The sequence below is a fragment of the Prionailurus bengalensis genome, chromosome C2 (genome assembly GCF_016509475.1).
Source record: "Prionailurus bengalensis isolate Pbe53 chromosome C2, Fcat_Pben_1.1_paternal_pri, whole genome shotgun sequence".
Lineage (NCBI taxonomy): Eukaryota > Metazoa > Chordata > Mammalia > Carnivora > Felidae > Prionailurus > Prionailurus bengalensis.
The window spans coordinates 2449468-2576633 of record NC_057350.1 but is presented as its reverse complement, the minus strand read 5'-3'; the positions used below and the strand labels follow the sequence as shown (position 1 = coordinate 2576633).

Genomic DNA, 127166 nt, shown 5'->3' with positions numbered 1-127166 from the left:
CACATGGCCCAGGGGTCAGGGCAGAACTTTGTCATCTGGAGGTGGCAGTCAGAGGTCACAGACCCCGCCCAGGGGCCCTGGTCAGCCTCCTGGTGCAGGGGCTGCAGGCTCAGGCTCAGGGGAGTGCAGTGTGGGGTCACTAAGAACCCACTACATTCTATGGTGTCCCCACCCACGGTGAGTGCTCTGTCCGTAGCGTCTGTCCTTAGCGTCCGCGGCTGCTGCGACCCACGGCCCGCTGTATCACAGAATTTATGGCACGAGACCACGCATCCAAACACTGGTGTCCCAGGCCCTTCAGGGCAGAGGGCCTTACGGTGGGAGGATGCGCTCAGGAAACTGCCCTCGTGTGAAGGTCTGTGCTCGCGAAGACCCAGGGCTGTCAGTGAGGGCACTGCGGCCCTGCCTCCGGGGGTGCCTGACGGCCCAGAGGGAAGGAAAAGGTGGCGCATGGAATAGGGTGGCCCAAGACAATTACTGAGCAGTGATGGGGGGATTCAGCGGGGACCCCAGAGGGCACAGACCTGTGGACCTGGTTAACCCTCCCCAGAGGACGGGGAGGGCGGGGAGGGTGGAGGGGGGTGCTGGGCCCGAGTGGGGAGTCTGTGGGAGGGGTGGCCTCCGTGAGCTCTGCCTCCCAGTGGTCCCTCTGGGGCCCTGGTCCCGTGAGAACAGACGAGATGGACGAGACCTGACTGTTCGTGAGGTGCGGTCGGGTCGGGTGTGTGGTCTGCACAGCCTTGTTCACTAAGCGGAAAGGAGTCGGGGGCAGGGGTAGCAGAGCGTCGGCGTATGGGGGGGGGCGCCCCCTTTTCTTCTGGGCCTGTGGCTGCCAGCTCTTTGGTCAAACGGCGCCGGCCGTCCCAACAGCGGGCTCTGTGGTCATGCCGTCCGGTGGTAACTTCTCTGTCCCCCGGGTTGTGTTGCCCTTAGGCGGGTGCCGCATCCTCCCTGCGATCTCGTTCAGGTCCCTCACTTGTGGAGCATGGAACCGGCCAGCAGGGCCACCAGCCTGCCCGCCCGCGGCGCACAGTGGGCCCTCCCCGGCCATCTGCCTCGTGCCCCTTCCCAGCCTCACCCCCGGCTTGGCGCTGCCCTGGACAGAGGCCAGAGGAGCGGGTAGCCCTGTTGGAGGGGCTCCCAGGGCTGTGGGTGCACCTGGCCCTCCCCGATGCACTTGGCCCTCAGGATGCCAGGGGCTGTGAGGAGTGGGGATTAAGGAGGGAGCCGGTCCAGGTAAAGGAAGTGCCCTGCCTGCAGGACGCCTTGCCCTTCCCCTGCACCCCCCACCCGCACCTGGTCACCCTCACTAGGCCACAGTGCCCTTGCGTGGCCGGCCCCAGGGCCGGGCTTCCTGGATTCTGGAGGAAGCAGACAGCCTTGCCTCTGTAGAATGTCGTGACCCGATTTCAAAACCTAATGCCCTTGTCGTCGGCCCGGGGTGTGCGGCCTGGGTCGGGACTGGCCTTGGGTGACCCACCCCCTCTGGGTGTTTTTGCGACTCGAGGGGGACTCCCCTGCCCTCAGGGGCTGAACGCATCCTCTCCCTACACCCGAAATGCACGCTTAACCGCATGTTCCTCTGCCTGCTCCCCACAGCGAAGCCCCCCGAACGGTCCTGATCACCCCCACCAGAAGGGGTTCTGCTTACAGAAAGGAAATGCACACTCTGATCTGCCCCTTGGGCCTCCTAAGACTTCTGAGCCTGCTGGACACTGGCTGAGGGGCTCCGGGAGGTCCCCCCCACGATGGGCCACCTTGGAATGTGCTCTGTCCCTGGGCAGGATGGTCCCTCCTAGCCTGTCTTGTCCCCTGGCACAGTGCTGTCCTGGTCCTGTGGTTCCAGGGGTGGCCGGCCCTTCCAGGCAGCACTGCCCCTTTCTTTCTTTAGATGAAGACCCCAGCCTTTGTCCCCGTCACAGCCCTGTCAGTGAGCTGTTGTTCGTGGGTGCTGTGGCAGGTGCCGAGTGGGAAGGCCATCCGCCCCTTTCGGGTCATAAAACACATTTCATGTGAAAAAAGTGAAAACTCAAGGGCACCTGGGGGGCTCAGTCAGTTGAGCGTCTGACTTTGGCTCAGGTCATGATCTCACAGTTCGTGAGTTCGAGCCCCGCATCGGGCTCTGTGCTGACAGCTTGGAGCCTACTTCAGATCCTCGGTTTCCCTCTCTCTCTGCCCCCCCCCCCCCAAATAAACTTAAATCATTCTTGAAAAAAAAAAAAAAACCAACACAGAAGGCCATTTTTACTGTAGCATTTAAACCATTCGGGCAATTTATATCCATTAAAATTGTTTTCTGACTGAATCTCCCCGTGGCTCTGTTCATCTTCTGATGAATGAGGGGCAGCACGGAGGCCAGTGGGGCTGACCAGTCACCAGAAAGTCAGAAAATATAGTAAGACAGACCAATGCCACCAACACCTGGCTCTTTAATGTTTATTATTATTTTTGAGAGAGGCAGGGCACAAGTGGAGAAGGGACAGAGAGAGAGAGAACCTGAAGCAGGCTCCAGGCTCCGAGCTGTCAGCACAGAGCCTGATGTGGGGCTCGAACCCACGAACCATGAGATCGCGACCTGAGCCGAAGCCAGCTGCCTAACCGACTGACTGAGCCACCCAGGTGCCCCAACACCTCACTCTTTAAAAACCAGTCAAGAACAAACATGACGATCCTTCGGCAAGAATGACCAAGGGAAAAAGCCCCCAAGTTCTGAACAAATGATATGAACCAAGAAAGGGATCTACTTAGAGGGCAAACCTCACAGGAGAACTTCACGAATGACTTCATACCCATATATTAAAAAACGTGGGCAAAAGACCCATTCCTAAAAAACCCAAACCAGTGTTTTGCTAGAATTGGTACAAAAGGAAGAACTCTGGAAACACAGAGAACCGTCGAGGAGAGGCCTCCGTGGTTTACGAGCGAGTGAGTGGCATCATGAGAGAGGTAAGCAGACGGGGAGGCAAGGGGGCGCCTGGCCCAGGCTCAGCTGGCTCCACAGGCGGGCCTGTCCCACTTCGGGGCCGGGACAGGTGCACACACGGGGGTGGGGCAGCTCTGAGTGTAACGGGGGCCGAAGTCAGGAGCGGTCACGTGGTGGTGTTGACTGTTGCACAGCAGTGAAAAGACACGAGGCAGATTCACGGGTGTCGGTGTGGATACAGAGGCGGGGCACGCGGGACAGGACTGCATCGCAATTTAAAGCTTATTTTTATTTTTTTTTAAAAAAGTGTATTTACTTTGAGAGAGAACGAAAGCAGGAGAGGGGCAGAGGGAGAGGGAGTCAGAGCATCTCGAGCAGGCTTCACACCAGCGTGTAGCCAGGTACGGGGTGTGACGTGACCTGAGCAGAGACCAAGAGTCCGGCGCTCCACCGACTGAGCCACCCAGGCGCCCCTAAAGCATAGTTTTGAAAAGAAAAGAGCGGGAATGAAATCACCGGATTGGCAGTGTGTCCGAGTTCCAGTCTCCCCTGAACGGCCCTGAGTTGGAAGGAATAGGGATCGCCACACTTTGTACGCAGTGGGCGCTTGGTGTCGGCTCACTGGAAATCTCAAAGGAATTAAATTTGGAACAGTGAGTGGAAGTTTCTGGCAAACACGACCTCGCGGGCACGAGGCCGCGTTGAGCTCCTTCGAGGGGGCCGCGGGCACCGTGTGTCCCATCCTTTCTCCTCCTCCCGAGGGAAGCGGGCAGGGGTGCCCGTCTGGATGGACACTCGGGAGGAAGTGTCATCTACGCAGCCCCCGCCAGCACCCAGTGGGCCTGCTGCGCAAGGAAACCTGCAGGTGAGCTCGTGGGCAACTTTGTAAAGACGTCTGGTTCTTGTCCGATCCAACATGCGGTGGAGCGAACCTTTCTCTCAAATTTGTGGCTGGGGCGCCTGGCTGGCTCCATCGGTTGAGTGGCCACCTCTGGATTTCAGCTCAAGCCAGGAGCTTCCAGTAGGTGAGAGCGAGCCCTGTGTCGGGCTCTGCACTGTCAGTGGGCTTCTCTCTCTCTCTCTCTCTCTCTCTCTCTCCCTCTCTCTCTGCCCCTCCCCTGCTCTCACACTCTTTCTCAAAATAAGTAAGCGTTTAAAAAATAACGACTTTATGGCTGGTTTTAAACATCCAGCACCACCCCCCACCCCCATCCCCAGCTTCAGCTTCGTCCCCAGGCTTGTCCAGGGAGTGGCTTCCCGCAGCTATACCAAGTCCGCACGACGGCTCGGACCGTCCTGGGCCAGCGGTCTGTGTGCACGCTCTGCAGGGTTGGGAAGCTGGTTGACTGATGGAAAAATCTATTAATATGGTGGACGCTTGAAGAAAGTGGTGTTTGTGTAAGAGATTTTCCTGTTGAGAAACTTTTATGAGAGTCCTTGATGTGCAGACGAGAGCGGAAAGTAACCGTTAGTTTCCTGTGGCTCCTGTAATGACCGACCACACATTTGTCCTCACGGTTCTGGACGTCGGGAGTCCTGACTTGAAGGCTTTGACAAAGCAGGTCTCCTGGTGGCTCCACAGGAAGTCACTTCCTCACCCCTTCCCCGTGCCAGCAGGTCACTGGCACACCTCCGTCCCTCTGCCCTCGGCCCCTGCCACCATACCACACGTCCTCCTCCTCCTCCCTCTCGCAAGGACCTTGTGGTCACACCCAGTCCACACAGCCTGCCCAGGACATCTCCCCACCGTCAGCCTAACCCCGTCTCCAGAGTGCCCTTTGCCCTATAAAGTGACAGATTCCCAGGTTCCGGGGAGTACTGTGTGGGGGTCGCTGCTCTATGCTGTGGGAACCACCAAAAGGTGAAGTGACACCCTCGGGCTGAGCTCTTCCAGGGTGAGGTCAATGCCGAGAGACTCCAGCTGATGGGATTCTTTGGATACCAAGATAAAAGGCTCGTTTCTCATAACCTGTTATTCATTAAACCACATTTCTGACTTAGACACGCTTGTTCACCTTATTACATTTTCTCAGCCAAATGAAAAAAACACTTGAAAACGAAAAAGCAATTTGTTCTCAAATCCTGGCCCTCAGTGAAGTGTTCTTGAGTCGCTCCAAATATAGGACAGACCCAGCTCATGGCCCAGAAACTTGTCTTTGTGGGCATGGCAGCTCCCCCGAGTGGGTGTCCACATCAGCCGCCTCGATAGAAAAGCATAGCTACTTGCCACACGAGACACGTGGAAGGACCCCATGAAAATCAGTCATGTGCCTGTTTTCTTCCCAAATGGGAAGAATTTTTTTCCTGAACTGGAAAAAAAAAACACGCAGATTTTATTTTCCCACTACAGAAACGAAGAGTACATGCTAATTCCTCTTGGAAAATATGGGCCACTTAGCATATGATAAGATGTATCCTACTGGAAAGACTCTAAATTGGTTTAATTCTTTCAGAAGAGCATTTTGGCAGCGTGAATTCAGAGCCTTAAAGAAACTCCTGTTCTGGGAAATGATCCTGCGGAAATTTACTCCAGATACGAAGAACGCATCATGCAGAAGTCTGGTCTTCATGGCACTTCTGTGAGAGTAAAAAGCTCACCAGAAAGAGAGAGGGGTTGAGAAAACAATAGTGAATATATTGGATGGAATATCGTGCAGGGAATCAAACTGGTGTTTCCAAAGAATTATGGTAACGGGATGGGGGAATGCGTCTCAGTGTGGGTTCCCGCGAGACCCAACTCAAGGCACGGAGGTGATGGATCCCCTTGGGGTGCGAGATGGGGAGGGAGAGAGGGAGGAGAGTGAGCAGGGAGCCAGGTGGGAACCCAGAGAGGCTGTGAGCAGCCCAGGGAAACTCTTCCACAAAGGAGCCAGGCAGCCGAGCTCTGTGGTTGACGGTCGCTCCTGTGACACGAAGTCCCCAGTGCTTCTGGAAGCTCCATGTGTCACCCACACAGGGTCCACGGCCGGAGCCCCCCTTGGGCCAAGATGCAAGAAACAGGTGTTGGAATCACCTTTGGAGAGGACTGAGGGCACATGGGCCAGGCACCACGTTTGGTACAACACGCTCAAGTCATAACCGTGAAGGTACACAATTTTATACACACCGTCAGCATAGCTCCGTAAAACACAAGAACTATGCATGAAAAAGGGGCCGGAAGAAAGTGCACTGAGGTGTTAGCAATGATGCTCCCTGAGTGGTGGGGGACGCTGTGGAGTTCTTTTTTCTTTTCTGCTTACTATATCTACTTTTCTCCACTTTCCAGCTTTTTGCAATAACGTTTTATTATTTTAGTAATGAATAAGCCACACACGTTAAAAAAAAATGACATGGCGAGGTATGTCGCCGAATAATTGGAGGGGTATACCATATTCAGTGTTTTGGAAGCCTCAGGATTACCAAAAAACTCAACTCTTCCTAAATCAATCTAGTGATTTAAGGAAAAATCCCAGCCATAATCCCAGCAAACTTTTGTTGGAGAGATTGACAAACTGGTTGTAAAATTTGTATGGGAATTCAAAGGACCTAGAATGTCCAAAGCTGCTTGACAAAGAACAGTTGGAATACACATTGGCAGATTTCAAGTATCACTGTACAACTACAGTATAGGGGCGCCTGGGTGGCTCAGTCCGTTGAGCGTCCGACTCCGGCTCAGGTCACGATCTCGCGGTTCGTGAGTTTGAGCCCCGCGTCGGGCTCTGTGCTGACAGCTCAGAGCCTGGAGCCTGCTTCAGATTCTGTGTCCCCCTCTCTCTCTGCCCCTTCCCCACTCATGCTCTGTCTCTCTCTCTCTCAAAAATGAAACGTTAAAAAAAATTTTAAACTACAGTATATACAGTATAATATTGGCAAAGAAAGTCAAATGCATCGATAGTTGGGCAGAATAGAGAGTCCAGAAATAGTCCCCTATTCATGCTATCATTCGCTTCAACAAAGGCACTAAAGCTATCTAATAGGGGAAAGAAAGTCTTTTCAATAAATAGTTTGGAAGCTAGCTATTCACATGGAAAGTAATGAACCTTGATCCCTACCTCACACTATACTCACGAATTAAACTGAGTTGGGTCCCAGACCTGAATGTGAAAGCTGATGCGAGAAACCTTTTAGAAGTATACATAGGGAATGTCTTTCTGACTTGAGGGTTGGCAAAGACGACTTAGCACACAGTATTGTATTTCATCAAAATTAGAAGGCTCTGTTCATCAAAAGACATCATTAAGAAATAGGACAGCCACAGACTGGGAGAAAATATTTGCAAAACACATATCTGTCAAAGGACTCGAGTCTAGTGTATGTAAAGAACTCCTGCAGCTCAACGATAAGACAAACAGCTCATTTAAGAAACAGGCAAATGATTTGGGCAGACACCTCACAAAAGAAGACCTGCACATGGCCGATAAGCACATGAAGAAGTGTTCCCCGTTGTTAGACACCAGAGAACTGAAAGTAGGAACCACGGTGAGCTCCCACTGTGACACTCGTCAGAATGGCTAAGATTAAGGAGATGGTGTGTCGGGCCTGGGTGGCTCAGTCGGTTAAGCGTCTGACTTCGGCTCAGGCCACGATCTCGAGGCTTGTGGGTTCGGGCTCTGTGCTGACAGCTCGGAGCCTGGAGCTGCTCCGGATTCTGTGTCTCCCTCTCTCTCTGCCCCTCCCCAACTTGTGCTCTCTCTCAAAAATAAATAAACAGTAAAACAAAACAAAAAAAAGAAGATGGTGTGTTCAGCACTGACATGAGGCCCCCAGAAGTCCTAGCACTGCTGAGGGGCGTGTGAAATGGCACAACCCTTTGGAGACAGATCTGGTAGTTTTGTTTGTTGTTGTTTTTGATTTTCTAGAGATAACATGCACGAGCAGGGGAGAGGGGCAGAAAGGGGGAGAGAGAGAATCCCAGGCAGGCTCCGTGCTGAGCACGGAGCCCAACGCAGGGCTTGATCCCACGACCCTGGAATCCTGACCTGAGCGGAAGTCTAGAGTCGGATGCTCAGCTGACCGAGCCCCCAGGCTCCCCACCGCAAAGAGACGTTTACAAGAATCTGTGTAGCCACTTGTCTGGGCTCTGGCTGCTGTCGCCAAGCACCGCAGGCCGGCTGGCAGATCAGTACTGCTGTTTATTTCTCTCTGCTCTGCAGTCTGGGAGTCCGAGCTCGGCCGGGGGCCGTGAGGGCTTCTTCCCGGCTGCCAGCTTCTCGCCGCGCACTCACCTCGAGGACAGAGAGCCAGCGAGCTCTCCGGCCTCTTCCGACAAACTCATTTCACGTTAGCGTACGTAACACATTCTCATGGAAGACAAACAACAACAACAAGGACCCCAACAAACTATGTTCCCGAAGACCGAAAATTGAACAAGAAGCAGGTTCTTGGCTTATGATTTTTGCAGATGTCTTTAACTTCTGGCCTAATTGCGGACAGCCGGGTCCTCGGCCTGCCTTTGTGATCCACCTGTTGTCACACGCGGTGGCACAGAATCCGCCTCCCACGGATACGGAGTCGGAAAAACGAGTGTCTCGAAAACTTCTGGCATGCTGGTGGCAGTGGCTAACACTGGCCGTGTCGGGTCTGTGCGTTTCTTCAAGGGGATTCACAGTAATTGTGCGTTAATTACAATAACGCAAGACCCAGGCCCGCCTCAGGTGTCCCCGCTGTGCTCGTGGGTCATGTGGGGGTGTGGGGTCGGGGCCCGCGGCCCCCGTGGAAGACAGTTTGGGGTCGCAGGCTCATGCGGAAGGCCCACGGTTTGGGTTTGGGGGGTTGATTCCTCAGAGGACCCCCTGCCGCCAACCTCGTCTCCAGCGCTGCCTGCAAGTGGAAAGTTCCATGCAAAGCACGGGGGGCCAGACATTAGAAGTCACAGCGTGGCTGACTTCGGACAAACACCTGGCACCTCTTTGTAGGATGTGGTCTGAGCGGGAAACTGCAGCCGCACTGCTGCGCCCGTGACCGTGACGCGCGGTGTGAGATCACGGATCCGTGTGTGTCACCGCGGGGCTGTTGCTGATATCCCGGGTGTCACTCCTGCTTCTCAGGACGAATAACCGCCACCGTGCCCTGTCCGAATCACCCGCGTCATCGGAGGTCCCGAGCTGACCGCTTTCCCACATTTCTTAGCCGTTCCCCATCACCTGGAAAAGCACGAGAGAAAGGATGACTGTTCCTTTAAATGCCAGTCTGCGGGGTGAGGAATCCACATGTCACCTCCCGGTGACAGGTGACGCTTGCCTCCCTCTTTCTCCCCCCCATGCCAGCCCCACGCCCCCTGCCGGCTTCCTCGCTCTCTGGCCTGACCAGGGGCCCCAGGCCCACCTGGTCTCTGCCTGCCCCTGGCCTAGAACTGGCCTCTTCTCCGAGGAGAGGGCGCCCAGCCCCCTCTCTCCCGCCCAGACGCTAGCCCCTCTCTAGCTCAGCGGATCCCCACGTCCCCTTGCGCCGGGCTGGGTGTATGTTGGTGACATTCCCCCGCTGGGGTCCCACACTGTGCTCTGTGCTGCCACTCTGCCACCCTCCTCCCTCTCGCCAGTCCTTCCAGGCACAGAATCCTCTGGGCTCTCAGGGGTCATGTGCTTTTCGTTTTTGAGGTTTTTTTTTTGTTTGTTTGTTTTACAACTGTGTCATAGGACGTGGCTCCCGGGGCGCCTGAAGCTGAGCCAAGGGTTTCCAACGTGGTGTGATCTTTTGGACTTTTGGAACTGCGCTAGATTTTGCCTTCGGTATTTGTGCTGAAACACCAGGTTCCTCTCTTCTCCTCGCCCTCTGCCCCCACTGCCCTCTTCTCCCCTTCTGGGAGGAAGACATTTCCGGAAATGTCCCGTGGAGGCGGGCCACTGTGAGTGCCCCGGGGCAGAGCAGGGCCACAGATAGTCCCTAGTGTCGCTGGGCCCCCTGAGGCCACTCCAGGCCATGCCACCACTCTGGGAGAGCAGGCCTGGAGGGAGCCTCCTTTGGTGTCTCCATGGCGCCCACCTCCCCCAGCCCCCCAACACTGGCCTGGCTGAGTGTCTCCCCTGCTCCAGAACATAGTGTGCCTGCCTCCTCCACACAGACCTCTGCCTCCATGCTGCAGACGAACAAACAGCGGTAACCCCAAAAGCAGCCGCCAAGAGGTCCAGGGACCGATCCACATGTGGGAGGGTCCTTGCTCAGGGAACAACTCTCCTGAGAACCCCTGCACGTGGCAGTGCAGTGATGAGGTGCCTCGCAGGGCCCTCCATGCTCTGGTGGACACCTGGGGGCACACCTACCTCACCAGTGGGAATGCATGAGGGTAACCTCGCCTCCAGGGTCAGCTCTCAGGAAGGTAGGTTGCGTTCTGTAGAAAGATCTCTCCCTGTGCAGGGCCTTCTGTTTACAAATCCGCTGACCTCGTTCAGCAATGTGCCCTTTCCGTGCCGTGTTTCCCCTTCTGTCACCGTGCCGCATGTGACGGCTGTGTCGGGACTTCATTCCTTTCGTGGGGAGCGATGGTCCGCTGTACGATACGCAAGATTTTGTTGATCTGTTCGTCAGCTGGTGGGCATTGTTTGTTTTGGCTATTATGTCTGTTACGAATAATGCTGCTAAGAACATTCATGCACGGTATTTTGTGAATTTGTTTCCGCGTCATTTGGGTATCTACCCACGAGTGGAATTGGGTCACATGGGAACTCTAAGCTTGATCTTCTGTGAAATTGTCAATCTGTTTTCCAAAGTGGTTGTACCGTTTTACATTCCCAGCAGCAATGAAGGAGACTTCCAATTTTTCTCCAAACTCACCAGCACTTGTTAGTATCTGTCTTTTTTATTATAGCCATCCTAGTGGATGTGAAATGATACCTCGTTGTGGTTTTGACTTGCATTTCCCTTTGACTAATGACGTTGAACATATTTTCATGGGATTCTTGGCCATTTGTGTGTCTTCTTTGGAGAAATGTATATTTCTAGTCTTTGCCCATTTTTTATGGGGTTATTTTATTATTGACTTGTGCATTCTGGATACAAGTCCTTTATGAGATCTATGACCTGAAAATACTTTTTCCTCATTCTGTAGGTTTTTGTTTTTTTTTACTTTTTTGGATGGTGTCCTTTGAAGGACAAGTTTTTAATAAAGTCCAATTAATTTTTGTATTTGGTTGCTTGTGCTTTTGATGTCCTATCTAAAAAAAATTACATAATTCAAGTTATAAAGATTTGCACCTATGTTTCCTTCTTATAGTTTAAATTTTTTTAAATGTTTATTTATTTTTGACACAGAGAGAGAGAGAGACAGAGTACAAGCAGGGGAGGGCAGAGAGATCCTTCTTACAGTTTTATACTTTTAGCTCTTACAGTTAGGTCTTTGGTCCCTATTGAGTAAAGTTTTGTATATGGTGTGGGGTAGGGATCTAACTTTATCCTTTTGCGTGTGGATATTAAGTTGTGTCAGCACCATTTATTGAAAAGACTATTCTAATTGGATGGACTTGGGACCCTTTTTGAAAATCAACTGACTGTAAATGTGTTTATTTCTGTACTTTCAATTCTATTCTGTTGGTTTATCTGTCTATCCTTATGCCCAAATATACTATTTTGTTTATTGTAGCCTAGTATAAGTTCTGAAATTGAGAAATATGAGGCCCCCAACTTCCTTTTTCTTTTTCAATATTGTTTGGCTATTCTGGGTCCTTTGTATTTCCATTTAATTTTAGTATCAGCTTGTTAATTTATGCAAAAACAGACAATTGGGATTTTGATAGAGATTGAGTTGAATATGTAATCAATTTGGGGAGTACTGTCATCTTAATGATGCTAAGTTTTTTGGTCCATAAACGTGGATATCTTTCCATTTATTTAAGTCTCCTTTGATTTCTTTCAATTATATTTCATAGTCTTCAGTGCATGTGTCTTGCACATCTTTTGTCAAATTTATTCCTATTTTATTCTTTTCTATCCTATTACAAATGGAATTGTACCCTTAATTTTGGTTTTTGATTCTTCATTGCTAGTGTACAATCGATTTTTGTATATTGATCTTGTATCTTGCAACTCTGCTGAACTTGTTTATTAGCGATAATAGGGTTTTGTTTTGCTTTTTAGCTATAGTAGTTTTTTTTGTGGATTCCTTAGGATTTTCAATATGCAAGATCATGTCATCTGCCAATCAATGCCTTTTATTTCTTTTCTTACCTAACTGCTCTGGTAGAATCTCTGGTGTAGTATTGAATGGAATTGCTGAGCAAGGGCATCCTTGTCCTAATACCTCATCCTAGGGAGAAAGCAGTCAGTCTTTCATCATTACATGTGATTTTGGCTGTGAGTTTTCACAGATGTCCATTGTCATGCTGAGGAGGTTTTATTCCTGGTGTTTTAGAGTTTTTGTCATGAATGAGTGTTGAATTTAGTCAAATATTTTTCCTCCGTTTATTGAGAAGAGCATATTTTCTACTTATACAGTGTCTTATACTGATTGATGTTCATATCTTGAACTGAACATGCATTCCTGGAATAAACTCCACTTGGTCATGGTATATAATTCTTTTTTTTTAAGTTTATTTATTACTATTTATTTTGAGAATGAGAGAGCAAGCGGGGGGTTGGGGAAAGAGAGAGAGAGAGAGAGAGAGAGAGAGAGAGAGAGAGAGAGAGAGAGAGAATGAGAATGAGAATGAATCCCAAGCAGGCTCCACACTGTCAGTGCATAGCCCAACATGGGGCTTTGACCCATGAACTGTGAGACTCATGACCCGAGTCGAAATCAAGAGTTGAATGCTTAATTGACTGAGCCACCCAGGAACCCCTATAAGTTTTTATATACTGCTGGATTTGGTGTGCTAGTATTTTGTTGAGGACTTTTGTATATATATTCATAGGGGATATTAGTCTGTAGTTTGCTTTGATTGTGATGTCTTTGCCTGGCTTGGCATCAGGGTAAAACTGACTTCATAGAATGAGTTGGGAAGTATTTACTTTTATCCCTTGGAAAAGTTTGTAAAGGTTTGATTATTCCTTAAATGTTTTTTTTTTTTTCATCATTTAGAGAACACTTGATTAGTTTCTGTAATCAAACCCATGTAGATAAGACCTTCCTTACACATTTAATATAGCACATTACCCCTGTACAAATAGAAAAACACATTTGTGTTTCATATTTCTAGACCAATATGACTGTTAATTTCTGTACAATGTCATCCCATCATGGTACACACACACACACACACACACACACACACACTCATAAAAGACCAGTAGGAGTATGTTATGCATCAGTAGCAACAACAGCGTTTCCAGGTTCTGTGGTCATCTGCATAAATTGATAGACACATCCAGCGCACTCCATTAATAAAAAAGATTTAAAAAAGATAATAAAAAAAAACAAGCCCCAGAAAACAGCAAAGTTATGTTACTGCTGTGGTACCCAGTACCATTTTTTCATTAGCTTCTCAATCATCATCTGGAAAGAAAACATTCTAGAATAACGTCATTAAAAATAGCTCTGAGAAAGCATAGTCACTACTGGGTATCATAAAGCAGGAACAAGATATTTTACATTCACAGAGGTATGATATGGTACCGTTCCACAACTATAACACTAGAGGATACAACTCAAAGGACTTGATGCTCCGTTTCCAGCAGAGGGCCCGAAGGATGGTGTGACACAGCTCTGGTAAAGAAACGCACCTTCTCAGGTAGGATTTCCTGTCATTAAGGGCCCAGGTCTAGGTATCCACTGCTCTTGAACATCAGCTGAAAACCGCTAAGAAACCAAAACCCAACAAACCTCATTGGATTCATACAAAGATGACGAGTGGAGGCAAGCCAGACTCAACCTAACTAGTATTCTACCCAATCTCGTGTTTGAATGGTAAGAACTCCATGGAAGAAAGGAGGCACCAAGTAGCACTTCAAAGCTTTGGGCCACAGCCAAAACACAGCGTCATTTCAAACAGAAGCAGTTAGCCAAACTCTGCCCACTTGGGGATGTCCAAGGGTGTGGACATCAATATTTCATCATCAGTTACTGTACTTTGTGTTCAACTCAATCACAAGGTTACAAACACAGCAAGCTGCCGTAATAAAAAATAAGGCTCCCTTGTCCAGCAGCGGTTACCTTCCATTCTCGGCCACCAGGCCTGGTGCTGGGTAGAGGAGCCTTATTCTTTACATGTCTGATAGAATGTGCTAGTGTGGGGGCACACGGGGGGCTCAGTCGGTTGAGCGTCCAACTTCGGGTCAGGTCATGATCTCACAGTTGTGAGTTTGAGCCCCGTGCTCAAACTATCTCTGCTATCAGCACAGAGCCCGCTTCAGATCGTCTGCCCCCTCATTCTCTGCCTCTCCCCCACTCACACACACACTCTGTCTCAAAAATAAATAAACATTTATAAAAAACTTAATGTAGTAATCTTGGCCTAGTTTTTTTTTTTTAAAATATATTTATTTATCCTAAGATAGAGAGAGTGTGAACAGGATGGGGAGGGGGGAGTAGAGAGAGAGAATCCCACACAGGCTCTGTGCTGACAGAGTGGGGCCAGAACTCAGGAACTGTGAGATCGTGATGAGCTGAAATCAACAGTTAGATGCTCAACTGACTGAGCCACCAGGTGCCCCTGCCTGTTTTTGGGTATGTGTGTGGGTAGTTTTTAACTTAATTTTTTAAATGTTTATTTATTTTTGAGAGAGAGAGAGAGCATGTGTGAGAGTGGGGATAGGAGCAGAGAGAGAAGGGGACAGAGGATCCAAAGCGGGCTCTGCACTGACAGCAGACAGCCCAATGAGGGGCTCGAACTTACAAACTGTGAGATCATGACCTGAGCTGAAGTCTGATGTTTAACCGACTAAGCCACCCAGGCATCCCTGAGGGCAGTTTTATAAAAAGTTACCAATTTAATATCTTTACTTGTTATAGATCTATTAAGATCTCCTTTCTTCTTCTTCTTCTTCTTCTTCTTCTTCTTCTTCTTCTTCTTTTTTAATTTGTTTTTAATGTTTATTTATTTTTGAGAGAGAAAGAGACATAGAGCACAGGCAAGGAAGAGGCAGAGAGAGAGGGAGGCACAGAATCCGAAGCAGGCTCCAGGCTCCGAGCTGTCAGCACAGAGCCCAACGTGGGGCTCAAACTCGTGAACCGTGAGATCATGACCTGAGCCCAAGTTGGAGGCTTAACCGACTGAGCCACCCAGGCGCCCCAAGATTTTCTTTCTTCTTGAATCAGATTTAGTAGTTTGTCTTTTTAAGAATTTGTTCATTTCATATAGGTTACTTAACTCTTTAGCATGCAATTGTTTATAGTTTCCTTATAATGCTTTCATTTCTAGAAGGCCAGTAGGAGTGTCTCTAATTTCATTTCTAATTCTAGTAATCTGAGTCTTCTGTTTTTTTTTTTTTTCTTGATCAGTCTAACTAAAAGTTTATTTTGTTGATCATTTCAGGGGCTAACTTTTGGTTTCACTAACTTTCTATGTTATTTTACTAATCTGTATTTTACTTATTTATGCTCTAATGTTATCTCCTTCCTTTTGCTTGCTTTGGGTTTAGTTTTGCTCTTTTTTCCCCTTATTTCTTATGGTGGAAGTTTAGATTACTGATTTGAGATCTTTCTTTTTTAACATTAGGTATTTACAGTTACGAATTTCCTTCCAAGCATGGCTTCACTGCATCTTATTCATTTTGGTGTGTTGTATTTTCATTTCCACTTATCTTAAAGTATCTTCTAATTTATCTTGTGATTTCTTCTTTGACTCATTGGTGATTTAGGAGTGAGCTGTTTAATTTGGACATATTTGTGAGTTTCCCAAATTTCTTTCTATGAATGATTTCTAATTTCCAGATTCCCAGGAGAGTGTGAGGGCCTTTCAAGGTCTCCTGTGGACATCTCATCCCTCAGCTTTTCCTTTTAAGTTTTTGTTCAAGTTGTTCACCTCAATTTTGGTAACGCTGCTTTAGGCAGCTGTGATGTTAAACAGTTGCCACTGATTGTTCTTAACAATCATCCTAGGAAAAAAGCTGTTCACCAAGAAGTAAGGTTTGAGTCAGGTCAAATAAAGATAAGCCCTGCTTGTCTTTGCTTCTGGGGTTTCCAGGGAGCTACCAGACAGGCCAAATAATGACAGTTATCAGGAGATGGGGCTTTGGGAAAGTCCCAAAACCATTCTGACCCTTCCAGTGGGTGTTAGGCTGCTGGTGTTTATGGTTACTGGGATTGTGAAGCTGTTAGTTTTCAAGACCACTGCAGAGAGGAGGAGGTGGATGGGAGTGGGGCAGCTGAAAGGCCCTCAAAGCTCGTTGTTCTTTCTGAGATTTAGCTGTTTTTCTTGAATGTCTTGAGTTTCTCAGGTTGTTGCAAGCAATTCTAGAGTTCTGTGAACTTCCAGAGTTCTGAAAAGGTTAATTATAATAAATGTTGCCAATGATTTCATTGCTTTTATGGAGGAACGGAGTTTTGGAAGTCTTGTTCTGAAAGTGGCTATCCCTGAAGCCTTTTCTTTTTAAACATCAAATACAGTGTTAAATTCTGTCTGAGGTATTCTCACTCTCTAATTTTGCTGCATGGCTGGCTCTCCCTGTCAGGAGTCCAGCTCTGATGAACCCTCAGCTCCAGGAAAGAAAATGGTCCATGGATGAATTGTGTGTGTCTAGAGGCCATAGGTTCTTCTGGCACCTCCTGGCCATGTCATCTAGTCAGCTGGTGAAAGGTGGTCATGCAGGAGCCTACAGGAATGTGGTTGGGCCAGGCTCTAATTGTGTGAGTTGGAAAAAAATGTGGGAATGGAGCAAGAAAATTTGGGCTGAGCCGGGCGGGACCCTTCCCGTCCAACTGGGAGAGCCTGGAGCTGGCCGTGGTGCTGAAGCCCTGAGCTCTGGTGGTTAAGGCCGCCAAGGGGAGCAGAGTGTAGGGACACCTGTGGCAGGACTGGGCTGCACTGGGGCCAGACCAGGCCAGGGGACCGAGGAGGCATTTTGGATGTGTTCAGCCCTGAGGAAGCAGTCAATACATGAGACCTCGTCTTCTTACCTCCCCTGACATACTGTTACGTGTTTACTTACATCACAAGCGCTGCCACCAAATCGCACTACAGGAAAACTCACAAGCTGAGAAACAATTAAATCTAACAGCAGCTGTCTGAAGCAGGTACTGTTCACAGCTGCTTCTTTCAGATAAGGACAAAATTTAGACTTTGGATTTAAGTAGCACCTTCCCAGCTTCCCTTCAAGGAGCTCAGAGCATCACATGGAATTAACTAAACCAGTTAAACTTTTCTGAGTTACACAGTAATTTGGGGAACAGCTCAGAAGCACCCCCAGGTTCCTGACACCTGATTTTCCAAGACTTTCTAATAAAAAAGGATACAATAAAGAGGAAGATACAGTTTAAAGCAGCCATGAAATCTATTCTTTCATTCAGAATCATTTCTTCTGTGCCTTGAGCCTCAGGAGGGGGTCTGCAGACCCCTTGCTTGCTCCTATGGGGTCTGCAAGGATTGAGAGCAGTGCCTTTTGGTCAGTCTTGTCCTGGGTCCACTGGGAGGGGGCCAGGCTGGGACTTTGACTCAGGGCCAGGACCACATTTGAGGGAGAGGTGGATGTCACAGTATGTCTGAGGAGCATGGATTTTTAACTCTGCAGCTTTGATCATTAAAATATGCCCCAACTTTTAAAAAGATGTCTTTGTTGGCATATAATTCATGTACCATAACATCATCAGTTTAATGTATGCAATTCAGTGGGTTCTCATATATTTACAAATACGTGTAAACATCCCCACACTCAATTTTTAAAAAAAATTTAAGTTATTGATTTATTTAGAGAGAGATAGAGACAGCGTGAATGGGGGAGGAGCAGAGAGCAAGGGAGAGAGAGAATCCCAGTCTCCATGCTGTCAGGGCAGAGCCCAATGTGGGGCTCAAACTCATGAAACTGTGAGATCGCTACCTGAGCCAAAACCAAGAGTTGGACGCTTAACCAACTGAGCCACCCAGGTGCCCCCCAACACACTCAATTTTAGAATATTTTCATCACCCCCAAAACAAACCTCTTCCATGGATACAACAAAGAGACGTTTTCAGCATCAGACTAATGTTTGAAAAGGCTTAAATGTATAAAGATCCTGTATTTTTTGATATTACTAAAAATACCCTCACATTTGGAGAATGATAAAGGACAAAATTAGCATAGTGAACAAGGGGAAATAAAGGGGGACACTTTTCAAGGGAAGAAAAAGAAAGCTTGCACCCTTTGGCTATCGACCTTCTTATCCCCCCCCAACCCCCACCCCAGGAAACCCCAGATCTATGTTATGTTTCTATGACTGTCCCTGTTCTAGACACTTGACATAAATGAGTCATGCAACGTGTGTGGCCTTTTGTGACTGGCTTCCTTCGGTCCACTGGCCGACAACCTTTAAAATGGGAAAAGAATACTCATGATGGGGACCGACTTAGGGGAGCCTCGTCTTGGGACACGCTTCTTCAGACATTTAACCTGTAGCCCTCAGCCGCTCAGAACCTTCAGTAGCTCCTGGCCCACTCGGGGTAAATGCCAGAAGCTCTTCCTGACCCATGAGGCCCTGCACATCTGCGAGCTTGCCCTGACGAGCCACGCTAGCCTCCTTGCTGCCCCCCAAATTCACCAGGGGCGCTCCCCACCTCCCCGGCTCACGCTCCTTTGGAAAGCTTACCACAGGCTGATGTCCTGTGTGTTTTATTTGCGTATCTATTTGTCAGCTCTCCCTCCCCCGGAAGAGGGTCAGCTCCACCGGCAGGGGCTCAGGCTCTGCGCTCTCTTCATTCCCTGCCAAACCCCGGTGCTGGCTCAGATGCTCAGCCAGCATTTGTTGAGTGGATCGGTTCATGCGAAGGTCTTTAGACAGCCATGTTCGGCCCTGGAAAAGTTCATCCTGACCATGGCTGTCCCCTTCTCCTGACCACATCCCTACCCACACCCTTCTCATTCCTGCAGTCGATAGGGTCCTGTTGGAAAAGCTGGCGTGGAGGGCTCGTGCTGATGTCTTACCCGGGAATGCTGCATTCCTCACGTGGAACCTTCTTCAGTGGGGAGGCCGCTCTACGGTTCCACGTGCACTGCTTCCCTCAGCGGGGAGAGCAGGTGTGGTCACTCTTTGCTGCGTACTTGTGCAAAGAATGTCTGGCTGATGTTGGCTGGGTTAGCAGGTTCGGCTTTCAGCTCTAGTTCATTCTAGACCCCGGCTGAGGAGCCGTGGCTCCCTGGGGCATCTCCTCGCCTTCCGGGTGTGTGTGTGGGGGGCGGGGGGCGGGGGGGACTTGGCTGCCTCAGCTCAGAGCCCACTCCCTCGCTGGCTCTTCCCCCGTTCTGTCCGCAGGCCTCGTGGTGGAGCCCAGGCCCACAGGGAGGCCCTGGCAAGGCTGGGAGGGGAGGGTCTGGGGACAGATGGTACAACCCACCAGCACAGGCTTCAAGGATGAAAAAGGAGGGACCCACCCCTGCCCTGTTCAGAGTGCGCGAGGTCAGCTGGCAACGCTCCGAGTGTCTGGAGTGGAAGAGGGGGCAGGAGGAAGGAGCCTCCAGGTGTTTCGTGCCCTGTTGACCGCCAACACCTGGACCCCAGACTCCTAACTCGTCGGAGTCGGACTGGACCTTGGCACCCCGGGGTCCACACTCCTCCCCACCCTGGGAGAAGTACAGTGACGAGCCAGGGGCCCGGTGTGTCACGGGGAGCAGCTGGGACAGAGACTGGGTGCCGGGGCCTGGCGGTGCCGGGGGCTATGCCTGGGTCTTTAATCACGTGGCCCGTCTGAGAAAGCGCTGTCGGGCCAGAGTGAAGGAGCGACCGTGCCGAGCATCCGTGTGGGCCCCTGGCTGAGCCCTTCCCCCGTGTCAACTTGTTTGCTTCTGACAACAGCCTTCGGAGGCAGGTGCCGTTCTGTCCCATTCTACAGAGGAGGAAACTGAGGCCCAGAGAGGGCGAGCCATGGTGTGGGTGCCCCTGGCCCACCTGCCCCCGGAGCACGGGTCTCTAACCTCCGGGCGGCCCCCGTGGCACGCACGGCTGGGGCCCAGCAGGCTCAGCTCCCACGCCACACGGAGCCACCTCCTGCTCCCTGGGACCCAACGCTTGCTTCCGGCTGGACCCTCTGCCCTCCTACTCCAAAGAGGGACGTAGGAGAGAGTGACGGCGTCTGCCCTGCCCCATGGACTCAGGTGGCAGACAGACGAGATAAACAGGACAGGCCGCCTCAGCTGGCCCGCCGCCCGGCCACTGTGGCTGAGGGCTGGCAGGTGTTGTGGGCTCAGGGCTGGGATGGGGGTGTTGGTGGCAGCTCTGACCTGTCGTCCTTATGGTCTCTGACTGATGGACTAGATTTAGGGTCTACAGCATCAGGAAGCCACCCCAGGTGAAAAAGAAGCAGATAGAGGTTTTGAGCCCCAAACCCTCCGGTTTAGAGCACTCTCACAGCCCCGCACGGCCACAGCACCGGGGCCCGGGGGCTTCTCCCACCCGCCCTGGCTTTGGGGGGTGGCCGGGACAGCAGCTCAAAGGTGCTCCCAACTCTAAGGCCTGCTGCATGGCGGGGCCTGCCTCCCAGTGCTTGCCCGGCCGGAGTACTTTCCAGATGGCACAGCTCAGCACGCCTGCTGGGAATGCCAGCTCAGAGCCTGGAGCCTGCTTCCGATTCTGTGTCTCCCTCTCTCTCTGCCCCTCTCCCACTCACGCTCTGTCTCTCTCTCTCTCTCTCAAAAATAAATAAACATTAAAAGAATTTTTTTTTCATTAAAAAAAAAAAAAGAACAGGGGCACCTGGGTGGCTCAGTTGGCTACCTGTCCGACTTTGGCTCAGGTTCGCGATCTTGTGGTTCGTGAGTTCAAGCCTCACATCGGGCTCTGTGCTGACAGCTCCGAGCTCTCTTTGGATCCTCTGTCCCCCCCTCTCTGCCCCTCCCCTGCTTGTGAGTGAGCTCTCTCTCAAAAATAAACATTTTTTAAAAATTTAATAAGAGAAGAGCAGAACAGACAGCAGGAAGTGAGTTGTTAGGCCTGAAAGAAGGAAGAGAGCCCCTCCGCCACGACCTGCACCCCCCCGGCCCCGTGGGGGCCCCGAGACCTGCCGGCTTCTGGCTGCATCAGGGAGTCCACGTGTGGTCTGCCCACTGCCGGCTTCCACGCAGAGCTTTGAACCACACCCCAAGCCCCCACCCCGGAGTGGAGACCCTCTCCCCACCCCAGCCGCCAATCGCGGAGCCCTCAGCCTCAGCCCCTTCCCACCCTCCAGCTGCACACAGCCCTCCAGGAGCCCTCTGCTCACCCCGGAAAGCCCCACCATGTGAGGAACGACCTTCCCGTCCCCTCTCAGTGCAAGCGTGACCTCACCAGCCTCCGCATCAGAACCGAATTTGGGTGGGGGTCCTTCTGGCCTCTGAGGGGTGCCAGCCGGAGGGCCCGTCGACAGAGGAAGTGAGAAAGGAGGTGTGGTCTGTTTGGACAACGGAGTATCGCAGGAGGGAAGTCTGGCCTTGAGGCCGTGGTGCTCGGCGACGCGAGCCAGTCGCAGAAGGACAAGCCCTGGGTGGCCCACTCACGGGGGTCCCGGGGAGAGGAGCAGGGCCAGCGTTTCGTGGGGACGGGGTCTCAGCGTGGGGAGATGGGACAGTCTGGGGACGTCTGCACAACAGTGTGGACGAGCTAATGCCACCGAGCTGTATGCACTTGGAGGTGGTTGCGACCATTCGTGTTACCTGTGTTTTGCCACAAAAACGGAGGAAAACCAGAAAATGAATCAGCACGTATGTGGGTTTATTCAGCTCTGCCTGCCACATGCAGGGAGGCCTTGGGGCTAGCCCCTGCCCCCTCAGTCCAGCAAAGGTGACCTGGTCAGTCTCTGGGTGCCGGCTGTCCCCGGAGGAGGAGGCCCGAGTCCGAGCTTCCCTGCTCCCAAGGGTCTCAGTGTCCGGCGGATGGAATTTACCTGGAACCTCGCAGAACTGGCTTCTTCAGACTTGGCTCCAGCCTAGAGAGAACGTGCCTTCCTCGAGGTCCCTGCGAGGGCTTCGCTGATTTGAATCCATTTGGATTAACATAGGGGCATGGGGACCGAATCCCGTGCCGCTGGGGCTGGGGCAGCCGAGCCCCTGAAATCCGGGTGTCAGCTGGTGGTGTTCTCATCCCAGGTCGCGACTCCCTCCGGCTGTCCTGGTGGTCGGCACAGTTCAGTTCCCTGCCCCGACTGCAGAACATTCCAGATGGTACAGCTCAGCATGCCCTCCACAGGCCTCCCCCCTTCAAAGCCAGCCACAAAGTTGTCCCCTCCTCTCCAGGTCTCTGCTTTCTCTGCTCTGGCTCCAGACTCACGTGAAAAGGGCGTGGTGCTTGGGCCAGGCCGCTGCGGTCATCTCCCCAGCCAGAGGTCAGTGGTTCGGGGCCTTGATGACACCCGCAGCACCGACACAAAGGGTTTCGGGACCCATGGGGGGAGGGGGTGTGCACCCCAGGGCGGGACTCTTGGGTCCATCTCAGAATTGTGCCTCCCACACCCTGTATACATTGGGCGCTTCATGGATGCTTGCGAGACAGGCGAGAAGGTGGGAGATCGCCACGAGATCGAGGACCGTTGGGTTCTCCTGTCGTGTTTATGTTCCGTGGACACAGACGGAGCACACATACACAGACACGTCAGAGAGACCGGGGAGCTTTCACAAACGTGGGCCCGCGCGGGGACGCTCCGAGAAGGGAGGGCTAGGCTTGTGCGTCTCCAGGACCTGAAGGCCGTCCCCTTGCACGGAGCCCTGGGACGGAGTGGAATCCTGGCTAGTGGACGCTCGCCGCCCTGCCCCCCGCCCCCTCCTTTGGGAGAAACGCTGCCGTGGCCTCTGGGCAAAGCCAGGGGCTCAGCTCTTCCAAAATTGCATCCCTACCGCAGATCAGGGACACAATTCATCTCCCCCAGTGAGAGTGACTAGTGTCGGCTTTGCTCGTCTCTGGCAGGATTTTAGTTTTTTACCATCTGGTGTTATTCTCATCAATAACAAAATATTTCCGTGTTGGAAATTAGTGCTTTATCCTTCATGGGGGCAAAAGGCAGGGCTTGTGTGGAGTCCAGTGGGCAAATGTGAGTAACGCTGCAGGAGTGACCGGGAGCTTCTGTCGCTGGGACCAGCGCGGCCCCCGCAGCGTGCAGCCCCCCGGCCGGGGTGCGTCAGGACCCCAACGCGGGCAGCAGTGGGGAAGGGGACAGGCTGGCCCTGCCGTGAGCCGCATGCTTTGGGATGATTCAAGTGGCAAATGTTGTATGCATTGTGCACAATGAGCACTCTCCCTGGGGTGGACGGTATTCTGGCCCTGGGGTTTATAGAATAGTCTGCCCCCCACCCCCCATGGAGCACAGCATTTATTTGCTGCGTCCCCCACTCTGGGCGGGGAGGCAGGGAGGGGACAGGCCTGCTCTGCTGTCACACCCGGACCGGCGAGGGTGACCGGGCACGGGGTGCCTCCCCATGGGGCAGAAACCGCCCTTGCACCTGCCCCAGCGGCCACACCCTCTCCCTGTTGGTGTGGGTCTGCTCCCTCGGGATTCTTCCTGTGGTTGCAGCTGGGGCCCCCTGGAGCAAGCCCCCCAGTCTTTGTCCTCCCAGTTGGGTGAGAGAGGTTCCCTCCACCCACAGGATGCTGGTGGCCGGTGTGGACCCGAGTCCCTGAGCAGTGCTGGAGAATCGAGGTGGCCCCGGTGTAGACAGCTGCCGTGTGGCCTGGAGCAGCGCCCCAGGCAGGGAGGAGAGACACGGTGTGTGCAGGTGTACTCGTGGGAGACAGGTCGCCGGGGAAACCTCCCGAGTGCTGGCCTCAAGCGATCCCGGTCTGTCCACTCACGCGAGTGAGATTTTAGGCGAGTTACATCAACTCTCCGAGCCGTGGTTTCCTCAAGCATAAAACGAGAGTGTGTTGGTAATGACCTGGGAATATCTGTGAGAGTTTCTGCGGGAGGTGTGCGTCTACACGGACCCATCATGTGACACAGACACGGACGCGTGTCGCTGTTGGCCGTGTCCACGCCTCAGTGGCCCCGTGCCCTGTAGAGCTTCTCCTGAGCCTCCAGCGGTCCTGGCACCCGGCGCCCGAGGGAGCAGCCGGCCAGGGTCACCGCGGGGTGTCCTCGGCTTCCGGGCGGGGCCGAGACCTGCATTGCCTGGCACCTTTTCTTCTTGGTTCTGTGCTTGTTGGTTTATCGTGCTCTGGGAAATGCTGTGGCTTTAAAACAAAACCAAAATATAAAAAATTTTAATTGCCCAAGTGGTACAGAAATGTATTCTAGTAACAGTTGAAAAACAAGGGGCACCTGGGTGGCTCTGTTGCTTGAGCGTCTGACTTCAGCTCAGGATCTCGCGGTTGGAGAGTTCAAGCCCCGCCTTTTCCGCCCCTTCCCAGGCCCGCTCCCTCTGCGCTTGGGGGGGGTGGGCTGCGTCTTTCCAGGTCTCCTCGGATGTGCCCACAGAGCGCGTGCAGAGCTCTGCAGGTTGGGTTCCCGTAAATGGCACCGTATGACAGCATCACGTAGGCGTTTGTCCTCGTATTCAACCCCGTGCCTTGGAGATCTTTCCAGATGTCAAATATCATACTGGAAGTCATGCCAACAGACTTAATCCAGAGTCACTGACCCCTCCTGCCCGCCCCCTGCTGCCCCCTCCTCTGCTAACGCGTGTGCAGGGGTTCCTGGTGGGGGGGTGATGTAATCTAGCCAAGGTTTCTATTTTGCCTGTTGCCCTCTGTGTGTGTGCCCGTGGGATCATGCTCTCTGGGGACCAGGATGCTGGCTAAATCCAGTAGCTTTCCTTGAATCTGGAAGAAGTGTTCGATCATAGCAGGCGCAAGCGGACACTTACTGAGAAATTCGGGGTTGACCTTGAACGGCCTCTCTGACCGCCTGACTCATCCAGTGGCCAGTGTGCCCCTCCCGGGCTCCGAATTGTGGGCCACAGGGCGAGCACCCGCTGGCTGTCTCTGCTCACTAACCTGCGTCTGATGATGATCGGGGTGTCCAGGCTCGGGAGCCGCGAGCAGACTGAGGTTCCCTGAGAGCTGACATTCAGCAAGGCAGAGACCTGGGGCTGAGGAGGGCCTCGAGAGTGGCAGCTGCAGGCCAGGGGGTGGGACCAGGAGGGACAGGGGCACCGCTCAGCCCAGTGGCATGGTGCCAGCACTGCACACTGAGGAAGGATGGGAAGCACAAGAACACAGATCATCCTGAGTCCGAGGGCCTGTGCAGCTTGTCACTGGGCGTGTGTTCAGGGGTGAGGCGTTCGTGCGTCCGTCTGATGGACTGGGTCCCATTCAGCCCCTCCCCCAGGCTGAGAACTGCACCAGCTGCTTGGCCCTGAGACCTAGACAGGCCCCAAACCCCGGGACTTCCTGTTTGTCGCCACCCACAGAGACTGCACCTGGCTCATGACGCCCAGGCCAGGATGAGGCCTGAGTCCTGCCGAGTCTAGATTTGTCGGGTGTTGTGGGTTGGGTGGTGTCCCCCAAAGAGATGCGTCGGAGTCCTGAGCTCTGTACCTGTGACTGTGACCTCAGCTAGAACCTGGGTCACTGCAGGTGTGATTAGTTAAGAAGATTTCACACTGGGGCGGGGTGGGCCCTAATCCAATGGCTCGGGTGGAGGCCGAGTGATGACCCAGAAACAGGGAGAAGCCACTCGATGATGGGGGCAGAGCAGGGTGATGTGACACAAGCCAGGGGGCCCTGGGGCCACCAGAGCTGGACGAGGCAGGATGGATCCTCCCGGAGCCTTCAGAAGGGGCCCTGCCCCCACGATGCCTTGATCCCTGGACTTCCCGACTCCGGAATGTGAGAGAATAAATCCACGTTGTTCTAAACTGCCCCTTTGTGTGCGTGTAGCGACCCCAGGTAATTTGTCTCGAGGAAATGACTTTTCTGGCATATCCTGACCCGTCCCCATCCCCCAAACATTCCTGGGAATGGAGAGGCACCGGATGAGCATATCCGTAAAGCCTCCTCCCCCAAGGCCACTGGGATGTACACAGAGTGCCCTGGAAGCAGCTAAGGAAATAGGAAGCCGGAGGTGTGGACGGCAGTGGTGTAAACACAGTTCCAACAGGCCCTCCTCCTGGCTTTGGCGATGCAGTTCCTGCTCGGTGACCTTCCTGAGCCTCTGATGGGTCGGACCCCACAGACTCCTCTGTGAGCCTCTTCACGAAGCTCCTTGAAGCCTGGTGCCCCCACCTCCCGGCTCTGATGGAAGGGACACATCGGAGTTCCCTGTCTCCACGGCTTCACCTTTGTCCACACCTGTCTCTCCCTCTGGGTTCCCGGGCGCCCCATCCAAGCCGCTGACCTGAGCCCTGGGTCTCCTTGGGCTGGTTGGCCCCGCTGGCACAAAGCCGAGGCCCAGCTGGGTCATGTTTGTCCTGTCAGGGCGATTTCCTTGGCCTTGAGGTGAACGTGGGGCATGCCTGCAGGTGGGCCAGGCCTCTCGGAGCCCCCCAGTGCAGGGCCAGGGCTCCAGTCCCTCGGGGGCCATGGGAGGGAGCCCGGGGCCAAGTGGCCCGCAGGCGTGGGGAAGGGAGGCAGAGTCAACCTGGAGCGGAGATGGGGTGCCTCTGCCCTCGCTAAGGGGTTCCCTCCCCCCGAGGCTCCCAGGAGCCTGCGAACACGGGCCTCTCCCCTTCTGAAACAGACCCTCAGGTGGAGCACGCACCTCAGCGCCCCCACGGGCTTCGGCGGGACCTGAGGGCCGTGACCCTGACCCGGTCCCAGGACAGCCGGGCAGCGCTGATGTCCAGCAGACATCAGGGACCACCAACCGCAAGACAGGAGCACCACTCACCTTCAGAAGCCAGTCCTCCCCGCTTCTCACGTCCACAGACACATGTCGGGGAGAGCAAAGGCCTTTGCACTTTATCGCAACATTTTGTCATCAAACCCGGACGTAGTGCCACCATGAGAAAGGGCACACTAGTTCCTTCTGCACCAGATTCCCTCTCTGGTTGTACAAGTGGTGTTAATCACTTCACGGATAATGACGTTTGGGGCGCCTGGGGGGCTCCGTCGGTCGAGCATCCCACTTCGGCTCAGGTCACGATCTCGCGGTCCGTGGGTTCGAGCCCCGCGTCGGGCTCTGTGCTGACGGCTCGGAGCCTGGAGCCTGCTTCCGATTCTGTGTCTCCCTCTCTCTCTGCCCCTCCCCTGCTCACGCTCTGTCTCTCTGAAAAATAAACATTAAAACAAAAGGTGGTGTTTTCAAGAGCATATGTGATTTTGCTGTAATTTCATTTTTCTAAAGGCAGTTTGCAAATTGTCTGGGTTCTAAGTTCTGAGAAACAAATTCCACTTTCATATCAAATTCCACAATAAAACGAGATGCACGCTCCCACAGGGACAACACCCTCACTGTGGGCTTCGTGAAAGTCTGGAACAGGAGCTGGTGGCAGACGAGCCCCGAGTCCGGAAACAGCCCCGCAAGGCAGGTGGAGCTGGTGCCAGAGCAGGCCGTGGGGCCACTGCTTCAGCCCTCACCTCCCATGGTGGCCGCACCCAGGGTGGGCGCCTAGGGCCGGAGTGCACCTTGCAGGGAGGCCCGGCAGTCGTTATGGAAGCCAGGTTGGAGTGACAGCGTCCAGGTGGGGACACGGGTGGTGATGGCCACCGGGCGGGGACACAGGGGTGGTGATGGCTGCCGGGCGGGGACACAGGGTTGGTGATGGCTGCTGGGCGGGGACACAGGGGTGGTGATGGCCGCCGGACGGAGACACAGGGGTGGTGATGGCCGCCGGGCGGGGACACAGGGTTGGTGATGGCTGCTGGGCGGGGACACAGGGGTGGTGATGGCCGCCGGGTGGGGACACAGGGGTGGTGATGGCTGCCAGGTGGGGACACGGGTGGTGATGGCCGCCGGGTGGGGACACAGGGGTGGTGATGGCTGCTGGGCGGGGACACAGGGGTGGTGATGGCTGCTGGGCGGGGACACAGGGGTGGCGATGGCCGCCAGGCGGGGACACAGGGGTGGTGATGGCTGCCAGGTGGGGACACGGGTGGTGATGGCCGCCGGGCAGGGACACAGGGGTGGTGATGGCTGCTGGGTGGGGACACAGGTGGTGATGGCTGCTGGGCGGGGACACGGGTGGTGATGGCCGCCGGGTGGGGACACAGGGGTAGTGATGGCCACTGGGTGGGGACACGGGTGGTGATGGCCGCTGGGTGGGGACACAGGGGTGGTGATGGCTGCCAGGTGGGGACACGGGTGGTGATGGCCACTGGGTGGGGACACAGAGGTGGTGATGGCTGCTGGGTGGGGACACAGGGGTGGTGATGGCCGCCGGGCGGGGACACGGGTGGTGATGGCCGCCGGGCGGGGACACAGGGGTGGCGATGGCCGCCAGGCAGGGACACAGGGGTGGTGATGGCTGCTGGGTGGGGACACGGGTGGTGATGGCTGCTGGGTGGGGACACAGAGGTGGTGATGGCCGCTGGGTGGGGACACAGGGGTAGTGATGGCCACTGGGTGGGGACACGGGTGGTGATGGCCGCCGGGCGGGGACACAGGGGTGGTGATGGCCACCGGGCAGGGACACGGGTGGTGATGGCCGCTGGGCGGGAACACAGAGGTGGTGATGGCCGCTGGGTGGGGACACAGGGGTGGTGATGGCCGCTGGGTGGGGACACGGGTGGTGATGGTCACCGGGCGGGGACACAAAGGTGGTGATGGCCGCCAAGCAGGGACACAGGGGTGGTGACGGCCGCCGGGCGGGGACATGGGTGGTGACGGCTGCTGGGCGGGGACACAGGGGTGGTGATGGCCGCTGGGCGGGGACGCAGGGGTGGTGATGGCCGCTGGACGGGGACACAGAGGTGGTGACGGCTGCTGGGCGGGGACACAGGGGTAGTGATGGCCGCCGGGTGGGACACAGGGGCAGGTGGGAGGTGCCAGGTGCAGTGCATGGAGGTGCCATGTGACTTGTCATCTGAAGTGGAACAGAGGGCCTGCATTTAACCCTGATGGGTTTGGAGTTGGAGTACTGGACCCTCCTGCCCACTTCCTCTGTGGCCGCCACAGACAGCGTGGCACCTGTGGTGTGTCCAGAGGGCACGATCAGTCAGTGAGAACTTACCTACCTTTTGGTAAATTCCACAGAGATGAAACTACTCGGGATGCCTCCCCAGCGACAGGGGAGATTTTAACCCGAGGTCTGACCACGTGCAGGGGACAGGGCTCTGAGCAGCTGTCGCACTTGACCGAAAAGGTGGAGGGAAGGGGACCTTGGAGCCACGTCAGCCACCGCCACGTCCTCAGGAGATACAGCCTTCCCCATCCCATGCTCCCGAAGTGCTCCCCGTGGTCTAGATGCAGACCCAACATTTCCCAAACCTCGGTCGCCCGGAGAACACTCGCTGTGGCCGCAGGGGCCGTGGGCCCGGTGGGCTCACAAAGCCTGCGATGCTGGGTGGCCACGTGGACAGCAGGGGGCGGGGGCATCGGGAGGGTTCCCTTCCTTCCCACGGCCCCTTGTCCACAGGTGCTTCCCCGGCGGCTGGTGACACGAGAGAGAGGGAGGGAGATGGCTGCCCCACGCAGAGGGTCCGGGGTCTGGGACGCACGTGGCCCCACACGGTGCGGCCACCGCCTATGTGAGTGCTCTGAGTGGCAGAGACACGTCTGTAGAGACGGGAGGTGGATTTGAGGTTGCCTGGGGGCGGTGTCGGGGGCCGGCAGGATTACTGGTGTGCGGGCGAGGGGCATCTGTGGGGGCCACAGAGACGTCCCGCGGCTCGGGGAGTTAGTTACAGACCACGGGGCCGTGTCCTTGAGGGGGGCCAGTGAGCGCTCTGTAACGCACCCCTCGACTGAGGGATAAATACCGATCTTGCACGGAGCCTACGGGCTTCGGTCCCCAACTCTCAGCCCAGATGGCCTGACGCGGAGGGAGAGCATTCCGTGCGTTTTTACGGCCCTTCTACGTCAGATGGCGTCACCTTCAGACGAGGCCCTGGTCCGGTCCTTGGTTGTGAGGACAGGACGTGCTTGTCTACCCTTCTCACCTATGACGTGGGGTGGCCTCTCCACCTCGCGGGCTCGGGGGACAAGGGAGACGGCAGGCAGGGCCTGGCCGGGAACCGGTGTCACCTGCCCCTCTGGAGAGCAGCTACGGCTGCGGTTGGGATTTCGGTGAGGCTGCGGGGCCCCACTTAGGTCAGGGCCGGACGGGGCCGTGGCTTTGGCCCCAGGAGTGTTTCTTGCACCTTCTGCAGGAGCAGTGTGTGTGTGTGTGTGTGTGTGTGTGTGTGTGTGTACACACTGGCCCCGCGTCCGCTGGCCTCTCCTGACACTCTGGCCTCTGCAGCAAGTCGGGGCCTTGCTCCCTGGGTGCGACCCGGCTGTGTGGTGGCACTCCGCCTCCGTCGTGACACTTCTCACACTAGTCGGTGGGGCAGGCGCTCCGGGTGGTGCTAGGCCATCGTGGGGCAGGTGTCACGTTGAGTTGCTCCTGTTTCCCCAGTCCCCACTTGGCACTGTGCCCTGTGCAGACACACAAGACCGCCAGGCGTGAGCTCTGTTCTTACCGCAGCACACACACAGCACACACACACAGTGCACACACACAGTGCACACACAGAGCACACACACACAGCACACACACAGCACACACAAAGCACACAGCACACACAGCACACACACACACACAAAGCACACACACACAGCACACACACACACAGCACACACAGCACAGTGCACACACACACAGCACACACAAAGCACACACACAGCGTACACAGCACGAATGACAAAGCGTGCTTCTTCCTTCCTGGAAACACGTGTTCGTGCGTCTCCCACCCTGAGGTCGGAAGAAGAATGTGTCGAGACGCCTCCCAGTGTGAGCTGGTGGAGAGCGGGTACTCAGTGTGTGACAGACAAAACCGAGTGGCAGAGAATAACCACGTATTTGGCCCATGGTTCTGTGGCTGGCAGTGAGGCCGGGCTCGGCTGGGCAGTTCTCCTCTGGCTCTGGCAGGTCACCAGCCTCTGCACCCAGCTGGCGGTCAGTGGCCTCGCTTTCCTCATGGTGGCTGACAGGGATGATGGGGCTCTATTTTATGTTTTTTTTTTTTTTAATGTTCACTTATTTTGACACAGAGAGAGACAGAGCGTGAGCAGGGGAGGGGCAGAGAGAGAGGGAGACACAGAATCTGAAACAGGCTCCAGGCTCCGAGCTGTCAGCACAGAGTCTGATGTGGGGCTCGAACTCATAAACCACGAGATCATGACCTGAGCTGAGGTCGGACACTCAACCAACTGAGTCATCCAGGCGCCCCAATGGGACTCTATGCCCCTCAGCAGCCACAGACCTGTCGTTCACGTGGTGGACCACAAGCAGGTCCTTTTAAAGCGACTTCTTTTTTAAACAACGGATTGGTTTATTTTTAATCATGGTCAAATACACATAACATAAAATGGATCATTCTAGCCATTTTCAAGTGGCATTTAAGTTAGCATCTCGTCTTGTACCACCTTTGCCGTCGTCCCATTGGCCAAAGCAAATTGCAAGAGCAGCCCAGCCCCTTTGGGTGGAGGAGAGCAACATTCCTGGGGCTCTTTGTGCCACGGGCTGGGCGGGGCCGGGGAGCCAGCTGTCAGGCGCTGGGTGCGCCCAGGGCCTGAAGGCCACCACTGGGGAAATGTGGCCCAGGGTGGCCCTCCCGGTGTTGCTTTGCACAACGAAGATGTCTGATGGGACAGGACAACAGGGGCCCTGGTGCGTCGCAGGCAGAGGGCAGGCACGTGGATGCGGGTGCTTTAGCCAGTGCTGGAGGTGGGGACCCCGCTCCAGTGTCCTGGCGAATGGGCCCAGCAGCAGGGGGCCTGGGACTTGGAGGGGGGAACCTGGGACTGGGAGGGGCGGCCTGTGACTTGGAGGGGGGGCCCAGGGACTGGCGGGGGGACGGGGACTGGGAGGGGGGGCCTGGGACTCGGAGGGGGGAACCTGGGACTGGGAGGGGGGCCTGTGACTTTGAGGGGGGCCCGAGGACTGGCGGGGGGCGGAGACCAGGAGAGGGGGCCTGGGACTGGAAGGCAGGGCCGGGACCGGGAGGCAGGGCCGGGACTGGGAGGGGGGGGCCTGGGACTTTGAGGGGGGCCCGAGGACTGGCGGGGACCGGGAGGGGAGGCCTGGGACCGGGAGGCGGGCCGGGACCGGGAGGGGGAGCCTGGGACAAGGAGGGGAGGCCTGGGACTGGAAGGCGGGGCCAGGACTGGGAGGGGGGGGCCTGTGACTTGGAGGGGGGGGCCCTGAGGACTGGCGGGGGGCGGGGACCAGGAGGGGAGGCCTGGGACCGGGAGGCGGGGCCGGGACTGGGAGGGGGGGCCTGGGACCGGGAGGGGGGAGCCTGGGACTTGGGGGGGCTCCCCAGCCTGTTTGGGAGCAGGCGGTTCACAGGCATCGCAACGCAGCCCCGCTTGTTGTTGTTGTTGCTTAGATTATTGAAGTGTAATCGACAAACAGCGGTCTGCTGGTTTCAGGTGCGCGACACATTGATGGGCAATTCTACACGCGGAGCGTCGCTCCTCTTGATAAGTGTCGTCGCTGCCCCACGTTATCACAGTATTATCGACTCTGTGCCCCACGCTGTGCTTTTCTTCCCCGTGGCTCGTTTATTCTAGAAATGGAAGTCGCTGCCTCTTCCTTCCCGCCACCATTTCACCCGCCCCCCAACCCCCTCCCTTCTGGGAACCACCAGTTTGCGCTCTGGATTCGTGAGTCTGTTAGTTTTTGTCTCTTCTTTTGTTTTTCAGATTCCACGTGTAAATGAAATCATATGGCATTTGTCTTTCTCCGACTTTGCTCAGCGTAGTAAACTCGCACTCCATACACGAGATTTCATTCTTTCTGATGGCTGAGTAGTATCCCATTGTGTGCAAATATCACTCCACGGACATTTCAGCTCTTTCCATAATTTGGCTCTGGTAGAGGATGCTGCTGTAAACACAGGGGTGGACATGTCTTTTCAAATTAGTGTTTTCATTTTGTTTTCCTTTTCTTAGTATTTCTTTACTTTCACGTTAGTTAACACACAATGTAGTCTTCGCTTCAGGAGTAGAGCCCAGTTGCTCGTCCCAACGGTGTTTTCATTTTCTTTGGGTAAAAACCCAGTAGTGGAATTGTTGGATAGTAGGGTAGTTCTATTTTTAAAAAATGTTTATTTATTTTGAGAGAGAGAGAGAGAATGAATGAGCAGGGGAGGGGCATAGAGAGAAGGAGAGAGAAAATCCCAAGCAGGCTGTCACTATCAGCACAGAGCCCAACATGGGGCTTGATCCCACAACCCTGAGACCATGACCTAGGCCGAAATCAAGAGTCGGATGCTTAACCAACTGAAACATGCAGGCTCCCCTATTTTTTTCAGTGTTTATTTATTTTTGAGAGAGAGAGAGAGCTAGCGAGCCGGTAGGGTAGGGACAGAGTGAGGGGACAGAGGGTCCAAAGCGGGCTCTGTGCTGACAGCAAGCCCAGTGTGGGGCCCAAACCCACGAACCGTGAGACCATGACCCGGGCTGAAGTCAGACGCTCAACTGACTGAACCACTCAGGTGCCCCCAGGCGACCCTATTTTTAATTTTTGAGGAACCTCCACACTGTTCTCCAGAGTGGCTGCACCAGTTTGCATTCCCACCAGCAGTGCATGAGGGTTCCCCTTTCTCCGCATCCTCGCCAACACTTGTTACTTCTTGGTTGTTTTTTTTTGTTTGTTTGTTTTTTGTTTTTAATGTTAGCAATTCTGACAGGTGGGAGGTGGTGTCTCATTGTGGTTTCGATTTGCATTTCCCTGATGCTGAGTGATGTGGAGCATCTTTTCATGTGTCGTTTGGCCATCTGGGTGTCTTCTTTGGAAGAGTGTCTATTCAGCCCATGTTTTCTCGAATAATGACAGTCAAAGCCGAGCACAAAAGCACAGGCAGGTGCTGGGTGAATGGGAGGAGACGGGCAGAAGGCAGCCAGTGAGAAGATCCTGCCTGGGAGTCCAGGCAGGGGTCAGAGTGGGGGATGGGGGGGTCTCCGTGGAGGTAAGTGTCCTACCCTGGGTAGGCTCCACGTTCCTGGTCCACAGGCAGGTATTACAGATTCAAACCCAATCTTCATCAGGGCAAAAGTGTCCTTGAGACCACAATGCTGCCATGGCACAGGTCATCGGATCAATTGTGGGTTGGCTATAAGAGGGTCCCCGCTCTCAGCCATCCACCTGCCATCTAACTAGCGGGACTTTGGTTGTAGATTGTCTGGTGTTGGAGTGGTCCTCACCTGCTGGCAGTGGTAGGAGCCTGGGGCTGCTGGGTCCCCAGGAGGGAGCTTCCGTCCCTTGTTGGGAGCCCCGAGGGACTTGCGGGGGGAGGGGCCGGCGGGGGCGGGCACTGTGAGCCCAGGGCTCTTGGCAGCGACAGTGGTGGGTGCTTCCCATTAGCCTCTCATTTCACGTGCAAGACAACTTTGCACCAGGAATTTGGGTCCCCATGTTGCTCCAGAGGTCAAACACGCCGAGTTCATAAGCTGTGAGGTTGGGAGTTGGCAGGGATCTGGCCGCTGTGGGAGGGGCTGCAGAAGGAGCCAGAAGCATGTGTGTCCCCAGGAGAGGGGGTCAGAAACGGGTCCGGACTGTATCCCAAGTAGGGATCCCATTGATGCGCTAGGAATGAGCCTGACCAGCAGCCACCGGGCCTTGAACCTCCCAGGCTGTGTGACCTCAGGCCAACTACTTAGCCTCTCTGTACTTCGGTTTCCTCCCCTAGAGATGGGATGACAGTCCCTGCCTCGTAGTGTTGTTAGAACAGCAGGGCATGTGGAGGCAGGTGCGGGCTGTTGTCACCACCATCATCAACCCTGTGACCCCCGTATCATTATTCTGACCCTGCTGTCACTGTATCATTATTCTTTTTAAAATTTTTTTAACGTTCATTTATTTTTGAGAGAGAGAGAGAGAGAGAGAGAGAGAGAGAGAGAGAGACAGAGCACAAGCAGGGGAGGGGCAGAGAGAGAGGGAGACACAGAATCCAAAACAGGCTCCAGGCTCCGAGCTGTCAGCACAGAGCCCGACGCGGGGCTCGAACTCATGAACCCCGAGATCATGACCTGAGCTGAAGTCGGACGCTTAACCGACTGAGCCACCCAGGCGCCCCCGCCGTATCGTTATTCTGATCCTGCGATCGCCGCATCATTCTTCTGATTCACTGGGTCAGCAGGTGCTGACTCTCTGCTGACAGTGATCCCAGGACAGTGGGAGCAGATAGTTGTTACTTTTGATCTTGTTTCTTTCTCCTGCCAGATTCTAAGCTCCCTTTAGGTCCCGTTCCTCAAAGGTGGCAGCCCCCGCCGAGCCCCAGCGGAGGTGGGTGTCGCAGAGCAGGGCCGCTCACCGACCCGGCCAGCCAGCACCCCGCTTCTCCACGTGAGCCCGCTTCCGCTTTCACGGATGGCGTGCCCCTTACGGCTCCCCTGCCCCGGCATCCTGGGATTCGTGAGGCGCAGGTGAATTTAGAATGCCTTCCAGCATTGATAAGAACCACATGTTTGTGGCACAGAGTAAAAATGAGAGAGACCGTACGCGTGGGCTGTGGGAGGGGCCGACACCCCCAAATGCATACGTCAAGTCTCGTATCCAACGTGTGTTGAATGTGACTGTGTTTGGAGACGGGGTCATCAAAGAGGCCACTCACTGGTGTCCTTACAAGAAGAGATGACAGATACACAGGGGACGACCACGGGAGGACAAGGGGAGAGGCGGCATCTACAGGTCAGGGAAAGAGGCCTCAGAAGGAGCCTGCCGACCCCGTGACCTTGGACGTCCCGCCTCCAGACCGTGAGAGGGTGGACTCTGTCACCTGGGCCGTCCCCGCTGACTAATACGGCAAGTGGGGCTCAGACGGTGTCCATCCCTGCGGGCCCCTCCAGCGGTCTCCGGGGATGTGCCCGGCCTCAGAAGACCTCCACCTGTGAAAGCACATTTGCGGCCTTTTGTGCACACAGGATACAGGGGCTGGGGCGCAGCGGGGCCGGGTGGGGCGCTGTTCTCACGACGCACCCCTGCCCGGCCCGGCGGGGTTCCAGGGCAGAAACGAGCCGGCTAAGTCACACAGTGACAGGAACCAAGAGGACATTGAAGGGTGCTGCCGGAGAGCCTGGGGGGGCAGCGGCCCATAAAGGGGGCGGTGGGGCAGGGAAAGCCTGCCGGGAGGAGGCCTGGCGGAGGAGACACCAGGGGAGGGATTTCAGAGAAACTTCGAGCGCGGCTTTCCCTGTGTGCCTTCACCCGGTCCTCCCAGAGACCTCACGGGGCGGTGGGCAGGGCGGGGCGGGGAGGGGGCACCCGTACTCCCCATGGACCATGCCGGGAACTGAGGCCCCGCTTCAGCAAGATCCGCTCAGCCAGGCGAGAACCCTGTCCCCCCCCATTGAGCCACGCCTGCGACAGTGCATTCACGGGTCCTGTCCGGGACGACCACTCCCGTCCCCACGCCCCCACACCCGTCCCCGGGTCCAGACGCAGAGGGGGCTTGCAAGATAGAAGTCGCTGCATCTAACAGGGTGGAGGGCACCTGAGAACCCGGCCCCCACCCCCACGCCCTAGCTAGCCCTGAGGAAAAGGAGGAACACACACAGATTCATTTTGTGACTACACAGGGCACGTCCACGGCCCGTCCCCGTGCTAAAGGATGCGTTTATTTTATGTGTCATGACGTCTTGGCTAAGCGTTTCCAGGAAGTGACACTGAGCGCGCTTTTAACGCCCTGGAGGGTGTGCAGGCCCGTTCTCTCTCCGTGGCCAGGGGCACTTACCCGTGCCTCCCTTCTTCCAGAAACAACTCTTGTTCCGTTACTCTGGGTACTGGGGTGTTTAGAATATTTTATTCCCCATCAAATCATGTCATGATCTCTGTCTATGCCTGAGGCATGTCATACCCTCCCCCCCTCATACTGACACGCTGGGGTGTTTCTTCTGGAAGGATTTCATTGAGGCCACCCACAACAGTCCTGGGTACGTCCTTCCCCTACCTGTCACGAATTAGACGGCACAGCAGGTCTGTGAGCCGGGTTCGGGCTCGCCTACGTGCGTTAGAAATACCAGAACTGGGGGCGCCTGGGTGGCGCAGTCGGTTAAGCGTCCGACTTCAGCCAGGTCACGATCTCGCGGTCCGGGAGTTCGAGCCCCGCGTCGGGCTCTGGGCTGATGGCTCGGAGCCTGGAGCCTGTTTCCGATTCTGTGTCTCCCTCTCTCTCTGCCCCTCCCCCGTTCATGCTCTGTCTCTCTCTGTCCCAAAAATAAATAAACGTTGAAAAAATTAAAAAAAAAAAAAAAAAAAAAAGAAATACCAGAACTGAACAGGTGAGCTTTAGAAATAGTATTCTCTTGTTTTTATTCATTTATTTTTTTGAACTCTAGAGAGCCATTTGGAAACTGATTTCTCGCCAAGAAAAAAATTAAAGTGTTTGTGTGTCTGGGTGGGGGTGCCGGGGGAGGGAGGGAGAGCTTCCTTTGAGAGGTCACGCTTCCGCGCGTCTCCTGCCCGCCCACCCCGTGCACAGAGCCCCCCACCTTTACGAGGAGCCTGGACCGCTTTACTGACTCGGCGACCCGCGGGCCTCCAGGTCAGGATGTGGACGCGTGCGACGCCCGCCTTTGCCTGCAGAGTTGGGTGCAGCCCCCGGGGAGCGCCCTGGTCAGGCAGCATTTCTAAGGGGCGAGGGCGAGGTCTCTTGCAGGTGCCTGTGTCAGGTGGGGCCCCCAGGCAGAACACAGCGAGTGGGGGTTAGGGCACGAGGGGCTTGAAGGGTGTTGTGATGCCTGCACGAGACGAAGGGGGGCAGGACTGGGCAGGCGGGTCTCAGACCTCGCTGCCGCTGACCGAGGCCTGGAGCACAGATGGCCCGTTAGGGGCGTGGGGCCACGAACGGACGTGCCTCGGACCCGCACCCGCTCCGCGGGCGGGGCTGCGCGGGGAGGGGGCCTCAGGCTGCGCCTCACGGCCTGGTTCTGGTGTCCCCGTCTGTGCGCCCCACTCCACCCTCTGGCCCAGCTGCCCCCCGCCCCGTCTGGCACCCCCTGACTCTACCCAGGCACTCGTGAAAGGATGCTGGCGACAGTGCACGGCTGTCAGCTGGGTGGCTCTTGTCAGAACAGGCCCTGCGCTCAGGTCACAGGTCCTCAGGGCCCACAGCTCGGCCACCGCACCCAGAAGTTACTACCGTCCCCACGTGGCAAACTGAGGCACCCACCCTCAGAGCTGGGGCGAGGCTGGATCCAAACCCAGGGCTTCACCCCTGCACAGAGGGCTTCCCCACGTGCTGGACGTTGGCCCAAGGTTGGTCCTTGGCTAGGCACTGGCTTCACCCGCTCTTGTGACCTTGACTTTGGCCTCCAGGCTGATCAGGCCAGGCTCCTCTCCAGTGCCCCGACTTGTATTCTCTAGTGACACTCGACATCTGGAGGACGGATGTCAACCGTCTTGTCTGACTCAGACAAGGAGTCTTGTCTGACTCAGACTGGACAGTTTCTCAACAACCACCTCGGAACAGGGGCTTAGCGCACCCCAGGACTTCCAGTCTCTCTGCCAGGAAAAATCCCTTGTAGGGTTTTTGCCCTGTAGAAGCCTTTTTTTTTAAAGTTAAGTTTATTTATTTTTGACAGAGAGAGAGGGTGTGTGAGCGGGGGAAGGGCAGAGAGCGAGGGAGAGAGAATCCCAAGCAGGCTCCGAGCTGTCGGCACAGAGCTCGACATGGGGCTTGAGCCCATGAACCGTGAGATCGTGACCTGAGCTGAAATCAAGTGTCAGTCGCTTAACTGACCGAGCCACCCCAGCTGCCCCTGCCTTAGACTTTTGAAAAGTGCCTGAGTTGGCCCCAGCTTGGTCCTCTTGGCACACTCTTGGGAACAGGGAAGTCCGGGGTGGGAACCTCTTCGTTTCACAGGAAGGGAAACTGAGACCCAAGTGTGCTGTGTCCTCGTCCGAGGTCACAGGCTAGCTCTGAGCCTTGGCCCTCGGTTCCCCCGGCAGTGGCAACCACCTGACGCCCGTGCCCAGGAAGCTGGTCCAGGAAGCCTTCCTCGGTCTGGACTCACCTGGATCCACACTGCCATCCAGGCTTGAGTAGGCCTCGGGCAGGGCTTGATGGGGGCAGTTCGCCAACAAGAGAGAATCTCCCAGCTGGAAAGACTGCTTCTAGGCTTGGGGGTAGGCAGCTGTCCGCCATTTGGTCTTAGGATCGCCTCCTGGGCTCTGGTTTACTTACCTGTGAAATGGGATCAAGCAAGCTGGTTCTGAGATTTACAGCAAATAATGTGTGGAGTCCCTCTCCCAGGACGCACCTCACACAGCGTGGGTCCTCACGTTCCACTTCCCTTCTTTTCATTTGCGCACGGAGCCCCTCTCCCTGCACATTTGTGCCAACTCTATTCCTCTAGGTAAGACTTTTCCTTTCCCATGTTAATTTGGGCAGCTGGGGACCCGAGTCTGTCTCCCAACACAGAAGCCATCACTTGTGGGGTCAGGAGGAGCACGGGCCCTGAGGCTGGGTCAGGGTCTGGAGCCAGGCTGCCGCATCCTGGCGGACGAGACGCGGAGTTTTGCTGTGCCGGCTCAGGGCTTTGTTTGGAGAAGCAGGTGAAGTAATGCACACGGATGGGACACTCGTAAATCCTAGTGGTGACCGCATTGCCTGTCAATCTGAGCACGTGCCCTGTGTAGGGCCCAGGAAGCCTTTAGGGCTGGCTGGCTGACTTCCAAGTTCTGTTTAAATGTTTACTCTGCTCGTCTGTTCAGCTGAGCTTTTCCAGATGCAAGTTCCTTCTAGCTAAGGTCTGTATGATCACAGATTCTATCCGAATATAGATTATATTGATGGTGCTTTATTCTGTTGAGACAAATACAGTATCTTTGAGCTGATCTAAAAGTTCAAAGTAACTGTTAAGTGGCCATCAAGTGTCTAAGTGATGAGGTACATATTTTAATTAGTTTTTAAAAAGTACTTATCAAATGTGTGTATATGATTAATTTAAAGATTACCACCCATCAACAATAAAGTTTACTTAATCCCTGCGCAGCAGATAACAGTCCGTATTTACCCTTCCAGGAGTGTTCTGGACGTATATATGCATATATTGCTTTTTAATACAGGAAGTGGATCGTTGTAAACCATTGCCCTGAAACTTCACTCCCATTTAAAAAAAATTTTTTTAAGTTTATTTATTTCAAGAGAGAGAGTGAGCGGAGGAGGGACAGAGAGAGAGAGACAGAATCTCAACCAGGCTCTGGGCTGTCAGCACAGAGCCCCCCACAGGGGGCTCCATCCCATGGTGCTGGGATCATGACCTGAGCCACCATCAGGAGTCAGATGTTTAAGAGACTGAGCCACCCAGGCGCCCGATCTCTCTCTCTCTTAACTTTACAAATCTTGGAAATTGTGTAACATTAGCATATACAGAATTACCATATACATTTTTCAATGTTCTAAGAAGTATTAAATGAGTATGCTGGAGTTTATTTAACCAGGTGTCCGTGAGTTGCTTTCAGATTTCTCTAATTCTGTGCTGTGCGTCAGAACGTGCTTGTGTCCACATCTGGGAGTCCCTGTGGGAAGTCACCTGTAGGACAAGAGGACAACTCCAAGGGGCGGTGTGGGCTCCCGGGTTTCACAAGTATTACATTTCCACCAACACCGCAAACCAGAACTCTTTTTCAAGGCTAAGGGAACTGTGAGTAGAACAGGTGCACGTGTGTTTATTTTATTTTATTTTTAGTCCAAGTGTTTTCTGAAATAATTGGAGGAAGTTTAAAATAAGGCACAGCTGACGGCAATGGCGCCTGATATTTTCGATAGTTTTCCAATGAAACTGGTCCAAGTTAGGGAGGTCCAGCGGGACCTGAGGACCTCCACAGGCGGCAAGTCACGCGAGGTACCACGTAGAGAAAGCAGAGTGGAGATGACCCCCCCCCCCCAACCCAGGCCGTTTCCAGGCTCAGACATCAGCAGGTGCTCCGTGAGGGGCTCGCTCGGGTGCTTTGGAGCCAAGAGGGCAGAGCCATCGGCGACCGGGCCTGGAGGTGTGGCTATCTAGGCAGGTCACAGCCGGGCTCCCCCAACCAGTTCCGGGAAGTTTCCTCCCGGGTCAAATGCGGATACAATGTTGCCAGCCTGGTGCCAACTATAAATAAGTCAAAGGGCGCTGCACGTGGGTCTGAAATGTATCCTCGCGCGGAGCTGGAGCCCCGGCTCCCAGGATGGTCCCCACGTTGACGCGGGCCATCCAACCCCATGGGGCGGCAAACCCCACACGGACCGGACCAGGGGAGGAGCTCCCGCCCGGAAACAACCCCAGTGCCCCGGGGGAGGGGGGAACCCCCAGGGAGCCGGGGAAACGAGGGGGGTGGTCTCCTGACCTGAGGTGCCTTCTCCCTGCCCCCCATCATACTGTGCCGCCCGGTCCCCTCCCTGCGTCAGCCCTGCCCCCCTGCCCCACCTCGCTGGTCCTGCACCCCACGTGCGCCGCCGGCTCCCATCTCTGCCTCGGATTCACGGGCGTCCGTTACCGACCTCTGCCAGAGTCCCCCCAACCCCCCTCCCCGGTGTCCCGTGTCCCCCACGTGTCCCCCGTCCCCCACGTGACCCAGCGTGTACCCCGGGCCACCCCCCGCGCCTTCATCCGAGTCCCCCCCCGCGTGCCCCCCCCGCGTGTCCCCGCGTGTCACCCCCCCGCGTGTCCCCCCTCCCCGCGCGCCGGCGGAACTGTGGGATCGCCGCGCACAGGAAGTGGCGGGGCGGCGCGGCCGAGGGCGGAGGGCGGCGGGCCGGGCGGGGCGGGATGGGGGCCGGGGGCGGCGGGCGCCGCACTAGCTGAGGCCCGACGCAGGGCCGGGCGCGCCCAGGGCCGGAGCGCAGCGGCCGGAGGGGCCGCGGAGGCGACGCCGAGGCCGCGCGCGCGCGCGCGCGCGACGAGCAGGTGGCGGCGGCTGCAGGTGAGCGGCGCGGCCCCTGCCGAGGTCGGGCCCCCCCCCCTCCCGCCGCCCGCGGTCGCCCCCACCCCACTCCCCGCCGCCCGAGGTCGTCGCCCGCCCGAGGTCGCCCCCCCGCACCGCCCCCCCTCCTCCCGAGGTCGGCCCCTGGCCCCGCGCCGGGCGGAGCGCAGCCGGCCCTATGCGGCGTGGGGCCTGCGGGAGGACGGGGTGGCGGGGCGGGGGGTGGTCCGCGGGCCCGGGTCCTCCCCGCACCGCCGGCCTCCCGGCGCCTGGTCCGGCCGAGGCCCAGGACACCTCCCCGTCCGCCCCCCACTCAGGCCGCTGCAGCCCGGGGTGGGGGGGCACGCGGGGCCTGGCGGGGGGGGGGGCGCTGGGGGACGGGGCGCCCCGGGAGGGGACGGGCGGCCCAGGGCTATGGGAGGGCGCGACCCCCTGTCCCTTGTCCCCTGTCTCCCCGCGGACTCTGCTCCCCTCCGCTCCCCCCTCCCTGCCGACGCGAGGCGGCCCCTGCCGGGCTGGTGGGGGGGGGGCACAGGGGACCTGGGACCCCGCGGGGCGCCCGCGACCCCGCCCGCCCGTGGCCACGGCTTAGTTTCACTCTTTGCTCAATCAGAGGGCGGGCTGCAGGTGGGGTGGCGGGTGCCGAGTTTTCCGATTTGACTTTGGCGTTTGGACCAAGGCCGACTGTGAATTTCCACCGTTCAGTGATGGGGTCAGTCAGTAATGCCAGAGCCATTCGGGGCAAGAGCCGCCTCCACCCCCACGGCCACCCGGAGGACCCCGGAACGTTGGACGCCAAGGTTGTCGGGAAAGGAGGCTTATTAGCAGTTGAAGCTACCTTGAAAAATTGTGCAGTTTTTTTTTTTTTTTTTTTTTTTTTTTAACTTTGAGAGAAGTTCAGTTGCGGTGGGGAAGATGCCTTCCTAAATGGCTTCCCTGGCCTTTTTTTTTTTTTTTTTTTTTTTTTAAAGCACAATACCAACAGTCTTGTCTAAGGGGTTCCTTTTTGTAGGAAATACAGTCTCATGAGAAGGAAAAGTGAGGGCTGTTGGCCTTGAGAGAGGCTGGTTTGGGAAGTAGCTGGCCATGTGGGAAGTGACGATTATCCCAGAGAACCCCAGTCCACCACCGGGTGCTGGTGCTGCTGGGGCCCCGGGGTGCTGCTGGGGCTCGGGGTGGCGGGGCTACACCCAGAGAACCCCTCCTTGCTTCCCGTTCCTGCTCCGCAGCCTGACTGTACTCATGTAGGGATTACTCATCAGTGTTTCGTCTGCTTAAAAGTTTCAGGAGGGGTCTTGGGCTGATTCTGAACATTCTTTAATATGCCCCCTTCCTTGCTGTTCCCTCCCCCTGTTCTAGACCATCGTGACCACATCCCCCCCGGCCGCCCTCAAAGTTTCAGAATTAGCCTGTTACGGCCCCTTTCTGAACCACGCTTAGGGGTCTTGATTACGCTGTTTAAAGGAGAGGTTACATGGCATTGACGTGCAGAGCGGAAGGGCCTCTCGGCCCTGGAAGGTGCAGTTGCCTTAATGTTTTGAACCCGGTGTCGTGTGCACGCAGAGTGGCCGTGCTTGGTGGGAGTTCGAAGCTCACCCCACGTGGGTGGGGCCCCACCTGGGGGATCTCTACCTAAGGTCTGTGTCCTGGCAATGGCCTGCAGCACGCGGGAGAGCAGGTGAAAGTCCGTGTCGTAGGATGGACGGTCAGGGAAGGTGCCGGAGGGGTGCTTCAGTGGGCAGAGTGGGGATTCTCGCAGCGCCTCCGGAGAGGGTGCCCTTGCCCCTGGACTGGCCCATGTGGCCGGCTCTGCTCCTGCACGAATGCTTCCGGGCCTGTGTGAAGGTCTGTGGGCCAGCACTGGGGAAACAAAGGAGTCGTTTTGTTGTGAAAGGCAGAAAAAGTGCACCCACCGAAGTGATCTGGTCTGTCCATGTTTGCTCCGGCTTCCCATGTTAATTAGGGTTGCCCCTGATACACGGGGTTAGCCCTGCGGACGTGTGACCTCGGATCACACTTCAACCTTGGAAAAGAGTAGTCTGAGAAAACAGAGTCCTTGCTGCCTGCTGAAGGGTGGGTCACAGATCAGCATGGCCAGATTTAAACGAAGATGCCCTGGCTCCCATCTTCCGAGACCCCACCATCTGCTAAAAGTCCGTATGTGTTTACCTGTGGTCAAATCAGAGGTAGAAAGGAAATACCCGGATCCCTATACACAGGAAAAATGTAGAGTAGACGCTGTGTTTGAGAAGAGCCAAATTTACTGGATTTTTGGAGGGGGAGGGTCTGGTTCCCTTGCCCAATCACGTTTCGCCCCTGAAATGCACACTTGGCTGTCGACTTGCAGACTGACCGAACATGGGAGACACGAGAGGCACACGTGGTGTAGACCAGGTGCCCTCACTGTTAGCAGTGAGCCCCTATCACCGTCAAAACACACTTCTGGCAAAAGCAGTGTTTTCTTACCACCCCCCCCCCACCCCCCGCCTTATCAAAACTCTGCTAGTTTATCGGTACAACTTGCGGCTCATTGATATTTATAGAGCAAAGCGTTGGTCGTGAGCGGCTACATTTGCCCGTTTCCTTTTTCATGATGTGTATAAGGTAAGATCTTTAGTTACTCAGCCTTATTGAGAAATTGACCTACAGTAAGGGTGGACTGAATTTTGTAAAGCAGTTGTTCAGAAACTTCGTGCATTTTACTTTTGGTTAACCAAAGAATGTTTGAGGCTTTAAATGAGTTATCTCAAGCTGTAAAGCGAAACGTCTTTCACTTAATCTGCTCTTTCTAAAACTACCTCGTAATCATCTTAACATTAATCGCGAATTCCCAATCTCAGAATGCCGCATTTTAGGCAAACGCATCAGTGGTTTATCTTCGGACAGACTTCCTTTCAGATATTGGAAGAATTCCCCGTGTTTTGATTATCTTTGTTGAGCAAAGTGTGAGAGCTGGTAATCTTGGGAGGGCATCTGTGTGCTTGGGAGGGGGGCCCAGGCTCTCAGAGACTGGCCCGGAGGCTGTGGTCCGGGGGTGCCCGGAAGGGTCGCAGGTAGGATGCATCTTAGATGTGGTCTGAGCAAATCTGTATGTGACAGGCCAGAGTGCTTTTGCATCACACAGGACTCGGGACTGAGGCCTGGCGCAGGGGTGGGAATAGCAAGCCAGCAGCTGGCCGAGAGGCCTGTCCCCAGGCGACTCGGGAGGCCATGCATTATTAATGTGGATCTTCTCGATTCCTTTCTGAAAGTGGGTGGGGAGTGAAATCGGTAACAAAGAACGCTAGTAACGAATTCTACTTGGAGCGGTAGTAAAAAGCTGTGTGCTGCGACCAAATACCTTTCCCCAGGTTTGTCGCTCAGCGGTGACTTGTATGTCCCGAGAGTTGCAAACCTGGGCGGGGAGCTGAGTCCTAGAGTTCCAGAGACGGCGGCACTTCTCCTGTCATCGGCGACCTGAAGACCGTAGGAGCATACGCTGACTTTAAAAGTGTCCCCTGCCTTGTCACTTGGGCTGTGCATCTTGGTCTGTGACGGCAGCTATAATTACCGTGAGGTGTTTTATGTGCAGATTATATTGTTCGATTCTTGAAACAGCTGTGTAAGGACCGTGGCAGGTCCCTGTTCGCAGATGGAGAAAACTGAGTCGGGGGAGCATGGCTGGGGTTGCTCAGCCAGCAAGTGAGGAATCTAGATTTCAAACAAGGGTCTTACTGCATCCAAGGCGCCTCGATGCTCAGAAAACTCAATGTATGAAAAAAAAATCGACATATTGAAACTAAGCGGTTGGCTTCACGTAAGTAGTCCTTTGACAACTTTTCGCTTACAGAAGGCTGCGCTGGGTGGGCCGGGGAGCAGAGATCCCCATCTAAGGTGATAGAAATGGATACACGCTGGATAGGGTGTTGCACTGGGGAAGAATTCAGTGCATCAAGTTCATGTGTGCTCGGAGGCATGATGCCCGCGGCGGGAGCAGAATGAGGCACTGTCTGAGGACGGACGTATCGAATGGGCGGTGATGGGGTCAGGCTTCTACACACTGACTTCTCCTCTAGACACCGTCCAAGTCTAACCGGAGTGGTTGGATGATCGTGCCATTTATCAGGATACACATATCCCCGTGTTTAGAGAGGAATCAGTCCATTGGTCTACCTTGCAAAATAAGGTTTAGTTGTGGCGAGTTTTGCCCAGATAAGAAGCGTTAAACAAGGGCTGCAACGGTTTGGGTTACGCAGGAAGCAGATGTGAAAACAGCAGTGCAGAGGTGTGCTGGGAGAGATGCCCGTGGGGGCCGAGGGTCGTGGGGTGCATCAGTGCGGGGGCGGGGGGAACCCTGGGGCCACCGTGCTGGTCTGACGCGGTGAGAGGAGACAGGGACGGGCTGGGGAGGAAGGACCTTGGCGCAGCCCTGAGCAAGTCTCGGCCTGGGGTCCCGGGGGAGGGACCCCCGTCCCTCAGGTCCCACTGGCCTGTGGAAGGCACGCTCCTGCTGTGTGGCAGGTTCTCTCTCGGGGGCGTCGAAGCTGCACGACTGCCTCACAGGCGACGTTCAGTGACTTGGTAATCAGCAGAAGTAGAATGGCCTGGTAAAAATAATTGCGCGGCACGGGTAGCGTTGTGGTTTTGTTTCAGGAGGAGCCGTGTGGCCGCGGCAGGGGTCCTGAGGCTGATCCGTAGCTGCTTCCCTGTACCTGCGCGTGAGCGGAGTCTGCATCCGCTAGTGGGGACCACCAGGCGCTTCCGGACGGGCAGTGGTTAGAGCACACACGTCAGCACGCGGTGGTGCGTTCCCTGTCTTGAGGCGGGGTGCGCACCACGGTTACTTGGGTCCCAGAAACTGCTAGAAGATGCGTTACGGCCTGCCGTTCTCTCTTGCTCTGGGCCAGCGTGGCATGTTCCTGGGGTCCCAGCTGCTTTGCAGTGTTTACTTTCCTTTATGTGTTAGGGGTTACTGGGCGTAAGCATTTCTGTTTCCGTAAACGAAACTGTCCATAAACAGTTGCGAACACCGGTTCTGACGGGGGCCAGGCAGGAAGGGGGGCCAGTGGAAACGTAGGCGTGAGGCACCGGGGGTGGCTCTGTGGACAGGAGTGATGGCTGAGTGCCTCTTCCTCCGGCCTGCTCGCCGGACCTCCCCCACCGGCTGCCAGCACTACCCCAGCGGGCATGGCCCCAGCATGGACTCCCAGCACCTCACCTCCAGCACGGAGCACTTAGCTCCAGCACTGAACACTCAGCTCCAGCACTGAGCACTCAGCCCCAGCAGTGAGCCCCTAGCACTGAGCACTGAGCCCCTAGCACTGAGCACTCAGCTCCAGTACTGAGCCCCCAGCACTGAGCACTCAGCCCCAGCACTGAGCCCCTAGCACTGAGCACTGAGCCCCTAGCACTGAGCACTCAGCCCCAGCACTGAACATTCAGCTCCAGCACTGAGCCCCTAGCACTGAGCACTCAGCTCCAGCACTGAGCACTCAGCTCCAGCACTGAGCCCTCACCACTGAGCACTCAGCCCCAGCACTGAGCCCCTAGCACTGAGCACTCAGCTCCAGCACTGAGCACTCAGCCCAAGCACTGAGCACTGAGCCCCTAGCATTGAGCACTCATCTCCAGCACTGAACACGCAGCTCCAGCACTGAGCCCCTAGCACTGAGCACTCAGCTCCAGCACTGAGCACTCAGCTCCAGCACTGAGCCTCAGCAGTTAGCACTCAGCTCCAGCACCGAACCCCCAGCCAGTGTGTCCCCCAGCACGGATCCCTGGCCAACATGGCCAGGTAGGCGCAGGACTAGAGGGACTAGATCTGTGGTCTGCCAGGACAAGCCAGAAATCTGGATTTTTTTTTTAGCAATCTGGATTTTTATATATGATTATTTATTTTTAACACACTGCAGACCAAATAAAAAATGTTGCTGCCTGAATTCAGCCTGTAGAGAAGTTGAGGTGGTAATTTTTACAGCCCCTGGTCGGAAATGTTTGATTTCTGAACTGGAGTAAACTGGGCTAGTGAGGTGACACCACGGGGCAGTTCCTGAATGCACGTGAGAGAGGCAAAAACACAGGTAACAGGTGCCCAAGCCTCCACGTGCAGGTGGAAACCAAAAGGATGGTCCGTCCCTCTCAAGCAGGGCTGCTGGAAGCGGGTGGGGTTGTCCGATGGCAGGGGCAGGACCAGAGAAGATGGCACAAGAGAGCCCGTGGCCTGCGGGAAACGGGAACTCTGTCCGTCCCTGAATGCACCGGGAGGCCCTCCTCGGGTCTACACAGAGATGAGGTCTGTGAGAACTGACCCCGACCCGCGCCAGCCGTGTGCGCTTGCGTCCGCAGGTGGGGGCGCCCGGTGGCGGGGCTCGGGCCCGCGGGCCCGCGCGGTGGTCCTGGGCTGTGGCCCACACCCGCCCCACACCGCACGCCCACCAGCAGCCGGCGGGTGGATCCCATTCGTGCAGAGAATGGACGCAAGCGCCTCTGGCGGGGGCCTCGACGTGCCTCTCCAGTCCTGCCTCGTACCCACGGTCCCGCGTGTTTCCCTGAGTTCCTTCACCCGGTTTCCCGCTCGGCGCCTCACCTGTAGGTCTGTACCGTCCGTGTTCTCCATCTTTCCTTTTATGGGCCATGCCTTCCGCGTGGCGCTAAGGGTCCCCGGGGGCACTCACGCTCTATCCTGTGTTTTCTCGTGGGAGTTCTCAAGTTTGCCCCGCCGAAGTGCCCCTCCCTCCGGAGCGGTCTGTCTGTGGGGAGAAGTAGGAAGCCCGGGGCTCTGGCGTCCCCACGTGGAACCCGGTTGTCCCACGTGCGGGCCCCTCTCCCTGCTGACGTCGTGCCGCCGTGGCCCTGTCTGTCTGGTCCTCTGTCCCCCTGTCCCTCAGCCGCCCGCTCTCTGCACGTCCTTCCTGCTCTTTGCTCCGTGGTGCACGTTAAAGTCGGCTTCTGAGTCTCATGAAAAACTGTTGGGGTTTTGACCGCAGTGGCACTGACTCTCTAGGTCACCTGTTTCACTGACGCCGTCCTCCTGCTGTAGAGCTGGCCTCGCCTCCGTCTGTGGCGACAGTCGTGGCTTTCAGTGAGGCTCCGGCAGGTCCCGCGGCCTGTCTCACTCTCTGCGGTCAAATTTATCCCCAGGCGCCCTTATCGCTTCTATTGCTTTTGTAAGTGGCACGTTTAAACTTTGTTTTGTATTAAAAGTTTTTTCAAGCTCCGTGTTGGCGTTGAGCAGGCACGCATTTGATCTGGGGTGTTGCCTGGACAGCCAGCCGCCTTCGCGGTCTGTTCCGTCATCCGTACGTAAATATTCAGGAGTTTCTGCGTGGACGTCCCTGCCGTCTCGGGGTGGCGAGGGCTTTGTTTCCTCCTCATGCCCTCCTGCCCTGTGGCCGGGCCGGGGCCTTCCGGATGGTGCTGAATGGAAGCCCGACAGGGCGTCCTTGCCTTGTTGCAGATTTGAGGGGAGCCCTGTGACCGCTTCCCCTCCCGGCACCGGCGCGACAGTGACGCGACTCCGAATCCTGGATCCGCATCCTCCCCTGCTCCCCCTGGGATCACAAGTGGCAAGAGAAGCAGACGGAGGTGAGAGACCGCCCCACCGTGGTCATCGGGGGGCGTGGGGATGGAGCCCCGGTCAGGCCCTGGCCCGCACACCAGGGGCCACGGCCAGAAAAGGTGCAGAGACCAAGCGCTGGGGCCGGCGTGAGGCGGACGGAGCCCCACTGTGGGTGCGAAGGGGCGCCCGCGGTGCAGATTGTGTGGCGGGACCTGCCGGGGAGGCGGCCTCACTCCTGGGCACGCACCAGTGGACGCACGGCAGGGCCCGTGTGCTCAGTGTCCCGGCCGCTGTGGTTCTGATGCTCAAACCCCGGGATCGCTCTCCCTGCCCGTCTCCAAAGAGAATGAAGAGGTAGCTTCTGGAATATTCACGCGGTGGGAGAGGAAGGAGGCAGTTACAGGTGCAGGCACGTGTGTGCGTCTTGTGGGTCAGCCGAGCAGAGGGAGGGAGGGAGGCCCGGAGGGCGGCCGAGCCCTGATTCGCTCCACACGGAGCCAGCGAGGCAGCCCGCGCTGGGCGTGGGGAGGGGGCTTCCCGGGAGGGCAGGGGCGTGCAGCCGCTCCGGGGGACATGGCGACATCCCCTCCCTAGAGCCACGTGTGGGTCACACGGGCGTGTGTGGCTTATAGAAGTCTGAGCAGCGCACCTGCAGTGTGAGCCCTTTTCTACACGTCCAGTAGGTTTAAATTAAAAGTTCGGAAAGGGTGGAAGAGAGAGCTGTCGATACAGAAGACGGGCCAGGGAACCCAGCACACGTGTCGTCCGCAGCCCAGAGCCTGGTGAGGAAGCCGGGACGGCTGCCCACGGCCGTGCTCGTGAGCGGGACTCTAGTATGAGAGCCGCCTGGACCCCAACCCGGACCCCGACGGGGCCGCAGAGAGACCCTCCCGGCAGATGTCCCACTTACACGTGCTGCGTGCAGCCGCACGGTCGCCTGGCCGGGAGACCAGAGCGGGCAGCCTGGACTCTCCCACGGGACAACCCACGACGGGCCAGGGGCGCCGCGGGAGAGAGCACAGGGGCCGCAGACTCGCCCGGCCATGCTGGACTTCAGGGCGGTCGGCTCCGCCACGCGCCCACGGTGGCGGCGGGAGGGTGGCCCACGGCTCTGACCGAGAGGCTCGGGGCAGCGACGGGGCTCCTCAGGGTCCTACGCGACCACACTCCCGGGACACGTGCTCCAGGTCAGGTGACTTGGCAGGTGTGAGGTGGCCCGGGCGGGGCCGTGCACCGGCACCCACCGGGGGCCCGAGTCTGGGGGCCGGTTGGCTGAGCCGGGAGAGGCCCCCAGGCCTGCACGCCGCACAACCGAGAAATGGGGACAGCCTTCCTTTCCCCCAGGAGGCTCCCCGGGTTTGGAAGAACGCATGTGGGGTGGGGGAGGGGTGGGAGCCCTCTTCAAGCTTTCTTGTGTCCCAGATGACGTCCCAGGAGGGACTCCAGTGGAACGGGGTTCCTTCCCGCGTGGGGTGGGGCAGCGCGGCGGGGGTGCCGACGTTGACACGCCTCCTCGGACGACGTCAGCCGTTCGACAGTGAAATTACGGGAACAGAGAATGCTTATTTTTCCGCACAGATGCCCCCTTTCGGGGTAGAAGTTGGCGTTTATGCCCAGAAGTGTATTTTGCTGGAACTGTCTTACAAAGAGCCTCTCTGCGAGCGTCGAGCGGATCACATAAGATTTTTCCATCCATCCGTTAATTTGGTGAAGCCATGAGGAGCTTCTTTGCCTTCCTGGACACCCCGTCTGGGCCGCGGGTCGCTGTTTTCTGCTCCGTTGCTGTGTTTGGTCGCGACGTCCATGACGTTTCGTTTGGGGTTGTCTGTGCCCGTCACCAGAATGAGTCTGGCCGGCGATCGTCCCGTATCACACCATCCTCGTCCGGCCCGGCGTCTGGATTGTGCCGGTCTCCTAACCGGAGTCGGGCACCGTTGCCCCTTTCTGTGCTGTGTAAGACACGTCACATAAGCTCGAGACTGTGTGTGTCTTACGTGGATTCTTGGTCTGCGTAGATCCTAGTTCACGCCCTGGTTCGGCTGCAGATCTGTTCGGGTTTCCCGACCCTTGCTCTGGGGAGGAATGTGCGTGTGTAACAGGCAGCCCCAGCGCTTGCTGGCTTTAAACAGCAGCACGTGTCGTCTCCCGGTTTCCGTGGTCCAGGAGCCCAGGCACAGCCTGGCCGGGTCCTCAGGCTCCGCACTCTCACCGGCCGCCGTCGTCCCTGAAGGCTCGGCGGAAGGACCCGTTCCCAACTTCGCTCCCGCGTGGCGGTCAGGATTCAGCTGCTTGCCAGTCATTCTGAGGGCCTCCCAACACGCCGCTTGCCTGGAAGCGAGGGGCAGAACGTGCCGGCGGGACGGAAGCCACGGGCGGTGAAGCCTCATCCCAGACGCGGCCCATCTTTGCTTTTGTTGCACTGTTTTTGTTGGAAGCCCGTGGTGAGGAGCAGCTCGCCCTCGGGGGAGGGGATCACGCGGGGGTGCGAACCGGGGGACCGTCTTCGGGCTGCCCACCACGCCGTCCGCCTCATTAGCCTTCTCGGTTCCTTGGTGCGAAGGTCGGAACATTTTGTTTTTAAGTCCCTGCCGTACCCGACGTGAAGTTCCCTTGTTCCCTGCTACGGTTGCTGCTGCCCCTCTTTATTCTTGACTCATCCTGGCAGAGGCTTCTCTCCGATACCTTAGTGCTCACAGAGAGCCGGCGTTCCGTCCTGTGGCTCACTGGTGCTGTTTCTTTGCTTCTCCGCGTCATCGTTTCTGGCCGTGCTCCCCGGGCTGATTCTGGCGTTCTCTTTCTAGGTTACCGAGTTGACTCATTACCGCTGTCTATTCTTTATTATTTTTCCTAAGCGTTGCTTCTTAACTTTCAGGCTTGATTTCTAGCCTGAGACTGCCGGGCCGTAACTTTCTTCTCGGCTCAGCTCTGCTGTCCTCTGCAGTCGGTTTGCGATGCTCTCACTGTTCAGTGTCAGCACTTTAAATTCCTGTTCTTCCGCAACCCGTGGGTGATGCAGAAGCACTTTTGTTTCCTCAACGCACGGGGGTTTTAGGTTGTGTTTTTATTATTGACTTTGGCTCAGAAGCCCTGCGTTCAGAGGACACGGTCCGTGTGGCCTGACTCTGCCCCGTTTTTGAGATTTGGGTTGCGTCACGGCCCTGTGCTCTGGCCGCCGCGGTGGCCGCCCTGGCGTCGGCTGTGGGGCCAGCTGGCCTTCCTGTGCCCGTCTCCGGTTTTCTCGGGGCCATTCTCCTCTCCCCTCCCTCTGGCGGCCTTCAGCCTCACTGTGGCACGGCTGGGGCGGGGTGGGGGCGGGGGTGGGGAGGCTTGCTTCTCACTTATCCTGCTGTGGATTCCGTGTGCTTCCTGCAGATAAAGTGTTGCGCCTTTTAGTAATTCTGGAGAAATTCTGGCCACGAGTTTGTTGAACTCCGTGTCTCCCTCACGCTTGACTTCGTGGCGCGTCCTGTGGCCTCTTGTTGGAGCTGCTTGCGTTTCGGTCATTTTGTGCTGCCCCGGGGCGGTTCCCCAGGCCTCTGGCCCTGCCACCTGCTCCGTGTCGTCTCGTCTGCCGGTCAAGCAGCCTGTTAAACTTTTCGTCCCACTGATCATAGCTCTTGCTTTTAAAAGTTCTCTTTGGTCCCTTCCCAAGCTGCCCCCTTTCTGACTTGGTATTTTCTTCCTTGCATATTCCGACCTCCACTGCGACGTGCAAACGCTGTATGCAGCAGCTAATAGCAGAATACTAACCATCATGGTGGTCCTAACACCCGACTCGACGCGTCTCGGGGTTCAGTCCCACCGCTGGTGCTGCTGCCTCTTGCCCCCGGTTTCTGGTGTGCTCAGTAACACAGGCTTCTGTCCCCGTGAGCTCCACGGGGAGGCTCTGCTCCTGCCAGGCCCCCCGGAGCGGCACTGACCTGGGACCGGTTTAGGTTAATTTTCTGTACCCACGAAGGGACTTCTAACGACGTCACTGACCAATCGGAAGAAGGGTGATGCCAACACGGGATTCTGACCGCAGGGGAAGGGACAAGACTGGTGTGGACGCAGGTCGCTCGGGGAGAGACCGGTGTGCCGTCGGGGAGTTGGAAGCTGAGAAGATGTCCTCGTCAAGTGCCTCGGCGAGGTTGGGACACCGGGCTTTGTCCTCAGCGGCCCCTGCTTTCCGTCAGCGTCTCTGCGTCCAGGCGAGGTGACTCCTGCCGCTTCAGAGTCACGTTTCGACAGCTGTTATTATTCGAGTGAGGACTGCTGGGTCGCAGGAGAGCCACACAGGGAGCTTGCCAGGCCTGGCCCGAGAGCGGGACCCCTTCCATCTGAGCAGGTGACAGGTCATGGACGTAGGCGTTGGAGCCAGAAAATAAATGGAAAGACCGTTCGGCATCTAGAACGAGGTGATTCTCGGGGCTTGTCTGAGGCTGTCTTCGCGCTGTGCGGTGACCAGCCCCCCCAGGGCGGGTCCCCAGGCCTCCACGTCCTGTGGCACACGGCCATCGCCTCTCAGGGGGGCCTCCCCGTCTCAGTGGTGCCTTTCTGTCCATTCTGCTGCCACCCTTCCCGTGTCTCCCCGGGTCCTGCCCGGGATCCCCTCCCTCCCCGCCCCTTCACACACCTTCCTCAACAGCACTCTTGCCCTCCTTGCCGGTGAATTCTTTTTCTTTTCAAAAAAAATTTTTTTTAATTTTAGAGGGGGCGCACATGGGTGGGACAGGGGCAGAGGAGGGAGACAGAGAACCCCAAGTAGACTCCCCACTCAGCACGGAGCCGGATGCGGGGCCCGATCCCACGACCCCGGGATCGTGACCTGGGCCGAAGTCAAGAGTCGGGCGCTCGACCAACCGAGCCGCCAGGCGCCCGCTTCCTGGTGAGTTCTCACGCACCCTCAACTCGGCTGTCGCTTTGCTGGGGAAGCCGCCCCCGTCGCGAGTCCGAGTGAAGACACGCGCACACGCACGCACACTCTCAGCGCACGGTGCCGCCTTGTTACCGTCTTTGTGGCCCGGCTTCTCCCGCTCACGCTGCGCTTCTGCCCTTGGCGTCGGGGGAAGGCCCTGAAGGCCGGTCTCCGCTGCGCTCTGTGCAGCCGGGCTGCCCCGTGACGGCACTTGGGGCAGGGCGCGCGGGAGGCGACGTCGCACGCGGCCGCACGCGGTGGGTCGAGGCCGGGCCAGAGCGCCCCGAGGAGGGTGCTGCGGACCGGCGGGCACCCCACCCAGGAGGGAGAGCGAGGAGAGAAGCGAGGGCTGAGCTCTGCGCGGGCTCGTCCCCAACGGGCCGCGTGGCAAGGGTCCCCGCGTGTTTGTCCTCTGGCGCTGGCTTCGCCCTGCCTTTCCCCTTGGGCGGAGCCGAAGGACAGGGTGACCGTTGTCCGTGTCTGTTGCCATCTACGCCCGAGGAAGCGTGGTGGCATCATGGCGGAGCGGCTCGCCGTGTCCTGCCGTGTTTCTGGAACGCGGCAGAGGCCGGGGTGCTGACGGTGGCCGGTCCGCCAGCCCGCACCAACTCCGGGTTCTCCTTGTTGCTGAGTCATTTCACGGCTCAGCTCGTCTGATGGGAGCGTCCCCTTCTCCCTAAAGCCACCGGGCACTGCTCGCTGCCGAGTTCCCGTGTGGCGGTCGCCTGGCTGTTTGCAGGGGACGCGGAGGGCCCCGGCCACCTGCTGTTGCGTTGACGGGATGCCGCCAGCCTCCCCGGTGTGTTGGGTGCCGCGTGTGCGAGCTGAGGGCCACACGGACCCGAGCGTCTGGTGCTGTGCGCGGCCTCAGGCTCCCGGGGCGGCCGGTTTGCGGTGTGGACGGCTTCTCTTGGGCTCGGTGGGGATGTTTCCCTTCTTCGGCAATTTTGTGTGCTGCCGTTCGCGGCTGTGGATGGGTCACGTTTGTGCCTGTGGCCTTTTGACAACGAGCCTCCACATTCGCAGACACACGGAGGTAGGCCAGCTTTATTGAACGGTGGCGAGTTTTTCCAATCCCTTTTCTGCCCACTCCCGTGCCTCCACCAGGGCACGGAAGTAGCACGCGGTAGAGAGAGGCGCCCGAGCCCCCCCGTGTGCAGACGGCGGTCACCTGCAGGCTTCAGGGGCACCTTGTCTGACACTGGGACGCCGGTGACAGCAGCCTGCTGCCTGTGCGTAGCTGGGAAGCCGGGTTACAGGGCTGGAAACGACAGGGTTCGCTCTCCTGACATGGCGGGGGGAGGGGGCAGGGAGAGGCACGGGGAGAACATAACTAAGAGAGAGGCTGCTTATAAATAAGATTTTGTTAAGGGTGGGAGCATTCGTTTGTTAAGAGCGGCCATCACAAAGTGCCACGGACCGAGTGGCTTAAGGAACAAATGTTCTGTCATGGTTCTGGGGGCTGGACGTCCCAAGTCAAGACGTCTGTGGGGTTGATTTCCTCTGGGGGCCGGTGGGGGGGACGCGTCCGGGCCGACGACCGCCTTCTCCCTGTCTCCCCACGTGGGGCCCTTCCTTTGTGTGTGTTTCTGTGTCCTTTTTAAATAAGGACGCCCGTCCTTCGAGTAGGGCCACCTGGTGACCTCATCGTCACAGGTTACATCTGCCGGGCCCCGGCTTCCGGAGGTGGCCCCCCGCTGAGGTCCCGGGGGCCAGGACGTCAGTGTGTGAGTTGGGGGGGAACGTGACTCCCCCCCCCCCTGGTAGCAAGGTACCCCTGGGCCGGCACCCTCGCAAGGTCCTGATTATCGGCGGGTTGGGGCGGATTAAGAGGTGACCATTCGGCCTCGTGTTGCCAAGTGCGTTCCAGCTGAGGCGTGTGGTGCCCAGCGCAGACTCGTGGGCGGCCCCGCAGCCTTCCGGCTCGCGTGGGCGCCGATCCGGGCGAGTGTCTGTGTTTCCCTCTCCCCGAGCAGCGGCGTCCGTGTGGGATCCTGCCCCTCTGTTCCCTTCCTGCCGTCCTGCCGCCAAACGAGGTCGCCACGGAGAAGCTTCGTGCCGGACAGCGACCCTGGCGCCGTGGGATTCGGCCCCTGGGCGGCGGAGGGACGGCGGCCCAGCGCGCGCCCTGCACGGCAGGTGTCCAGCGGCCGAGGGCCGGGCCTTAATAAGAACGGTGTTAGGAAAACAGGAAAATTAAAAAGGAAGTGATGATAACTACTCATTATTTATCCTCAGTCATTTATTGTGTATTTATTTCTAGAGAGATTGGTTTCTTCCTCTTCTTCCAAACTTTATAGAAGACAAAGGAAACTGGGAGTACTGGATAATTTTATCATACTTTTTATTGTGTAACTTGTGATTATATTGGATTTCCCAGAATGAGTCAGCTTTTTTTAAGATTAGGAATTACTGTAGTAAATGTATTTTACTGTAGTAAAATATTCAGTCCCCCGTACCTACCATCCGGTAGAGGAATTGATCATTATAGACAACATTTGAAGCGAGAGAATCAGTGAAATTAAAAGCTTCTAAAAACCATGTAAATGGAAAAGGAAAATGGGAAGAAAACAATCCTGAAAGTGTCCTCTCTGAGCTTGTGCTGCGGGATGCAGTGCCTAAGGCCACATGTCACAGGGCCACGGCTCCCGGGGGCCACGGCTCCCGGGGCCACGTCTCACGGGGCCATGGCTTCCAGGGGCTGTGTCTCATGGGGAGCCTCGTCTCACGGGGGCCATGTCTCACGTGGCCACGGCTCCCAGGGCCATGGCTCACGGGGGCCACGCTTGAGGTGTGCCTGTCCTGAATTCAGGTGTGTTCTCACTGTGAAAGGTGCGTCTGTTTAAAGACGTAATATGAGAAAAAGAATGTAAAATGCCTCGTTAATGTTCTTTTGTAACGATTAGGAGTTGAAATGATAATGTTTTGGATTTATTGGGTTAAATAAAATATTGCCACATCATTTTGCCTGGCTTTTGTTGCTTTCTAATGCGGCAGCTAGAAAATGCAAAACTGAAGGTGGGGCTTGTTCTGCGACGTGGAAACGTCACGTTTCCACTGCGCGGTGCTGGTCGTGATCCAAGTAGCTTCGCGGGATGGGGCGGGGGCAGCGTGTGGCCCTGGGCGAGCCCCTCATCTCTGGATCCTGCAGCCCCGAGAGTGAGTCAGGCGGGTCTCACGTTGTAAGTCTCTCCCCGTCGGGCGATGCCGCCTCTGTGGAGTGCGGTTGCCACACGTAAAGTGCTTAGGACAGAGTGTGGCAAACAGCAGCCACCAAGCATGTTTGATATCATCACTCATAAATTATCTTGTGATAGGTCTTTTACAGGGTGGAAATGGATTTCGTCGACTGTCCACACCCAGGGTTTTAAAAGGATTTGTATTCCAATGCGGAAATGCTTGGGCATGTCTACACTGGCAGAGCGGGCCGGCCCACAACTAGTGCCCTTCTTGTCCCGGGTGCGGCCGAGAGAGGCAGGGGGGTAGGAGGCCCATCCCTCCCAGGTGTTGTGTTGGGCTCCCGAGGCGGAGTACGTCTTCCCGGGCGTATCTCGTGGGTGGCTGCATTCCCGGAACATTCTGTGTGTGTGGAAACCAGACTTCGCGGTGTTTGCGTCCAAGTGGAGTCAGGCTCAGAACTCTGGAGCGGACGTCTGGGTGGAAGGAACCCTGCAGGGCCGGCCCCCTAAACACCTGCTGTGCTTCCCGCCGCTGTGACCACGGGTACCCCTATTTCTGCAGGGGTCCCCGGGGAGCCCGCGGTAACGTCCCGAGGTCCCCTGGCCGGAGGGCCACAGGTCTGCCGTGGTGCAGGCCGCCTCTGTGGCGTGCCCTGGCTGGGACAGCCCATCCTGTCCCCTCTGTCCTTGGGGCCCGGGCCCGGCAGGCTGGCACGCAGGCTCTCCGTTGTGCGCGTGTGCCACAGGAGCAAACACCCAGTCGCGAGGGACCTCGCCCCCACGGAGGCCCTGGAGGCGCGAGGAGCGAGCCTGCCTGCCTTTATTGTGACGTTTTCGCACGTGGGCCTCTCAGGGGGAAGCGCCGAGTCGCTCTTTTCTGGGAAGCGGTGACTTACAGGAGGTTGTATCTTGTTCCGTCCCGGCTGGTGACTCTGGGTGGCACTCAGGGCAGCACTGTTTGTGCTCACGGGCGCCTGGGCCTCTGAAGGACGAGGCCCAGAACAGGTGGCTCTGGGTTCCCACCTCCCCACTCCTGCCAGTGCTGGGACCCTGCAGTCAGGGGTGTCCCCGGGCCAGGGACCACGAGCTCGTGGCCTGAGGGCGCAGGCGGTCAGTTGGTGCCCGTCACTCCCCTGGCCTCGTTCTTGAGTCCGCCTACCGTGTCCTCTGCTAAGCAGCCTCCCACAGGGACAGTGAGTCCTCGGGACTTTCTCCCCATCACCCCTTAGATCTGTCCACCGTGGATGCAGGTATGTGTCTCCTGAAAGGGGCCCCTCTGACCGCTTGGTCACCACCGTCACCAGGCCTCTGTCGCCCTGTGTCACCCTGTGTCACCCTGTGTCAGAACCTCCTTGAGCGTGTCAGAATAGTCTCCAGGGCTGGGGGCCGGGTCCCGGTGCAGCCGGGGGGCTCCTCCCTCCCTCCCTCCCTCCCTCCCTCCTCCGCCCCCACTCTCTCCTTCCCCCTCTCCTGTGTCACGGAGACATCTGAGCTCAGGTGCTATAGGTAACACCTTTCTCGATGAATGCGCTTTTCATGGCCACCTCGCTGGTTCCAGGCGGAGAACGTGCAGTAACAAGTGACCGTGGCCCCTCCGTGGCCCCTGTTCATTCTCGCTGCCCCTTCTGCGGTTCCTGCAGAGCACACGCGCTTCCCCGTGGCAGCAAGCGTGGCCACCGCCTGCTCCTGTGTCACTGCGTGGCCGGTGTGGTCACTGCGGCTGCTGGCTGGGGACGGTGAGCCGGGCACTGCGGGCCCAAGGACCTGGCCACGAGTGCGGGCCCCAGGCGGTGTGGACGGTGCGTGTTCTGCCTCCCCTGTGACCCTCAACACGCAGGTCACAGCCCCGCTCTGTCCTTACGCCGTGTGGCAGGGGCCCCACCACAGGTTTGGTGCCACGGCAGCATGGGCCCCTGAAGCGAGGGGCGCGCTCGGGCCCAGTGACCCGGGCGGCGGTGACGCCCCTGGAGCAGAGGCCCCGAGCACCGGCTGCCGGCAGAGCCCCTCTGGCTCCCGGGCTCCTGGCTGCTTCCCGAGTAACCGACTCCCAGGTCTGAGATCCTCTCCACTTGCACTTGTCGCCCAGGTCCCGATTCCGAGGCCACAGCATCATCCTGTCGGGTGGCCTGGCCGCGTGCAGAGCGCGTGCCCCCAGGGTGCGGGGTCTCAGGTGCACAGGGACTCCTGGTTCAGTTATTTGGGTTTTCTGCGTCTTCTGAAGCGTATTTTTGCCCTTTTAGCTGCCTTTGCAGTTTACTGCTGGAAAACCGTTCAGAAGCTGCTCTTGGCTTTAGAACTGCAGCATCGGGTTGTTTTCCTAGCGTTGTTCAGGCCGCCTCTCCCTTCACCTTGACTCTCTTGTCCGAGCCGTCGGTTCGTCCCGTCCTTTCAAAGAACCAACTTTCTGGCTTTCTGTACGGGTTTTACTTCGTTAACTTCTGCTTTTTAAATTATTTCCTTCCTCCCTTCCTTTTTGATTTGCTTTTTGTTTTTCTAACTTCTTGAGTTGTGTTTAATGTCATTTGTTTTCAGCCCTTTAAAATTTTCCACTGCGCCCTGAGGGGTGACCTTCAATCCCTGGACTGTTCTGGCCACAGCCTTTGTGGGCTGTGATAGGAGATACTTTTCTTACTATTCCATTCAGTGGGTTTTTAAACGTGTAATTGTCTTTTGTTATTGTTGATAACTCCTTTGGATTTGTAAACGTGAGGTGATTTTGCCAAGTATCTTTTTTGTTGCCTTTTTAAGTTATTGTTATTTGTTAGTTTATTTGTGGTCGGAGCCTGTGCTCTGACTGGTGCCTGTTTTTGGAAACTTGTTCCTGCTTGCTTTGTGGCCCAGCATATGGTCACATTCAGAAGGGGTGTGCGTGTCTCTGGAAAGATTGTGTTCTGCAGTTGGTGGGGACAGTGTTCTGTGTGGGTTCATGAACTTTATGAATCCTATTGTCCAACCCTTCCCCATCAGGCCGGCAAACCACAGCCTGTGGGGCAATTCTGGCTTGCCACCTGTTTCTGTAAATACAATGCTGTGGGATCCCAGCCATACCCCTTCGTGTCTCTGTCGCCTGTGGCTGGTTTGTACCAGGACAGGGTTGAGTAGTTGCAGAGACCGTTTGGCCTAAAAGACTCCACTATTGACTCTCCGGCCCTTTCCAGAAAGGTGTGCCAACTCCCACATCCATGTTGATTTCTTAGATCTGTGGTTCTGTCAGTTACCGGAGGGTCTGTTAGAATCTCCAGTCACTGTTGCCGATCTGTCTAATCTTGCACAAACATCCACTTGTGCTTTATGTATTTGCGGGATATGTTACTGGTGATGCGGTTTCTGTCCTTGTGGATGGAGTGTCTGCCCCTGTGATGTGACCTCGCCTCCTACAGTGCTCCTCACCTCTGCTCTGAGGCTTGCACGCGGAAGCGGCTACGTGGGTTGCCCTGCTCTTAACCTTTCTGCCCCTCTGTGTCTTAGAGGTGCCTCAGAGGTAGCGTCTGATTAAAGTTTATTTTTTTTTAATTGAAACTTGACAGTCCTTTTTTTTAAAGTCTGACAATCAAAACATTTTAAAAATTTTTTAATGTTTATTTTTGAGAGACAGAGACAGAGTGTGAGTGGGGGAGAGGCAGAGAGAGAGAGAGAGGGAGACACAGAATCCGAAGCAGGCTTCAGGCTCCGAGCTGTCAGCACAGAGCCCGACGCGGGGCTCGAACCCACGAACCGTGAGATCATGACCTGAGCGGAAGTCAGACGCTTAACCGACTGAGCCCCCCAGGCGCCCTGACAATTAAAATGTTTTTAACTGGAGCCTTTATCTGATTTCCTTAAAGGTAATAATTATCAATGGATTGGAGTTTAAATCTGCCATCGTGTACTCTGTCTCCTCTTCCTCATCCTTCCTTGCTTATGTTTTAGATGATTATTGATCCTGTCTTTTTTTTCTCTCCCTGCCCCCCCCCCCCCCCCCACTGGCTTGGAAGTTATAGACTCCTCTTTTGATGATTTTCCCAGAAATTGCAACATTCTTACTTGCCAGTTAGCTAAAGTTAACAAGTGCTTTACTCTTGGGGAGGTCCCCCCTCCCCCCCCCCCCCCCCCCCCCCCCCCCCCCCCCCCCCCCCCCCCCCCCCCCCCCCCCCCGGGCACCCCAGAGTCCCTTCCCCGCGCAGGTGTTGCGGTGTGTTTAAACTTTGCAAACCTCACCAGACATTGTTGCCGTATTGTTAGCATTACTCTTTTGTTTCAAATTTGTAGACACATTTGCCACTGTCTTTGGTTTTTATTCTGTTTGGCATCTGGGATTTTCCAGGTGAGAACACTTCCTGCTTGAAGGGTGGTTGGAGGTTGCTTTGTTACATTCTGCGGGCGGGCGGCAAGCCCTTCCCGTGTCTGTCTCACTGTCTGTATGTCTGTCTGGGAGAGTGGTGACTTTCCCTGCCCCTCAGGGATGCACTGCCGGTGGTGGGAGGTGGTGGGATTGTCGGCCGGCGGGCGGGCCCTTCCAGCACGTAGGTGATAAATGCACGGGCCTTCGACGCCCTCCGCACGCTGAGAAACCATGGCCCGGCTGTCTCTTCTGCGAAGGTAACCTGGCCTTTCTGTGGCTGCTTTTAGATCAAAATTAAAAAAACCTTTGTGCTTCAAAGGACACCATCAAGGAAGCAAAAAAGACAACCCACAGAATGGAAGAGAATATTTTCAAATCGCGTACTTGACCGGGGTCTTGCGGCCAGAATAGAAGGAGGGCTGTCATGAGGGTGGGCTGGGCTCTTGGCCTTACTGGGGGCCGCGAGGGACGAGGAGGGGGTGGGAGGCCCTGCTGTCTGCAGTGTGGGCTCCGGCCACGGGGGCGAAACCCGGTGGCACCCCGAGCCCTGAGATACACCTTCCTGTGGCTCTGCCCCCCCCCCCCCCGCCCCCCACGGTGTGGAGCAGAGCCCCATCCACTCTGTGTGCCGGAGAATCAGCCGCTGTTCTGGAGCCTTCTCAAGGGCCGCCTCGTCTCTAGCTTCTCCTGCCTCAGCTCCGGCTCGGGTTCGGAGAAAAGGGTGGCTTCAGGCGGCAAGCTGCTCGTGACACATGTCAGTGATGCCGTTGACCTCGCTGAATAAATTGGGAAGTGGTCATTGACGGAGAAGAAGGGCCGTGAGTGTCTCAACGTGCTCTGGGCACGTGGTTACCCTTGGGCACCGGCTTGTCTGTTTGCTAATTAGCCTCGGGCTTGCTGTTCTAGAACACGGGCGGCCAAGCACTCCCAGCGCTCCTTTCTAAGAGAGCGAACGTGCTTTTGATGAGATGCTTCCATTGAGAGTGAGGGATCCGAGAACAGAAAAAGGTAAACGCCTTTGTTCTTTTCAAGAGACGGGTTTACGCGAGCTGCGTGGCAGTGAGGCCCTTCCTGGGGACAGAGCCTCTGCCTTCGATTACAGCCCGGTGCTTCTCACGTGAGCTGTGTCGTCCAAACCCGTTAGACACGTGCACTTCGGGTTAGAGGACAATTGAATTAAAGATACGAGGGTGGGGGGCTTCTGGGGGGCTCAGTGGGTTAAGTGTCCGACTCCTGATTTCTGCTCAGGTCGTGATCTCACGGTTCCTGAGATCGAGCCCCGCGTCGGGCTCTGTGCTGACAACGTGGAGCCTGCTTGGGAGGCTCTCTCTCTCCCTCTCGCTCCCTGCCCCTCCCCTGCTCATGCGCACACGTGCCCACGCGCACTCTCCCTCTTTCAAAAGAAACTTAAAAGAAATACGAGGATCTAACCCACACTTGTAGCCACGCGAGGGGTGACAGGAACTACATTTCGCATCCCGCCGGAAGCAGCTGGGAAGCGCACAAAGTGTGCGGCTGCAGGTTGCGATGCTGCACGGCAGGGCACGGGACAGTCGTCCCTGTGAAGGGAGCCCCTGGCCTCCCAGCCTGCTGCCCACGGTGTCCCGCTGAGCCCGGGGGGAGGGAGCCCAGGGCCAGGTGGAGACAGTGTGGAATTAGGGGATGGCATGGAATGGCAGCACGGCTGGAACTCGTGGGGGAGAACACTGGGGGTGAGGGCACTGTGTAAGAGAGGGCTCTAGAGAGCTCAGGAGGGGTCCTCGTGGTCGTCGGTTGAGCACTGGTCTGGGCACAGACCATCAAGGCGAGGAGAGGGGGTGCTGGAGAGGAGTAGGCAGGACCACTCCTGCGGTCCACACAGGGCGGGGAAGGAAGTTTGTGTTCTCACCAGGTAGGCGGGAAGACCTCACAGTTCAAAGGGCCTGGGGTAGAGTCCGCGGAAGGTCACTGCCTCAGCCCTGCACACAGCCGGCTCAGGACTTCCCCAGCAGGGCTCGCGGCAAGCCTTGAGGGCATCAGGCTGGTTCTAAGTCAGTTAGCCGCGTCCCCGCGTAGAGCTCACTGTCCTGAAGGGACTGTGGCAAGCGCAGCCTCAACGGCATCGAGCCCAGAGTCCGGCACCAGTCTGCAGGTAGGGGGAGGTTGAGACCCGGGAGAGGAGGGAAATCAGCAGCTGGAAACAGACCCGGGAGGAACCGCATCGGTCCCGACGTAGGCCTAGCGGACAAGGGGGTCACGGTGTCCGTTACAAACGCGCTCCGTGTGTTCAATGACGATGACTGTGAGCAAGGAGAAGGTGGAAGATGTTGGAAAGGACCAAACGAGTCTTCTGGAAAACACGGGGGCTGGCGCTCCGAGCAGGTCAGACTCTTCGGAGACCAGCTTAGTGCACGAGAGGACGAGCCTGAGAAGCACCGAGAACAGCTGGCGGGGGAGAGCGACGGAACATCGGTGGGACCGTGTCCGGTGGCGTGACGAATGGAATCGAATTCCGAGAGGAGGGGTGCGCGGTGGGAGACGCTCGGAGAAAACAATGGCTAGAATTTTTCCAAGTCTGATGAAAACTCACTTCCGGCTCCACACACCCCGAGCAGAGGAAACGCAAAGAAAACCACCCCAGGGCACATCGTAACCAAATTTCTGGAAATTTTAAAAGCAGAAAACCTTAAAAGCAGCCAGAGGCAAAAACCCACCAAGCACAGAGGAGCAAAGATGAAATGAGGGCTCACGTCTCCGGAGAGGCTGTGCGTGCCCGGGGGTGGGGGAACATCTTCCGAACTGAAGAAGATCTTTGACTGCAGTTGTGTGGACGGCAGATCGTCTGTCCAAAGTGAAGGCCGAATAAACTTTGCGGAATTCAAGAGCTGAGAGAACTGAGCCCTGCCCACCTTCCCCCAGGAGCCTTGGAGGAGCCCCTTCAGGGAGGGGGAAGATGCCACGAGGGAGGGATGTGGGTCTGAAGGAGTGAGAAGCAGCTGAAATGCAGGTAAATGTAAAAAAAAAAAAAAAAAAAGACTGTGTCCCCTTGTGTTAAAAAAGCCCTTTGATCAGGGGTGGCTGGGTGACTCAGTTCAGCGTCTGACTTCGGCTCAGGTCATGGTTTGTGAGTTCGAGCCCCACACCGGGCTCTGTGCTGGTGGCTCGGAGCCTGGAGCCTGCTTCGGATTCTGTGTGCGTGTGTGTGTGTGTGTCTCTCTCTGATCTGTCCCCTGCTCACGCTCTGTATGTGTCTCTCTCAAAAATAAATACACATTAAAAAAAAAAAAGCCCTTTGACCAAGGATTTACTGTTTATTTTTATTTATTTATTTAAAAAAATTTTTTTTTCAACGTTTATTTATTTTTGGGACAGAGAGAGACAGAGCATGAACAGGGGAGGGGCAGAGAGAGAGGGAGACACAGAATCGGAAACAGGCTCCAGGCTCTGAGCCATCCGCCCAGAGCCCGACGCGGGGCTCGAACTCACGGACCGCGAGATCATGACCTGGCTGAAGTCGGACACTTAACCGACTGCGCCACCCAGGCGCCCCATAGGATTTACTGTTTAAAGTGAAAATGGTAACGATGTCTTGTAAAGTTGGCGATGTAATTAGATGTGAAAGGTCTGCAACAATGTAGCATAAAGTGTGGGAGAAGCCACTGGAAACTCTTGTAAAGTTGTTAAAATACACACCAAGTGTTAAAATGTTGGAAGGTGGGCAGCGGTGTAGTAAAGATGTGTTGTAAACCCTACCGCGCAGCCACTAAAAACAGCAACGAGGTGCAGCTGACAAGCCGGAGGAAGAAGAAAATGGAATCATCTGAAAACTCCTGAGTCCGGATGAAGACAGAAAAAAAGGAGAAAATGAAGCCAAGAAACTCAGGACAATAGAGGATGGAGGTAAACCCAACCCTATGGACAAGCCCGTCGAGTGTGGACGGCTTGAAGACTAGATACGAGACGTTTTGTCGGAGGTTGCCAGACCAGATGAAGCAGAGTAAAGTGCCATTCGCAGCAAATATGAAGCGTAGACAGGTTCGAGGAAAAGGTTGGAAAAAGAGGTACTGTGCAGATGTGAACCTGAAATGTCTGAGTCGGGTAAGTCCGATTTCAGGACCAGAAGTGTTTCCCAGAATAAGAACGATGTGTCGCAGCGGTAAAAGGGGTCAGCTCGTTCAAGAACACATAACGTACTGAATGTGTGTGCCCTTGATAACAGCCTCCAGATTCAAGTAGCGAACTGTGATGTCTTTGAAGGGACACACAGATCCGCAGTTACGGTTGGAGACACAGTACTCCCGTGCCAGCAACCGGTGGACGAGTAGACGTGAAATCAGTGCAGACGCAGAAGGCGTGGACAGTGCCGTCAGGCAGCGTGACTCACCTGGTGCTCATGGACGAGTGCCCCGCCCAGCAGCAGGACAGGTGCCCTTCTCAGGTGCGCGTGGGACACTCACCAAGCCCACATTCTGGATGATAAAACCAGTCTCCGTAAATGGAGACGGAGTCAGCCATACAAAGCATTTTCTCTGACCAGAGACCTAACTAGGAATCAGTCATTGAAAGCTATCTGGAAAATCCCCAAATATTTGGAAACAAAATAACCCTTCTCAGTAGCCCCTGGTTCCAAGAGGGAGGTAGACGACATTTTGAAATTAGTGAAAGCTGACGTGTAACGTGTCACAGTTTGTGGAATGCAGGGACAACGGTGCTTACTTAGGGAAAGATTTGTAAGCATTAAATGAGAGCATAAAAACTGTTCTCAAATCAGTGACTTAAGCTTCAGCCTTAAAAAGCGAACAAAGGAAATAAATAACAGAGCAGAAATCAATGAAATAGAAAACAGTAGAAAAAAACTCCCCAAAAGTTGGTTCTTTGAAAGGATCGTTATAATTGATAAACCCCTCGTGAGGCTGATCAGAAAAGAGAAAGAGAGAAGAACAATTAAAATCAGAAATGAGAGACGAGAAATCACTACATGTCCTAGAGGTGTTAGAATGACGAAAGGGAATATTATGAAAAACTTTATGCTGGAAAGTTTAGAACACGGATGAAATGAACAAGTTCCTGGAAAGATGCAAATCACTAAAACTTACGGAAGTCAAAATAGCCCAAATAATCCTGTATCTATTGGAAAACTGAATTTATTTATTTACTTATTATTTTTAGAGAGAGTGTGAGCCAGGGAGGGGCAGAGGGAGAGAGAGAATCCCAAGCCGTCTCCATGCTCAGTGTGGAGCCCCTCACAGGACTCGATCCCACGACCCTGGGATCATGACCCGAGCCAACATCAAGAGTCGGACACTCAACCGACTGAGCCACCGGGTGCTGCTGAAAAATGAACTTCCACGTAAACACTTTTCAACGGAGAAAACCCTTGGTCCAGGGGACTACGTTGATGAACTCTGTCGGACATCTAAGGAAGAAATAATCCGAATTCTATGCAAGGTCCTCTTGTCATTGGAAGAGGAGTAAACATTTCTCATTCCGTTTCATGACGCCAGCGTTACCCTCATACCAAAACAGACAAGGACTGCGGACCAGTGTCCCTCATGAGCAAAATCCTTCACGAATTCGGAAATTTTAGCAAATCAAATCCAACAGTTTGTGAGTAGGACGCTGTATCACAACCAAGGGGATTTACCCCAGGAATGCAAGGTTGGTGTAACATTTGAAATCAATCACTGTCATTCACTGTATTAACAGACAAAAAGGAAAACCATGTAACTATCCTAATAGTGCAAAAAAAGAGCATTTGACAAACTTTAAGACTCGTTTATGCTAAAAAACCCACCAAGTCTCAGCAGTCTAGAAGTGCGTGTCCTCAGAGCATCTATGAAAACCTATAGCCAGCACCATACTTAACGGTGGAAGGCGGAGGGCTTTCCTCCTGAGATTGGGAACAAGGTCTCTCTGACCACTTCTGCTCAACATTATACTAGAAAAGGCAAGAAATAAAGGACGTACAGAATGGAAAAGAAGTAAAGTTGTCTTTATTCACAGGTGGCATAATGGTTTCTGTGGAAAATCCTAAGAGAGCTACAAAACAGCCACTAGAATAAATCGGTGGGTTTCGTGAATTTATGGGAGGTGAGGGTCACTCTAACAAAATTAATTTTATTTCTCTATACCAGCACTGAACAGTTAAAAGCTCTGATAAAACAACATTTACAAGAGCTTCAAAAATATGAAATTCTTAGAGATAAATACAAGCAAAAAATGTGCTGAGAAATTTAAAAACTAAAATGGGCTAGAAGACCCAATGTTATTGAAATGTTAATTCTACCAAAATTGATCTACAGATTCAGTGCAGTTACAATCAAAATCCTGGGAGGGGTTTTTTTTAGAAACTTATAAGTTTATTCTAAAATTTACTTGGAATTCCAATGCCCTAGAACAGCCACAATAATTAAAAAAAAAAAAACCTTTTAATGTTTATTTCTTTTGGAGAGATAGAGAAATGGAGCACGAGCGGGGGAGGGGCAGAGGTGGGGGGGGGGGGGGGTTGGACACAGAATCCGAAGCAGGCTCCAGGCTCCGAGCTGTCAGCGCAGAGCCCATCGCGGGGCTGGAACTCACAGACTGTGAGATCATGACCTGAGCCGAAGTCGGACGCTCAATCGACTGAGCCACCCAGGCGCCCCAAGCCACAATAATTTTGAAGAGACAAACAAAAGCCTACCTGGTTTTAAGACTTTCTCCATCGCTGTAGCAACAGAGACATTGTGGAACTGGGAAAAAAGGTATACGTGAAGATCTGTGGGAAAGAATAGATTCCAGAAATAAACCCCCACACTTATAGCCCGTTGATTTTCCGCAGAAGTGCTGATGTAATTCAATGGGGACATAATAGTATTTTCAACAAACGGTGTCAGGACTTTGGACCCCCGCATGCAAAAACAATGAACCTTGGCCCTCCTTCATCAGCTATTGAAAAATTAACTCAAAATGGATCACAGACCTAAGTGTGAAAGCTAAAATTGTTAAGATTTACAGAAGAAAAAGTGTGGGACATTCATGCGATGGAATGCTATTCAGCCTCAAAAACGAAGTTCTGACCCACGCCACAGCGTGGATGTACCTTGAGGACATCATGCTCAGTGGACTAACCCAGAGACGGAAGGACAGATCCCGTAACGCGTCCGCTTACGTGGGGTCCCGGGGGGCAGTCAGGCGCATAGAGAAGGCAGGACGGCGGGTGCCAGGGCTGGGGCGGGGCTGGGGAGTCGGTGTTTCGTGGGGACAGAGTTCCTGTTCCGGAAGATGAAGGGTCCTGGGGACGGAGGGCAGGGACGGCTGCACAACTTAGCACCACGGAGGTCAGTGGTGCCCACTTAAAATGGTTAAGGTGGTAACTTTTTGTTTGTGTGACCAACCATTTAAAACAAGCAAAAACAAGGGCCACACTTAGCCAGTGAGCCTGGGCTTTCGCTTTGTGGATGCCGGGCTGAGGGGGTGCGGGTGAGGGGACTGCCCTGGAGAGGAGCCCAGCGCCCGCCGGGTCGGCGGGGGGCCGTGAGCGGGCTCCGAGCATACCGGCCGATGCGAAACCTGTGCATCCAGAGGGGCCAGAGGCTGGCGGCCGTTCTCCACCTCCCGGGGTCAGCACCCCTCTCCCGTCAGCTGTCCCTGAGTCTGTAGGGGACAGGGACGTTGCTTTGGTCTTTCCTAGGTGTGACCTCTGGGTCCCTCCGGGTCTGTTCATTAATGAGCCATCTGTTGGGCCTCCTTGCCCGGCAGCAGGGAGGGAGGACGGCACATGGAAGGGCCCCGGGGTAGGCTGTGTCCACGGTAGGCTGCCTCCCTGGGTAGGCTGTGTCCCCAGCCCTCGGCTTCTCTGGGATGGGCTCCTTTTGATTGGGAGCTCGGCTCGCGCTCTGGCCAGTGCGTGGGTTTCCAGTCCTGCAGAAGAACAGCGCACCTGTGTCTCTTACGTTTAGACCCTCAACTTGGAGACCCTGGGGACAGCTGCCCCGCTGGCTCTGCCGACCTCGTCCCTTTGGGTGACTCAGGAAATGGAGGCCCGGTGTGCGCGTGCGTGCATGGGTGTGCATGCGTGTGCACGTGTGTGTGTGTGTGTGTGTGTGTGTGTGTGTGTGTGGTTATTTCTGTTCCCCCAAACAGCCCTGGAGCCGGCCCGCCCCAGTCGTCTGGACATGCCGCTTGCTGGCTGCTGTGGGGGCCCAGCCACGAGTGCCACACTTGGTGGTCCAGCCTCGACGACACCGAAGGAACCACGTAGGGCACGGTCAGGCCTCACTGCGTGGTCGATTAATTTTCTTAAGGAGGCATGTACTTTACGGTTTTCCAAAAGGGCGTTTATTGTACTCAGTCCCTGTTTGTCCAAAATCCAAACGATCAAGTTCTGGTAACGTGCCTTCCCTTCTGCTCTTTCCTGGGAGGGATGAGCTGAGCTGAGGAGCGGCCGAACTGAAGACGCCGTGCGGTCCAGGAGCTTCCGTGGGTGCAGCTGTGGGCGTCACCCAGGGGAGCTGGATCTGGGTTTCGCTAGCAGACCTGGAGTCCAGGAGTCCTTGTCAGGACACAGACCGGAGGCCCCCCGGCTTAGACGCCCAGGGGTGGACATGTGACCTGGAGGTCAGCGTGCACGTTTGCCGTGAAGAGAGCCCGTGTTTGCGTCGGGTGGTCTCCTCCTGTGCCCCCCCCCCCCCCGCCGCGCCCCCAGGAATCCCAGGGATAACCGGCAGCTTTGGTGGAGGGCACTCGTCCATCCGGGCCTGAGGACAGAGCTGGTGCCACAGAGTGGCCTCCGGTGACCCTGGCCTCTCTCCCGTCCCCCTGTGTCCAACTCCCATGGTCGGGGACCTTCCTTTCGGGTTCCCTTCTGCGTCCGCACGCACTCTTGGGGTGATTGAGTGACAGGTTCCTTTTACATCAGTGGGGCCATGACCAGACGGCCCCCCCCCCCCCGCCCCCGCCTTCTCTGCGCCTGGGAGACGGCTGTCCTGGCGGGTGCTTTCTGCACAGATGAGTCCAGCCGCCGCGGGAAGGCAGCTTAACCTCCCAAGTGGTGATTTCAAGTGTGCCGACAGCTACCACGGGGTGAAAGCAAACCACTTTTAGGGTATGAGCGGGGTTGATGGAGACCCACGCCAGCCCCAGACCTTCTGCGCTGGGCGTCACGGCTTGCGTAAAATAACGTTGTCGCTGAAATGCGCCGGCCCGGCCGCACCTCTTCAGTTTTCAGACTTGAGCCACTTTGGGGACCGTCGTCTTAGAGTGGAGTCTTTCATTATGAGGGCCGATTTGCTAAGTGGTGATAGAAATGTGATGTGCACGCTGACCGCTGCTCCGAGCGGCTCAGCTCCAACATTCTGAATCCCCAAAAGGTCGTTTGCTTTTCTTCGCTCTTTATGGATTTCTTGCTGCACTCGTGGTCTCCACTGTGAAACGTTGCAGGCTGCCGTCTGCGGAAGAAAATCAGACCGGGCTGAGGCCCAACGGGGGGCGCGGCGTGTTCCTTTGCTTTGATTATCGTCTGGCGGTGGCTGTACTTCTCTCAGGCCTGGGACCCCCTCTCCCTCATGGGCGCTCCGGCCGGCAGGGCTGGACCCAGCGTGCGGCCCGTGCGTGGCAGCGGGAGCCCTTGGATCTGTGAAGCATATTGCACTGTGCACACGGCAGGCCTGTGTCCCCGATGACGGTCTGTTTCCGGGGGAGAGGGGCCAGGGGTCACTAGCCCTTAGCAAGACCTCTCCCGGAAAGATGGAATTTGGGGAGGTCGCAGATGGAAGTCACCTTGATATCCCTCATTTCTGGGGACGGGGGCCACGAGAAACAATGAAGGTTGGCAGAAAGAAAGGGGGGGAGGGCGGCAAATCGGAAGCACTGTGTTTTTAGGACTGTGATGGTGGAGACAGTCCCCGGGTCGGGTTTGTAACCAGGTGTCAGCCAGACTGAGATTAACTCAGCATTCACAAACAAAACAACCGTCAGGGGCGCAGTGCACATATGCGTATCTGTGCATATACGCGTGTGTGTATGTGTGTGTGTGTATATATGCACACGTATGTGTATATGTTTGCGTACACACACGCACACACAGCGTACCCCTTTGAAGGGGTGGGAAAGGTACAGCGAAACCAAACACAGTACAGGCGATGTGCTCCAGCGACGGCCACCCACAAAGCTAATCAGCATCCACATCGAAATAAAGCAGACTTGACTTCACCCTCTCAAAAGACGTCCAAATACCTGATAGACGCACGCAAGTGGGTATGCAACTTAGTCATCAGAGGAAGGAAGATGAAACCCCGCCGGTGTGGTGTCCGTGCAGTGCCGGGCTTGACAAGGGGGTGCAGCCGTGCGGTGCTCGCCCATCGCGGTATGTGAGGCGCGCCCCAGAGAGAGCGGAGGGTGCCTCAGCCCTGCCGTGGCCCATCCAAGGCCCTAACGTGGGGAGGTGATTCCTAGGGCAAGGGAGGTGGAAGACCAGGGTGCCTGCGGCTCTAGGTGAGTGGGCTCCAGGTACGTGGCCTCCAGGTGTGCGAGGCTCCGGGTGCCGGGGCTCCAGCTGCGGTTCCCTCTGCTGGGTGAGGAGGAATTGTCTCTACCCTGAAGGTGATATGAGGGGACCAAGCAAAGGGCTCAGACTTTGGCCACGTTGTGTCTAGAGGAGGCAGATAGCAGGCAAGCTCTGCTCTTTTCCTGAAAAAACCAGATCTTATCGGCGTCCAGGGTAATGAGTTAGACTGTTGTTACCACCATAGAGGCAAAAGGTTGGAGCCTAATAAGCAAGCAACGTAGCTCTTCCTTTAGCCTCTAAATTCTAATTTTGAAAGTAGTACGTGCTTGGAAAAGGCGAACACAGAACCAAATCTAACACAGAACGAAATTCTTTACTCCACCCCAGGTCCCCCTCTTTTCCCTGGCTTGTGGTTGACCCTTCCGGAACTTGTAACCATCCTTGCAAAAACACGCATACGCAGTTTCCGCAGACAGGTTTACGCATCGTGATGTAAACCAATGGAAGTCTTACTCTACACAGCTGCACTTTGTTTAGAAAACTTCCTTGTTATGTGTGTTCTGGGCGTGTGTGCATATACATATGTGCGCACGCGCCCACGCGTTGTAGAAAACATCTGCGTGATGGTTTCAGAGCACAGTGACCCCGTTATCAGCTTATTAGGACCAGAGGGTGCTTTTGAGCCTTGAAGTGTGTGTGTGTGTGTGTGTGTGTGTGTGTGTGTGTGTGTCTCAGAAGGCGTGGCACACCTGGTGTACCGAGGGGCTGGGTGGGGGTCAGGTGACCGCAGCGGAGACAGCATCTGTGAAGGGTGACGACGGGCCTCAGTGCTCCGCAGTGTCTGAGCCCCGCGTGGCCCCTTGCCTGGCGCCCTGGAGAGTGGACTTTGTCCCCTGCTGCCGTGAGCGGGCTTTCCATTCCTGTCTGTGGCTGGTGCCGTTTGTGAGTCGGCAGAGATGGGCAGGCAGGCTGTAGATGGACAGAGACTCTGCTGAGCAGTGCCTGTTTTCTGGAACATTCCACACCTTGTTCCTCCTGTTGAAATGCGCAGAAGGGAAGGTGTGCAGGTTCACGTGCATTTGTTGACTGGGTCACAGCGTTTGTTCGCTGAGCTGCCTCCCTTCCAGTGCAGCAGAGGTGGAAACGGGGCTGTCGGCCACGAGGCCACCGTGTCGGGACACCTGGCCTGCTGGGCCACCCCTGTCCCTTAGTGAATAGAACTAAACACTGAGAGCACCTCGTGAGCTGCTGTGGGAGGGAGCAGCAGCTGTTTGGCTTACCCCAAGGGCTTCTGGTTGAGACAGAAGGAATGAGGCCCGGGCTGCTGGGAGGAGCGGAGGCTGTGGCCTCGAAACGGCCTGGCTCCCAGCATCACCTGAGGGTGTCTCCCACTCACCTCCACATGAATCCTCGGACGCGGCAGGATGGAGGCGGGTGGCCGGGCTCACCTCTCCAGCCCCAGATGCTGAAGCGCGTCCCAGCGAGCAGATGGCATGGACGTGAGGCCGCCCCTCGTCTTGAGCGTGCTTTGCTGTCCTCCTGGGCCCTCGGGAAGGAAGGTGGACAGCCCTCAGGGAGGCGCGTGGGCCGTGGAGCAGAGCCGGGGAGGAGGGGAGACACTGCACCTCCGGCAGTGGCCCCGGGGCCTTGTCGGCTCGTCCAGTCGAGGCTCCTGTCATCTTGGACAACGGAAGCCGCTTCCCTCTTTCTGGGTACGGCCCTTGTTGTTTACTGGTGTGAACAGGCAGCTGAGGTGAGTCCTCTGGGGGTCGGGGCCTCGATGGCGGGTGTCCTTAAGCAACGGCGAGCGGTGCTGACCTTCATCACCTGCTTCTCCTGAACCTCATGCAATTATCACGTGGTTTTCTTCCTTGACCTCTATTGTCAACTGTTAGATCAACTGATTTTCCATAGTAAACCGTTCCTGAGTCCTGGTATTCACAAATCTGGTCAAGATGTTTTTTTGTGTGCTTTTGTGACGCCACGGCAGGAACTGCTTTGCTGACGTGTATCTAGGGAGCACTCTACCTGTGTTCATGTGCTCAGCCTGTTGGGTGAGAGCATTTTGCCTCGTTCCTGGTTTGCTGGAACGTCTCTAAGCGTTTCTCCATGGACCACAGTGCTGGGTTGGGGGCTGAGACATGATCACCTTGCAGGGAAGCATATAATAGGTATGTAGGATTTTTTAAAAACTTATTTTGAGAGAGAGAGAGAGACAAAGCGTGAGTGGGGGAGGGGCAGAGAGAGAGAGGGAGACACAGACTCCGAAGCAGGCTCCAGGCCCTGAGCTGTCAGCACAGAGCCTGACGCGGGGCTCGAACCCACGAACCGTGAGTTCATGACCTGAGCTGAAGTTGGACTCTCAACTGGCTGAGCCACCCAGGCACCCCTGTATGTAGGATATTTTAAATTGGCTCTTACTTTATTGGGTATTTTTGTCAGCAGTGAGGTTGAATTTTCTTAAATTACTCCCCCCCCCCCCCCGGCATTCTTGTTAAGGAGCTATAAAGAGTTTTATGAATAGATTTCATAAGATCAAACCACCCTTGCATTCATGGAACCAATGGTCATGACATATTTTTAACGTGCTAGAGTTGGTTTGCTGGTAGTTTTTCCCAAATTTTGTATTCACAGTCAGGCTTGCCGTGGTTTGAGAGGGTGCACGTGCGCATGTGTGACCGCGTGTGTCGTGCGTGTGGGAGGTGTGCGTGCCGCACGGTGCACGCGTGCGTGTGCAGACGGAACCGGGGCGGGCCTCTCTGGGCTCCGCAGGGAAGTCAGAGGGGCGGGTCTGCGGGCGCAGGGGCCTTCAGGCCGCAGCGGGCGTGCCGCCCCCAGGCCGCCCGGCACGGCACCCTAGAGAGGTTCTAGAGAGCCGGCCAGGGGCACGTCTGGTGGCGGGAGGATGGGTTGCAGAGGGAATGGGGGGAGGAGCAGATGCGGGAGGCCGAGGGTGAAGGGCCCAGCGGGCGGCTGGGCAGCGTGGGAGCCTGGCGGAGACTCGGCCACAATCCCCGGGGGCGGCGGCGGTGGGCGGCCCCGCTGGTGTGCTCGGATTCACTTGTCCCCGTGGCGCTGTCGGGGTGAAGGGGCGTTCAGGCTCAACCCTTCCCGTGGCGCAGCGAGGACAGCCTCACGCCGGGGCTGGGCCCGCGGTGGGAGGCGCAGACAAAGGCACGTGCACCCTCGAGCTGGGGCCAGTCAGGGGCCGGGTGACGTGTGGCCGAAGGCAGGAGGCTGGGCCGGAGCCCCCGTTTCTGTGCACAGACGGACACGTGCGGTGGCCCCCGCTGCGAGCTGTCGGCAGGGCCGTGCAAGGGTCCTGAGCTCCAGGGAGGCGTCCGGGAGGAGCCAGACGGGCTGTGACGCCGACGTCTTGTGCGTCCTAGATGTGACGTGTACATGCCGCACGCATGCCCGCAGACACAAGCACACACGGCCGTATACGCTCACAGAGCGCACTATACACAACACGCACGCGCACACGACACTACACCCGGAGCTTGAACAGAGATCTGAAACCATTCGGCAAACGTTTCCTCTCAGTGGCGGCTGCATGGGCGTGTGAGACGTTGCATTTCCGCGTCTGACTCTCTGGAATGGAAAACATGAGCGCATGCCGCTAGAGGGGAGCTTCACTGAGGACTCCGGTCCTGGGGGCGGAGCCCTCTGCGTGGTCGAGGGGCTGCTGGGGGTTCTGGCCCAAAGCCAGCCCGGCGCCCGGTGCCAGCGGACCTTGGGTGCGGTGGCTTCTCGCACGACCAGCAGGGGGGTGCTGGGGGGCCGTGTGTGGAGGAGCCTGTCCCTTGTCGGCGTGACCCGGGCCCCAGGGCACCCTGAGGGTGGGGGGAGCCTCTGCCTGTGTGCCTGTGCGTTCCCGAGGGAGCCACCTCCTGGCGGTGTTACCTGGTGCGAGAGCAGGGGGCAGGGAGCAGGGGTGCATTGGAGGAGGGAAGGGGTCCACTGTCCCTGGGGGCCGTGCTGGGCACGGCCTCCTTGGCTGTCTGTGGACAGGAGCTCAGACCCAGGATCTGTTCCAGTGTGGACCTCGTCCTTCTGGAAAGGACCTGGGGTTCTGAGCGTCTCCATGTTCGTGAAAGGGGGGGATTCCCACACAGCTCAGGGTCGTCCTCACCGATGATGCTGCACGCGTGCGCTGTCTGTTAGGCACACGTTCAGTCCGCGTGCAAGTGTGGTAACAGATCCACGCAGGTCAGCTTTTCTCCCATTAACAGCGAGCCCGGGGCCAGGCAGGCTCCCTCTGACCTCGCTCGCAGCCTGCGGCCTCTGTGCTGCTGGTCATGGCTTGCTGGTCTCCCGGGGGCTGCTGCCTCCTGGCCATTTCATCTGCATTCCAGCAGGAGGGAGCAGAAGGGCACACCTGGGCCCTTACTGCCTTTTGAAAGCTCTCCCCAGGCTCCACCTAGTGGCCTCCCTGTCCCCTGTCCCAGGGGACTGGGACCTTCCCTCCTTGGCCGCTGGTGACCTGCCTCGGCCGTCCTGTTGGTACAGAGGCGAGGGACAGTGGATGGGGGAGGGGCAGCCCACTCCTTCCCACCTCTTGCCTCGTGGTCAGTATTCCAGGACCTTTGACCCGGCTTGGTAGGAAGGGGCATCCCGGCCCTTCCCTCCTCGCCGTGCTCCGCACCCGGTTCCGGTTTTCAGTGTGGGGGGTGCTTCTCGGGTCCCGGCTTTCAGCGTCTCTGAAAATAAGAAAAAGAAGAAGGGCACAGCCACCGTCTGGAGCAGGACTGTCCCCCGATTGGTGCAGGTCCGGCTGGACGTGGGCAGCGGCAGCCCCGGGCCACCCTGCTGGCTGAGTCTGCCTTCCTGGTTACAGAGTGTAGGTCATGGGTGAAAAGGACATCCCTGGAGACCCCGCCTCCCGGAGGCTCCTGATGGGGAGGGGCTGCAGGCAGGATAAAAGCCGTTGGCTCCGTGCACACCCGCCGCTTTCCAGGGACTGCCCTGCACGTCCGCCAGCCCGCAGGTCACAGGTAAGGGCGCGGCGCCTGCTCTCTGGTTAGAAGGAGGTGCCGCGGCTGCCGGGGACCAGCCGGTGTTTGGGCTGAGCCTCAGACCCCTCCATCTCCGCGTCTGCACCCCACGGGCTCCCCGAAGAGCGGGGCGGGGCGTGGTTATTTCCCCGGGGAGCCCCCGCCTTGGCCCTTCCTGCAGGAGAGCTGGCGGCCAAGTTCTGACCCTGAGCTGCAGGGGAGGGCAGACAGATGTTCTGATGCGACCTGTCGTCCGGCCCCCGCCGGTGCCTGAGACTCGACGCTGGGATCGGTCAGGCCGCGAGGCGGGGGGAATCTCTGAGCCGGTGCTGTCTCCCCGGTGAGGGTGGCCAGAGGCTCTTATCTGCCACAGACGTCGCTGGAGTAACAAACAGCAGAGCGCGACGGTCCAATGTCCGATGCCACGGCTCGCACGTGGCCGCTGAGCCCTCAGAGCAAGGGGCTGAACTGAGAGGCGCTGAGAGCCGGCACACGGACTCCGGAGGCCGGCAGGGCAGGGGCGATACCGCGGGTGGAGAGGGGGGTGTTTTGGCCGCATTGGGTTAAGTCACACCATTACGTTAACTGCACCTTCTCCTGTCACGTTTTTCAACGTTTGTTTATTTTTGAGAGAGAGAGAAGGAGGCCGGCAGGGCAGGGGCAGAGAGAAAGGGGGACCCAGCACCCTAAGGGCTCGGAGCTGTCAGCACAGAGCCCGACGCGGGGCCCAAACTCCTGAACCACGAGATCACGACCTGAGCTGAAGTCGGACGTGTAACCGACTGAGCCACCCAGGCGCCCCTGTCCTGTCACTTTCTAACGCAGCTACGAGAGCGTTTAAACAACCTGCACAGCCCACTGTTGCCCCCGGGGCGCTGAGGAGGGTGACCTGTAAACTTGGCCCGAATTGCACTGCCTCTTTGCTCTGATCGCCAGCGGTTGTGAAATCTGGAGAATTCTTAAGTAACATGCTCACCGAGAGACGAGGGGGTAATTAACTGTCACTTCTGCTTTCGTCAGCCGAGCAGGCTGCTGCCTTAACCGACAGGCTTGCGCACACACGGCCGGAGCCGGGGGGGGGGGGGCGGGCGCTGGAGCTCGGGGCAGGACCCCAGGTACCATCTTGTTTGGGATGCCTGCGGGTGGGCTCAGTCTGGCCGAGAGCAGACACCCACACAGGGAGTGTGTGTGCGCGGGGACCCACGTGGGCCGGAAGTTCTCATTTGTGGAGAAGAGCGGTCGTGGTCCTCCTGGGGTCAGTTTCTGGGAGCCGAAGTCCGTCGGAAGCAGGGGCGGGTGGTGCAGAGGCAGAGCCGGTACCTGGCCAGGGGCCCCGGGGGGGCGCGGGGTGGGGGCTGGATGGCCCGGCCAGGGGTCCGGGGCTTTGACGCCGGCCTCACTGTCACCAGGCCTCGCCCCAGGCGTAGGAGGCAGGAAGTGAAAACATTTGCTCACGAATTAAGTTGCCTGCCCCCTTATATTGATCTTTTATCTTGCCACCAGACCTCGATTACTATTGCTGCCGCCTGGGGTGGGAAGGGGGTGCGGGAACTGTAGGATGCGGGCCGCCGCGCTGGTCCAGAGGCGGCTGTGGCCAGTGGGCCGCACGAGCTCCCACGACAGCACGTGGGAGACCAGGTGTGGGCCCAGTAGAGCAGGGGCCTGGGGGTGCTGGGGTCGGCCCTCGCGGTCAGCGCGCGCCTGCCTTGGGGCCCCCTCGCTGGAGGGGTCGCCGGCCCCGGGCTGTCGTCTGCGTCACCCACGGCACGCACAGCCGGGGGCACGGCATCGGTGACCCCAGCTCTGGCTTCTTCACGGAGAGTGAGCGTTCACGCTCCCTGGGACTCGGGGTGCTTGTTCTCTCCCTTCTCACGTGTTCCTTCCCTCGTGTGATGTGACCGCCGGCCCCTCGTCTTTACAACGTTGGCGGAGGACTCAGCCCGACGCTAACAGGAATGACGGCCTCTCCTTCCCTGTTTTGCACAGATATCTGCGTAGCTCTGCACGGTTTAGTGAGTCTGTGCAGCTACAGGGGCAGCTCCCCGGAGTGAGTCTGGGCCCAAAGAGCCAGCTGTCCCTGAACTTGTCACTGCAGGCGGGGAGACGGCGGGGGTGTGCCTGGGCCGGGCTCTCCTGGGGCAGGGGGCCACGGGAAGGGTTTCTGCTGCCTGCCAGAAGCACGTGGGGCCCGTCGGTGAAGACACGGGCCACCCAGAGGCTCTGCTGCGGCAGGTAATGTGAGAGCACATGCCCCCCCCCACTCCCCCCCACCAGCAACAGATGAGCTCAGACCAAGGTGGCTGCCCCACCCAGGAATGGCACTGAAGGACACACCCCAGGGAGGGAAGTGCCCCGCGGTAGACGGAGACGCGTGCGGCCGGCTTGTGCTGGGAACCCGGGGCTGGCGCGGGGTGTCCTGCTGAGGAGAGGAACCGAGCGGGCAGGAAGGACACAGCCCCTCGACCTTGTGGGACGAGCCTGGCCGTCGCTGGCCCTCTGTCTGAGCTGCGCGTTCCCGACATCACAACACAGCGAGGGCCTCAAGTCTTTTGTCCCTGGTCTAGAGCGAGGGCCTCGGACGGCCAGACGGGTGCAGCTGCACGCAGGCAGAGAAGGCTCCCGGTCAGGGTGACGAGAGAAGGCGGGGCGGCCTGCAGCTGGAGCTGGGCTTCCCTCCAGATGAAGCTCCTTTGGGGAAGCACTTTGGAGGGACCCTGTGAGGGCGTGGCTGCTTCGGATGCTCACCTGCTAAGACAAGACGGGACCTGGACGCAGCCCGGGCTGTGAGCTGGCGACGCTGTCTGGGGGGAGGGGGTGGGGGTGGGGAGCTGAATTCAATGCCAGGAGATGAGGTGAAAAGCCAGTTTGTCACCAACATTCTGCAGAATGTCCCAATGCTTCAGTGTCCCAATGCTTCTTGATCCCAACCCCCAGAGTCAGACCGGGCGGGCGTTCCTGCCGGCGGGGGCAGCCGCGGCCCCCAGCACACGCTGGGGGAGGCTCAGAGGGTGGTGGTGAACGGCAGCCCTGGGAGGTGACAGGAGGGCCAGATGCCAGCCCCCGGGTGTCCGAGGATGCGCGTCCACCCACACGGGTGCCATGGCCGGTCCCTCAGACCAGCAGGCAGCAGGGCGGGCCGGGGACACCCACAATCAGAAGTCTGCAGAGGGGGCTGGAGGCTTTGCATTTTGGCCCCAGAGATAGGGGTGAGTCAGCTGCCTGTGGGGCGTTTACAGTGGGTGCAAAGACATCTTTTGAGCGAAGGCAGGCAGGAATGTGCTTGAGAGAAGGTCCCTGGTCACCTGGCGTCCTGGGAAGGTGGCAGAGGTGAGCCGCCTCCAGCGGCTGCTCCCGACAAAGAGCCCAAGGGTGGCACAGGAGGGGTGGCCGCGGTCGAGCGTGGCGTCGGGCGAGACTGCCAGTCTCCGTGCTCACAGCTGGTCTGTTCGGGTCCAGCGGGATTTGTGGGCATGGTTTGTGTCGGTCCAGACGCGTGGCACACGGACAAGGTGCTGGGTGCTGCCGGGCTCAGCAGACCAGGCAGGGCCGTGAGAATAATCTCTTTTGAAGATACCGTCTCTCCTAAGACTTACAAAAATCAACTCATCTTCCAGAATAAATTTGACTTCTTTCCCCGGTTCCCTGCTGCAACCCGACATCCGAGGCCCGGGCAGCTGGAACAGGGAAGGGCCACAGGGGCACTTGCGGGGGCTGCGGGAGGTGGGGTGCCCAGCGGGGTCTCTGAGAACCCCTGCAGCTGGGGACCTGGGCAGCCGTGAGTCCCTGCCTCGTGCCGGCTGTCACACCATCGTCCCTGCCGTCACCTGCCACTCAGCCGGCGGTACCTTCCGCTGGAGGCCGCTTGAATAGAATCCGGCAGCCCAGGTGGCTTGTGAGCCACAGACATTAGTTTCTCACGCTTCCGAAAGCGAGGAGTCCAAGATCAAGGTGCCGGCAGGTTCCGTGTCTGGGGAGGCCCCTTCCTGCTTCACAGCCGGCAGCTTCTCTGATCTTCGTGTGGGGGAGGGGCAGGGGAGCTCTTGGGGTCTCTTTGAGAAGGGCACTGACCCCACCACGGGGGCTCCCCTCTCGTGACCTGATCACGAGGCCCGAAGGCCCCACCTCCCTGTGCCGTCACCTCGGTGGTCAGGTTCCAGCCCGTGCGCTTGCCGGGGCGCAAACCCTCAGTCCCTAGCAGGTGGCGCCGGGCGGGAAAACCGGGGTGGGGCCACTGTGTCAAGTGTCGAGCCAGAGTTGGGAAAGTACAGACATCAGGAGACCAGCCGTCGGCCCCGGGCCTGGCGTGGGACGAAGGCTGACCTCCCTTTCACGCCCTGCCTCTGCCTGGTTTCACATTTTATAGCAAGAATATCCTACCCCCCGCCAACTTACAGAATCTCGTTAGGGCTCCAGAGCGGGGGTGTTGTGACTTCACACGTCTTATTTGCAGGCCTGGCTGTAGAATCCCTCCAGGGAGCGCCCCTCCCGCCGCCGGTCTCCCTGCGGGGCCCTCCGCTGCCCTCGTCGTGAGCCGTGGCGGGCGCCGCTCCTGCCTCGAGCCCGTGTTCTCAGCCATGGGGGAGACCGGCCTTTCGGTGGGTGCGATGGGAGAATGGGCGTTTCCGGTTGGCTTGGCGTCTCGGTTGTTGACGACACAGTTCCTGCTCGTGGAAGCGGTGCTTTGACGGGTACTGGGCCTGCGTTAGAATCCTGATGCTGCTACGTGCTCGCCGCGTGACTCTGGGCAGGTGGCTTAGCGTTTCTGTACCTCAGTTTCCTCATCTGTGAAATGACTCTCATGAGAGCTCACCTCCTGAGGGTGCCACGAAGACTGAACGAGCAGACGGACACGGGGACATCGGGATGCCCCGTGACAGTGACAGTTATAGACAGCTGTCACCCTGCACGGGACTGTGAGCTCCAGCTGGCGTTAGAGCATCTCGACTGCAGTTCCGGAACTCGGGCTCCTGCTCTGGGCAGCTGGGCGTGGCAGTTTCCCTGAGGAGAGAGTCAAGCCCTCTGCAGGGAGGGGCAGGGAGGGTCGGGGGCTCAGACCCGGGTGCTCGCGGGTGCTCCGGCCACCTCCCCCCCCCTCCCCCGACTCCGTGCTCCTGAGAGGGACATGGGACAGCAGGAAAGCACACCTCTCTGGAATACGCGTGGGGAAACAGGAAGGACACCCAGGAGCCAGCTCAGGAGACCAGCCTTCCTGCCACCCAGCAGAGCAGCCTGGGGCCCTTCCCCCTGGGCCCTCGGCCTGGCCTACAGAGGTAGGAGGCCGGGGTCCAGCCCAGCTTCTCTCGTCCCCTTTGAGCCTCCCCCCACCCCACGCCCCCAACGGCTATTCTACCCCTGGGAACAATAGGTGCCTTCGATGCAACCCTGTCCTTACCGCCACCATCGCCTGGAACAGCGGGGCTCTGCAAACCGGCTCCCGTGCTCGCCGCGCGTCAGAGAGACCAAGCTGGCACGTCGGGCACACAGACGGAGCCCCTGGGCACTCGCCGCGCGGGCGCTTCCCAGTTCTGTGCGCTGACGCCCGTGTCCGCGGTGTGCGGAGGGGACGCCGGGCCAGCCGCTCCCTTGTGCCAGCCGGGGTGTTGTTGCCTGTTGACCAGACCCCTTGTCCCGGCAGGCGCCTCAGTGCCGTGTGCACATCTCTCCTCCCGTCACCCGCCCCTGGCCTGTAGCCGCATCTCAGAGGCTGCAGTTATGAGCACAGCCTGGCAGCCAGTCCCAAGTGGGCCCGAGGTGGCCCAGGGCCAGCGAGCCGGGTCACGGGTCCCCGGGAGGCTGAGCAGGGCGACCCCCGTGTCTCAGACCTGCTGGTCCCCTCCAGGCCCGCCCTTCACAAGCGAGGCGCTCCCCAAGAGTGAGGCGCTGCCCCAGGACACCTGCTGCCGGACGCCCCCGTGCGTGGTCACCCCGACCCGCCTGTGTCCACACCGCGCGGTGACCACAAGCGGCGCAGCGTCTGGCACAAGAGTTTCCGAATGTGCTTCAAAGCACTTGAGATTTGGCCGCTGGCTTCCCTGTGTGCACACCTCGGGCTGTTTACCTGTGTTTGGTTTGCATGGTAACCCGTGCTCCCCACGCGTCCCGGTGTGGATTGGAAGGACACTGTCAGCCTCCCGGGGAGCACCAGCCTCACTCCTGGAAGCGCCCCTGCCGGCTCCTTGACCCCAGGGTGAGTCGAAGCAAAGAGGCTTGTCACGAGTGGGCCTTGATGTTTGCTCCCCCCCCACACACACCGACTTGTTCGTGTATTTAAAGCTGCGGGAGGCAGACCAGGTTGAACACGGCACCGCCGGCCTCCCCCAGGCGCCCGCGGCCAGGTCCCTGTGGAGCAGCTGGCATCCGTCGGTCGTGTCCTGCGAGGGACTGGAGGGCACTTGGCTGGCTGGTGCTGGGGCCACAGCGCGGCCTCCTCCTGCGTCGTGCCGGGACCAACAGAGAAAGCTCAAGGAACTCGGAGCCTTTCCGAAGAAGGGCTGCGGAAAGCGGCGGGAGCCCGTGCCCAAGCGGTCAGCGGGAAGGACGACGCCCCGGGCATGAGAACGAGGTCGGGGTCGCGACTCTGCCAGCAGGAGGGGGCCCGGTGAGGCCTTGTGGGGAGTCTTAAGTGAGGGCCTCCGGCAGCTTCTCTCCCTGTTGCTCTAGAGTGCTGTGTAACCGGCATCCAGAGGCTTCTTCCCGGGTCTGAGGCCGGGCGAGATCTGGAAGACAGGCCGGTGAGGTGGTGCATTCCCCGAGCACCTCGTTAACCTAACACGCGGACGACGGTGTATGGGGGGGGGGGGTGGTCTCACTGCCGGGGCCAGCGTGTCTGTGAGGCAGGGCCCGCAGCACAGTGCTTGGTCCCCAGCATCTTTCCTTCCGGAAGCTGCACGTTGTGGCTGCTCTACTGGGTGTGGAGGCAGCACGGCCTGAGGATCACCAGTGTCTTTGGTGACGCGTGGGAAATAGTGATCAGCCGTGATTTAGCTCGCGTCGAGGCGTGGACACATCAGGACAAGCGCCAGGATGTGCCGTCCCGCCCCTGGGAGTGGCCGGATTCACTCCTGGGGGCCTGGGGTGGAACTGGCCACGCTGGGGGCAGCGGGGCGCTCAGAGGGCCGTGTTTCGGACCCCAGGCTGCCAGCTCTTTGGTGATTTGGGGCAGAGGGACTCAGAGCTGCAGTCGTGCCGAGGGCAGAGCCGCCGGGATCGCCGCATGGTTGGTCTGCGGTAGCATCTGTCGCTTGGTGTGGCCTCGGCGTGTATGTGGGTGTGGCTTCATGCACGTGGGCAGGACCCCCCGTGGCCCCTCAGCAGCGTGTCTGGGCGTGCCCTGTGTGGCCTCTCTCGCACGACACTGTTAGCAAGCACCCGATTCCGGCAGGTTCCACGTGGGGTCCCCCCTGAGGGCCAGGACTGCAGGAGCTGGTGGCAGGGGCTCCCGGTTTCTGTGTGGGGTCAGGGTGGGCCGGGGACGGCCAGAGCTCTGCTGGCGGTGAGCACAGAGAACAGGACGGGGAGGCTGACGGGGAGCGGGGAGCCCAGGGCTGGCTGTGCCGCAACCCCCCCCCCGCCCCTCCCCTGCAGGGATGGGGGGATCGTGGGTCCGTCCCGGAGGATGGAGAGAGGCACTGCCCTCGGTGCGCCCCGGCTTGCCCGCCACTTGCCCGCCCTGTGGCTGCGCTTGGCAAACTTTCCGGCGGTCGGCTCTCTGGTCTCCTTTCTGTCTGGGCTGCAGTCGGCGGGCTGCTCGTTTGCCGGAGCCCAGCAGGTACCCGACGGAGGAGCGTCTGGCTGTCGCCGGGGGCTCCATGGGGCCCCTCCGGCTGTCCGGCCCCCTCCTCACTGGGCCCCTGATGGCCCCAGGGTCAGCGGGGGTAGCAGAGAACCTGCTCTGGGACCACACGATAACAATCACAATGTGCTTGCTGTTGCGTGTGGCCCCGTCCCAAGGGTGTGGTCACCACCAGTCAAGCAGGGAGACTGGAGTGTGCCGACTGACTGCACGGGGGGAAACTGTTTCCTCTGAGGAAGTGTTACAGAGTTTTAAAGGATACTTTTCCCGTGGCTGCTCTCAGCGCCAAGAACTCCTGCCAACACACGCTCTTTCACCCTTTTGGCGGAAATCACTAATGTTCAGGCGCAGGGAAATAATCCGGAGACTACGTCCCCGTGACGCTCTCTTGTGCAATACGTTCAAATTAGCTTTGTTCTCCTCAACCTAACGAGGAGGTGTGGAGAACGAGAGCCTCGAGGGAGGGCGGTGGCGGGGGTGAGGGTGGGGAGAGGGTGCGGGGAGGGGGGCTGGGGGGCAGCTGCCGGGCCTGGACGGCGCGGCCCCGGTCTCAGGGGCTGGAGTTTGGGAGGTGTGTCTGGGGGGCTGCGGGGGCAGCCGGGAGGGGTCTGTGACCCACTTTCCACTCAAGACGAGTCATCGCGGCCACGCCCCGGAGGTCAGGCCGGAGCGCCCAACGGAAGCCTTTCCCAAGGAGGGCAGGGCCCGTCCGGCCTCACAAGGTCCTCACGGGACGAGTCAGGGCCACCTGCCGCCCTGCACGGAGACCTTGGCTGGGGGGTGAGCCTCACGGCCCCCCAGGCCCGTGTCCTCACGCGTCACACACCGAGGTCCCCCACGGGCTGGTTCTGCGGACTCACGTCCTGAACGGCACTCTGGGAGAGGAGGGCTTTCTTTTCGTGACCCATTGGAGAGGCGGCGGTCCGGGCGCCTGGCAGGGAGCGGCACCTCCAGGGCCCCGCCGTCCCGGGAGGACGGGCACGGCTACGTTAGAGCCAGTCCGCCAAGGCCGCCAGCACCCGGGATTAAGGACTTGGAAAAGCCTTAGCCAGCAAGACGGTGCTCAGGACAATCCTCTGAAGCCCCTTCCAGTGGACAGAGTGCAGGGTAGTGACCCGCCTTCTCTCCTGAGACGTGTCAGGCCAGAAGCTAGATGACAGATGCTTCTAGAAGGAGCCTTGCAGTGACCCGTCCAGAAGCCCCAGAACCTGCCGCCTCAGGGTCCCACAGGAGTTCCTGTGCTGCAGACTCACTGTGGTGCCCGGGGTGGGGGTGGGGGGGCGGGGGAGGTGCAGGGTGGGAGCGCTGGCCCAGTCTCCCGTGTCGGAGAGTGACAGTGGTGACTTCACTTCCCCCTGGGACCGCGCCCTAGCCCCGAGGAAGGTTCCCCGGCCAGAAGAATCCTCAAGACGCCCTCATGATCAAATACCCCCCACCCCACCCCCACCCCGCTTCCTCAGGTGTCTGCTGAGGCCTTCTTCACCGGGAGCGGGTTTTGTGGGGTGATGCTTCTGTCCTTGGGCCACCTGAGCTCGCCTCAGCCCCGTCACAGATCCCAAGTCTCAGGGAGACGGGGGAGAGGCGCACACACGCCCCCACCTTCCCTCAGTTCCTCCAGCACAGACTCCCCAAGAGAAAGACGTGTGGCTTTCCCCCCAGGAACCCTCGTCTGTCGGTAGCTGTGGGCTGGGACCCGGCCCCGAGTACAGGACGTCTGTCCATCACCTGGTGGCCCAAGCACGGGCTCCCCGTCACTAGCTGACCCCACGGCCCCGCCCCAGGCCGCGCTGTGTTGGGGTCGTGCCATTGTGGCTTCGGAGAGGTGGGGGAGAGATGGTGTGTGCTTGTGGGCCGCTGACCTGCGTCCCGGCCCAGCCCCATGACACCAGCAGCTCCTGGTGGCTCCCGGCAAAGCTGCTTATTGGATTAGTGGCCCCGTGGGCCCCTGCAGCAGGTGGGGGGAGGCTGGCATTTAGGGAGTCCTGTTTTCGTCTGGGCTGCTCTGTGAGGCCTGCAGGGGCCTGGGGCGGGGGGGAAGGCGGCGCCTGGAAGTGTGTGTTCCCCTTGGGGCTGAGCAGATGGTCCTGGTGGCCCCGGCCCGTCGGACACGGGCGCCATAGTCTGGACGTAATCCCTCTTCCTTATCCGCCGGCCAGGGGCTGACGCTGCTCAGGCCGCTGGTCTCCTGCTGTCGGACTTTCACGGGCACAGGCTTCCAGGGGTCCGAAGATGCTGTCCAGCTACTCAGCCTGCCTTTTCTCGGGCGTGTGCACGGCCCTGGTCGCCGTGGCCCTGGCCTATTACTTCTACTGGTGAGTACGGCCTGGCGGGCTCTGGGCCGTCCCTGCGCAGGGGCCCCGGGCCTCGCTTTTCTTCCGCTTCCCCTCCTGTTCTCCGTGTGCCACAAACTTCCCGCTTGGGAAGGGGCCCTCGTGGTCGGCAGGGAAGTCAGTGTCAGTCCTGCCGGTTGTGTCGGGGCTCGGCCCAGGGAGATCCCACCTCGCCCCACTGCGAACGTGTCTCTGGGACGTTCTGGGACGTTCCTGGAGGAGGTTCCGGGGCCGGGCGCCTGGCGCCAGGAGCAGCTCCGTCAGCTTCCTGGTGCTCCCCGACCTCTTACCCCGCGGTGGGCGTGGGGGGCTCGCGGGGTGGTCCGTCGATGAAGTAGAAAGTGGTAGTTTCCATCACGGAGAGGCCACCCCGCTGTACCCAGGCAGGCTGAGCTGCTTTGCGGTGAGTCACTCGCAGCCGTTTCTCGCTGTCGTGACCCGCGCGCGTACTGGTTCTTGCTGGGAGGTGGGGAGTCCGAGAGGTGGTGCTGACCCCCCGGCCTGGGGTTCCCGAGACTCGGGTCCAGCCCGACCCCACCCCAGGCCGCGATGGTGAATGGGGCGCGTGTGCTCCAGGCCACCTGTTTCCATCTGTAGAATGGGAAACCGTGTGCCCTGTCTGCACGTGACCGTCTGTAGCCGGGGCACAGGGATGGGAGCCATCGGGTGGAGCCGGCCCCCGCCCGGTGCTGGATGTGGTCAAGGTGGCCGTGGGGAGACCCGAAACTCCAGGTCTGTGGCTGACTTCATTTTTTAGGGCCAGAAAATGGGGTAATTTCCGGTGAAGAGACATTGAGACGTTGGCTCTTGTGAAGGTTCTGACCCAGATTAGTTTTGTTTTCTTCAGCACACGGTCTGGCTGGGAATTCTGTTTGCCCGAGGCTTTCGCTTCTGTTGATCCGATTATCACTTCTGTTCTGACGATGCGGAGGGCGCTGCACACGGTGTGTTCGGGGGCTCTGTGCCTGCGCGGCCCCTGCCCTGCCGTCCAGGACGCGAAGGCCCTTTCTTGCCCGCTGGGAGCTGGGAGCTGGGAGCCCCTTCCTCTGCAACTCTGTATCACTTACTGTGCAGAATGAATTTTTGCCCGGGAGTTATTTGCATTTACGTGAAAACGATTGATAGAATTTACAAAGAGTTACACGGGACCACAGAAAGGTAACAGGCGTGAGTCGGGGGAAGAATTGGCCCAGGTGAGGGAAGGAGGGACTTTTGTCCCCTATTGAAGGAGTTCCGGGTCTTGGCCAGGTGGTTCCCCAGACCTCGCTGGGGCCCCCAGGGGACGAGAGATCAGTTACTTTCATGATAAACTTCCAGATGCTCTTGGCCAGGGGAGGGGTCCACCAGCCCAGGGGCGTGTCGCAGCAAAGGTGCCCCCCTCCCCCCCACCCCTGTCCTGGTAATCGATGGCGTGCGGAGGCCAGGAGAGGAGAGGCAGCTCGTGTGGCTCTGAAGGCTGGCCAGCTGCGGTGTGCTGGCGAGGGCACGGGCTCCCCGGGTCCCCTCGGTCCTGACACTTGCCCCAGCCGCCCAGTCGTCGCTCCATCCACACGTGGACAGAAACCCAGACGGAAGAATGTTTTTGCAGCTTCTTGTGATCTGGCTGGCAGAGCCGAGCAGCCCCAGCTGTGCCCCCGTCCCCCCGCCCCCGTCCCCGTCCTTGTCCCCCACGCTCAGAACTGGGAGAAAACATGGAGGTTGTCTTGCCCTGGGTCTACAGAACGGTCTCCTCCCCAGTTTGTGCTGGGCTTAGGTGCTGCCTTTTCGGCCGCCTGTCTCCCCGGGCCCGGAGTCCCGCCCAGACTGGCGTGCGCTCAGCCAGCCTGGGCTTCTGGGGCGCTGTGACCGGCACCGAGGGGGAGCCCCTCCCCGGAAGGTGCTGGAGAGGAGTGCTCTGTTCTGGTCAAGATGCCTCCGGCCGTGCGAATTTGCGAGCACTTCCAGGAGAAGCTCACGGTCAGGGAACAGAACTCTGGGCTCCAAGATGCCATCAGAGACCCACTTCCTTCCGAGGCTCTGCCGTGTGGCCCGGCTGTCCTCTGCAGACGTCACGGCATCCAGGAGAGACACCTTCTCGTCCGCTGCCCTCTTGCCGGCGACAGCTGTCTCCATGGTGGGCTTCTCCATGTGCCCGGAGGTGAGCCCATCGCTAGCAAGAGGGCCGGACGCGGCCAGAGCGTGGCCCCGGCCCCGTGCCGGAGCGCCGCTTTCGGAAGCGTCCCCCGTCCTCCCCCCTGCAGGTCTGTCAGCAGAGTGACGTCGGGGCACAGCAGCCAGGGAGGCGACCGTGCTTCTCTGAGAAAGCCTGGGTTCGCTTCTGGGTGTAAGACCCCCAGGACCCACCTGTGAGACAGACACAGGGAGGCGTGGGCTCCCCCAAGCGCACACTCACCGCCTCCGGTCGCCCACCGTTACTTCTCTTCGGCAACGTCGCCGGCACGTACCCCCTTTCAGACGTCACGCTCACCGTGCAACGCACACGGACCTCGTCTGTGCTTCTTTAAATTGTTGAATGACATCAGGGCCGGAGCCCCACCTCCCCGCCCGTCACCCGGCGCGACCTGGGGGCCGTGGCTGACCTCGTGCCCTCTGAGGAGACCTTAGGAAGAGCTGGGCCCCCCTCCCTCTGTATCTCAAATATTTAACAAGTTCACTGGCCTAAGTGGCATTTCGTATGTTGGTTTAGGGATCTTCCTCATTTTAAGGAGCGCAGATTCCTGCCGCGAAGAACCAGCTGCACAGGGGAAGGATGTTTTACATCTTTACGAGGGACAGAGACGTTTAGGGGAGGCCTGGGGCGCCCTCACTTCCAGCGCTGCCTGCACACCCCCGCGGGTCCCGTCCCTGCAAGCTCGTCGGTCGGCGTAGGCAGCGCCCCGGTCAGCGGTTCCCCCACGCTGCTTTGTTGATAAGTTTCCCCGTCATCACAGCCGAAGTATGGCTCCGGGTTCTCTGGGCTCTTTCTGGAAAGACAAACTGGCACCAAAGCCCTTACTTGAAGTTACAACAGTAGCTACTTTTAAAAGTTAGTGACTTACAACCATGTCCGATAGAGATGTCTACCATGGCCTTTAAGGTGTGTGTGTGTGTGTGTGTGTGTGTGTAAAGAATCAAAATCTCGGGGTGCCCGGGTGGTCAGTCAGTTGAGCATACGACTCTTGATCTCAGCTCAGGTCATGATCTCACGGTTCATGAGATTGAGCCCCACATCGAGCTCTGACTCGATGACAGCTTGGAGCTTGCTTGGGATTTTCTCTCTCCCTCTCTCTCTCTTTCTCTCTCTCTTTCTTTCTCTCTCTTTCCTCCCGCCCCCCCTCTCAAAATAAATAAATAAACCTTAAAAAAAAAGAATTAGGGGCACCTGGGTGGCTCAGTCTGTTAAGCGTCTGATTCTTGATTTCGGCTCAGGTCATGTCCCAGTTTGTGGGTTTGGGCCCCACGTGGGGCTCTGCCCTGACAGTGTGGAGCCTGCTTGGGATTCTCTCTCTCTCTCTCTCTCTCTCTCTCTCTCTCTGTCTCTCCCCCTCTCTCTCTGCCCTTCCCCACTCACACTGTCTTTGTTGCTCTCAAAATAAATAAACTTAAAAAAGAACGAATTTAGAAAGAATTAAAATCACACTGATGTCGGCTGCCTGAGGGAAAGCGGGTCCGAATCACAGAAGCTTCAGAGCCTCACTGACAAAGCGTCGGGTCAGACCGCGGCTCCGGCGTGGCTCTCCTGGGTGTGCATCAGGCCTCCTCAGCGTGGGGTGCGCCGTGCAGTTTCCCCAACGAATGTGACCGTGAGGCCCTCTCGTAGCGGGTCGGTTCCTGGCGTCAGTGTCTCAGTTACGGAGTTTTACCAATGCTCGCGATGATTTAAATATCTGTCACTGGTACGGAAAGCGGCACTTTCACGAAGGCTCTTTCGGAACCCGGTGTGTTTATGAAACCCTGACGAGTTTTCAGGGACACTCCTACCTGCCCTTATTTCATCCTTGGAGCCAGCCCGTGGTTCTGGTAGTAAAGGTCCTCTTACCCTCACTTTCAAATCAGAAACCGAAATTCAGAACGATCACGTCACGCGCTGAGGCCGCAGACATGGGACAAGAACCGTTGGCCGAGCCCTGGGCCCAGTGCACACCTGCCCCCGTTCCTCGGTGGAGAAACCCACGGTGGGCGTGGGGGCCCCTCCAACGTGTCCGCTGAGCTGAGACCTGCAGGTCATTTTCCCTTGACCGAGTTACACGACGACTCTTTTCACCTTTAAAGGTGCCATTTCGCGATCAGCATTAACCCAGACCTTAAATCGCTTTATATTTGCATTTCTCTGAGTTGGCAGCCTGCCCGGTTTAAAGGAAAGTGAGCTCCCACCCGTCCCTTCCTCACTCTGGTTCTCAGGGTCGTGGCTCCAAAGCCGTCCGGCCGCTGACTCCCGACCGTTTGCTGATGCTCCGTTCCGTGACTTACTAACCCACCCAGTTCTCTTGCCGATATTCACCAAGTGTCCATCCACCGCGTGCCAGGCGCGGCTCTGGACTTTTGCTTCTCTGCGAGTGTGACAGACACCTGTCACTCCTCACTGCCCCCGAGTTTGCTGGGTTAGTATTATTTTTAGTTATTTTGCTCTTCCCCTAATACTTCAGTATACTTGAACTTTCACTTTGTGTTGAATCAACTGGAACAAAGCCCTCCTGACCTGCTCTGTGTAAAACAACTTGGGTTCACGACATTCGTATCTGCGGTCATTATAATGGAGTTCTCCACGCTTCTTTTGTAGGTCGATTTCAAATATTGAAAGTCCAGAAACAGCATTCACAACAAAACTTTTAATGAATTAGCTCCCGCCGATGCCACAGAGAAGGCACGAGAATCCCGTCATTAAGTCTGTGCTGCTTGGAGGAGGAAGTCGCTCGTGAAGCCAACCGTAGAAACCCACGCCCGTGTTAGTGCGATCTCTGTCTGCACCACAGTTTCCTGGCAGGGTTTTTTTTTTTTTTTTTTTGTTACTTGAAAATGTTAATTGCTTCGTTTTTATTTTTAAGAAAAGAAACCTATTTCTCCTTCAATACCAAAATCTTCTAGCTCCTTCATCGTATTCTTTGTGGAACAAATTCTTTGTTCTTGAAAGATCTCGGGTTCTAGTTTGGAGCAGTTTCTTTCCGGGCCACCTACGGGTGTTTATCCCGGCATTTCCTTCCATTGCGTAATGGGGTGAGTTCTTTGTCGTAAATCCCATGTCTTTCTCCTTCCTTCCTGTTTCGCTGGACTACACCCTCAAGTAATCTTTTCACAAAGGATCAGCAGAAGTTCCATTTTCTGAAACCTGGTCGATCTCAGGACTGCCATGATTTCTGTCTTCATTCTTTGTGTCTCTCTGGTCCTGATGGAGGGGAAATGGCATTCAGAGGGAGGAGGCTTTACTACAGGAGCTACTTACAAAGGGGCCAGCAGGGATTGGGGAGCGGTGAGAAGGGGAAAACCCTGGAGTCGGCACATCCTTACTGACAACGTACTTCGTTCCAGCCAGAGCTGCGCGGGGAAGGGCAGGGCCCACGGAAAAGTCGGAGGATCGCGGAGTCCAAGTTGACTTCTCTTGGTCCCAGGGTCGAAATTCTGTGAAATTTGTAAAGTGGCCACATTTCGGAGTGTGCCGAAGCATGAGGTTCTGGGGGACATCCGTGGCGCTCTGCCGCTCTTGACCCAAGGGTTCTGGCCTGGATGCTCCTGGGGACTGGGTGACGCTTGTCACGGTGCACGTGCGGTAAACACGCATCATGCATTCAGCAGGCTTTGATGGAGCGCCTGGGTATGACACCCAGACCCGCGTGCTGGCATCCCAGAAACGGTGGCTTAAATGCGTGCGACAGGTCCTCTCTGCCTGCGAGGCCTCGGCCTCAGAGGACCCGCGTCTTCCACACTCTGGGCCTTTAGGCCTCATATGTGTTGCTTCATGCTGACCTCGAGCCACCCTTCCTCACTCGGGGCAGAAGGGCAGAGGGCATCCCAGAGGGATTTGTCTCCTGTCCTAAAACAGAAGCCTTCTTGCAAGTACCTATGGACGTCTCCCCTGTTCCCCCCGTGTCCCCCTGCCTGGAACTGGGCCTCACAGCCCACACCAGTCACTCCAAGAGGGGATGGGGTTCCTTTATGGCTTATATCTGGGGGCTTAGATCCCATCTTGGGATTCGATTCTCACCAGGAGCGGCGTGGCGGGAGGGAGCCCACGGTGGCTGCATGGGACTCGTGGGCCCGGAGGGGAGGTTGGCCTGTTGTTTAATCGCCTCTTTTCACCCACTGGTTGAGGAGATATGTGATGCTAAAAGAGCCTCCTGATTCCCGTAATGGTTTTAAGTTAATTTTGTATTCTATTTATTGTAACGTATTAAACACAGTAGAGGGGGGCCTGGGTGGCTCAGTCGGTTGAGCGTCCGACTTCGGCTCAGGTCGTGATCTCGCGGTTCGTGGCTTCGAGCCCCACGTCGGGCTCTGTGCTGACAGCTCAGAGCCTGGAGCCTGCTTCGGATTCTGTGTCTCCTTCTCTCTCTGCCCCTCCCCCACTTGCGCTCTGTCTCTGCCTATCAAAAATAAATAAATGTAAAAAAATAAGAAATTTTAAACACAGTAGAAATACACACGTGCCTCAATACAAATACAGAAGGAAGTCGACACGTGTGTGAGGCGTGGTGTTTGCTAAGCCAGTAGCCCCACTCGGCGTGTGTCCAGCAGGGGTGCACCTGCTCGGGCGCGAGGGCCCGCGGGCCGTCAGCTCCGGTCCAGCTCACTGGTCTGCTTGTCTGTCCGCGCGGGCCGGGGCTCGCTCGAGGCTTTGTCGTAGTTGTGACATCTTGTGGGCCGTTCCCTGGTCCCGTGCGTGGTCTTCTCGGCTTCTCTTTCTTGTTTGGTTCTCCACACGAGCTGTAGCACCCGCCCGTCTAGTTCCCGGTGAAGCTGAGGGACCGGTTGGTGTTTTAATTAGGATTCAAGTGCATCTGTAACTTAGAACGGTTTGCGTGTCAATCGCGTATCACCATCTAACCCACGCCCTCACAGTGTGGCACTTGTGGCCACCACCGGCTTCTGCGGGTCAGCAGCCCGGGCCGGGCCCAGCAGGAAGGGGCGTCAGTGTGGCTGCAGTGGGCTGGCACCCGCCTGGGGCTGTGGGTCCACCGTGCTCCGCGGGGCCCGCCCCCCACAGGCCGCCCCGGGACCCCCGCCCGGTGGCGCGGGGCACGGGGGAGGCGGCAAGGCCCCGAGGGCCGAGCTGGGGTCGAAGGACCGCGTGTTCTCTGTGTGCAGAGCCCTGAAGCCAGCGGGGCCCCAGCGCCGGAGAGGGGACCCCACGTCCTGACGCCTGCCTTGCCAGGGGCGGGGCACAGGGAGGGCAGTGCTGTTCCCTTTGTTAGGCTTATTGTCTTTCAGGATGTTCTGCCGTGTCCTTGTGCGGGCTCTGCCGTCAGATCGTTTCGTTGCAGACACACGCGGGGTCTTGTCTTCCGTGTGCCTCCCGCATCTGCGTGTCCGCGTGCAGGCGTGCCCACTGGACGGCGGTCCCCGGGCCTATCTTCCTGCCTTAAGTGCTTGGACTGTGAGCCCGCTCCCCACTTGCTTTAGGAGAAACCCCTGGTCCTGGACGTGCAGTTTTTCTGTTTCTGCTGCTAGAAAGACAGTGAAGCGACCCGGGAGCCGCCAGCGGCCGGGGCCCCAGATGATCGGGGGGTGGGGGCGGAGCCGCCAGCGGCCGGGAGCTCCCCATCTTCCGTGCGTGGCTTCTGGGTTGCTCTATGGTCTCGGATGACCACCTGAGGCCAGTGTCCTGGGGCTGTTGGGGAGAAATGACTAAACTTCTCTGCTGTCTTGGTCCCTTCTGATGACTTCAGTCAGAGCGAGTTACCGAACGTTCTGAGAATGCCGATCTCTGTACATTGTGTTAACTGCATTCGGCACCCTGTCATCTGTTGTCTATAGTGGCACTTTGGTCACAGTGGATTCTCTGGGGTCTGCGGGATACAAACCTGTCATTTGCAGATAGGGATGATTTTGTTCCTCCTCCTAGACTTTTCGGTTTCTCGGTGGCTCTGGGAATCTGACGAGGCGACAGACGATTGTTAGCAAAGAAACGTGTCCTACTTCTTGGCCCGTAGAAGGATAAGGTGGTCCCTGCCAGTGAATTTACCCACGAACGAAAGGTAGTCCCTTAAAGACTCAGAAATAGGATCGTGTTTGTCTGATCTGCAATTTTAGTTGGCCTCATAAAAATACCCTCTCCGCTTCCTGGCCTTGTCAGTAACATGATGATAGGATACAGCCTTTCCCTCGGCGTCGTGGTCAGGTCAGCGTGGACAACAGTGGCCATTGTGCTCTCATTCGTGATGTCATCGATGGGCGCAGGGTCACCCTCTGAGGTGGCGCCTCCCGGGCCGCCGGCCGTCGCCTGCCCCTCCGTGTCATTGTCAGAAGAATGTCTGCCACCAGCGCCCCTCCCGCCCCCGCTCACACCAGGCGGGCCGTGGGCCAGGAAGCCACCCAGTCCCTCTTGCCCCTGCCACGCTTACAGCCGGAGGGAGGAGCAGCCGGTCAGGGACCAGTCAAGGGCTAGACGGTCCCGCTGTGAGTGATGTGGATGTGCTCCCGTGCGGCCCGGGCTGGCCGCCCGGGGAGCGCGAGCCTCACTCCTGGCTCCGGGCTGCGTTTTGGGCAGTTAACGTTGCGTCTACGTGTCTCGGGGTAGCTCGAGAATATTCGAGACAGTGTTCACTCTCGACTCTCCCCTGTTCACGGGTTTTGTCCTTCGGTGTCTCCTGACTCAGAAACAACAGAACGGCCCGCGCGCAAACCAAACACCCAGGCTCGCTCCTGGGGTGTCCTCTGTGCAGCCAGCCGGCAAGGCCTTTCTATGGTGCCTCTGGGAGACTGTGCGTGCCTCACGCATAGGCCTTCATGGGTGGGACGGGACAGAGGGAAGGAGGGAAGGTAACGGTTCTGCTTTTCTGCTTCATCGTGGGCTTTGAATTCAGTTGACTGAAATCCGCATGAAACTCAGCAGCTCTTTCTGTCTGTAATGCAGACCACGTATCTAGAACATCACAAACGCTACCCTCTGGCGTGTTGAATGTCTTCTCCCATCGCCAGCCGCTGTCGGCTCACAGAGAACACTCGGGCCAGCTGAGGCCACGGCTCGGAGGGCCAGCGGTCCCAGAGGGGTGGTCCCACGGCTGCACCTTCCTCTGGTCCCCGGGGTCGGGCAGCAGGTCACCGGGAGAGGCAGCCAGAGCAGAGCAGGAGACACGGCCGAAGGGGCACCCGGTGCCGTCGGAGGGCGACGGTATTGGTTCGGGTCCCGTGCCGCGTCCCCGCTGTGTGCTGGGGACACCCTGGGCGGAGGCACGCGAGGCACGTGGGCGGAGGGACTGGCACCGAGTCTGAGTGTAAGTGAGGTGCAGTCGGTCCCCATGCGGTGCTTCCCTGCCCGGAGCCCGTGCGGTGGAGACACCCGGTGCCGCCCTGCCGGCCTCGGTTTCTTTCCCACGCAAAGGCTTTGTCAGAAACGTGGGAGTTTCCACGAAGACGGGGGACGGGGTGCCTGGGAGGATATCTGAAGGTCAGACCACCTGACTGGCTAGTTCATGAACAAGAGGGACCCAGGGACCAGTGCCGGGAAAGAGGGGCCCTGGGCGTCTGGGGACGGGCCCTGAGGCAGGTGCAGGGGACGGAGCGCTCTGCCTTTGAGTGGTGAGGCGGGGCCAGGCTTCCCGGCAGGACGTGAGAGGGGCCTGGGGTCTGGGGATGAGGCCGGAGTATTTGTGGGAGGGGTGTCACTCCACTAGGGCGGCCAGGACAGAGCGCCCCGGGCCGGGCAGCTTCGGCGGGCAGTTCTGGAGGCTGGCTGTCTGAGATCCAGGGGTGGGCGGGACTGGATCCCCGTGAGGGCTGTGGGGGAGGGATCTGTTTGTAGACAGCGTCACCCCCGCCATGTGTGTCTTCCCACATGGTCCTCCTCGGACACGGAGAGACCGTGTCCGAATCTCTCCCTACGAGGACACCAGGCAGGTTGCTTTACGGCCCACCCCAGTGACCCCATTTAACGCGATCACCTCTTCAGAGACCCCGTCTCCAAATACAGCCACGTTCTGAGGTGCTGGCAGTTAGGACCCCAGCATGTCTTTTGGGGGACACCGTTCGCCCATAACGGGAGGTGCCCCAGTGGGCTCTCAGAGCAGCCAGGGGCCTCACGTGATGGCGGTGAGGTGCCGCAGTGCCGCGAGGTGCTTCCTCCCTGCCCCTCGTGGCCCTAAGCCACAGACAGCTCGGCCGTGGGCACCACAGGCTTGTAGCAGCGAAAGCACCGGGAGGGACAGGGTGTCCCACCCACCAGGGGTCCCCCTTCTTTGGGGGCGGGGCGCTAGAGCTGGGAGGAGGGTCTGCTTTGGGCTCCCAGTCCTTCCTGCCACACCGGAGGGAAGGCTGGCTGGCGTCCCCAGACGCCCCGGGTCGGCGTCTGTGGTGGCCGGCGGCCCCTGAGTTCCGTGTGAGGCCGCGTTCAGCTCAGTCGCCTGGCTTACTGCCCTCCCGACAGGCCGGCGGTCTGTCCTTGCCTTCCAGCCCTGAGGGGGTGACTGCACCCCGCACCCCCACCTTGAGGAGGGGTGCGAACTCAGGAGGCAGCCACCTCGCCGTCAGGATCAAGTTGTGCAGATGCGGGCTTCCAGAACGATCTAGACCTATTATCTAGGTCTAGGCTTCCTTGCTCTGTCGGTGACAGCGTCTGAGCATTAGTGAGGGGGTACCAGGTACACGGGCCGGGGCGGCCGCCTGCCACAGGCCCCAGGGGCCGCTCCTGAGAAGCAGGTGGCCTCTTCTGAGGCCCGGGCACGGGGGGCTCACCCAGGTGTCCCGTGGTCACGGTCACGGACGGGTGAAGGGCCGAGTTCCAGGCCTTTCCTCGTCTTCCTTTGTTGGATATCTGCGCAAATCCGGGAGCAGCTTTGTGGCCGAGGCCCGGGCCCTGGCCTCCCCCGTCGTCCTGAGCTGCAGGCCTTGAAGCCACTTGGGCCCTTCTGGTCCTCAGTTTCCAGCGGGCACCAACAGTGGCCATAGGGGCGCCCGGTGGCGCTGTGGCCGTAGCCAAGACGAGACGCAGACCAAGCGTTCAGGATGGAGTGTCTTCAAGTAACCCATCCAGGAGGAACTGTTTGGCTTAAAGCCTCGCGCGTAAGAAATGTAAACTTGTTCGAGAATGTTGGGTCGGGAGGCTGTTGAGAGACTTCATGATGTATTTCGTCACAGCGAGGTCGCGTGAGGCGGCACGGGAGATGCAAACCCAGCGGGGAAGACGGGAGGGAGTACGCTCCCTGGCCTCCCAGAGGAGGGTGGTGCCCCGTGTTTTGAGAGGGGACAGTGACAGAGGCTGTTGAGCAGTGAGGCGTTAGACCCCCTTGGCTGCATCTAAAAGAACGAAGTCATATTTAGAAAGTAGAACTTCACAGTGTGCCAGAGTGCATAGCGCTCGCAAATTTAAAGTCGTGTTTAAAAACGTAGAAACTGACTTAAACTCGTCCGGTGAGAAGGTAAGCCGGTTTTGTCGGGCGCACAAGCCAGCGGTCTTGGCGGCCTGAGTCGAGGGCTCCCCCGGCCGTGCTCCTGCCCCTCCAGTGGGAGGCCGAGGCCGGGGAGAGGCTGGGAGCGTGTGGGCCCAGTGGGAACGGGGCGTCGCCCCACCCCCACCCTTCTGCAGGGGCCCCTGCCGCCTGTCCCCGAAGGCCTGTGATGCCGGTGTCGGCGGCCTGTGGCTGGGGTGCCAGCGTCCAAGCAGACAGTCGGCACGGGGTACTCTCGCGGGGTGGGAGGGAGGACCCCTGACCGCAGCGGGTGACGTTCCTGAGGGTGGAGTCTGGCCCCCAGGTGACGTCGTGCATTTTGACCCCACTTCTCGGGTATCCGGGCCAGATCCTGACAGCCTGGCTGACCAGCAGCAGGGGAACATGCCGGAAGACGGCCAGCCTCAGCAGAGCCCCGGGCCAGGCTCACTTTCTGGTGCCCGAGAGCCTGGCACACAGCAGCTAGGACCCACCTAGGGTGGCTGCAGCAGGACAGGTGGTGGCCGAGGCTCACAAAGAAGGGCAGTCATCGGAACCAGGCCCCAGGACCACTACCAGCCCCACGCCACGTCCATCAGCCCTTGCCAGGTCCCCCACTTAGCCCCGGGGATCAGCCCTTGTCAGGTCCCCCACTTAGCCCCAGGGACGCGGGCCGGGAGGCCAGCTGGACCCAGACAGGAGGGTGTGGTGCTGGCGATGGGGCCAAGGGGTGGGTGCAGCTCTCCGGGGGGGTTCTGCCGATGGACTTTCAGACCAGAGCCTCGGGGGCAGGCCAGGGACTGGCTCCTTACCTTCACAGCCGTGGGGGCTGTTGTGCAACAGGCAGGGGTGGAGTGGGGCCCCCGCTGCTCACAGCCCGAGGCCCGCCGGCAGGTGCAGGGGCGGAGCGGGGCCCCCACGCCGTGGAAGGAGCTGTGGTGCACACTGAGCCACCAGGCATGTCCCGTGTGGGTCTCCTCGCGTGAGCCCGCGGGAAAGGAAGCTGGGTTCACGGTGCCGGGCGTGGGGCAGTGCTGCTGGGGCAGGGGCGAGGGGAGGCTCCCCGACTCGACCACGGCAGTGGCTTTCCAGGCCGTCCCGCCGCACAGCAGTGAGCTGTCGTGAGTTGTACCTCGATAAGGTTGACTTTAACATCAGATTCTCCTACCTCACGCCCTAGTGATGGAAACAGCAGGTCAGCCACAGAACCTAGGAATCTGCCTCAAAAAGCATGACGGCTGAGGTGCCGATCTCTGAGCTGGCTTCCGGGGACCCTGGTTATTCTGGCCCACGTGGCCCGAATCCGAGATGGTGGGGGTGCGGGCAGAGCCGGGTCTGCTGGAGCGGTGGGGTGCGGAGAGCCTGCCACGGGCCGGGCTCGGTGCCGTAGGACAGACAGCAATGCCAGGTCTGGCCAAAGCCATTGCCTCCAGGGCAAGGAAGAAGCGTGTGGTCAGGCCCGGCCGGTGTGTCTGAGACTGCTTTACCGAAGGGCCTCTGCCCGTGGGAAGAGCGTGGACCCGGCCTGACTGCCTCCTCTGGAATTGGGTCCTGCTCCTTCTCTCGCTGTGACCCTGAGCCAGGCACGGAGCCTGTCTGTGCTTCTGTTTGCTCAGAGGGGGGTTTGCAGTGACCCCTAGGAGGCAGTAAGACGCTTCTCAGGGCGGGCACTTCAGACACAATGGGCTGGGTGGGTCGGGATTGCTCGTGGGGCTGCGGGCATCCGAAGGTCTGGCTGGAGCCGAACAGTCAGCCTCCGCGTCCAGAGCCTGCCGCTCACATGTCCTCCTGGCAGGGCGGCCAGGTCCCCCAGAGCCAGCTATGTAAGGACCAGGGGCCGGGCAGAGTTGTGCTTTTATGACTCGGCCTTAAAAGTCACTGCACTTTATTTCTGGCCCAGTCGGTTTATTCTCTGGGGGTGGCCGGTTTCCGTGTGCCCGCGGGTGTGCTCAGCTTGTAAAGTGACGCAGGGCCTGCCCTGGAGGGTCGGGGAGCCTGGTGTGTGGCTCAGAGCCCCCTCTGCACCCCACCCCCAAAGAGGGCGCGGGCACCTTTCCCACGGACCAGGTCTGCGGGTGCACCGGCCACGGACAGCCCTGAGTTTGGGTCACGACTTCCTGCTTGGTTCTCTGCCCACAAGGGGGTCACGGGGCAGCTCACGGGACAAGTTCAACCAAGAAATGTGAGCTTCTGTCTTCACCGTTGAAAATAAGAAATGCATTTGAAAAGGGGACAAAAACTGGTCAGGTTCCTGGGTGAGTCACCGCCTTTGTGTTAGAGCCAAAACAAAGGCTTTTAGCTTAAAAAGTACACCACTGTTTGGGAATTAGGAGGCATTAGTTACGGTATCGTGGATCTGTTTTCCTGGAGAGTTCGTGTGCAATTGGACGACGGTAAATGCGTGGTAAAAAGTCTAAAATAAAAACTCTCTGTCATGCCGTTTCCTAGAGGGAATCACTGGTAATGCTCGGGGACATTGGTTCCAGTCTTTTCTGCCTCTCTTGTGTGCCCGGGGGTGTCCGCGTGTGGGCCTGTCGGGTGCGGGGTGGGGTCGCGGGGTGCGGCCCCCGTGAGCTGCTGGGGGTCGGGCCCCAGGTCGGGGCCGTGCCGTGAGCACCGCGGATCCGTCCCCGGGGACTGCGGCCGCCAGGGCCCCCGCACCCTCCTGACCGCTGCCCCCTGTCCTTTGCAGGACGGCCGTTCTCGCTGAAGGACCCTGCACTCGCTACTGAGCGGCGACCATGGGCCCGCTCGCCTACCTGAAGACGCAGTTCGCGGTGCACCTCCTCATCGGGTTCGTGTTCGTGGTGAGCGGGCTGCTCATCAACTCCGTCCAGCTGTGCACGCTGGTCCTCTGGCCCCTGAGCAAGCAGCTGTACCGCCGGCTGAACTGCCGCCTCGCCTACTCCCTGTGGAGCCGTGAGTGTGGCCCGCGCCGCACGGTGGGGGGGGGGGGGTGACGGTGGGGGGGGTTCTTTCTGCCGGATGAGCCCCACACACGCCGCTCCGTAACGGGCAGGGGCCCCCGGGGGTGGCGAAGGCTTCCGATGACGTGACCGGGAGGCGGGGGCCTGGCTGGCGACCCCCGGGCTGGGAATTGGGGGCTGGGGGGGGGTGCTCCAAGGTGCTCAGGGCTGGCTCCTGGCCAGGACACGAGTAGAAAGACGTTCCCCTCCCCCGCAGACTCTTGGTCTGGCTGACCCAGGTGACGTTGCCGCACTTGACCGCTCGGACCCGCAGAGACCAGTTTCCTGAGGTTTAACGTGGGGTTTTGGATATTTGAGAACAAATGACACTCAGCTCAGCACCCCCCAACCCCGTCCCTGCCAGCACATGGGCCGGCGTCGGCTCCCGTGTGCTCCGCCAGCCCGTCACCAGAGCGTCGTGAGGCAACCCTCGCGTGGCCTGTCCTCTGGTACCTATCTGAGCATCTCTCTGTGGAAGAGAAGGGCTCCTGCCTGCGTCCTGGACGCGTGTGGACGTGTGTGTCTGAGGCCTGTATGCACGTGTGCGTGTTCAGACCTCGACGATAAAGCCCACCGTTGACAGAGGTGAACGCCACACGGGGGCCTGGGGTGGGGGGGAACCAGGCACGTGTCAGGAGGGCAGCTCGCCAGCGGGCGTCCACAGCTCGAACAGCGGCAACTTCTGACAATTGATCCACAAAATAAGGAGATATCTGCCGAAGTCCACACGTACAGACATTCTCGTCTTGTCATTTCTATATTAGCATAAAAGTGGCTGCAGCCGCAGTGCCCATGAGTGGAGGCCGGCTAGGGTGAGTCCGCCTGGCACAGCCGTTACCGACCGGGGACCGTCTCTCGACTTGATAGAGAACCATCTTCAACGTCCTTTTTTCCTAAAGTCTACTCATTTATTTTGAGAGAGAGAGAGAGACAGCGCAAGCATGCGCAAGGGGAGGGGTAGGCGGGGAGAGAGAGACAGAATCCCAAGCCGGCTCCACACCGTCACCGCGGGGCTCGAACTCATGAACTGTGAGATCGTGACCTGAGCCGACACCAAGAGTCGGACGTTCGACCGACCGAGCCACCCTGGCGCTGCTTAAGACACACTTTTAAGCGCAAAGGGAAGGTCTCCCGCAAAGTACGCGGCATGCTGGTTGTTTTGAACACCGTGTGTATGAGGTGGGTGCACGTCTACACGGCCGTTCGTGCCCAGAGGGTCTCAAGGGGTCAACGGGAGACTGAGTGTCAGGGAGTGCAGGGAGGAGGGCCTTCTACTTTTATCCTTTTTTGTTTTACTTATTTGCTGTTTATTTTGCCTTTTTTTTTTATGGTTTACGTTTATTACACGTCTGACTTTGTACCGTTTCCATTTTTTCGCGTAAGACCATGTTTCTTTTCCACTAAAGAGAGAGTAATAGCCACCGTGTGCCTGCCGTGTGGGGAATGGTGGGTCTCCATTCGCCCCCCGGTTCCGGGGCAGAGAAGGGAGCCCCGTCGAGGAGGCCGTGACCTCCCGCTGCCTCTGCCAAGGCCAGCACACCAGCCTGTGGCTTTCTCTTGCCTTACACACGTAACAGCTTCAGTGCCCAGGGTTTGGTTTCTTTTCTGGATGGGACACGATTTGTGTGTGGGGGTGGGGTGGGGGAGAACCAGAATTCCTCTGACGTGAAAAATACAATGAGTTGTTGATGAACGTATGACGTGATGTGAGCACACACCCAAAGGGCAAATGCTAATCGATAAAAACAAAATTGTAGACTCCGCCTCCAGCAGGATCCCGAGGAGCTCAGTCCAGGAGAAAGCCGGCTGGGTTCACAGGAAGTAAGGGAACCTCTCAGCCCCGCCCCATCCACCCAGCAGAAAGCGGGGTGCTCACTGAACCCCGAGGTTGCCTTCCAGGGGCCCCAGCTGGGCCCGCTGCAGGGGAGGGGGGACGCTGGGTCTAAACCAGGACCCGGAGCCGTGGCCGGCGGGGAGCAGGTTCGCGGCACCTCTCGGGATCAGTATCTCCGAGTTAGACCTGAGGAATCTGTCAAGACAGATAAGATGGGAATTCACGGTCCGAGGAGAACAAAAGACTGACAGACAGTGACAGGTGTGACAAAGAATCAAATAGAACTTCTATAAATAAAAACCGTAATTGTAGTTTTTAAATTTTTTTTTTTTCAACGTTTATTTATTTTTGGGACAGAAAGAGACAGAGCATGAACGGGGGAGGGGCAGAGAGAGAGGGAGACAACAGAATCAGAAACAGGCTCCAGGCTCTGAGCCATCAGCCCAGAGCCCGACGCGGGGCTCGAACTCACGGACCGCAAGATCGTGACCTGGCTGAAGTCGGACGCTTAACCGACTGCGCCACCCAGGCGCCCCCGTAATTGTAGTTTTTAAAGTGAACGCTTAGAAGACGCGTGTTCCGTCACGTTGGACCCTGCTCACGAGGGAACGGGCACGCGGGGCGCACACGTGCGGTGGAGCCCCGCCAGGGAGGTGTGACACGGGAGCGACGAGAAGGAAGGGGGGACGCGCAGGTCTGTGGGGGGACACGGGGAGGCAGCACCGGGGGCGGTGATGGCCGAGGACGCCCCCGGATGGACGGAGACGTGGTTCTGTGGCTCTAGGGGGACAGCGCGTGCCCAGCAGGGAAATAAACAGAATCCACACGTGGACCTGCCCCAGGGAAGTCACAGCCCACGGAGACAAAGGGCAGGCTGTACAAATACCCAGACAGGAAAGCCGGGCACCTGCCGGCTGGACAGATGGGCCTGGTCTCGGCCCAGCGGGGTCGAGTCAGGGGCCGGGAGGCTTTGACCCCGAGGGAGCCTCACCACCCTGGCCCAGCTGCCTGCACAAGTCGGGAACCGCCAGAGGCCAATGCACAGTGGCAGCCCTCACAGCCCACGGACAAGCACCTGAACACTCTCTCTGGTGAGAATAAAGCTGACAGCACGACAGGGGCTGAGCTGCAAGAAAGAAGGAAGTCAGAGAAAACGGCAAGCAGGTACCTCCGAACGATCTTATTGCATAGTGATGCCCGGTTTGTGAGGCTGAAACGGGTCCGGGTGGGGATGGGGGTGGGGGGCGCAGTGTTCCGGTCCCCCACCCCCACCAGCCCTCCATTCTCATATTTGCCAGGAAGAGAGCGGCCATGTCACCATTGGACTTGGCTAAGGGAGGGCAGGGTGGGAAACAGACATCAGACCAACCTCAGAACTATTAGAACAAGGTAGATTAAACAAGCAACGACAAATCCTTTTTTGCAAAACAAAGTAGCGGAAAGCGTGGAGAGGAGAAAACGTGCTGGAGGGGTGAAGCGGGCTGGGTGGGGCCCCTCACCCCCCCCCCCCCAGCAGCCCGGCCTTCTGCTGCTGAGTGCCAGGCCATGGGAGCCCCCAGGGCACCTGCTGAATTTGGGGGTGTTCTCCACGTTACCCTGAAATACAGGGGCAGGTCCTCCTCATGTTAGGGCCACGTGGGAGGCTCCCCTACGTTCCGGGGGCGCACGGTGAGCCCTGGAATCTCAGTGCCCCCGAACCTGCCTTCTGTTCAACTGGATGTGTGGTCCTGTCCCCGCCCCGTCAGGCCTGGCGCCCTCCCGCTGACCTCTGCGTTCCCAGCATGACTGTCGTCTGGCCACAGAGCTTAGGGGCACACGCGTGGAGACGCATGGCCTGTTCCGGGCCGACCCGGCCGAGACTGAAGCTTCCCGGCTGCAAAGGAGAAAACCGCCGGCCCCACAGCAGAAGTTGATGCAGGGAGCACGCCCGCAGCGACGTTCCTTGCGGGACTGGGGTAAGCAGGGAACGCTCGCTCACCGTGGAAGGGCAAGCATGTACCTGAACGGAGGGAATCGCAAAAAGATTAGTGAGGGCTCAGGAGCCAACCAGCAGAACTGCTAATTCCAGATGCTCCCCAGCTCGGCCGGGACCACAGGCAGGGACCCTCCGCCCACCGACGGCTGGCAGGAAAGAGCGGCCTTCCATCAGGCGACCCTCTGAAAGGGCCGATCTCCAGGACAGCGACAGGGGGCAGCCGGTGTCCATCCGTCTGGTCACTCCCGGGTCAGACCTCTCCCTCCATCAGAAAGGCGGAGGTCCCCAGTGCTGGCCACGGCGAGGGGCTGCGTTAGGAGGGGGAAGCCTGCCCGCCAGCACACATCTGCTTGTGGGACACCACCCGTGTCCTTGCGCGCAAACGCGGGTGCCACGTGCCCAGCCGCCCCCCACAGGGCTCTTCTGTGCATCCGGGCTGCTGCCCTGTGCTTCCCCTCGGCGGTCGTGGGGACCCGGAGAAGCCTTACGTGCGGCGGTGATGTGCTCGCGTCCCTCCGTTCTGATGCAGCGCGCCTGCATTTGTGGCCGCCTTGAGATCCAACGCATGGCGGGACGTGGTCGTCCTCTGCCTGCCTGCAGAGTGCGGCCGGGCCGGGCCTCAGTGTCCTCACCGCTGTCACCGGCCAGCACGAAGGGCCGGTGGCTGTTCTGAGCCCGCGCCGTGGTTTCCAACGGTGTGCTGTCCAGGCCCGTCCTGGGAAGCGGTCGTGGCCACAAGGGGTGTGTAGACATCGTTATAAGTGCCAGCGTGAGCGAGGCACGTGTTGTCAAGCCTAAGTGAAGACACGGCCTTGAAAAAGATCCTTCTTAGGAAATTCCGTGTCTTGCGTCAGTCTTAGATGAGCACTGTCTCGCTCTGTTCCGGATGCCTCCGTGAAATGCAGCGATGGCCGGGAAAGCCGGCATTCGCGGGACGTTGACCGCGTGGCGGACCCCACAGCTGGCGCACTGCCCTCGCTGCCCTTGGCGTTTCTGAGTCTGGAGGTCGAGGCATCAGTGGCCCCTCTCAAGCTGATGATGAGGAAGCGTTGCCGAGTCTGCCCGCGCTCCCAGCGGCGTCTTCCACGGGAGTCGACAGTGGGACACCTTCAGTGTCCATCGATGGATAAGCGGATGGGGCAAATGTGGTCCGCGTACAGTGGAAAACAGAGGAGGAACTCCTGCCACGTGTGACCACACGCAGGCAAGTGCCGGACCTCGTGCTGAGCGAAATAAGCCGGTCACAGAAGAAGCACCACCCGGCTCCGCTCATATGAGGGACCCAAGGTCGGCAAACCCTACAGGCGCACAGGGGCGCAGACTCTTGTCGTGCGAGGTGAGAAGGTCCGAGAGGTCCGTGGCCACCAGCACCGTGCCCACGCGTAACGATGCTGGCTTGTGCGCCGAAGGTCTGTTAAGAGGACAGACCCCAAGTCTTCTTACTAGAGTAATAGGAAACCGCTTCCTGGTGCCCTAGCCGATCGCTTTCGGAGCCACGGTCTCATCCACGGTCTCTCGTGGACCAGCGTGCACCTGGAACTTTGCCCAGGCCCTGCCGGACTGCTGCCATCGGCCAAATGACAATCGGCCGGAGAGGGAGGGGCAGGAGCAAGGCTCGTCACCTGGTGTGGGCGTCTGTGGGGTGCGGCTCTCCGGGGGTGGGGGGGCCAGGGGAGCCTGGTCCACAGGGGATGTGCTTCCAGATGCACAAGTGGCCTTGTGGCCTCCCTTCTTTCTTTCCTTTTCTTGTCAACAGCTTTACTGAGATAAAATTCACCCACTTAAAGTATACTGACCAGCGGTTTTGGGGTTCAGCCCAGAAAGGAACCCCGACCCACCAACGGCCACTCCCCTCGTCACTGCGGTCAGTACGCTACTTTCTGTCCATGGATTTGCCCATTCTGGACATTCCTGCAGCAGGTGGTCCTTGAAGACAGACTCACACTGAGCACGATGTTGTCAAGACCCGTCCACGGTGCAGCTGGATGACATTACCTGGTGCGGACAGACATCGTGTCCCATCCGTCCAGCAGTCTGGGCGCTCGCGTTGTTTCTGCCTTCTGGCTGTCACGAACAATGCGGCTGTGGGCGTGCGTTCACAGGCTTTCGCGTGGACATCTGCGTTCGTGTCCCCCGGGCAGATCCCCCGGGTGGGGTCGTTGGGCCTTCCCACCTGTCTGTTCCGAGATCGCGCCCAGTACTGTTCCAACCCCGGCACCCGCACCGTTTTTGCGTCCCCACCGGCGCCGTGCGGGGCTCCAGTGTCTCCAGCCCTCGCCTACACTTGCCCCCGTCTGTGTGTGACCGTGGCCGTCCTGATGAGCGGGAAGGGATGTCTCACTGTGGCCCGGGTGTGCGTTTTCCTGATGACTGACGATTCTGAGCGTCTCCTTGTGTGCTCGTTGGCCACTTGTGAATAACCTTTGGAGAAGTGTGTGTTCAGATCCTTTGTCGTTCCACGCCCCTGCCTTTCTCCAGTGCAGTCTAACGTGGGATAGACGTGGCCACGACTGGCGGGTTCACGGGTGCTGAGTCAGCCTCTGACCGGTGGCCTCTTCTGTGGACCCCGCCTTGGGTGGCAGGGACTTCGGCTGGTGAGTTCAGGTATCATCCGAGGCGCATACTTCTCATCCAGCTCCCATCACGGAGGAAGGTGAGACCCCAGAGGCTGCACGATCGGGAGCGTGCCGGGGGCAGAACTTTTGAAGCCCCCACGTTAGGCCGGGCTGATGGGGACGCCCATCAGAAGGAGAAACCAGCCTCGGTTCCCTGCTTCTTGGGTGTCAACGTCACAAGCTGTAGCCCGTTGAGTCCTCCAGAGGCCCCTGTGAGGAAGCTACTGTTTTCTCCTGTCTGTAAATGGGGACACTGAGGCCTGGGAAGTCAGGCTTGGAGCCCAGTCTCCAGGCCCTGCCCTCCATCCTCAAGGGACGGTCCCCTCAGAAGACGGATGGGCTGGTACCGAGAAAGAACGGGGCTGCCCCGTGGAGACCCTGAGCCCGCAAGTCGGGCTTCCTGGTCTGTGAGGTCACCTTTTTGGGGACGCCTGGCCCGGTCGGTGGGCCCACGCTGGCTGGCAGTGGCTCAGCACAGCCACCCTGCTGACCACAGCAGTCCCGCAGCTGACTGTGCGCGTGCGCCCACCCCTCTCCCCTCCCAGTCGGCGGCTGCAGTGTGACAGGTCCTCAAATCACAGCACGTGTGAGAATCACAACTGGACACGAAGACATTCCTCTGAAATTACTGGCTCCCTCTACTTCCGCTTTCTGGTTTGTCTTCTACCTGACTTACGTTTAAATTTTTTTAATGTTTGCTAATTTCTGAAAGAGAGAGAGAGAGACAGAGCGTGAGCAGGGGAGGGGCAGAGAGAGAGGGAGACACGGAATCGGAAGCAGGCTCCAGGCTCTGAGCTGTCAGCACACAGCCCGATGTGGGGCTCGAACTCACAGACCGTGAGATCGTGACCTGAGCCGAAGTCACACGCTTAGCCGACTGAGCTATGCAGGCGCCCCTACCTGACTTTTGTTTAGAAAAGGTAATTATAATTTTGGAAAATCTAACTTATGAAACATAAAGCGTCAAGACTCATTTCCAGCAGGAAATCTCGCTCTGGATGGACATTCTGTAAACGCCCCCTGGAGCACAGGCTCGGCCTGTGCCCGCCCACAGTGGGGGCCCGGGTCCGAGCGCAGCCCCCTACCCGCTCACGCCGCTCCCGTGTGTCCGCAGAGTTGGTCATGCTTCTGGAGTGGTGGTCCTGCACGGAGTGCACGCTCTTCACTGACCAGGCCACGGTGGACCGTTTCGGCAAGGAGCACGTGGTCGTCATCCTCAACCACAACTTCGAAATCGACTTCCTCTGTGGGTGGACCATGTGCGAGCGGTTTGGCGTGCTGGGGGTGAGCCACACAGGGGTCCCAGGGAGGTGCTGGGGGTGAGGGATGGGGGGTCCGGGGAGGTGCTGGCGGTGAGGGGTGGGGGGTCCCGGGAGGTGCTGGGGGTGAGGGGTGGGGGGGTCCGGGGAGGTGCTGGGGGTGAGGGGTGGGGGGTCCGGGGAGGTGCTGGGGGTGAGGGGTGGGGGGTCCCGGGAGATGCTGGGGGTGAGGGGTGGGGGGTCCGGGGAGGTGCTGACGGTGAGGGTTGGGGGGTCCCGGGAGGTGCTGGGGGTGAGCCACACGGGGGTCCCAGGGAGGTGCTGCGGGTGAGGGATGGGGGGATCTCGGGAGGTGCTGGGGGTGAGGGGTGGGGGGTCCGGGGAGGTGCTGGGGGTGAGGGGTTGGGGGTCCGGGAGGTGCTGGGGGTGAGGGGTGGGGGGGTCTGGGGAGGTGCTGGGGGTGAGGGATGGGGGGTCCGGGGAGGTGCTGGGGGTGAGGGGTTGGGGGTCCGGGGAGGTGCTGGGGGTGAGGGGTGGGGGGGTCCGGGGAGGTGCTGGTGGTGAGGGATGCGGGGTCCGGGCAGGTGCTGGGGGTGATGGGTGGGCGGGTCCGGGGAGGTGCTGGGGTGAGGGGTGGGGGGTCTCGGTAGGTGCTGGGGGTGAGGGATGGGGGTCCGGGGAGGTGCTGGGGGTGAGGCATGGGTGGTCTGGGGAGGTGCTGGGGTGAGTGGTGGGGGGTCCGGGGAGGTGCTGGGGGTGAGCCACGTGGGGGTCCCTGGTGTCTGGGTTTTCCTTCCCAGGAAAGGATGTTTTGGTCCCTCTGCTCCCAGGGTCTGAGGTCCAGGCACCCACAGCTCCCCGGGGCTTGTCTTGAGCTCAGGTTTCTGACATTTCCTCTGGGGAAGGCTTACCCAGAGTCCCTGCCCGCTGAGCTGTGTCAGGTAAAGGCCTGTGAGGTAGGCCGAGGAGCACGATGCAGAGAAAGCCACTGTGCCTGGCGGCCCCGGGTCTCCCTCAGGCAGCCCCAGGCCCGGTGGCCACGGCGGGCGCCCTCCCTCCGCCAGGCCTGCGCCCCAGCCTCCTCGCCTGTGGGACAGCGCGCCTGCGTGCTTGGGGTCACGCTGAAACCGGCGGCCGGGCTCTGAGCCCGGCCTCCTCCCTGACGGCGAAGTCCCCAGACACCCAGCCGGTCCGGGGCGCCTGAGCGGGTTCTGACCCTCCTCACCTGCCCCCCCCCCCCCCGCCCCCAGAGTTCCAAAGTCCTGGCGAAGAGGGAGCTGCTGTACGTCCCCCTCATCGGCTGGACGTGGTACTTCCTGGAGATCGTGTTCTGCAAGCGGAGGTGGGAGGAAGACCGGGACACCGTCATCCGGGGGCTGGAGCGCTTGGCGGACTACCCCGAGTACATGTGGGTGAGTGCCCGTCGGCCGCCCGTGCCCAGAACCCCCGCGGCCTGGGCCTGAGCCAGCCGCTGTCAGCCCACGGGCTCTCCTGCACCTGAACTTGCAGGCCGGGGCGTCCCTCCAGGGCCGCCTCCTCCACCCGCTGCAGCCCAGACGGGAGCCCCTTCCTGCGTCCCCAGTGGGGCTGTGGGACCAGAGCTGCCCTGAGGGCCCCTCAGGAGACTTCTCTGCGGGAAGCAGCTTCGGGGCGGGGGGAGCCAGGTTGCGGAGCAAACCCCAGGGACCCCGTGGTTCTGGGGGATACATTTGTACCTCGGCCCCCAGAAGATCTACCCTGCTGTTCACAACATCCACCCTTCGGGCACCTGGGTTTGATGGGATGGCCATCTGAAATTACAGATATCAGTCGGTTTGAAGATGGTGTCTTTCTTTTTATTTTTAAGTTTGTTTGTTTTTGAGAGAGAGAGCACCCGTGCGCACCTGTGTGAGTGCGCGTGTACTCTGAGCGGGGCAGAGAGAGAGAGCACACGTGTGAGCAGGGGAAGGGCACAGAGAAAGAGAGAGAGAGAATCCCACGTAGGCTCCTGCACTGTCCGCACAGAGCCCGACGTGGGGCCGGAAATTCCGGAGCCGTGAGATCATGACCCAAGCTGAGAACGAGAGTCGGACGCTTGCCCAACTGGGCCCCCAGGCGCCCGAACGGCGTTTCTCTTTCTAATCTTTCTTTCCGGTCTCTGGCAGAGTAGTTCTTTGAGAAGCGGCTTCCCTCTCAGCATCCCTGACCCTCACGTCAAGGCAAAGGGATGAAGGCCTGTTTTCCGCTCAGGGGGGCGGAAGGCCGCAGGGACACCTTCCTGCTTCCGGGAAGCCGCGTTCTGCATTCTTTGAGAACGAGTGAATTGCCGTTAGCCGTCGGGTGAGGGACTTTGTGTGGCGGGAGCGTGGACCGCAGCCCTGAGCGGAACGGCGTTTTCAGCGATGCCACGTGCTGGTCACCGGAGTGTTCCGTCCGTTTGACAGATTCGGTGACGCGCGCCTTGTGGGTGGGAACGTTCCCCGGGGCCCGTCGCCCGGGTAACCTCCGTCCCCGCTCCCGCTCGTGTCCTAGTTCCTCCTGTACTGCGAGGGCACGCGCTTCACGGAGAAGAAGCACCGCGTCAGCATGGAGGTGGCCGCCTCCAAGGGGCTGCCCGCCCTCAAGTACCACCTGCTGCCTCGAACCAAGGGCTTCACCACGGCGGTCCAGTGCCTCCGGGGGACAGGTAAGCGGCCGCCACCCGCCCTGGGCTCTGCGAGCAGCAGGACGGGAGAGTGACCTGCCCCGAGCCACGCACATGACATGGGAGATACAGGCGGAGGCAAGTGGGTGGGGTTAACGTGTGTGAGGCTGTCGTGTCCTTTCTGACACGATGGGACGCTAGTTAGTGGGGCATCAGCAAAGCGATGAGAAAGCGTGTAAGCGGGAACCTTACGAGGGGAGCCGTGTGTGTTCCTGATTAATCCCAACGGAGGCAAGATCAAAGAGAGGGGACAAAGAGCAGAGCGTGTAGGAGGCAGCCAGACAGTAAATTTGGACACGGACGGTCAGTAACTAACTGCACTCGACCCGCGTCCCCACGTGGCAGGAAGGTGAGCCTGCGGCGGGGCGCAGGACTGTGCGGGGCGGGTTCGGGGCTGTGCGGGTGCTGAGCTGCGCGCGCGTGCCGTGCGGCGTGGGCACGATGCTGTGGTGCAGGGGTGGGCGCTGAGGGATGTGGGGGCGGAGTGATGCGGGCGCAGGGGCAGGTGCGGGTGCGCTGCGTCCCTGGCCCAGGGCTCACCCCCACCTCTCCCTACAGTCGCAGCCGTGTATGACGTCACGCTGAATTTCCGCGGAAACAAGAACCCGTCTTTGCTGGGGATCCTCTACGGGAAGAAGTACGAGGCAGACATGTGTGTGAGGTGAGCTGGGAGGGTCCCCGCCAGTGGCAGCCACCCCCCCCCCCCACACCCACCTCCCCAGCCCCTGGCACTGGGCCCTCCCTGCGCCCAGTGGAGGCAGCCTTCTCCCCAGGACTGCAGATGTGGGGACAGACACAAGCACCCCTCCTGCAGGGTGGAGGGGTGGGTGCGGGGGTAAAGGCAGAATGTTCTGGAAGCTCAGGGGGAGCAGCAACCCGTTCTTTTTAAAAGGGGCTGAGTGAGGTTCAGCTTGGACAGTGACCAGCCTTGCTCCAGACAGAAGGGTGAGCTGTCCCAGCTCAAGGGGCCGATGCTCTTAGTGGGGACTGTGAGGCCAGCTCGAGCGTGATTCCATGCGCACCCTCCTGCTCCGCTTTCTGTCCGAATATCCCTGGGGAGACTTGTCCGTCCCTCCGTCCCTTCAAATGCCCGGGAGGGCAGGACCTTCCCCGGCTTGTGGGCGGGTCCCGTGGAGCCGTTAGCTCCTGTGTCTGACACCCGCCAGCACCGGCTGGGTGTCTAGCCGGTCACGCTGGCCCTTGTCAGAGGCCCGCCTCCAGTGAGTGTGGAGAACATGAGCAGGTACATGTTTGAAATGACAACACCTAGTCTCCCCACCAGGAATAAGTTTGTGAATGTGAAGAGTAAGTCGGGAGGTTTTTTCCTTCTGAAGTTTGCAGCAGACCGGCTCGAAGTAGGTGTAAGGCCTCGTTGCATCCTGGGGTGGGGAGAGAGCCCGGGATCCTTGCCCTTAGGCCTCTAGAACCACCAGGGACTGCGTGGCTGATCTGGGGCTGACCTGACCCTGGCCGTGATTCTGACCAGAACACATGCCGTGGTCCGGGGCAGTGACAACAGTGGCGGGCTCTGTGTCCTCCCTCACTAGCCGGTCCCCGGGGAGTCAGGGGTGCGCCTCGGCCACCGGGGTCCAAGCTGGCGGGTGAAGGAGCTGGGGGACCTCTGCGGCCCAGCCCCAGGCCGGTGCCCACGGCCGCCGCACCGGTTGCCTCTCCGAGTGGACAGTGCCCCCTGCCCCCCACCAGCAGGAGGAGACCCGTTCCTTCCTCTGTTCGTCGTGCCCTTTATTGCAGAAGGCATGGAGTTATATGTTACCTAATTTCGTAATGGATATGTGCTTAGAGCTTCTAAAGGCTTCAACTTCCTGTTTTGTGATACTTGCCATTGGGGTATTTTGAATAAAAGCAGGATTCTGACGAGTGTAAAACATGCTTATAATCCAGCCAAAGTTCTCCTGGCCCGAGGGGGCTTTCCCCTTTGACCCCACCTCCTGTCCCGGTGAAGTTGCCCTGGGGACAAGGTCAGGGGCATTTGGTGGTGGTGGCCCGAGCTCCCGGTGTCTGTGCTGGCCCTTGGGGCAGAAGCCTTGAAGAGGCTTGAGTCGACACCAGGAGATAGGTGCCAGTCGTTATCTTTATTTTTGGCACCATTTTGAGTCCTTATTTAAAATTTTTTTTTAATGTTTATTTATTTTTGAGACAGAGAGAGACAGAGCATGAACGGGGGAGGGGCAGAAAGAGAGGGAGACACAGAATCGGAAACAGGCTCCAGGCTCTGAGCCATCAGCCCAGAGCCCGACGCGGGGCTCGAACCCACGGACTGTGAGATCGTGACCTGGCTGAAGTCGGACGCTCGACCGACTGAGCCACCCAGGCGCCCCTTGAGTCCTTATTTTGTACGTTTCATACTGCACGTGGCCGCCTTGTGATAGAACGTGGCTGCGGCATCCACTCTGGGATGTGGCTGTACAGCCAGGGAGGGCAGTCGAGTGAGTTCGAAGCCCTTAGCAGCCATCCCTCTGTAGACAGCCCCCTTCTGAACTTCGTGTCCTCACCTGTGGCACACCAGTTCCCAAGAACTTTGGGGGTCCACGGAGCCCCCCAGAGGCTGCGTGTCATGTGGCCCTTGCGTCACTCCCATGTCTGACAGCACATGTGCTTATAAAACTTTGCTGTTTTCCTTTCAAATAAGGGGAAGATCGGGAGGTCTAATCCGCAGAAGCAAAGTTCTCCATTTTCTTAGAGACAGGGTTAGGATGCCTTCAGCCACAGAGATTCTCCCAGGGCCGCCCTTACTCTGGCCTGCTGGGTGGGCCCCGGCGCCCCCTGCTGGCGATCTCAGGTGCCGCAGCTGCCGCGGTCCCCGTCCTTGCCCCCCGGTTCCCCTCCCCCCTGGACACCCGGGCTCCAGGGCCGGTAATGCGGCTGCTGATCACTTTCGTAAATAAGTTCGTGTCTTCCCTGGAGTCAGCTGTCTGTGAGTGAAGATTGAAGTCCTGAATCTCTATCGCTTTTCGTATTTGGAGCATGTAGCTTTCGTTTGTGAAATACATAGTTTTCTTGGCCTAGTGGAAGACACTCTCAGTTCTGACTATTTCCAAAGAACGAACCATTAAGACCCAAACTCCTGCTGCAGCCCACAAATGCCCGCCCTCCACAGTGGGAACGGGGCACGATCTGCTCAGGAGAACCCCTCGTGAGAGTCGCTGGCTTTGCCTCAAAGGTGAATGGTCTCCCGGCCCTCCCTCCGGGGCCCCCGCGGTCCCGCAGGGCCCCAGGCGCTCCTCTGTGCCCGGGGGGACGCCCTCGACATTTGTGTCTTTTTAGGAATTGAGAGTGAGGCGTGACCAGAAAAGGCGGGGGGAGGGGGCAGAGAATAACCGAGCTGTGCCACGATTATGTCCCCTTTTCTGTGCGATGCCATCCAACAGTGAGCCACTTTGCTCTCAATCTTAACAAAACAGGAGATTCCCTCTGGAAGAGATCCCGCTGGATGAAAAGGAAGCAGCTCAGTGGCTCCACAAACTGTACCAGGAGAAGGTAACTCAGCTTTCCTCCCCGGGGGCTGGTGAAGAGGTCTCGAAGGGGCGGCTCGCAGGGCAGGTGGGACCTTCCGGAGACGGGGGCGGGGCGTCTGCCGTCCTCGAACACTTCTGCCTTCTTTATTCTTTCCATTTTCTTGTGAGAAATCAACACGCTGGAGACGAGCGTAAAGGATAACACGGTGTTTCTACAACCGCGGCTGGTTAACGTTCTGTCACGTTTGTTTCCTTTTTCGTGTAAAAGAAGGTATAGATCTGTAGCCTCCACATATATACATATATGGCGTGTGTGTGTGTGCGCGCGCGCGCCCGCACGTGTGCACGCCACAGGTGACATGAGGACATTATCCTTGTGCCACCCACCCCGGTCCTTCCCTCTCCATTCCCCGGTAGCACGCCCTGCCCTGAACGCCCTGCCAGCTTGGTTTCCGTACGTGGGCAGGACGTTAGATCTTCATCTTCAGCATCGTGGGAGGCTTAGAGAATGAGAAAGTCCTTTCTGCATTCAACAAGTACCCTTTCAAAGGCACTGACGAGCTCTTAAGAAAATCTGGGAAATCTCTAAGGGTCAAAAAAGGAGGTTGAGCTGAAAAGCAGGTGGCGAGCCTGTGACCCGGGAATGCCACGCTCCAGCAGCGGGTTTTGCGAGTCCCCTTAACCTGGAGTCTTGATTTTTAGCGCCTACCCGGAACAGAAGATCAGGGTTTGATCTCACGCCAGGTCCCTGAGATCCTGAGATCCAGGCCTCAGGACCCTCCGAGAGTTTTCCCTCGCACGGTGAACTGAAAGAGACCTACTTTCCAGCGCAGGGAAATGGCTCTGACGCTCCCCCTTCTCCTCTTGGTCTGAACAAGGGCTCCCTGATAACACGTAACCACAGGTCTGCCCTCGAACGGCTATGCTAGCAACACAGCTCAAGGAGAATAGAACCAAAATATCAACTCAAGTGGTTCTAGGCAAATCACTAGAGTTCCTGAGAGAAGCCCACGCAGGACCGGAGGGACGTTCCTCCAAACCTCAGCTGCTCACGATCTCCACGGGGAAAATTCTGTCGGGGAGGAGCTCATAACCAGACCACGTGGGCAGGGCGCACAAAGAACCGAAGAGGTAAACTCTCCAAAAACTGCAGCCAATGGAACTGTCAGAGACTAAGATCAGTGCGTCCGAAGCGATGGGGCACAAAGAAGGAACTGAAAAGAAAAGGGAAGGATCTGCAGAAAAACCGAGTCGAATTTATAGGCAGGAAAAATCTAGCTGTTGACAGTAAAATCTTTTTTTGTTTGTTTGTTTCAACGTTTATTTATTTTTGGGACAGAGAGAGACAGAGCATGAATGGGGGAGGGGCAGAGAGAGAGGGAGACACAGAATCGGAAGCAGGCTCCAGGCTCTGAGCCATCAGCCCAGAGCCCGATGCAGGGCTTGAACTCACGGACCAGACCGCGAGATCGTGACCTGGCTGAAATCGGACGCTTAACCGACTGCGCCACCCAGGCGCCCCGACAGTAAAATCTTAATTGATAGATTGAACAGCAGATTTGATACAGCTGAAGACACAATTAGTGAAGTGGAAGATGGAGAAGAAATTCCTGGGCAGGTAGCAGGAGGGAGTGCAAACATAAAAGGAAGTACAGAAAACACGGAGGGCAAAGTGAGAGGTCCAGAAAAGAACTGCTGGTGGGTAAGAGACAGGAGTGGTGAGGAGCAGGGGTCAGAAGACCGCCGTCAAGCTTCTAGCACTCGTCAGGTTCAAGAGCCACAAGTCTGGAACAGGGTAAGTGAAAAGATATCCACTCCCCAATTATCACTGAAATTGCAGAACACCAAAGACAACCAGGAGCTCTTAGAACAACCAGAGAGAAAAGACCGATTCCCCGGGAGGGAATGGCCGTCACGTGGACATTAGACACACATCTTACTATGTATCACAACCTCTTCTGAATGTCTTACGCACGTTTTGTCCTCACAGTAACCGCACACAACGCTCTGGCAGGTGCATACATTATACGTGAATACACGTAGAAAAACAGAGAGCACACACAAAATAGAACAAAGAAAATAATAAAAACAGCATACTTCATTGTGATGGAAAGCAAAGCCACAGGAGTGAGTCAGCTGTACCGCATGCTTTTCCTGTGAAAATATTAATGATCTAGAAATCCCCGGGCAAGACCGACCAGTTAGAAGCGTAATTGCATCAGTAGAGACAGAAAGGTGAGCTGACCAGAGAGCAGAGGACAATGGTGAGAGCAGCATCTCTCACTTAATGCCCGTACATTTGAAAACTTAGACGGAACGCGGGATTTCCAAGAACACAGCTCTCTCCCGAAGAGAAACGCAGCCTACGTGCAGAATCCGAACGGTGTGTGTGTCTCGGGTCGGTGGAAAGGCAGACCTGGCACTCGCCAGTTGGAAGCGGGGAACGCGTCCCTGAATCTAGGTCCGCATCAAAGAGTTTGAAACTCTTGCCACAGACATTTGTGAGCAACGGCATTTGCGCAGCGCGAGATGAGCCATGACCTGGTGGGGCGTTACTGGGAAATAGGGACCCCGTGTGTCCGCTTCCGTTCGCTGCGATTCCATCCGCGTGAATGAACTGCGGACCATCAACACGGCTACACCTTGGGGATGTGGTGTACGGAGACAGCCGGCCACGGTGTGTGGGGGACGTATGACGCCCCTCACGGGAGGCTGCCAGCGCGTCTCGCACGCGTGCCCGTTGAGCGTGTGTGTGATGGGTGTGGGGGGAGCATGGTGGCCCCGGAGGGGACGGAGCGGGGGCCTCATCTCCGGCTCCCAGGTGTACCTCCCCAGATCACCTGGTGCAAATGCACCAAGTGACGAGTTTTGACATCCGCGACTTTTTGGGGTATTTTTATATTACCTGCCATGTTTTTCTCGAGTATCGAGACATATACTAATACGGTAGGCTCGGCTGTCCTTCCTGTCACATGTATTTTACAGCAAGGACCGCATACCGTGTGCTGTCTGTTTTTTCTTTCTCCGGTCACCATCGTTTTTATGTCTGTCAGCGTTGACGTACGCAGATTTAATTCACTCCTTTTCTTTTAGAAGATCTTTAAAAAAAATTTTTTTTTAATTTAATAAATTCCACCCCCGACGTGGGGCTCGAACTCACGACCCCAAGATCAGGAGTCCCGCTCCAATGATCAGGCCAGCCGGGCACCCCAGTTCACTCCGCTTAAATGCCCTCTTCTGGCATTGCGCCACGGGTGACGGCCTGTTGTCCCCTCTGCGGACAGTCAGTTCGTGTCCCGCTCTGTGCTGCGCGATTCCTGGAGACACGGACTCGTGCTGTCACCGTTGGCGTAGCCTACTCACTTTGCGGAAGGTTTCTAAGCTGTGCTTCGAGGAGACGCCCAGTTCACGCTGAGCGTGAGAGGCCCCTTGCCCCCCCGGGTCGTGTGAGTAGAGGGTCCGGCTGGCCCCCTGAGCGACCAGACTCAGCACTTGGATCCCGATGCCACAAACAGCCTCTGAGAGACGTTGACACCCTACACGGCTACCTCCGGTCATAACCTAAGAACGGACCACGCTCTCACCAGCGGAGTACAGAGGTCGGGCCCCGCGGCTTCCCCATTCTGCAGATGTGGGACGGGGCTGCGGGTGCCAGGCGGAGCCGTCCCTGGGCCTCCCGGCCTCCTGCCCTCACACTGTCTGCGTGCCTGCTGCACGGTCAGGAAGCGGTACCCTGAGGCCAGCGCTCCTGCCTCCCGGCCACTCGAGCCCTCCTAGAATGTGCGCTCTGGGCCCGTGGCCCCGGGGCCCCTCCGCCGCCAGGCTTCGGGGGGATGAGGTCAGGGGTCTGCAGGCGTTGGCGGTTGGGATCCTCGCCAGCGCCAGCATGTTGAGCAGAGGTTTGCGAGGAAGGGAGCAGGCGGGGCAGGGGAGGGTCGGGAGGAGAGGGCACGAGCTCCGAGAGCCAGCTCCAAGAGGCCGCCTCGGCGGGTCGGGCCCAGCATTTCGTCTCAGTGAGACAGACCCAATGGGACCGAGTCTGAATGCTCCCGTGTGCCGTGGGTGAGTGCCGTTCCCCCTGAAATGCGGGCCAGGGCCACACGCCGAGTGCATGTGCACACTGGCGCACGCTTCCCGCCGGGGGGGCCCCGTTCAGAACGGTGCGAGGAGCGGGTGTGTACGTGCCGCAGGGGGCTGCGAGCACCGGGCTTTTGTACAGGTCCACCCTCAGGACAGCGGGCGGGCTTGGCCGCCTCCCTCCCCCTCCCCCACCCCTGCAAGCAGGATCCTGCCACCACTCCAGGGTGGGTGTCGACAGGGGGTGGGCCTGAGCCCTCCCGGTTAGACAGGGCAGTGGGCGGGACCAGCAGCCCCGAGAGGAGCCACGCCCCCTCCCCAGGAAGCAGACAGGTGCCTGCAAGAAAGGATGCCCCTGACGGGAGGAGCCCCTCCCCTGGGAGACCTGGGGGCAGGGGGATGCGTTGTGGCAGGTGCACGACTGGGCTCCAGGCAGGTCCAGGCCGTGCCCCACCCGCCCCGCCTTCAGAAGGTAGCAGGAGGCGATGAGGTCAAGGCGGAGGTGACTGCCTGTGCCTGGCTGGCTTTGAGCTTTGACACAAGCAGCCGAGGGGCTCCGCAAAGGACACACCGTCCCGCATCTGCCGCGCACTCACGGCTCGCCGCTTTCTTTACGCGGAACTGTTTTAGGCTGAGTCCGTTTCCGTGGTCAGTACCGGTCAGTACAGCGGCCACTGTCGTTGACTCTTTCAGGACGCGTTGCAGGAGATGTATAACCAGGAGGGCGTGTTTCCAGGAGAGCAGTTCAAACCTGCCAGAAGGCCGTGGACGCTTCTGAATTTCCTCTTCTGGGCCACGGTCCTGCTGTCTCCTCTTTTCAGCTGTGTCTTCGGCGTCTTTGCGAGCGGTTCCCCCCTCCTGATCCTGACGTTCCTGGGGTTTGTGGGGGCAGGTAACGCACGCGAATGACAGCACAGCTCAGGGTCGGGGATCTTCTGAGCGCCAGCCGCAGAGCTCCGCAGGGAGCTGGGTGCGCCTGGAGCCCTTTTGGCCTCAGAGAGCGGGCTCTGTCCGCTAAGCCACAGGGTCGTGGAGACCACGGCCCGGTCCCGGGGCCACGTGCTCTCGTGGCATCCCGTGCTGAACTGGGCAGACGCCTGTGGGGAGTCCCTGAGCTACTCCGCGTTCGGGCTTGGGGGGCTTGGGGGAGCTTGATGGTCTGAGGGTCTCTGAGGACATGGTCATTACTGTCCCGAACAGAATCACGGGCGCTCAGGACTCCCCAGGTATTCTTGTCGGAGGGACGGGCACCCAGTCTGTCCCTGGGCACCTCACAGGGCAGTGCAGCCCCCACCAGGCCCCCACCCACCTCCTGTCGCTGGAGGAGCGGAGGCCATCACTCCCCCCCAGACGGGCTGAGCACGGCAGTGGGAGGGGCCGGGGGAGGGGAGAGGGCTGGCCTGCCATCCCCTCGGGACCCTGCCCAGTAGCGAGTTCCCTCGTGGGACGGCCAAGCCATCGGTCTGACCTTGCCTCTTTCCTATTTCAAAGCTTCCTTTGGAGTCCGCCGGCTAATAGGAGTAACTGAAATAGAAAAAGGCTCTAGCTACGGAAACCAAGAATTTAAGAAAAAGGAGTGATTCCTGGCTGTGGTTGCACACACGTAACCCGACGGCGGTGTCCAGTTAACTCAAAAACAGAACCACACACCCAGATCGGAGGAAAAGACACTTAGAAACTATTTTTCTTATTAACTGGTGACTAATCTCAACCAATAAACCTTGAGCCAAGAGCAAAGCCGTCGGAAGGCCTGCGGACGAAGACGCCAGCGGCACCCCGGGCGGGGTCCCAGGGTCCCACGAGCCAGGCTCCGAGGGCGCCGTGCATGCGGGCCCACCGCTGCGGGGGGCCGGGTCCCACCCCACCGCGACCTCGCGAGAATTCTGCCTGCCAGAGGGAGCCTTCGGCCGCTTTCTCTTCTTAAACTTAGATCCATTTTTGGTTTTTACCAGTTATTTTGGGAACTCCCCCTGCCCCCCCCCCGCCTCCTCCCCTGACCCCAGCAAACCCTCCCCGGCCCTCCCGGGAACGAGGACATGTCAGCCCCCAGGCCCACAAAGCACCTGCCCGTCCTGTCTTCACACACGGGTGTTCTCGGGTGACCAGGGCGGGCCAAGCGCCAGGTGGCCGGGCAGGTGCCCCTGAGCTGGCGGTGGGGACGCCCCACCCCGGCTGCCTGGCTCCTCCCTGAGCCTGTGTGGAAGCACTTTACATCCGTTTCTAAAGTGATCCGCCCCCTGAGACCTCTGTCCCTCTTTTTCCCTGCTCAGTCCTCAGCCCCTCTACTGGGCCGCACCCCTGCCGCCAGCCCCGGGGACAGCTGCCCTGCAGCCCACGGGCCTCTTGGATGTTGGTTTCAAAGAACGTCCCCACCAGACCTCCTCTCTTCTGGAGGCGGTTGGAGACTGTTCCCTGGGAGCTCGTCGGCTCCTAGAGGTTTTATTTTTACTGTTGGTCTGTTCATGGCTCTCGTCTCCCTCAGAAGTAGAGGTGGTGGCCCCCCCTCCCTTCCCCGAGCAGGTGCCTGGGTGCCCGGGGCGGGGCTGGGCACCTCCTTGCGCAGGCTTCACCTGGGAGCCTGGGAGCACTGCCCCGCCTCAGCTCCCCCTGCTGGGGGGTGTCTGCCAGGGTCCCGACTTCGCTGCAGCCCTGGACGTGGGGCTCCCCAGCAGGCCTCTCCCCAGGCTCGGCTCAAGCATCCCGCTGTCCACCCGCTTGCATCAGACTTCTTTCTTAAACCTCCCGCGTGCTGTTTTCAAGTCACACCCCCCTCGCCTTTTTTTTTTTTTCCCCTCTTTTTAGCAAAGGAAGGAAAAGTAACGGGTGTTAGCCCTGGTGCACTGGAGCCAGCGTGCCGAATAGAGGCAGGTTGGATTTTCTAGGAGAAAAGGTGGAGGAAAGAGGCATGGAGAAATATAGACTAAATTGGACAAGTGCCTCTGCATCAGCCCTAAGTGTGTATTCTGGGAGGCTCTCTGGGGACAGCACGCGGTCTCTAGGACGAGGACGCTGCTGGGTTCTGTGTGAGAGCACCCCGCCCTCCCCCCGCTGCAGGGGGGGCCACCTCGGGTTAGTCTGCTCTCCTGTGGCATGCTGCTCCCGGCTTCCGTGTTTGTGTCCTGTGCTAACTCACTAACACCTAAAGCATCTTGAGAACGGTGGGAGGGCACTCCTGTGTGCATGCGGTCCCTAGAAGGCCCAGGTTTAGGTCTTGTACCTTGTAATTCATGGTTCTCCTTGGCCAGAGAAGTTCTCCCCCCCTGAAATGACTACGTACCGGGCACCCTCCTCCCGGAGCCACTGGAGGGGCCGTGCGGGGTCCGGGTACGACGGAGGCTGAGGGCGGGCGTAGGTCTTAAGTCTCAGTGATTCCCTTCTGATCTCACACAGATGAGCCCGTGCATTTGGTGCCCAGACCTTGAGAGCAAGCAAACCTCACCATGGACGTTTGGGGGGGGTTGTTTTTTGTTTTTCTGTTTTTTGTTTCTTTTTGGAGGGGGATGGATTTTGCTTTACGTCCGCTTTAGAAGGAGAGGGAGAGGGGGCTCCTTTAATTTTCAAAATTAATAAATCGCAGAATAGTGCTTTTCTTCTTTTCTTTTCCTTCACGCCCACAACTCAACATCGTTGGTGGCTGACGTCACGTCCACGTGGAGGCCACGTGTTTGGACGGTGCCAGCGGCCGCGGCGGGGGGTGGCTCAGGGCCCGGACTCTGGCGCCCTCCACGCGGGGCGGTGGGCCGGGGAGCGTGGGCGACGTGGGCAGACCCCCTCTGCCGGGCCAGCTTGCCGCTCCATGCGCCTCCAGAGCCCTCGCCCCCCCTCGCCGGAGGCCCCCCGCGAGCACCCCACGGGCTGAGCTCCAAGCCTGGGGACCGCGAGCGGCTTGCCTCTCAGGCACCAGGTGCCGCGTCTGGTTCGCCCCGCCCAGCGAGTGGAGTTTGGGTTGTGGGTGCCCCCCCACCCCGTGTCCAGCTGGGGAGAGGACCACAGATTCTTTGCCTGCCACCCCCCCCCCGAGTTCCAGGGGCTTCTAAGGAGCCTGTGGCACTTCCTGGTGACTCTGTGGCAGCTAGCAGCACCCGGGGACTCTGGTGGCGTCAGTGACGGTCCCCACTGCATGCAGGCGAGGAGGCCCTGGGGAAGGGCTTCGCGGGTCAGAAAGAGAGCCCGTCCTCGTTTGCGATTAATCCGAAGGAAGAAGTGGCACCGGCCGTACTGGGCCTGGTGGCCGCGTCCTTCCTGTGTCCCCTCCAGCCCGCCCTCAGGAAGCACAGCCTCTCGTAGACACGAGCTCTGCATCCACAGACCGCTAAAGAGCAACAGAAAACGGCGTGAGCAGCACTCCATTGTCAACAGGGCAGGAATGCTCACTGACGCGTGCTGGGTCTCTAGCTGTCCGTCCCCGGGACCCCTCCTCGTGCACCGTGGCTCGGGAACCCTTCCTTCCGCCCATGTAGTTCCCGAGCGTTGAGGCCGATCTGAAGAAACAGCAGTGGGCTCAGTCACGTGCGGTTCGGGAGGCTCCCGTCTGTCCGGGCCCACGTGGCTACCGATTTGTGTCCTCTCTGGGGTGACGGATAAGTAACTCTCTGCATGTTGCTTTGTCTCTGCCCGAGACGCCTCTAGGACCAGCCAAATAGGATCTTTCCAGCCTGCTGGTTTTCAGCCACACCGTTCAACCTCGTGTGTAAACTCACGCTTCAGATTTCGCACCCAGACCTGCATGCTTTCCCCGGCATGCGGCACTCGGTGTTTAGCGGTGTGATGTGGCTTCTAACCCTTCCGCGGTGTAACCAGGCTTAGGGCCAACACGGAGGGCCCCGCACGCCTACCTGCTTCCTCTGGACACGGCACGTCCCTGGCCCATGTGCCGCCCCTTTCTCTCACGAGGTAGCTCCTGAAGAAAAGCGAGCCTCCGTGAGCACCCGGGGCCACCAGGGTGCACGCGGACGTCACCCCCCGGGCTCCACGTCCTCGCCTCTTGGGGCCCGGACACGCGCACACACACACACACAGGGTCGGGTCTGGGGCGGAGGACGTGACGCTCCGTTCCGCTTGGCTGGGGGATGGACACACATGCGCCGAGTGTCACCGCAGGCATTTGCTGCCGTCCGGTTTGGTGAAACCGGTGACGTTCCCACAAATTGCTCGGGGACGTGAGGGGACAAGAGCACTTTTTGGGGACCCAGGAGGTGGCTGGAGGAGTTGACACTGGTCAGCCCCGCCACCAGCCGAATATTCTTTTCAAAGACGATTGCTCAACGGTTCTAAGCCTTTTGTCTCTTTGTTCACAAACCTTTTGGTTTCTTTCTGTTGCAAAAGGGGACAGAAATCGCACTGTGAACGAGGCACTGAAAGGCACTGAGTGACTTAGGCTGGTTGAATTGAGCCAGAGCGACTTGATTCAGTGGAGACGCACCTCTGCTCTGCTTGTATTTATTGTCTCAGAATCGTGCGCCGTGACAATCAGACGCGACTTGCCTCGATGCCGGGAAATTCAACTGGCTTCTTGAACGTAAAGACCGTCCATAAGCACTGTAACTGTGACGGGAATCTCTCTGTCGGGAAAAACCACGCGAACCATTGACTCGTGCAGGCGACGGGCGCTAGGGTTCTTCTTCCATCACCGATGACCTATCACACCTGACTTTCGGCCAGTTTCGAAGAGTGATACGTTATATACAGGGTGCAAATGTACTATATGAATGTTTCCTTTTGTACACTTCATTTTTTACAAGTTTTGCTACTCACAAGCTGTATGTAGCTGAGGAGAGCGGTATTTTTGGCCTCTAGGAGCCTGTGGGGGTGGGGTGGGGTGGGGCTTGGGGGGGGTTCCTTAGATCTTAAAAGCGTGTGTCCCAAACAGCTGGCTGTGTTTGCCGCGCTCCGTAAAGATCACTTTGTACACGGGCATGTGCGAACCTGCCTGAGTGATGGTACCTTCTAGATAAAATGCTGCAGGCGCCATGCGTGTTTACTAAGATCGCTGCTGTCCCAGAGAAGGACGAAGCCTCCGCAGGAGAGGTGAGCGCGACCTCGGCCTCCTTCTGTTCCTTTGCTTCTCGCCCGGGTCGCCCCGGGGGGAAGCGGCGGACCTCCCCGCGCGGGCCGGCCACCCGCACACGCCACCCCCTGAGGGGCCGCTCTCTCTGAGGCTGTCCTGCTCGGTGCACTTTTCAAGCTTCTCCATTTCATAGAAGATGCCTTTGGAAGGGGGAAGTGCAAAGGAGGGTGACCGTCTGGCAAGGGCAAAGGAGAAAGTCGGCGGGCGCATAGAGTGCTAAGTGACCCTCTGCCTCAAAAGGGGTCTCAAAAGCCATCGAGAACAAAAGGTTTTCCAATGTAGGCATGTATATATCAAAAATTATTTTTTTGTAAGAACAAATTCATTCTGTGGAGAAAACCAAGGAACAATTTTTCTTCTTTATAAAGAAACGGACTCTTGTTAGAACCTATTCTAGGTTCTCATGTGTCTGTCTTGTGGAAATAAACTGAGCTGAAAGAATCACGGTGTCCCCTGTCCTCCGGAACGGCCCCCCAGCGGTGTGCTTTTCTGTTGTGCGGGGGTGGGGCCATGTCCACGTCCACGTCCACGCTCCGCTCAGGCCACCCGAGGCCAGGCTCACATTTCGGGCTCTCCCCAAAGCCCCACGTCTACACTCGTTTTTAAAAAACTGGTCCCCAGAGCACCCCTGCACCAGCCCGTGCACACGCACATGTACACACGCCCATCCGTGCACACGTACACAAACACAGGCGTGGGACCTGGGGTGGGACGATGCTATCTTCCCAGGAGGCAAAACCCGTCCCGCTTGGTCTTCTGGAACGGCAGGGTCCGGCCAGACCCTCGTCACCTACGCGCACGGTTCTGCTTTGTCCGTGCGCTCGGTCCTGTTGGACATGACCGGCCACGGACGAAGACGGGTGGCTGTGGAACGCGCCCACGGGCTCCTCCCCTGGAGTCTCACGGACACCTGGGACACCTGGGCCCTCCCTGCTCGACCATGAGCCCCGCCTGCTCTGCGGGCCCGCGTCCCAGCTCTGCTCTGGCTCTGTGGGGGAGCCTCCGTGTGTGGGTGTCGGCCGCTGGCCGCCGGAGACAATGAGGAGTGTGAGTGAGTGTGCACGAGCACGTGTGCACACACGTGCCAGCACACACGTGCGTCTGTACACGTGTGCCAGCACACACACATGCGTGCACACATATATCAGCTTGTGCACGTGTGTGTGTGCCTCCGTGCACGTGCCACCACATGTACGTGAACACGCAGAGGTATACACGCACCCCGGACTGTAAGGGGAAACACGGGGTGCTCATATAAGAACAACCCCAGGGGTGCCTGGGCGGCTCGGTCGG

The 127166-nt window shown here is 58.1% G+C and overlaps 1 protein-coding gene across 6 annotated transcripts; it reads left to right on the top strand.

The window, feature by feature from the left end:
- Positions 1-41764: 41764 nt before the first annotated feature.
- AGPAT3 (1-acylglycerol-3-phosphate O-acyltransferase 3) lies at positions 41765-126314 on the top strand. 6 transcript variants are annotated; one of them, XM_043593476.1, is made up of 9 exons: positions 41765-41848; positions 101614-101840; positions 109426-109595; positions 110821-110982; positions 112082-112235; positions 112812-112914; positions 115676-115751; positions 120500-120698; positions 121298-126314. In XM_043593476.1, the coding sequence occupies exons 2-9, from the start codon at positions 101663-101665 to the stop codon at positions 121384-121386; spliced, it is 1131 nt and encodes a 376-aa protein (XP_043449411.1). In that variant the 5' UTR covers positions 41765-41848; positions 101614-101662; the 3' UTR covers positions 121387-126314. The 6 variants fall into 6 exon arrangements, with proteins under 6 accessions (XP_043449411.1, XP_043449414.1, XP_043449410.1 ...); XM_043593479.1 differs by lacking the exon at positions 41765-41848 and adding an exon at positions 77224-77244; XM_043593475.1 differs by lacking the exon at positions 41765-41848 and adding an exon at positions 87039-87348.
- Positions 126315-127166: the final 852 nt, after the last annotated feature.

Coding starts and splice junctions, on each gene's coding strand:
- AGPAT3 (XM_043593476.1), top strand. CDS start 101,663: ATGGGCCCGCTCGCCTACCTGAAGACGCAGTTCGCGGTGCACCTCCTC. Junction 101,841..109,425: donor CGCCTACTCCCTGTGGAGCC/GTGAGTGTGGCC, acceptor GTGTGTCCGCAG/AGTTGGTCATGCTTCTGGAG. Junction 120,699..121,297: donor CCTGGGGTTTGTGGGGGCAG/GTAACGCACGCG, acceptor CCTATTTCAAAG/CTTCCTTTGGAGTCCGCCGG.